Raw genomic sequence first — 137389 nt, 5'->3', positions numbered from 1 at the left:
AACCATGATTAATGCAAGCTGTGTTTGGAAAAATGCTCTCATCACCAAATTTTTACCCTCAAGCCCTGCAGCTTCAGAAACTGGTTAGCAAGTGAAAATATAACAAGCAAAAAATGCTGAAATGCTGGAGGCAAAGCAGGTGATGTGCAGGGGCTTTATATTCTCTGGAGCTGAGGGGGAATAGATAAACTTGCCAAAAAATACAGGGTTTAGCAAGCAACCCAAATTCACCAACTTCAAAATGAATTCAGTTAATAGTTTTGGCCTCATTTCATTGGAATGACCCTTCATTCCAGTAATCAGCGTAGGGTTTTTTTCCTTTTTGAGAAGCAATGTTTCTGCCAACCCAAATGATTTTTTTGCCAAACCAAATAAAGCCATTGAACCCACTGCTGTTATCCTGAGTATTAGGGAGGGCTAAAATCCAGATCTAATCTCTAATATTGCCTAGGACCAAAAATCCAGACTGTGGCAGGTGTAGGTTTGAATCCAAAGGATGTCAGCCGGGTCTGCCACTAACACACTCAACAGAACGGTGCTAATTCACTGCAGATGATAATCTGGTCCATGCCTGATTTTAACATGTAGTGTAGATGTAGCGTGTGTGCACAATCCACAGCCCTTCTCAATCCTCTCTTGCTTCATACCAATGCAGAAGCCATGGTTCAAATTACTTCTTTAAATTCAGGGGAAGAGAAAAGCCTCTTTCCAACTCCACTAATGTCTCTTGAAAAAGCATCTAATTCCTGTGAACTGAGACATGAGAATAGTTGGTTTTGGTTGGAAATGATGTTTTATCCTTCCTAAAGTTGTAGCAAGAGCAGACTTCTGTGGGGGGGGGCAAGTCATCAGCAGCACCAGCTTCCAAGAAAAATGGAATATCTTCCTTAAACATTTCTGTTCCGCCAAATACTTCAGTTTTGGGGTTTATCTCCTGCTTTAATTTTTCTAATTTTATCAAATAAGCCCCTGTGACCAGCAGAAGTCCACACTTTACTAAAACCAAATGTATTCGTAGGAAGTGCATTTTGGCTGCCACCTTCAAAGGAGTCTGATTAAATTAAAAGCACCAAAGTGCGTCTGCAGTCTCCAAGAAGATCCTTTGAAAGATTCAGCCTTCATTTTTGTAGCAGTGGGTGCCTGTCACCGAAACCAGGACACCAGATCAAAGCTTTAATTTTTCTCCTCTTCCCTCCAAAACTGTATTTACCTTATTTTTCAGCCTCCTGCTAACCTCAGCACATATGTAGGTTATGGAGTTGCTTTGCCAGAGCAGGGCAGCAGCAAATTTAATTAACACCCCTTAGATGTTGTCTCCTAGTGCCAGTCTGGAAGTGAGCTGACAAACCAAACAAGGGTGGAAAGCTGCATGGAGATCAGAATCTGGACTTTAGCTCTTCTTTAAATAATAAAAGATTTCCACAAAACTGCAGATCATATCAGCAGGTGTTTCAGGCAGAGAGCAGAGGGTTGCCAGCTCCCTGTGCCATCCCAGGTAAGAGAGGCATCTTTTCTCTCCTCTGACATTGCAGAGTTGGAGAGGGGGACACAGTCTCGGGCTGGGGTAGGTGTAGCCTCACTGTAGGTCATGGTTTGTTAGCACCTGTTGCAGGAAGGACAAAATCCATGGATATCTGTGCTGCTTCTGCAAGCAAAAATGGAGTGCAAGAGAGAAGCTTGCTCGACCCAGCACTAGGTTTTGCCTTGATCCTCCAGGAGAAGATGAGGACTTCCCACCAGGACATGGAGGGAAATCTTTCCCAGTGCCTTGGTGCAAAAATTCATTTTCATGTCCTACGTCTTAACACGGCTCAACCTACTCCTGTGTCTGACCACTCTCGCCCCCTGTGATACTGCTGAGATCCACGCGGTGGGCTCTGATCAGCACCTATGGACTTTGTGCATGGAGCCTTTGGCATGCCACTAAAATCACAGGCATCTGGATGACACCAGCAAAGCACAGAAAGTAATTTGAGCCCAACATAACCACGAGCAGAGACATCCGAATCTCTGACACTCTCTGGGGACATCTGGTCCATGTCATACATGTCGGCCTCTGCAAGATGCACCAGCTGACTGAGGCGCAGCTGGTCCTAGACCAGGTCACGGAAATACTTCTTATGTTGGGATTATTTCTCCCATTCTGAGCCAGAATGAAAAAAATATCTAAAATTTAAAAATAAACAAGAAAAAAAGTTGCCTTAAAAATATATGAGCCCACTGAAGTATTTTATGTTAAGTTTGTTTTTTCCTCTTTTTTCAGTCAAAATTAACTGAAATTTCAAAAATGATAGTAAGCTTACACATAAAGCCAAAATTGGTTTGAAAATGCAAAAAGCAAGAATTTAGATTCCTAACATAAAAGTTTCGTAATGAATTACTTGTCAAATCTGACTTTTACCTGAGATTTGTTCTAATGCCTCTGGGCTTTGGGGCTTTTTTTTTTTTTTGGGGGGGGGGGGGGGAAGGAAAGGAAAGGGAGAAACTCCCCAACCAATTCAAGCCTGTGTGCATAGTGGGAAAACCAAAAGGAGTGATATTGTGTCATTCCTCCTTGAACTTTAAACACCTGAAAACTTTTTGAGGTAAGAAGAAGTCAGGCAAATCTTCCCTGGTTTGCGATGGAGAAGGTGAGCTCTGTTTGTTTCCTTTCTGAGGCCGTCGGCCTGAGCTACTTAAGAAATTCAAATTATTAATGGAGTTTCAGAAACAAAATAGAACAACATTTCCCTCCCCTTGTTGTCCAGGCAGAGATCTGATCCACTCTAGCAAACACTGAGGTTGGATATCATGCAGTTTCTTTCATCACATGCCTGGAGTGTAACCCATATTGATTATCCTAGCCCATCAGATAGAAGAGCTACTATGGAAAAAAAACCTCCCATCTTCTCTGGATGCTGGGGCATAACAGCACTGGTACAGTTTCAGCCACGGGAGATAAATGTAAAAAGGAGAAGCAACATTTTGTACTTCATAATGCAGACTATCATCAAGCTGATTTTTTTTTTTTTTCTGTGTGAAAGGAATGTTCCCCAAATAAATGCATAGCATGGCATCAAGGCTGCGAAAGGACATATCTGTTCCTTAAAAAAATAGTGGTGGAGAGACTGGAAAAAAATCTCCTTAATTCCTATTTTGAAACAGGTTGTGTATCTGGAGATTTCCTCTGCTGCTCTTTTCCCCTTCCTATGGCTTTGCTTGCATTCCCTTTCCATGGTGAACCACCTATCCCTCAAAACCCTTCTTACACAATTTTTGAACATTTTAGCTACAGACCTTGCAGGATCAGGGCCCATGAGAAAACTAGTCAAAATATTCAGAGTAAGAGTTTGCAGCAAAATTTCTTCTGCTGTGCAGGAGGAGTCTCATAGGTGTTAATAAAATTAAAGATTTTTTAAACTGCACAGAAGAAATTCCAAATCCTTACTACCAGTGACAAAAGGTCCACTAATGGACTGGTAATGGAGGCAGAAAATGAACCGCTTTTCTTTCATTTTCTTTTTTTTTTTGGCAAACTGAAGTATCCATGATATTGAACATGGTAATGAGCAGAGGGACAAGTTTTTCCTGTATTTCCCCAACCAAAAATCAAGGTTTGCTTTGTAGGAAGTATGAACCCAGCTCCCAAGCATCAAAATAACCACACACATACAGCTCCTCCCACCTCCCATTTCTAACTTAGGTATTTCATAACGTGAAAAATTTTAACCAGGTCTCAGTTTCTGTTGCCACAGCAGCCAGCCAAAGAGAGATGCTCGTTTTGTTGAAGAAACACCAAAGTGCATGGACACAAAGGAGGGAAGTGGAGCTATTTCTGTTCCTGTGTGCAACGTGTGATACTTCCATTTACACAACAATTTTTAGCAACATCAGGACGCTTCTTAACAGTTAATATGTAAAGGACTTAACAAACCTCTGTAGAAAAGGAAATGTAAATTCAAAACTGCCATATTTTATTAGTTTAATTACAGTAGCTCTGAAACATAACCCAATTAAGCTTAAAACAAGTAATTTACAGAACTTTCCTGCTGTTTTTAACAAGCTGTGTTGATTTTTCTATTCCTCCCTCCGTGTACCCCTTGCTGATTTTTTATGATCTGTTCTAGAGCAACACAATACATCTCTTGTTTTTCCTGTCCAGAGCAAAGACCTATTTCTCTAAGTGATTCTGATCCCAACTCAGATCAATAGCAGAGGGATAGGAAAAGGTTGGTGCAATAAACAACAACAAAACATTTCTGGCAAAGCAAGATCAAAAAAAAAAAAAAAAAAAAAGTCCCACGCTGATAAGTGTGCATACGAATTTCCCACCGTATCACAAAATGGCCTGGTAATGATTGACTTCCTATATTTTCCACAGACTTTGCAGACTCGTTGTTTTGTTCCCTGCTGTATAATTAGAGCCATTCATGTTTGTTCCCTGATTTCTCCAGCTGCTTGGGGAAGAGATGTAAAAGCTGAGAAGCCGATGTCACTACTTCTGTAAACGGTGCAGTTCTTATAGGACACCACTCCCATTAATCCCAACGCTGAGCATGGCCTCAGGACCTGCTACAAAGTTCAGGATATGCCCCAGATCATGCAGTTTTACTGTTTACAAAGAAACCCACAGGGACTCATAAAGTAAGACCTAGACACTGTTCTGAACTGCTGTGGGGGCCAAAGCGGAGTAAGTGCACCCATCAGTGGAGCAATGACAGATTTACATTGTCATAACTAAGAACAAAATTTGGCCCCAAAATTTGTTTATAAAGAATATAAGATTGTCGTGTCTTAAGTTAAATATTGCATCTGGGCTTCTACAAATGGCCAAAACCTTTTCTAATGCTCTAGCTATTGAGCAGTGCCATTTCATGCTGGAGAAGTTTAGATGTGTCTGTGCGATTGAAAATAACTTTTTGGTTTATTTTCTCATGCCAGGATGCAATCAGTTTTTTTTCCAGCTGCTGACCCAAGGCATACAGTTAGCTCCAAAGTGTAACCGTGTTTGTGTGTCAAACCTATCTTGCAAAGGAACAAAGGCTTTTAAAGGAAAACAAAAAGGAAATCAAAGTAATATACTGTACAGATTGCTGTAAAATTGAGCTGTAGTGTAAGAAGTTGTGCTTTAGAATTCACTATTGATGAACTCAAATGTGTATCATATTTATTTATTCTGGTAGGTAAAAGAAGAAAAAAAAGAGTTTATATTCATTTCCAAAAAGCTGCAGCATGACGCTATGTACCAATTGTGCCAGTCCTGCTTTCTGTAAAATTATTGCCTGTTTTCATACTCCACTAATAAAAAAGAAAAAAAAAAAAGCAAGGAAAGCTTATTTGACGAGTCCTTCAATAGCAACAACTTGCGCTAGTCAGCAGGGACATAACTGCAAGCAGAGGGAACTGGTTTGCTCCTGAGTCATGTCACAGGCAGGCTGCGAGGCATTTTCTAGTGCAGACAAGCTCAGAAATGGAGTTTGGGGCAGCTAACAGCGCCCGGACCTGGGTCAGCACCCCCAGTTGGCCCCGCAGCACCTCCACATCCCTGGGCCGGTCCTGCGCTGAGCACCCTTGCTGCAGAGCCCTGATGGCTGGGACCCCCCCCCCCCCCCCCCCCCAGAGAGCCGTCTTCATGGGCGCAAAGTAATCAGCTTCTTGCTGTCGGGGTCACTGCTGCCAGCTGGGGTGGTGGTGGGTAGAACATCCTTTTGGCTGCGAGACACTGAAGAGGTGGTAGGAGACTGACGTGGTTTCACGTACAGAGCCAGTGGCACTTAAAGCAGAGGGAAAACCACTTTTCCTTGGGCGGCACCTTCTGGGCGAGGAAAGGGGCTCTGGCCTGTTGTCATCTTCCAGCACGAGCCAGGAGACAAATTCATGCCTGATGGGACAGCAACAGGATGACCAGACAGCTTGTCTTTACAGGCAGCAGTGCAGGATAAATTTACCATTCTCAAACATTTCATGGGCTTTCCTGCAATTTGGGGGATGTTTCTATTCTTTGGTGGAAGACCTGTCCCTTTTTCCAGCTCAAGGTTGGCCAGGGTGGGCTGTGCTCAGAAAGACGGCAGAGGAGCTTTTACAAAGCTCTTTCTTCCACTGCGCTGCCCTCTCAGGGTTAGTTTGAACATCACCTAGATGATGAAACAAAAGATAGGCAAGGCTTTGTGAGTGTTGTCAAGGGCTTTTGCATCTTGACTATGGGCATAATCTGATGCCCGATGAAGCTGACGAAAAAACTTTTTTTCCGAAATTATTGAGATTTTCCTGAACTAATCTAATAATGAAGCTCTTGAAAAAAAAAATCAAATTTTTCAGTTTCAGAATCTGCCCCCCCCCCCAAACTTTCCCATTATGACTTTCTGGTTTCTTTTTCCAGCTGTAGAAATATCACGGGAGAAAAAAAGTAATTGAAACATCGGGAAAGAAAAGCAAGTGCATTTGTAATAATGATTTATATCTTTTATGGCATCCTCATCAATAAACCACAAAGAATTTTATAGAGGAGTGCCATTTACCCTCATTTTACAGTTTGAGAATCTGACACATGGAGGAAGAAAAGTGACTTTCTCTTAAATCAGGCAAAGAGCCAGAAACAGTGGGAATCTAGGCAGGGGTTGGGTACAACCCTGCACAGAATATTTTTAGTCCTAATTTTTTTGACCCAGTTCCATCAATGCCTTCTAGGACCATTTGATCACATGCACCCAAAATTTCAGTCACCCACAATTGTCAGATTGTGACTATGGCTGTTTGCTTCCATAATCATGGGATGGACCATGGAAGGTCTTGTTAGCCACTAGATTTCCTTCCTCACTGCATTTACAGGTTTCCTTTGAATACTAAAAATCTTGTGGGTAAAGAAAGCCCATGACCCTCTGGGCCACCGAATAGCTCGCTCCCTACAGCCATCCCACCAGGCTGAAGCACCGATGCCTGTGGGACACAGCCGCAGCCCCAGCACAATGTTGGGGGAGCTGGAAACAAGCATCAGGACAGTGGGCCAAGGTCCATCTGTGTGCAGAAATTCCCACAGGGCTCCAATGGTGGTGGGAGCAGATCTGCTTAGAGCTGGAGGTGGGATCTCCAGGGAGGACAGGCTCCACGCTCACCAATGTGGCCTGCAGAGACAGGACACATTTCACTGCACAAACCATGCTCACCACTGGAACGTGCTCTGGAGCCAGCGTCTCTTCCATGATTAGGCCACGACTTTCAGAGAAATGGTCAATTCCTTCCTCTCAAATGGATGAGTTATGACCAAGTCCTGTCCTGCAGTTATGTGAAATTAAGAGTAAGACCTGATCTTACCTACCACCCAATTCAATGAGGTAAAATCAGCCACCCACTAAAACTGGAATCCAAACTTCCAGAAAGTTAAAGGTGATGATTTGGCCATAAAAGTCATGGCCTAAAGTTATCTGGAGGTTTGTTCCAGAAAAATACAATGTCAGAGGAAAAATAAGATTTGAAAGAGCTCCAGAGCTTAGTATTAACTGCACATGTGACATTTTGATCCATTTCCATAAAGCATAACATAATATTTGCTAAAGGAGGAGGAGGAGGAAGAGGAAAAAAAAGACCACAGTTAATATTCTTCTTTGGATCCCCCATTTGCTGATTACTCTGCAAGCTGTGTAATTGGGTGTCTCTGGCAATATGATGAAATGTGCCACAAACATCAAAAAAGGTGCTGTATTAAATCTGCTTTTCATAATCTCTTCTCATTTCCCAGACTTGAGACACTTTATTCAATTCTTCCTGACTAAGTTGATATGTAAAGCCATATAAACATATCAATGCAAATAAATATGTATATATTTTTCAAATGCTCATCAAAATGCACTCACTACAAAGATTTGCATCAAGGGTCTCTCACATTGTTGTTACCCAAAGTAACTCATTTTTTTAACATTCCATTATTTTTAAGAATAGTTTAAGGAGCTACAGGCTACTTTTTTGTATCTCATTAACAGCTCCACCTCTATCTATCATGTTTCAGCCTTATCTTACCTGATTAGAAAATCATTTCCCTATTTGCATGAAGGGCAAAAATCTATGCAAAGTCACCATAATGTTATTCAGTCCTAGGAAAAGCAGCAAAGATCCTATTAACACACTGGGGCTGTCTCTGTTCTCAGGAGCTGCAAGTCCAGAAGGGACCAGACTGGTTTTTTATTTTAACCTGCCGCAAGACACACATCAGAAAAACCTACCCTGCCTTTGACATAGTAAATAAAAAATGCCCAAGTGACTTAAATACCTGCAACTTTTGTCCATATATCACTTAAGGCCTTTGCATACCTTTTACCCAACGTCTTCAGGGTTTGTTGCCCGTTCTTTGGTGACAGTGGCTTTTTGTTCAGACATGGGAAATTGCTCAGTTCTGCTCCTCCGGACGCTCCCACTGACCGGTGTGGCCAGACCCTCACCCTGGCAAGCGCGTCTCTGCCAGGCGGACTCAGCCTCTGAGCTTTCCAGCTGCAGATGATCCTTGCCTGTTGCAGCTAACAGAGGGAAATGCTTTCATTCCTGTACTGGCAGGATAGTGTCGAAGCGAAGGGTGGCAGGACTACATCTGACCTACACTGGATTTATCAGATTAGACCCAGAGCCTGGAAGGTGTTTAGCTGTCTGACTTCTGCAGAAAGCAATGGAAGTTAGTCAGTAGAACAGTTCTCACTAAGTCCTGATTCACCAAAGCCTGGACCAGGAGGTTCAGCCAGAACCTGCGATTAGTCCCGGTCTCATGTAACCGATTTTGCAGGGGTGGGAGCAGGGTGTCTGCACCGTGCACTTGCAGCCTGAATACTGCTTTCCCTTCACAAGCCCCGTGTTACCTCCCAGCAAGAGCTGGGCATCGCTGGGACACGCAGAGTCTGTTCCTCGACTTTGCTTTTCCTGGAAGCAGCCAGACTGGGGTCACGCTTGCAGACGTTCGAGTCCCTCTGCTCTTCAGCAGCACTGATTTTGCAGGGTTTCACACATCTTCCTGACAAACCCTGAGCAGCGAAGGCAGGGGCCTAAAGCAAAGTCAATTCACTAGCAGACTGAGACAGAAAACATATCCAGTCCACCAGCAAGGCACAGATTTCCTTCAGTTTGAATTTCTTTCAAACCCATTCTCTCTGCATTAGTAAAGCAAAAATATGGCAGGGTTGGATTGCACTGTATCCACAAGAAAACACATGGGAGAGCTGATAAACAGGGGTGCTACGTTATTTCAATAAACACAGCTAAAGGCCCAATAAAAGATGACGCTACTTGGATTTTTCATCTCCTAGGAGATTGAACTTCCTCCTTACAGTTTTCATAGGAATCATAATAGAAAAACAAATCACAGAATGACTGCATATGACAGAGAAAACTGAGCAGGTTTATAAAAGTCAGGATACAACAGTATAAACTGATATGAAGTACCCCGCATTGGTGGCACCGCCCACGCAGCAGTGTTTTCCGCTCCATCCCATGATGCAGGTTCACCCACAGCATGCGAAGTCCTAAAAACCTGAGGTTGTTCTTTGTCCACTGAGAAGAACCAAGGCAATGAGTGAGCAAGCCCAAGGTCACCCCATGCCTCAGTGGCAGATGCAAGAGGGACAAAACCTGGTCTCCCTCCAGCTATTTTTCTAGCCCAAGAACAGGGGTTATCAGATGAAGCCAACAGGCATCATCTTCAAAACCACCTGAAAAAGATCCCTTTTCACAAGATGCATCATTAACCTGGGAACTCCTTTTTGCAGGATGTCAGGAGGCCAAAAGTCTACATTATATTGGACAACTACATGGGAAAGGGAGCTGTATGGAGCTAGTCTATAAAAAAAAAGTGCTACCTCCAGCTCAGGGAGCCCTGCAAATTACCAGAGGCTAGGGAGAATATTTTGGGGAGGCTGCATGTGGTCATCCCACACTTGGCTTGGCTCTGCAGCATCGAGCAACAGACCAGGCACAAAACCAGCCCTCAGCAGAGCTGGTTCCCATTATCCTGCTCTGTATGGAAGTTTAATTCCCTCTGCAGTTCCACTCTGCCTTCTTCTAGCCTTGTCCAGGAAACAGGAGGACATCTGGGGCTGAAGTGCCACTCTCCATTACAACCTCCAAGGGCTTTTGCATGGCAGAATTAAGAGCAGCCCTGTCCTTCCGGAGCAGTTTGCACAATGCTACACCTCAGATGACACAAACAGAAAAAAACAAAACAAAAACAAAAACAGAGAATAACAGGTCTGAAACTAGACAGTGAAAGAGGTGGGGGCCCCTGGGGTTATTCCACCATCAGTAAGTCCTGATGAAATACCTGCTCTTCCCAGACTGACTTTGGAGCTATCATTTTTGCACAGCAAACATTACTTCATGCCATCCCTTACCCCAATGACAGCTGCAAGCACAATTTGATTGCAAGTGCAATATTTATGCTAATTTCCCCATTATTTCCTTCTTATGAAGTCAATTAAAAGGCCACAAGGGCCACAAGGTCTGTGCGAGCTGAGCAAAGTAGTCCATCTCAGCAGTTTGCAGCCCGTGGCCTGGGCGGCCGTCAGGAGCAGGAGACCATTTCTCCAGGGAATCCCTGAAGAGGAGCAGCGAAAAACTAAGTGGTTCTGAAGCCAGCTTAAAATCTCCTTGAGGGTGTCTCTACAGCTGCCCTGGGAAATGAGTGGAAAAAATAAAACCCGCTGTGTTACCCTGTAAAAATCATTGCTGACAGATTTTCTCATGTACGGAGTTGTTCTATAGTTAAAAAATGAACTTTCCTATAATGAGATAAATGTCTCGTGATTGGTGGAGATGGCTCAGTTCCCTTCAGCTTGTGGTTGTTCAAGGTGAAAAATCTATCCAAGAGTTCTGTTTCAGCTTCAGTTTTGCTTTGTGCCACCAAAAAAAAAAAAAATCATCTGACACCTTCCATAGTTCAGGCTTCTCCCTTCCTCAAATAAAACCAGGAACCTTTAACCATCTAGTGAAAATTTCTGGTGCTTGCCCTGTGGAGACCACCAAGGACGAAACTCTTCCCCCAAGAGAGATTATCTGCTGCAGACAGACCTGCGTGTGGAATATTTATTGCAGTGTCAAGAGAAGCATTACAGCTTCCTAAATATCAGCCCTACTCCACCCCGGCCCTCTCCCCCCAGCTAAGCCATCTAACATGTTTGCCTAACCTCTCCGTAACAGGCACCTTAAAGAAAAAAAAAGCCTTCTGATCCACTCTGAAACATGAGATATCTCTGAACCCTCAATAACATCTTAATTTCCTCTCCCTGCTCTCCGTGCTGGAGACGATTACTCAGGCAGGAATGTTTCTGAAGTAAGACAAAAAAAAATTACATTAGTGGGGAACAATGGAGGGGAGACCTGATGGAGCAGAAGAAGTGAATTAGTTTTGCCTTCGGAGACACCCACAGAGAAGAGAAAGGTGCCTGAGCTGCTCCAAAGTAATTCTTCTTTCCACAGAGCTCCTCTAACTGGCTTAACACAAAGAGAGACAAGAGATGAGCTTTTGATTTCAGCCACATTTCCCCAATTTTGTTTGCTTGCCTTGCTTCCACCTGCATTTCTAGGTCCCTCCACCTCCCAGGGCATTTGCATTTTCGACTCCCAGCACAGGGCCGTGTTACCTTGGAGGTATGGGTTATTTGCTAAAGCAGAGACAGGAATGTGTCACATCTCCACAAGTTCTCAGCGCACAGGACCTGGCGGGGGGGGGCTTCACTTCTGGTCATGTTCCTGCAGCTTTCAGCGAGGACTGGGGAGCAGAGGGGGGAAATGCACCAATCTAGATAAAGCTGTTGCATTTTCAGAATTGAAATTTAAGGACAAACTGACCTGAGCTGATTGCAGAGATGACTTCAGGTCCATAACCTTTTCACCACAGGTTTGCACGTGCTGATGGCAACTAAAATTCATCAGGTGCTCTGAGACACCCCCAGCTCTGTTGCTGCCTCTTGAAAATGGCTAAACATGAGTTTTGAGCAGCTCCCGGTCCTGCTACTTGTCAAGCCCATGACTGAGACAGCTCCAGCGTTGCTCTGAGAAAGATGCAGCCTTCAAAACTCGCCAGCCCTGGGTGCACATGTGGGGGACAGAGGGTCCACGAGGGCCGAGCACTTCCCGCTCGCCACCTTTCCTTGCACAGATTCACGCTGCCACGTTGCATGGTCAGACTCAAATATCCTCCTCTGGTCTCTCCCCCGTCACCGGCGTTGCCCCAGGTTGCTCCGGGACCCCTCTCCATGGGCAGCGAGGACACTTCCCACGCACCTCTCCGGGGACCCAAGCCCGAGGGGAGGGGAGGCCGCAGCGAGCGGCTCCAGTCCCAGCGTTCCCCGCTCTCCCTACACATCCCAGTGGCAGGCAGGAACACCGCAGCCCTCTCGCTGCGGGTCAAGGCTTTTCCCGCGTCCACGCAGTGCACAGGGAATGGGAAAGCAGGCCTGAGACAAGATTTTTGCATGGGGAACAGAGAAGGGCTGAAATCCCAAATATCTAGAGTTTTATCAAAATACTTTTTTAGGCCTGAACAGATTATCAAGAGTTCACACACACACCCTCAAAATTTTAGTTCATATTTAGTTGAAAATCCCAAACATTTCATTTTGGCATTAAGCAGAACCCTGCCAGTGGACCAAATTTGTTTTTTCATTTTCCAGCAATATCTGAACAACTTACTTCACTCCTGCCAAAAAGATAACCCCTGGTTCACTTGACTTTACTTAAAAAAAAATGTTTAAGTTTGCCCCTTAAAGTGCTTTGCTGAATCAGGACATCTGCTCAGCAGCTCCACTTGGCATTTAAAACCCTGCTTTTTGGCACGTCTCAAGGGGGACCAGGGGCTCCTATCTGGTGAACTTTCAGACTGTCAGGCTGAACAAAAGCGAGCGCGGCTTTCTTTTCTTAAGGATGAAGTGGAACACACACCAGCCAGGATGTCTTGCACATTGAAAAATTCCTGTGCTGTCACGCTTAACTAATAAATCGTCGAGCTATGTAAACAGGGCCAGGGATGCTATTTATTTATTTATTTATTTAAAAGGAAAAGAGACTTGTCCGCAGGTTTCTTGCCAAACGTGTGTCAAGCAGTGGGGGAAGAAAAATCAACAACAAAGGAGTTTAAAGACAAAATATTAAGAACCCCAAATTGGGTGAAAATTGCTTTCTGACAGATATCACCTATTGCAAATGAGACAGAAATACAAGTAATCTTGTAAAATGAAAGCCAAGGACAGACTTGTACCTGCCTTAGATGAATAAGTATCCCATTATCTTGAAGAATGAGGGCCTCGGGCTGTGATTATGCCACTATTGTATTCTAAACAGCATGGTTTGTCAAATGGAATAAATCCCAGCAAAATCAAATAAAAAAGGGATCCAATTTGAAGCCCAGCAGACAATTTATTATTTTGTTTAATGTCGCCTCTCGATGTAACTGATTATTGGGCAAATAGCGCCATGTTTAAGCATGTGTTTAGAGGCGCCTGTCCCACTCGCCGGCTCCCAGCTGTCACCCTGAGCTGCTCACGGCTGCAGGAGCCACCACCATGCTCAGTGGCCTTGGCTGGGTGGAAAGCCATGGTTACAGATGGACTCACATGGAAAGAAAGCCGATATTTGGGTCTCTTTCTGCTTGGATGAGTCTTGAGATGACTAAGTATTTGGTATAACAAAAAGCATTTCGCAGCATGTTGGCAGTACCAAACCAGCCAGGGGCTAATGACAGAGAATTTCTTTGTTAATTTATGAGGTAGAAGCAAATTTCTCAGCACTCTGATTCTATTTTATGGATTTGGGGTGATGGCCCATTTCCCAATGATTCTTGAAAAGGTTTCTCCCTTTTCAAAGTTACCATCCCTTGTTTTATGATGTCTGAATCTTGGTTAAGAAAAGAAAGGAGAAGAAAAGGGCCAAATGTATAGTATTCATGTAGCTCCTTACCTGCTTGAGTCGCAGAGTGAGACTGTACATGAAGCTGCACAAGGTGGATGTGTTGCTGGGACACTGGAATTTTGAGTACTAAGGAGCCAAATCTATTCCTGCTTTGGATTCAGCTGGTTTCCAGAAGCAGTGTTGCTCTCCTGGAAAAATCCCTTGGAGGGCTGCCCACAACATCTCCCAGCTACATTTGGCAGCCGGTGTTCAGGAAAAGGTGGCACGACCACATCCAAATGCAAAACAAAGGGAAGGAGCAGACTCGCTCTCAGGAAACTGGGTTCAGCCCCCGACTCCGATCCAGACCTTGTCCCTGACCCTGGGCACGTCCGTGGGGAGCACTTTGCTGGGAAGGAGCGTTAACGTGGTTCCTGTACCCTGGCTCACCTGGACAGTGTTATCATTACGTGGCTTTGGAGGTGCTCTGAGTTCCCCAGCTGTGAGTAGTCTTATAACACCCCCTTTAACTGCATAATCTATTCATCATGTTTTCCTTTGTATAAACCCTTGAGTCACATAAAATCCCTGCCCCAGGGAGGGGCAGGAAGCAGGAAGGACTATGCAGGTGATACAAGGGGATGTTAACCCCAGAGCATCTTTTCCCCGAATAGTCATTGTACCAGCAGTCCCCCAGTTTGCTTCCTCCCCTGCCTCTGCCTCCCCCATAGTCTCCCCTTCTGCTCCAATAACCCCATCTCCTTGGGTTCCTCTTGATTTTTTATATTCCAGTACCTTAAATGCCTGAGGATTATCGGAAGTGGTTGTAAGTGTGAAAATTCAGCCATTTGTCAGCTCCTTGGGGCAGGAACTCTTACAACTCGCAAATGGATTGTGCTCACACACCAGGGCTGATCTTAGCGGGGAGCGACGTGACAAAGTCTAGGAGTAATAGCAAAGAATGATGGATTTAAAGACTCAAAATAAAAGCGGACACATTTTATTTAGACAAAGCTCTGATTGAAATCAATAAGAACTATGGAATGTAGCCTCCTAGTTCGACTTGAAAGCATTATTTGTTAAGGACTATGAAAAACAGAAGAATTTTGAAAAACTAATTTATTTTGCATCATTTTGTGCTGGCTGTTTAACTTCCCTGAAACTCATCATTTTGGATATGGTAACATCATTCATTCCCTGTTTCTTTAAGTTTCACAATATTGTCAACCATGAGCATCAAGAAAGTTACTCTCCAATCCCTAAAATAATTAATGAAATTTTGTTCAGGGACTCTTTGCCTTTAGTATTCAGCTGTCAAATCTCTGTAAGCTACAAGGGAGAAACTCGCTTAAAAGCCGAGATGCTCTCATTTTCACAGGACTTGTGTTTTAACCCATTTTGTTTTCATCCGTACTCCCCAAATATTGCAAACTCTGGAAAAACAGTTGCTCTTGCTGGATTTCTGATGCTTCTGCTGAACACTTTTTAGTCAACAGGTCTCTTGACCAAGTTTTCCTGACATTTTAAAATAGGCAAGCATTGCAGAAAGATGCAATACCCTGTCAGACCAACAAGAATAGCTACATGTAGTCATCATCCATAAAGCTAATTTGTTCCTTTTCCCAGCTATTTTGATCAGTCCAGTAATGATATTACCTGCAAAATATCCTTTTCCAACACAAACCAGAAATGACAGCAAGATTTCTATTTGCTTTGAGCAGAACAAGTCAAAAATATTCCACACCCTCCTAATCTATATACATTAGTCAAACGATACCCATAAATGAATATGGTTATTTTATCAGAATCACTTCTTCTCTAGAAGGTTTCTGCTGAAACATCTTTCTTCCAGTCTCTGAAAGCTCTTTGAATGTGCGCTGGTCAGTTGTTCATATGGTTACATGTTACCGAGAACCAACCATGGACCCATCTGTTGCCTTAGATGGTTGGGAAACAGTGACTGTGACAAAGTCTTTGTTGTTACGAGGCCCTAAACTGTAACAAGCATATGAAAAACTTACAGGTGGAAACATCAAAAATCTGTATGTCCTTAGCTTTCTGAAACGAGTACATGAATATTTCCCAGGGGAATTTAATCCCATTTGAGTCTATAGCTCAGGCAGTCTCAGTGTGCTTTGTATTTCTGTTATATGAAAGTGGTTTCAAAAATCACCAAAATTTCTTCTCTTTCAGAAATATTTTCCCCTCTGTTGGTTTCAAAATACATTTTTTTTCTTATTTCCAAAGTTTTCTACTTTTCTTGAACTTCTATTTTCTAAAATCTGGAACATTAAGAAACAGCCCCCAAATATTTCCAAATAAATCCCACCAGGATGCCAATCCTACCTAAAAGAAAAGAGGAAAAAAAACCCCCTAAAAACTAAAATGCCCAGTGAAAGACATGAAATTGCATGCAAAAAAAAAAAAAACAAAAAACATGAAGCTGAGCTCAGGACTTTCAAAAGGGAATATTCTCCCACTAATATAGAGGTTTGCACCTTAAAATCCTCAAGCCACTTCAACATTAACTATCATGGCCTTTTCTTTTTCCAAGCAGCCAGGCTGCCTGCCCACAACATTGAACAACCAACAATCCCCTGGTCCCCTCTCCCAGCTTCTGCACCGTGGGGCGAAGTTTCCAAGAGCCCATCTCCCCATTCAGGGTGATGATTATGCTTTCACCATTACGCTGAAAGCCTTATGCGAAGGGGAGGGAAAGAGGGGAAAAGAATCCAAAGGAATTCTGGCACCCCGGCCCGATAAGAAACTTTAGCCCTATTCAGTGGCTGACAACCGCTTGTAGAATATGATCTTAATCCTGTTTCTAACATTCTTTCGCCGTTCGGCCTCCCTATTCCAGGCTGTATTCTTCTAACTGTCGCTTTAGCAAATCCCCCAAATAGAATTACTGGGGGAGATAAACATCAAAGGGAATTCAAGAAATCTACAGTAGGTTCACACAGTAGGGGAAAGAGGGGCAGGTGGGGGCCCGTGGAAAGGGCCGTCTCTCCCCTTGCCTTGAGTCCCTTTCTGATTGCATTCCTAAGGACCGGCTTGCTATCTCTCTGCAGAGCGGCCCCACAAACCTGCTCAGCAGCGTGCTATTTTTAGTATTCATTTTTATTCTGCTTGAGGCCCTTTTCCCTCAGGAGGAAGAGATCCTCATGGTGCAAAGCGTTGTACATAGTTACCGTGTGTAAAAACAACTCTTTCCTCAGAGAGGTGCATCATCTACATGCAGAAGATGGAGGTGGGAGAAGGAGAAGGAGAAAACATGTTCCCGGTACGAAGCAAAAATCAGGAAAGGACTTGCCCAGCAGCCCACAAGAGGTCTGTGGTAGAACTGAAATGAGTGAACGTAATTTGGGATCTCTCAGTAATTCCCCATAGAAGCAGGAACCTTCAACACGGAGACACACAAAGTCTCGTTGTCTGCCCTGAAGAACTCCCCAACATGGCTTAACACCTCCTAAGTGGAAGGAGCCCCTATCTGAGCCTGTAAGAAGCATTCATATTTGTCACACAGTTCCCTCAGCCATAAGCTTCCTCTGCTCTATAATTACAGCAATGACAGCACTGTGTGCTACCCCTCCTGGGCCAAGGAAATGGTGGGACTCTGAAGACAAAGCAAATCTTTCCAACCTGCCTCACTTCAGTCTTCTAGAAACAAGGGACCTCCTTTCTGCTCACTGTATAGCTGATGATGAGGGATGGACTCCTACAGAACAGCAATCAGCCCAACCTCAGATGCTGTATGGCATGGCCAAGGTGCAGTATGGACCAGAAGTCATCCAAAGGCCCCTTCCAACCCAAGTTATTGATCTAAATACTGTGCTTCAAAAGGAACTGCCTTACCAACAAGGCACAGGCAGTTTGGGTCATCAGAGAGAGTACAGATAATTCAGAGAGATTAACCCCAGCACCACAAGAGCATCCCCTTATTAACTCTCCAAGGATCACTCTCTTTCACTCTGGGTCCAATGCACAGCATCATTCACCCTAGCTCCATCAGCCCGTTCTTCCCAGCCCTTTTTATCAGCTGCAGCCTACAGTTGCTTGAGGGAGGGTACAGAGATGATGGAGCCAAATCTTTCCTGTACAAGCAGATGGTGTGACAATGGACAAATGCCGTGACTTGCAGCTTGGGAAATTCAGACTGAACATTAGGAAAAATTTCCCTACGGTGAGAGCGGTGCAGCCCTGGGACAGGACACCAGAGAGCACCTTCCTTGGAGGATTTCAAGACTTGGCAAGACACAGCCATGGCCAGCCTCATCTGGCATTGGTGACAGCCCCGACCCAGGCAGCAGGTGGGGCTGGAGAGCCCAGAGATGCCCCCGCACCACCCCAGGATGCTCCTCAGTTACTCACACACCAACTGTCCGACAGGCAGTTTTATTCTGAAAAAAAATGTTGCAAGAAGAGTGCTGTGAGACTCTGTGTGGCAGCTTCTAGGAGATAAAAATCTGATCATACCTAAAAGAATACAGAGACCTAAAAACAGAGCTTCCACCACCCACACTAAAGGATTAACTTTCAGTTAAGAAACATGGGGAGACTTCAATCCTCATCAAGTAAAAGATACTTCTCTTACTGTTGTCGTCACTGCTAACCCACTACATGTGGTCTGGAGAAAAGGCTTCACATTGTTGATTATGTTTTTCCTGTTTGTCAAAGGGGGCTGAAAGTCATTCTACATTCATTGATAGTCTAGATTCACATCTCACCAGATTTACCTCAGAACTCGAGTCAACCTGGATTGCAATTTATTATTACCCATTATCAATGTATGAGTCATGGTAAAATCTTTCCAGCTCCTCTCTCTTGCAATTAAGTGTCAAAACTTGTTTTAGTCAATGAAGCAACCCTCTAAATATAGCACACAGATGAAGAGGGCCACCTTATACCAATTATTTTGCTTCCTTTTGGCACATTTTGTGGTTTTGGCATCTCACCTCTCCAGAGAAAGCTGCGTGGAGACATTCCACATTTTCAGCACATTTCTCAGAGGAAAAAAATAATCACAAAGAGGTGTACCATTTTTCAGTCTATGACTGTTGTGACAGATTTTCAACATAACTGCTTGATTTAAACTGCATGAAGCCCATGAGGTACTTTTTCAACCTCGGACATCCCTGATAGCACCTACAGGACATGGGAATGCATCTTCTTGCTCTACTCATCTCTAGTTAGATCTGAGGTGGAAAAGCATGTCTAGTTTTCAGCAACACTTCAAGAAAGAAGTGTATTGGCTGGAGAAAAGTCCACAAAAAGTCCACAGAAAAATAATGAGAATGACTGGAAGGCAGCAGAAAGAAAGACTGAGAACATTGATGTTGTGTAACCTGGAGAGAGAAGGGCAAGAGCGCTAGAACAGGTTATTTGGGAAAGAATTGTCCTCTCCTCCTCTGAAGCTCCACAAGAGGAAAGTGAACACACATACAGTAAGAACAACTATAAGATAATTGTTCATGCTTCAGGATGCCTTCCAGCAGCTCAGTGACTCTGTTCAGAGATACAAGGTCAGGATGAGGATGGGATCACTGAACGAGAACAAGCTTTGTATTTTCTTCTTGAAAATGTAGAGTGCTTAGTGGACACCGAATATCCATTGGGCATTTGGACTCAACCAGAGAATCCCAGTTATAGGTGACTTGCCCAAGGTCACCTAGGAAACCTGTGGCAGAGCAGGAATTAAATTCAGGCTTGAAGTCCCAAGCTAAGAACTTTATTCTTTAAATTTTGCTGGTCAGAGTATATTTGGGTTTTTATGAACATGCTTTTGCCCTGTGAGAAGTTCTCAGATCTCATATCTCTTTAGGACACTCTCTCTTCCACTATGTCATTCGATATGTTGGGAATAGCTATTTACTTCTCACACTTTGTGTGACCTGTCTAGCTGTTGCTAGACTGGTTCCCAAACCTCTTTTCCAGCTTCATAATCTAGTCTGTCACCCCTGCAAATCACAAGCCAAAGAACTTGAATGAATTAATTCCTTCTTGAAATAGGGAATCCATTCTCCAGTCTAAAGACTGCCAACAAGGACGCACCCCCTACCTCACCTTCAGCAAATTGTTACTGTGGTTAATTACCCTCACAGTCCATGTTAATCTCACTATGAGATCCTGTCTCATCCTATGGCTCATACCTCCTTCTCGGGTTGCTTGAAATTTCACCCCTGATTGCTGATGGCATCCATAGTCCCTCTGGTTATGAAAAGCTCAGCCAGATCAGTTGCAAAGGGAGGCTTAAGTGTTTCCAAGACCATAATGAAAATTCCTTTCTGTAGAAACTGTGACCCAGACATGAAACCCAACCCTCAGTGGTAGACTCCTAATTTCATAGGAGACAAAAGCTAAGAGCACTAAAAAAATTTGTCACTTGTTTGGAGAATGGGGCTTTATCATTCAGGTGTGGAGAGCTCTATCACCCTCCACCCATCGCTTTATTTAGGGCTGAGTTTTTGCTGTTGTTCCTGGGATTTCTTTTAATTCAACAAAACGTGTTCAGGAACACTTTGTCTCTGCCTTGCCAGGACAATGGGACAACCAAAAAGTGAGGCAGTTTTCAGGATCCTAGAGCCCCTTCTTATTTTATCCTGAAAGTGTTTATCTGGCCTTGAGGGCTAGTTTGGTGAAAATCTAGACGATTTAATGGTTCGCTTGGGACAGTAGTGCGCTTGTTTCAAGGATGAGGTCACGGGAATCTTTCAGACCATAAGTCTTCTAGGCGAAAGTCCACCCCACACAGCTGTCCCTGAAGGCTCACCCCAGCTGTGACCAGCGATAACTGAGCCCTGCTGTGCTCATCCTGGCAGCATTCATCTGAGGCTACACTGTTGTTTTCCAGAGATGTTCCTCATTAAGCAACACAGCTAGAGACTTCAAAAATGGGGTGGTGACCACACATCACCTTCCGAGATGGTGCCTCTACAGAGAGAACACAACTTTGGGCAACATGTCCTATCCACGGAGATGGAGTATTCAGCCACCTCAACCATTAACTCCATTTGTCTTCTACCAGACGGCAGCTGCATTCACTGGAGACTGCTCTGTATGTCCAAGGAGCATCTCCATGCCTGACTTAGTGTTGAGACGCATGAGCTGTGCCCCGTGTTGCCTAGCACCAAGAACACCTATCACACAGAAAAGAATAAAGATGTCAGGGTGTAATAGGTTATTGGATTTCTTCCACAGCAGTGTTACCCCTGCTTCACATTAGTAGAAAAATACTCCCACAATGCCTGAGCCTAAGGAAAAAGAAAACAGCTCCTAGAAATCCTCCATGAACTCTAATATCTCATCCCCACAGGTCACCAAGAGCTTAAGAGAGATCAGGGAAAACCAGGGCAGGAACGTGGTGGTATGTTCCCAGCACAGCCTTCCACCTTCAGGCTATTGCATGCACAGTGAGAGAGACAATGCCACAGCTTTGTGTTGAAGTGCCTCAGTGTACTTTTTTTCCATGAATTTGCCTAATCGCCTGTTATATCCTTTCTGAAGGGGGGCAAATATGACTGTGTCAGTATTCAAAATGGTGCATAAATGGGTTTCAAAGCTTGGGTGTCCACTGGGTCCGATGCAAGAGATGATTTTGTATTGCCAGGCTCAGGACCGAACCTGCAGGTTCATGCTCAGCCCATGCAGACCCTGGCTAGACCATGTCCATGTCTGGATGAGTCCCAGGATCACACTGTATTGCCTCTCTCCTTTCCCCAGATCCTTGGTTTCCAGATGGTCTAACAGGTCAATCCAGACATTCGGAGGAGCAGGATTTGTGTGCTGCAAAGCACCCACATGCCATGCCTGGGAAGCTCTCAGCGTTTCTCCATACCAGCCCATTGCAAAATCAGCTTCTGGAAGGACTCCGCTTCTCATTTCTCACTCTTGTGCCTGTCCGTGCTTCCCCAGTTAACCCTGCCAAATTTTAGTCACTTCTTAAAACAGTTCCAATTAAATGGCTTTTCAGTTAGTTTGATCAGAAGTGCTTTTTGCTAGAAGTGCGGCACACCTGTGAAATCAGGCATTTCCTGCAGGACAGCTACTGCCTGAAAAAAGTTCGGATTTTCTCTTGGAAAATGCTCAGCTCAAAAACAGAACTATTTGACCTTGCAGCCAACATTTTCCTTTATAATTTCTTCCAGAATTTGAAGTGGATTCTTCCCTCCTCCCCCCACCCCCAAATTTTTTCTCATCAAAATATTTCATGGATAAAAAACAAACCAAAAGCATTCTCCACTGGCTCGGAGTTCAAACAGGCAAGATTTTCACACAGCACAGACCTGAGCCTTGGAATTGCTCTGGCTTCTTGGCAAAGTCCGTTCAGTAAAGTAGCTCAGAGTACCCAGATTTGTCCAAGGCATGCCTCCCACCAATTTAACACTGGGGAAGATAATCCAGTTTTAAAATGAGAAAAAAATGTCAAATATAGATTTACTGGGGCTTTCCTTTCCAGTAAATATTTATTTTTTTTCATTAGCAGCAACTATCCCACAATCAGCCTCTTGACTACCAAGTCATAATTTTACATGTATCATGTTTTCCCTCTGTTCTATACAGATCAGTCCAGAGGATCGCTGCAATTTATTTGACCAACAATGGCGTGGCCCCTGTTTGTTCGCTGGACCAGATTGCTGCGAGATAGGAGAGCTGGGCTGCATGCCTCCCTGCTCCTAATGCTGAGAGATTAGATAGGGAAGGCAGATAGCCTGGCTAAGGAAGCAAGCAAACGAGCAACCCTAAATACCTTCCTAGGCTCGGTGACCATAAGTCCTTGGTGGTGACTGGTCCTTGTGGGATAATGCCAGGAATAGGCATATTAAACACATGAATGTCAAGTTCTAATTCATCTCTTTAATGTTGTACAGTAGGAGGACTGTACCCCCCTGCTGCAGTGTAATTTCACGCTGAGGAGTCTGATGGGGCTTCCTGCAGACTGATCCTTTATGGATCAGAAAACTCACTTTCTCTTTGTGTTAGAGGGTCCAGAGATTATCTTATTAACCATTTCCATGCCAGCACAGATTAAACACCAGAAGAGACTCTGCCTCTTCTGAGGACTCCTCTGTAGTGCTTCTTTTCCTTCCCACAGGCTCACATTGCAGAAGTGGAGAACATTAAAAACCCAACCCTCTACCAGAGGGTATCGTATTTATGTGAGCAGATAGTTTATTTTGTGTTTTCTTGGCTCAGGTGCAACACCAGCCTTGTTTGAACCCAAAATCAGTTTAAGCAGCTTAGTGCATCCACGATAGGCCTCCTGTTTTTCAGCTTCTTCTTCTCCCCTCTCCTGTCCTCGAAAGACACAGTGTTTAAAACTCCTTCAGCATTGATGTCCTTTGGGTACCACCTGCCCCAGAGCTGCTAGCTTAGACTGCAGGAGGTACAGGTTCCCCTCAACCAGCACTACACTACTTGGCAGTCGTATTAAACCAGCTCCAAAATCTGATGTATTGGATCTCAAAACATAGGATAGGCTCCCAAACATGGTCTGGATGAGGTCATGATTATCACCTGTGGCCCAGGAATTGGACAAAGCCAGCTGGAGGGGTCTGAGATGTCCTCACCCCTAGCTGAAGGCAGCGTGTGCTAATAGTCGCAGCGACCTGCGGATCCACCTCAGGCATCATGCACTGGCCTAGCCCAGCGGCAGGAAAGGCTGGTTCCCTCCCACCATCACAGCTGGGCAGACAGTCCCACCCACACAGTAACATCACAAACATCTTCTGAGCCCATGAGGGCTCATTAGGGCTGTCCTGCGGCTTCCCTTGCATTGTGTCCATCTACTCTGTGTTTGCACAGCACCAACCTCTGTGGGACCCCAACTCAGCCAGTCCTTAGGCAATTCGTAGTATCTTTAAGTGACCTGACTGAGAGCTCAGCTGAGACCTTGCTGTGGGGACAGCAAGACACAGCAGCGATCAGTCTCTGCTTCCTCCAAAAGTAGAACACCACATGGATCAGGAACAGGCTGCAGGAGAGAGGACAGAGACTCAGGCAGGTTCTCCGAGACTCCTCAGGATGGAGGATTTTCCAGCCTGGGGAGACAAAAGCCTCCTGCTTTCACCACTGGACCACACCGCCTCCCCAAATGATGCCAGAGGGCCACCCTGTAGCCACAGCCCAGCGTGTAACAGGAGATGATAGTTTATAATCTCATTTTCTGGGCTGGCTGCCCTTCTGGTGCCTCCCATGCTCCACGCAAATCATCTGGAGTCTTATGTCTTTGCCTGACAGGGCCATTCTCTCCAAGTTTAAAGTGCAAATTACTTTTGGGAGGCTTGTTTGCTTCTAACAGGTTTCTGGTTGTGCAGGGAGTTTATCAGTGAAGATGTTTTCCCAGGATGGACCCATCAACAGACGTGCAATTCAGTCTTGTTTGGACACAGCACTGCAGCCGGGGTCAGACTCTGTTACACACCACTAAAGGGGCATCTGGGATTCCTCCAGGTTCCGGGGTTAGTCGGGCTGAACTCAAGAGATCATTGTTTGTCAAATATAAAAATTTATTAGAGATAAGCGGTTCTACACATATAACAGACAACACTGGACTACACTAAACAACTAACACTAAACAATCTACAAACTACAAGTATAACGAAGCTAAAGTACATTAAAGCTAGAAAATACAGCAGGACTAAAGAAAGAATATGTATATATCAGAGCTCTATGGTCAAATCATGGGTATGGCGACTGCTTCCAACCTTTCCCTGTGTTTATGGGCCACCCCTCCAGTATAGTTTTGCCCAGATTGTTCTCACCACACTCGAGCTGCGCCAGGATGATTCATGTTCTCCCTGGCAGTTGACACCAGGGGTATCCCCTCTGATGGGTGGGTTGTCAGGTCCACAGGCCAGCTGACGGTGGGTCTGAGTCTGCACCCAGAGGTACGTGGCTTACTTTCTTTTATCTTTCCTTTGTTCCTGGGCTCAGCTCATTATCCGATCAAATAATGCCAGATCACAGTTACACAGCAGTTGGATGAGCTCAGTCGGTAACAGTGCGCATGTCAACAGATAACCCTGGTGTGGTTCTTATCAGTCTGAGCTGCCTTCCGCAGTTTGACTCCTGTAGAGTTTTGACTCTTGTATGGGTTTGACTTTTGTACAGATTAACTCCTGTACAGGTTTGACTCTTGTACAGAGTGACTCTTGTACAGGCTTCCCGACAGGTCATCTAGTGGAAAAACTCCACAGTGCCTGGATGCTTACAGTGTGAGTCTGTGGTGTCACAAAATCTCCATCAGGTCACTTCCCCTTTGCTGACTTAGTTTGTTCAGCAACCATGGGGCTGTTGGAGGATCTGCCACCAGGCTACAGCAACCCCACAGTGTGGTGACTGTGGCCATGGTACACTTGGGGTTAGTTAACTCTTGCAGAACACCCCAGAGCAAACCCCTCTTCTATGGGCTGCACCATCCTGAGTCCCACGCTTGCCTGTGCTGTGCATAACAAACTCTTGCTCACATGCAACCACATGTAATTTCTGCAGGTTGGGAGCAGCTCCAGCATGCCCTGATCACCTCTTTGAGTTGCCTGTTTATGCACCTCCCCATCCATCAGCATAGTTTCCTGAATCAGGGTCATCTCATCCCGTTCTCAGTTCACCTGGTGCACCAAAACACAAGCACTTCGATACAGCCTTTAGTAATTTCAGTTATTTTAGTTTAGGATATTGTTCACACCTGCTCATGTGTCAAGCTACAGAACCCAGTGGCAAATGTCATCACCACAAACAGCCTTTTTGCAGCTAATGAAAAACAGCCTGTCTTTTATCTGCAGAAAATAGCATCACCTGTGTCTTATCATGGCCAATTAGTTAATGGCTCTCCAAGCAATAAATAGTCCTTCCACACCTACAGGGTTGTGTAAATCTCTTTCCAACTGTTCTTCTGTTGGATTAAGATGTGTTGCTGACTGTTCCCTCTTGCAAAGCAGAACTGTTGAATGAGGGCTGTAGCTGTCCTGTCCCTCAAATCAGGGGAGCCAAAGGCCCCTTGCCTTGCTGGGGCAGAGGCTGGCATGAGCCATCTTCCCCAGGGCACTTTGCTCTTTGGCCTCACTAGGCAGGTCACACGTTCCAGGGAAGTATGTGGGACAAGAGGACCCTGCCTGTATGAGAACAGTCCTGTAGTTTTGCTTTCTCCCAGCGCTTTTCACGCCACCAGCTTTCCACAGAAAGACATTCCCAGGCTCCACAGCCAGCTGTGTTTCACACAAGGAAAAAAGTTATTAAAGCCTTGAGGACGCAGCAGCATCTCGGTAAGACGATCTGCCCTGTGCAGGAGACCAGGCAGTTGCCAAGCATCTCTGCTGAGAAACAGTGAAGCACAAAAAATGCCGACCCCTCAAATTTCTAAGCACCGGGTCCCCCCTCATGTCCATACTGGATTGCAGAAGAGGGAAAGCCACCAGCTCCCATTCTCATAACAGCCTCCCGGGAAAGGGACCGTTTTGGGAGGAAGCGCCCCGAGGGGAGCCGAGGGCAGGAGCAGGGTGCTCTGCGCCTGCAGCAGGGCTGCAGCCACCTCTCCCTCTGCCGGCTGGAGGGTCCGTGCCATGGAGGCATGCTCGGAAAAAACAGACCTGTCGGAGGGAAACTGCTTCAGCAGGGGCTGATAAGAACTTGAACATCATTAATAAGGGTGAATGGATTTTCTTTTCTAATTGAGGGATAATAGTTGTTCTGATAACAATGTTATCGACATTCATATTTTATGTTTCAGTAAAGAAAGAAAGAAACATCTCTGTTCTTCTCTGGCTTTACTTTAAGGTACAGCAATATAGAAAATGGACAGTGGCTGGAAGCCTCGTTTCAAATTCTGTGAGAGGGACTGAACTTTTTTTTTTTTTTTTACAAATCAACCTACTTAAGAAACCCCCTGGGGAAAATGTGCAACTTGCACCCTTTATTTTTGCATTTACAGTTTGACCACTCTCTCCTCTGCCCCCATGAGCTGGAGCAGGTTTGGCCGACGATGGGGGCTTTGACGTTCTCTTTCCAGCCAAGCCTATCTCGGTGGTGGGAGAAGGCTTTGGAAGCTGTGCAGGGTCCAGAAATCCTGCTGGAGAAAAACCACAGCTCGCGACCAAGCGGCACGGTTGCCAGCCGCAGAAGCGGAGCTGAAGCAGAGGCCGCTGCAGGTTAAGGGCGAAGCCAGTCAGGAGGCAGCTCTCCGGAGGATGCACGAGTGACCGATGCGTCCGCAGAGCCGCTCGCCTGCTGCCGGGCTGGACCCAGAGCCACCGGGCCGCCCGTCCCCGCTGTCGCCTCCCTCCCCAGCAGCGTGGAGCTGCAGGTCCCCGGGCGGCCGCTGCGCACCCAGCAGCGGGCAGAGTTAAGGGGAGGGTGGCAAAGGCAGAGCCCAGGGAGTGTGGAGACTGGTGGCCTCCTTCACCCTGAAACGGGGGAGATTTTCAGCGTGAATAAATGCAAAGCCCCCTATTCTGCCTGGTGCAGCGGGTTTCCCGGAGCGGCACCTGAACGAAGGACCCTCTCCAATCCGCCAGCTGTCAGACCCCAGAGCAGCGGGGAGGACTGTTTGTTTAGACCTATGTGGGTTAGGCAGCTCGGACTTTATTCTTGCACTTTGATAGGTTCCTAAATGAAAATCCAATAATATTTTAAGTAGAACGAGTTCCCATGAAAGTCATTTCTAAATCGCCCGGCTCATCCTACCTGTCGGCTGGATTCTCCATCCCCACTGGCCTAAGCCAGGCGTAACGGCGCTGCTCCCAGGAACGTTACTCCAGGAGCAGAGTCCAGCCCTGCCGGAGAGAGTGCCCGCTCCTGCCTGCCTTTAATGAACATGTAAACAGACGGGAGGCTTCTGAGCAGAGCAACCCTTCAGTCAGGAAGTTCTCCAAAGCAGCTCGGGAGAAATAATACTTTATTCCTGGTGGTGCAAATAACTGATAGGGACTGGCTAAAAAGGGTTCATGCAAATACTCCCGAATTAAGCTCCGTCTGAAGTTAGAAAGGAAAGATGATAAACACACCCGGCTTTAAAACTGCAAAATATGCTTTGCAGGCATGAAACCGGAGGAGTAACAAAACTATCTGACATCATATTAAACAGCAAAGCATTTCTTATTCTCAGGGCTGCAGTTACCTAAAACCAGAGTCCCATTAAAGAGCCCTAACTATTATTTACATTTCTAAATCTTAAAACCATTAACAAAAGCCACTTAATTCAATTACTTTCCCTGGGCGCCAATGTTATTACATTATTGTCGTGAAGCCGAGTTTGGCTCTGGGTTTCTCTTTTTTTTTTTTAATTCATTCGTCTTTTCTCCGCACCGAGTGCCTCCCCCCCACCTCCCTGTCTTCCTCTCCCCCGATGTCATTGTGTAGAACTAATGGGGTAAACTGAAATGGTATCTGTCCTCATTGACAGGTTTATGAGAATTTAATAAAGCGTGGCGCGGATAAAATGAGATATTACAAGGCCACACAAAGCTGATTGACTTCTCCACGTCAGCATTTTTATTTGGTTATTTATTTATTTCTTTTCAACGCAGGGGTGATCTCACCAGTTCTTCAGCATTGCCGGCCCGGGAGAGATGCAAGTGGGGGGAAGGCGCAGGAGGCAGCAGGGACCGATTGATTGCTTGGCTGGTTTGTTTTAAAGAAGGACCTCGATGCTTTGCGGGTTTCCGGAGGCACCAGGAGGATGAAATGGCAGGAGTCTGGTGAGGGCGCCTCTGTGGCCGCCTCTGCACGCTCAGACCCCTCGGACCTCCTCGGGGCCCAGGGCGAGCTCTCTCCAAGCCATCGGGGTGACACGGGGTGATGCTAAAATGCTCCCCCTCGGTCCGCTCGGTAGACCCTCCCCGGACACAGGCGCAGGCAGGCTTATGTCAGTCAATGCAGAGCGGCTGATCAAAATCTGCAGTAGGACCCAGAGGGTCCCCAAGAAGGAAGGTCCTGCTCCTGCCACCAGGAAGATCCTGCAACCGGCTCCTGGCCAGGCGCACGCCTGCTCCTGGCCTCAGTTTCTCCCTCTGTCCAACGTCTCTCCTGCTCTTTTAAATGTTAATTGGAGTTTGACAGATCAAACCTTCCCTCTGGGAGCACCGGGAATGTCAGGGTGTACATTTAAGTGTGTATGCTCCCATCCCATGGCAAACAGGGACAGCTGCCTGGCCTGGAAATCGGGCTTGCGCAGTGGCTGGCTGGCTGTCTCCCTCTCCTGGCCTGTTCAGAAAGTGAGGCTCAGAGAAAACAAGAATTTGGTCCGGGTATGCGCTTTTCCAGGCAAGGAAAACTTGTACTGGTGGCCAAGGAGATCTGGGTTCAGCCCAGACACACTGCGAGACACAAACGGGCTCGGGACCCCACTTAAATCTTGACCCCAAACTGTGGGAGAATGCTTCTTTGTGGCAAGACTGTCGGGATTAAACCTGGCTCCTGTTAGACTCGAAAGTTGGCCTGTGGTGGCTTGAAACTCAAATAATTTCTACCATTCCCCCCACTTCTGCAATCTGCAATCAGAGAGAGTGGCAGAGATGCCCTTGCTGTTCAAAAGCACAGGCAGCTTCGCGCGGTGCCAAGCGTGAGCTGTCAGAGAGCGCCGGCAGCCGGCGGGTTCGAGGCACAATCCTGGGCACCGGCACAAATCCTGGCAGCAGCAGGGCCATGGGCCTCTCTGAGCACCGGTGGTTTCCAGGATCAAACCCTCTCAAGACATCCTCCTTAGCAAAAGCAGGCAAGCCGGGTTGGACCAACAGCAAATCTCCCATCATTTTTTAAGAGGACTTAAAATCACCTGAAATAAAAGTGCTGCTCCCTACAAATGCTCAAGCTGTCCCATCACCCAAAGAGCCAGAAAAGAGGCTGCTGCTTCCTTTAGTGCTCATTGCAAGCCAAGCACATAGTGCAGGCTTTTAGGGTGCAAAAGCCTCCAGAGCACCAGATTTATGCCAGGCCAGCAGCTCAATCCTGCTCTCTGGTGGCTCACACCCGAAAGGCCATATCGCATCCAGCAGTCTTCCCTTCTCTGAGCAGTGTGAGGAACACCGAGCCTGGCCCAGCATTCACACAGGGGTTGGAAAGGGTCTGTGCCCCCCCCTTTTGCTTTTCCACTCCACAAAGGGGTGCAACCGACTCCCACTCCTTTAAAATCCCCTCCAAACCTGTGCAGAGGCCTGCTCCCCCTTTTCGGTTTGCGCTGCAGGAAGCACCCTGCTGCCCTACACACTTAACTCGCACCCCCTGCACCAGCCTTTCCTGGGCTGCCCCAGGCTGCAAACATGCCCCTCACCGTGTCTCCTTGCTGAAGGGCCACGGGGCGCGGAGCAAACCAGGGAGCATTTCTTCCCAATTTCTGCCCAGCTGTGACGTACGCGCGCTGCCAGCCCCACCAACACGGCAATACAGGGGCTCACTCAAAGCACAGGGCATATGCAGACATCCTCGGGGGACACCACGTCTGCCGTTCCCACCACCACCACCAGCCTCCCAGGACCAGGCCACCACTGCTTGTGACCCCAGTAATGGTTTTAATCGATTCAACAGACCCTGAGGCAGCATCCTATAAAGACTGGGCTCACATCATGCAATGCTCAGGAGCATTTCAACCTCTTCTCCATGCTGGCTTCACTCCAAAAAGTTTTAAACCCAGAGATGACATCCTATTCTCTCCTCTGAAATGCACCAGTAAAGAAAAAGACATGGCCAAACTTGTCCCCCTTCTCCAGCTTTGCTGTTCTGGCTCTGCTCCCCCTCCCTGAGCACCAGAGTTGCTCAGGATGTAAATGTATGTAAATCTTTGGCAGTATCCACAATAGCCCCGTATCTCCTGCTCTCTTTCTCTCTCCAAGCAGCTGGAGTAATTACAGTGTAGCAGTGCCAACATGAGGCATTTCTGCTGATGAATGCACTCAATCTAAGCACAGTTTTATGTATCATTAATTCCCGTAGCATTCAAAAAAATAACTTTTTTGATGGCAGATAATACTGTAATCACTCACAATTGCCAATACAATTATCTTCATTCAGCTGTGTAAAACAACTACAGGAGTAATTTTAGCCACTTAAATTTTCTTTCTCACTCTTTTCTTTTCTTATTTTTTAATGTTCACATGAAATGCAAAGCGGCTTGGACTCAGGTTGCTGTGACATAGTCACTACTAGAAAGGAGTCCTCACTCCCCCACCTGTACAGAGAGGAGGAGGTTTTCAGAGCCAGCCCCCTGCCCCCCGTGTTTGCAAGTTGAAGTATTTGCTTAAGGTGCTTTAAGCAGTTTTAGCGATCTCCAAAAGGGTCCCAGCATCCTGGACACCTCACTGCTAATCACTTTCCTGACTTCCCATCAACACTTTCCTGACTTCCCATCAAGCCACCACACAATAGCTGCTCCATGTTACATATGGAGCAGCCAGCTAAGGGTAAAAAACACTTATAAAATCCCATGCCCCCAAAACCTCTTCTAGCCAGCAAGCCCCATAATTTAATAGGCCAAATGAGGTGGAATGTCTCCTCTCAAAGATATTTTGAGAGGTCTGAGTGTTGCTAAAGGACCCCTGGCACTTTTCACAGGCACAGGAACTGAGCAGTGACAAGGAGGGTCAGCAGAGCTGCTGGTTTGTACTCCAAGTTTTATTTCCATAGAGGGGGAAGTGGAGATTTGCATATCACAGAGCAGTGAGCTTAACCTGGGTGATCAGTTGGCTTTGGTCCTCGCTTGACATGTCACCTTCAGCTGCTTGTGTTTGCACATCAGGCTCTGGCACATGGGGCTGTGGGTCCCTCTCTTCATCCCTCTGGGGTGCCTGTGCTTGCACATCAAGCCCTGGCTCACCAGGCTGTGGGTCCCTCTCTTCATCCCTCTGGGGTGCCTGGGCTTGAACATCAAGCCCTGGCTCACCAGGCTGTGGGTCCCTCTCTTCATCCCTCTGGGGTGCCTGTGCTTGCACATCAAGCTCTGGCTCACCAGGCTGTGGGTCCCTCTCTTCATCCCTCTGGGGTGCCTGTGCTTGCACATCAAGCCCTGGCTCACCAGGCTGTGGGTCCCTCTCTTCATCCCTCTGGGGTGCCTGTGCTTGCACATCAAGCCCTGGCTCACAAGGCTGTGGGTCCCTCTCTTCATCCCTCTGGGGTGCCTGGGCTTGAACATCAAGCTCTGGCTCACCAGGCTGTGGATCCCTCTCTTCATCCCTTTGGGGTGCCTGGGCTTGAACATCAGGTTCTGGCTCACCAGGCTGCAGGTCCCTTTTCATGTGAGGTGGGCGAATCAGGATTGGCCCTTCAGTCTCCTCATCTGACCGGGACACCAGTGTTGCAACATCAGGTTGGGATGACAACATTTGCACATCACTCTGCATGTCTGGTTGGAGAGCAGCTGTTTGCATGTCATCTCACAGGTCCTCTGCGATGGTGATTTGCAAGGCCGTTCTTTGCAATGTTGGACCCTCCTCTGCCTTGCTGGTCATGCTGGACACATCTGGCAATGTGCTACTTGACTTTTGGGATTGCTGAGCCACAGAGGCTGCTCCTGGTGGGGTCTGATTTAGTCCATGTCTCTGGGCTGCATTAGCCCCAGATGCATCGGTTGTCCATTTCTTCTCACAGGTCAGTCTTTCAACCTCTTTCATGAACCGAAGGCACAACTCCTCCTGCCATGGTAAAGCCACACACTGGACGGCCACAGGCAGCCCCACGGCTCCTTCCACAGCCTAAAACAGATGAAGAGCAGAGAAGCATGATGGGATGCTCAAAGGCTGAAGATCAAATACAGTTCCAAGTTCCGGTGGAAGGAAGGTCTCCAGGACCTTAATGAAAATACCACAGAACAGGAGCCACACACAGGAGCACTGTCCTGGCCCACGGTCCCCAGGGAAAGAGAAAGTCAGGGACACCTCTTCTAGAAGGCAGTAGAAGTGGCTTCTTCTCTGGCAGCCAATCCGGACCCCAAGTGGTCCCACATCTAGCAAGCTATAGTGTCACCAGCAGCAAACACTTGCCAGGAGATACTGGTAAAGGCTCTGGCTGAAAGTGTTTGGACCATGCCACCAAACCAGCTCGAAGGGATCAGGCTATAACATGTCAAAGACAGACTAGCCAAGTTTTTAGCGCTAACACCTCAGCAAAGGAAGGCAAGTAGAAGAGCAGAGACCCCATATACTTAAATGGTGCCAGGTTTGGGGCTGCATGACAGCAGCCGAGGTTGTCACAAAGCCTGCGTGACCCCACAGTCCAGTGTGGGATTACCGTGATCTGAAAAAACGAGCTCTGGAGCAACGAGATTGCCCTGGGCTACCCAAGTCCTGAAAAGGACCTGTCTTTCTCACCTTCCTCAGCTTCTTGTCCCAGGGCTCATCCAAGTACCCGCTGTAAAGCTGCAGCTGTTCTTCATCTGCCTCTGTGACCAAGGCGACAGACACGACTCCCGCAGGGAAGTTGAGGATGTTGTACAACATGGTGGAGGACAGAGAGTCTGGAGAAGATGGGGGGAAGGAGTGGGAGATCCTGGGGGCACATGTAAGGCCTGTGATATGCCAAAAACACTCTGAGGTGGACTCACATCCTGCTGCTTCAAACGCAAGTGCCCAAACCATGCAAGCAGAAGCAAAACATCCTAGAGCCAGGAGCAGTTCCTGACGGGGGGCTTGCGCTGGGCAGTATTAACCATAGGCAGGAGAGGGCAGCTGAACCAGCTAATTTATCATTTCAATCCCCCACCTTGAAACCTTCCCAGCAGCTGATATATTTTTGGTGTTCAGGATCTTTAGGCTGTGCCCACCCCAGCTTTCACTTTGCCTTAATGTCACCCCTTGAGATGTCCTCTAACCCTACAGGCAGGATGAGAGGGGAGGGCTTGAGGTACATGGAAACAAAGCTAGGACTTCCACAAGGATTTTCATGGATTTCTCTGCCTCCAAAAGGGTTTGGTGGACTTCCAGTGGAGCCTGTCCATACGTCACCTCCTCTTTGAGGCTTACCAAGGTTTGTCTCCAAGTAGCCCAAGGTGAAGGCCGGCCCCAGCACTGGACACAGTATAACGTCCAGGTCAAGGTTCTTCCATCGGGTGATGAATTCCCAGCGATAAACCTGGCCAGAGAGAGTCAAGAGGTTGTTATGGATTCCAGGATGCACCAGCCTCCTTCTCTCTCGGGAGCTCGTGGTACTTTCCCAGCTCCATAGGTGATGAGAGGGGTGCAGAGAAGTGCAGACCAGCCCCACCACAGCACCCAGTCCAGGGAGGACTCAGGAGCCTGTCCCCTGTCTATACAATCCTATGGCTTTCTGCAACACGTTAGCAATCAGTATGGACATTTCTTTAATGCCTGGGTTGACCTCAGTCGAGTGTTCTTGAGTCAAATTCACTTTCACCTCAGCAGGAACTAGAAAAAAGATATTGCCTATACCAGTGATTTTTCATGCTCGGCCCCTGTATGTTGCGCCCATTTGTAACCTGTTACTTACAGCTGCCTGGGAGCAATACTAGAGATGCACAGGCCAGGGGTAGTGACTGAAGCCTTAGGGTGTTTGGTTTCAGCAAACAGGTGAACAGCATGAGTAGACTGCAAGGACCAGGAAAAAGGGACATGCTAGGGGCCAGTCACCAATAATTCCCACTTCTCTGAAAGTGTTTTGCTGTTTCCCACTGAGAACAAAATCTTTGATGTTGACAAAGACACACACTACATTGCAAAGCTGGCTCCTGGGAAATCTTTTTTCCCACGGCTGTAACAGCAAAACTGTCCCCTATGGAGCAGCAAAATTCAATTTTGCATTTTTTGCAAGAAGCATGAAGCCATCTGGGATTCAGAGCAGACTGTTTCCTGCATGGATGGAGACCTTACAGAAATCAGGGACCAGGATTTTATCTGTGGATGTCACACAGCAGCCTGAGGACCCATGTCAAACAGCCATCACACCAGTGGCAAGACAGCCTCGCTCAGGAGCAGGGATGGTATTCATCACGTTCACAGAGTCCCATTACCATCATGGCAGCATGGAGGTCTGCGAGTTCCTTCGATGACCTGCAACGAGCCGAACACAAAACTGTGTTGGTCACTGAGCGGGCACGCAGCCGGGCAGGGGCCAATATGCACCATGCCTCCCTGGGGAAAGAGGCAGAGTGTGTGCGATGCAGTAATGCCACTAGCCCCACACACGAGCAGGTACCCTGAGAAATGTTGCAGCAAAGCTCTCCTTAACCTGATCCTCACACTGCGGAACAGGCCCAGCTGAAAACTCATTGCTACACATTTATTGTGGCTCTGTAGCCACATAGTGATTACAAGAACAATTTCTGGGGCTGTTTTTCCTGCCAGCAGGGAAAAGAAACCCCAATCTTATGACTGCTCTTATGTCAGTGCCACCAAACAGCTCATGGTTAAGCAGGGGAGGCAGTTAAACCGGGAAGAAACTAATTGTCTGTCCCCACTCAGGGATGGGTCAAGGGTGGATGTGCTGCTATCACACAAGATTGTCCTTTTTTCTTTCTCTCCTTCCCACCACCCATGACCATGAAAGAAGATCTTATATTATGCAGCTACCAAACAAAGATAGGAAATTTTAGGTCCATAAGATCTAGCCCCCAGGTTCACTCTACATGGCCTCTGGTAACATCATTTTTTGCATATGTGTGTCCACATATTGCTGATTAAGTTGATAGGTATTTTTTTGGCCAGGGCTGAGAAGGGCTTTCCACTCCCACTGTGACAAAACTGGCTATGGACCGACACGCTCTGTGCCCTTGGCAGTTCTGATCTCCATTATCTCTTCTGCAATAAGCAGGGAGGGAAAGGTGCTTCCTTCTCCCTTGCCCCAGACATGAATAAAGAACAGAGGCAATGCTGGTGGGAAGAGCTGGCCCATCACAGCCAAAACGCTGCTTGTCATTGATTAAATGGAGACTGCAAAAATACATGAGAAGGCAGGAAAAATCAGCTTGCAGATTTGCAAGTTGATCAAGCAAAGTTGACTGAGGCTAGTGAGAGGCATAAAAAGGGTGCTACAAGGGTGTTGTTCTCAGTGCTATGAGTGCTAATACCTGCCCCAAGGACCTTAATTATTAACCCTTAAACATCCACAAGGATCTCACTCCCATTGACTGAAATGAAGAGCAGGCAGCCAGAGAGCTTGGTAAATCTAGGTGGCAATTTTCTCTGACCAAGATGAGCTGTGAAGCCATCAGGCCACCCTTGTTCTCTGAGGGGGCTTTTTATCAGCAGCAATAACAAGCATCTTCCTTGCTTTTGAGGTCTCCTCACCCAGAATCTGACTCACCTGTTTGGAGGCGATGCACTGGACCACTAACTCCCCAGTAACTGTGGAAGAGAAAGAAACACATTTTTAAATACAAACGACAGCAGTATCTGGGACTCATGGACAGAGGGTGAGACAGAGATTGAAAGCCTGCCCCAGGGGAAGTTGCCCAAGGTTTGTGATCAGGAAGAAAGTCTTGTGGGCAGGGCTGCAACTAGGAGCCCTAGTTGCTGCAGGTCCCTCAGACACTGGCAACACCCACAGTTGCTCCTGTTCTCCCTTCTCTGGCCACTGGGTTGCTTTGTGGCTTGCCTCCTAAAGGTTGTAAAGTTTCTCTGTGGATGACAAGACATGTGGGTTGGACATTTGGTGGCCCCTTCCAGACTAAATGTCAGCTTTTGTGGGTTGGTTGAGCCAGGTGATTTCTCCCAGCCCTTTGCCTGGCTTTGGAGGGCAAGGCTAGACGACATACATCCCATCTGCAGCTCTTGAGACCAAGCTCCTTCAGGGCATCTCTTCCTGAAGTGGGAAGAGCATGCTGAGCACATCATCCTCACCCTGCAAGGGGCTGGCTGGGAATTCAGTTGTGCTAGCCTGCAAATGTCAGTCAGAAAACACAGACTTTCGACAGGGCAGGCAGGGCAGACCCCAGCACCTACCTGAGCCTGTCACTCGTGGGCTTGAGCCCACACAGCCCACAGAAGCTGGACAGCAGGCGGATGCTGCCACCAATGTCCAACCCAATGCCCAGGATGGAGCCTCCTCCTGCGAACAGAGCTCCCTCCCCTCCAGAGCAGCCTCCAGGGCTCTTCTTGTGGTTGAGAGGGTTCAGTGTCTGGCCATAAATGGCATTACTGCAGTCATAGCTGGGAGAGATCGAAAGGGACAAGTCAGTCACCGGGAACCTGCTCATCATCCCTGCTCTGGAGGATGGGGGAGCACTCACTCAGTGGGTAAATTCAATTGGGTGAGAACAACTTGGGTAACTCAGAAGTGGACAACATGGACTACTTGGCCAATACAAGCCTGCTGCTGACGAGTCTTGGTCCCTCTTCCAACAGCAGTGCAAGCACAGGGGAAAACAAAACCCATGAGGGACCACAGAGCTCATGAGTGGAGAACAGAGGGAAGGAGGAGGCTGGGCCTTGCTACTGTCCTCAGCTCAGCTGCATCCATATGATGGAGCATTGGTGGCTGCAGGGTGGCCAAGCAGAAGTGTAAGGGGCAGAAATGGATGCACCTTGAACCACGGTTATGCCAATAGGTAGGCCCTGAGGTGGCTTCAAATTCAAGGAAGGGGACAGAGTCTAAGTTGCCTGGTCTGTGAAACCTTGTAGAGAAATTAGTGCTCAGTGTATTGCAGAGCAGCTACTGAATTGCACTCTTCCCTGTTGCCCCTCTCCAGCTTCCTGAAGCAAAGGTCTCAGCGGTGTCTCAGGGAGTCAGGGGGCATTTTCTACCGCCCCCCCAAGACCATGTCCCAGGGCAAGTTCCACAGGGCTAAGCCTGGGACAAGACATGGCCACCATTACTGAAGTAGGTCCCGCCAATTACTTGATCACGCATTGTGCCGTGTTGGTTTTCACGAAGGGGATGGCTCCTTGGCTCCTCAGCACTCTCACCAGCACGCTCTCCTCTTGCTCTAGGAGGCTAAGTTTCGGTCCCGAACCACAGATGCAGCCATAGCCCTTGAACCCAGAGGGCAGACACAGAACTCGTTAGAGATAAGAAGTGGGGATACGGCACCGCTGCTAATAAGCAAGCTTGCAGGCCCAACTTGAGTGTTGGGCCCATGGAGACATGGAAACCATGTCTCCAGCCTGAAGCTGTTCCCAAAAAAGAGTCTGACACTCCAGGGAAGTTTTAGGACCAACATGTAGCTGCAGTCAGATGCAAATAGGCCTTTTTTCCCTTATTCCCAACCTCAGGCTCAAGTGACTCTAAACACTATGACACTCTTCCCTATCCCACACTTCAGTCCTCTCTCCTTTCCCCATTGGGCATTTCCCCTTGTGGAGGTCTGACTTCAGGTCCCTTTTCCCCTCACCCAGAGCAGGCTTTGCCCATTCCTCACACCTCCAACTCTCCTCATGGCTCTGAGCCCTTCACCTTTCTGCTCCTACCCAGTCCTATCGGAAGATGCTTGACACCAGGTTTTGGGGTGGGACCATTTGGAGGAAGCGGGTTTGAAAGGCAGTTGCCATGGAGTCCAGCGAAAGACATGATTAGTGGAGATAGGCACCATGGTGAGGTAGCCACTGAAATCAGTGCAAATGGCATCAATACAGGGAGCAAAATTTGCCTCCTGAAGAGGTAACCAGGGTTGGGAACTGAGGGATCAGTGCTGTGGTTCAGTGCCTTGCCTACAGCTGGAGCTGGAGGGAATTGCCTTAGGGAGGCAGCAGTTTAGGGTTTATGGCATCTATTTCTAACCAGCAGGATGCAGTGGTGAGTAGACACAGGAAAAAGCCCATTATAAATCAGTCTTCTCAATGACATGGCATGTGCACATCTGCCAACCTGACTGCTCACCAGCTCTTAGCTCCACACACTGAGCTTCCCAAATAAGGGGACAAGGGGAAACACCTTGCAAGCCACATGATCCTTAATGCTGATGGGAACACCGTAGAGCAACCCTTTCTTCTGGTTTCTCATTTCCTGGATGTGATGCAGGCAGCTAGGAATAAATGCTGTCACACAGTTCACCTCCTGGTTGACTTCTAAGGCCTTAGCACGGAAGCACAGAACAGAAGAGAAAGGCCAATCACCTCTCTATTCCATGCAGCTCGCTGTCCTGAGCTTATTCTTTAAAGTTATGCATTAGCAAGAAGAGAAAACCCACCACTACCTTCTGGGAGATTCTCTGCTGTTTCCTATTTGATCTAAAAAGTGCTCCATCCCAGGGTTTCCCTTTGAAGGTCCCTTTGAAGGATCTTCAGGAGCTGAGCACTTCATCTGATGGACTGTATCTGGCCCATGAGCCCTTAGCTGACAACCTTCCTAATTGATATCTGAGGTTCATTCAGCCTTGGAAGAAAGCAGGGTTTTTTCTCACGAAAGAGATTTTAAACACATCACTATCTATCTTGAGCATGGTACTTGTGATGGTTAATGCACCTGTGGGGACCTGGACTGGATGTCCTTCTTAGCCCTTTGCAGTCTGGTGCTCCTGCCACAGTGGAAGGTGTGCAAGGTGCTCTGCAGGCACACAGTAAGGCAGGATCTGTCCCTGTACCAGAGCACCAGTCCTCTGCACAGGCAGAACAAGAGAACCAGGGCCATTTCTGCTGGACAGGTGACAAAGAAAAACTCAGGGAGATGGACTTCTTTGTTCTACGGTCAGAAAAGACTGGGGATTTATCTGCTGCCTGTCCTGCCTAGCAGGGCTGGTCCCTCACCTTCTCTATGTAGGAGTAGAGGATGGTCTCCGGAGACAGGGAACCTTCCCTCAGTTTCTCCACCAGCTCCGTGAGCGGCAGTGACAGGATGTGGCTAGTCTGGACATCCGGGTTCTGCAAAGGTGTCAGGAACAATTTAACTTCACCCAAATGAACTCCTGTTTATAACAAACCCCAAAAGGAAAACAGGTTCATATCGGGAGTCAGCCCTATTAAAGGCTAGGCTGCTGATAAACCAGCTGTGCTAGGCACTGCCAGCATGTGGCAATGCCAGCAGTGTTTGGAAAATCATAGTGATTGAAGTTTGAGCTGTGAGTGAAGTGAAAGAGCCTGCATGGAAGCAGGAATGATTTGCAACTAATTTAGGACCTGATCCTGCCAGCATTAGGCTGAGTGATCCCTTCCCTCCAGCATGCATGGAGTTAGCGAGCTCTGGACCCCCATCTGCTCCCCGGTGTGCGAGAAGCAGGTGCCCTGATGAGGAGCATGAGATACAGGCTGAGCAAAGAAGCTTGCACAAGTCTAGGTCCTCTTCCAGACCAGTTCCCCTCAGCTCTGCTGGTGGAGAATATACGTGAGCGCTCCCTAATCTGCTTCAGAGCAGTGTCCACCAAGCTGGCAAAAACTGCCTGTTCAACCTGTTTATGGTAACTCAGATACTCCAGCTTGAAGCAGATTAGGGAGCAACCAGCCATACCTCTGACTGAGCTCTGGAGGCACAGCGAGGAGGACTAGCATCTTTTGCAGTCAATGGTGACTACAAAGTGAACAGATGTCCACACCCTCATTTGAAACATGCCATTTTCTTGCAGGGACAAAAGGAATCAAATGTGACATTACCTCTTTCTTGAACTGCTGGACAGCCTTCTCCATCTGCTCCAGGGCCTCTGCATGGTGCTTAGCTCGGACAAACTTCCTCTTCATCAGCTTTCTCACGGCCCAGGCGAGAGCCTTGAGGGCTGCGGTGGAGCTGCACACCAGGATGGGGATGGAGCAGGGGTTATCCCTAAACGCCGAGAGGAGCTGCTTCACCTTCTCACAGATCATGGTGGCAAAGCCTTCTCAGGAGTCAGCAACGTACACGGAGAGAAGAAACGAAGGAAAAGAGGCCGCTAGCTGCTGTCAGTGAAGCTTGGACCTGCTTCCCAGTAACAGCAGGCTGGACAACCCCTGGGGAGCGAGGCCGGACCCACTTCACATCTCTGAAGGGCGGCCCGGGCGCTTTCTCCTGGCTGGGGCGTGGGGCTCGGCTCCACGGCACATCGGTGCCCCCAGACCTCACGCCAGCCCCCGCTGCGTCCCCCCGCCGGAGCGCGTCGCGGCCGTCCCCCGGCACGGGGCCACGGGCCAGCGGCACCACCGGTGCCCAACCGCCCGCTTCCAACCGCCGCCTGGAACCCCGGAGCAGAGCCGGCCGGTGCCGCCACGGCGCTCGGGGCTCCCCGCGCTCCCGCGAGGGTCCGGGGCTTGCCACCATCCCGCACGGCACATCCCCTCCGCCGCGTTTATCCCCCCCATACGCTCGCTCGGGAGAGGGGAGAAGGTGGGTCTTGCGCAGCGGTGCCTGGGGGGACCTGCGCGCCGGGCTCGAAGCTCCTGTTTTATTTGCTTCCTTCCGACAAGCTGAAAAGCTGGAAATCTTTCCCGCGTGAGAGGTTTTAAGCTGGGCTGACGGCGGGGAGAGGGTACAGGAGTAATTTTCATGGGACTGCAGTGCCCGTGGAAGCTCGCGCTGCCGTCTAACCCTCCAAACCCCACAGCCAAACAGAGTGGGGGAAAAAGGGGGAAAAGAAAAACAAAAAAACAAACAGTGGCTGGGAAATAAAAGCTGTTGCTGCACATTACCTCTTGATCCAAATTAACAGGGAGATGCTTGTGCTCAAAGACAGAGCAAGAAGCTGCGAGCCATGAGTTCAGAGAAGGCTCTTCACCCAAACAGCGCACGCCTGGGTGAAGAAGGCCTCTCACATCGTGGGCTTCAGCCTTTCCACGTCGAATATTCGCATGGCTTCAACGCCCTCTGGCACGGAGAGTCCCAGGACACTGCGCACATGCAGCGTGGCGTTTCCCTCCCTCTCGGCCAGGGTCTCTTGCCAGTCGCTGGGGTGCTGCCAGGGGAGTCCTGATGGCCTGAGGGCTGAAGCAAAGCCAGTGGCCTGACAGTAACGCCAGGAAAATCAGGTCTGGGGGATGTCACCCTCCATCGCATTTTCTAGCTCAGCACCACATCTGCCAGGGATGGCTTAGGCACAGCCGATCCTGCTGGGAGGCAGGAGGACAAAGAAAACATCCCAAATCCTTCCCACCAGTTTTTCCATGATCCTATAGAGAGCATCTAAACAGGACAGCTTGAAATATTCAGGCATGAACTTTTGCAAGCAGTGGGGGGTTTTTTTAGGACAGACCCATGGAGAAAGAAATCATTGTGGCGTTTCTCTCCAAACTGCAAGCCCAGGCAAGCACTTCCCTGGGGGAGCAGGGACGCCAGCTTTCCAGTCTGGACGCTGAGGTTTTTAGCAAAGCGCAGGCGCTCACCCACGCTTTGCCTCACCCATGCTTTGCCTGTGATGTGAACACTGCACTGAATTAAGGCCAAGGGCATTAATTGTTTTTTTCTCCCCCACAGCTGCCTGGGTTCGGGAAACACACAGGAGCCAGATATTTTCAGGAACCTTCTCTGCTCTTTTGATATGGCCAAGGCCATTCCCGGAGAGCACTGGCTGCAGAATTGCAGGGAGGGGCATAGACAGACACACACACTCCCGAGATCAAAGTCTCATTTAGGAAACTGCAATATTAACCCCATCAGAACGGGACCACCCAGCAGCATAGAAGCAGGGGTGGGTTTTTGTACAGGAGCCTCCCAGCTCTGAAACCATCTCCTCTCGGCGTGTGCTGGCACTGGCTGTGCCTGCGAAGCTGCAAACCAGCTAACTCGCTTCGCAGCAAGTCCAGCCCTTTCCTGCGTGCAGATCCCTCCCAGGTTTTGCCTGCCTCTTCCCCCGCTCCCCATCTGCCAGCGGGTGGCCTTGGACCAGGCAGGGAGAGTCCCCGGTGGGTGCGGAGGTGCTGCGGGAGGAGAGGGGACACCCTGCTCGCGATCGCGGTCACGGTCCCCACCATGCGGGTGTCTCTGCCCTTCCTGCCCACCCTGCTCTGCTGCTCGGCTGCCAGCCTCCTGCTGCTGCTGCGATGGCGACGGCGAAAGGGGCTCTGGAGGAAGGTGAAGGAGGCTCGGCAGAGGCACGATCGGGGCTTGGCACAGATGGAGAAGGCTGCGCTGGGCTTTCGGAAGCAGGTGGGTGCAATAATCTTCATGGGGGGAGGCTGTAGAGGGGCAAACACCTCCGCCCATCCTGCATAAGCTCATCACCCAGCCCAAAGCGGTCCTTTTCCCATGAGCGTGCAGGGGGTGGTGGGTGTGGAGCCCCTCTTGCAGGCAGCGGGTTTGTGGCTTTGCGATGGGCAACTGCTGGGCAGGTGGGAGGCCGGGCTGTTTTCACGCAGCTTGCAGTGGTGTCGGAGGCTTGCCTGGGAATGAAACTGGGTCCTGGCTTATTTTTAAGGCCTTGCCTCCTAATCAGGGGGAGTTTCCTCCTAAAACCTGTGTGTCCCTGCACCCCCTAGAAATGCAGGCACCCCCTTGCGTGGAAACTCCCCTGGGGAGTGCGACGGAGAAGGGGAGGAAAAGCTTTATGGGGTTGCACAGGGCTGTCCGAGCAGAGGAGGGCGATGGGCAGCAGAGCAGGTGTCAGCAAAAAGTAACTCAGAGCAAGAGGAGAAAAACTCCTGCCTCTCATTTGAAAGCGCTGTTAGTGCTCCCTGGCCTCTTCCACCTCAGTAAAATGCTCGTCCTGGCTAATAAAGAGGCTGTAGGAAGAGGCGGGAGGGAATATATTGCAGGCGGAGGCCAAAGTGCAGCTGCACCACCTGGGGACTGTGCCTGCAGGGCAGGGGTGATGGCGCGGAGGCAGGGAGCTGCTCGTGTCCAGCTGAGTTGTCCTCAAATCCAGCTTGTGTGTGCTGCTTCTCTCGGGCAGGCTGCGGTCCCGTCAAACTGCCCACCCGACAGTATGAGCAAACTCGCTCGGGCTCGGAGCCCAGCTTGGGGAATGAGGCTTGCTGCTTTCTCAAAATATTTAGAAGACAGCAGGAAAATTTCTGCTGGCTCAAAAATGACCCCTGTGCTCCGAGCCGAGGCTCTCCCTAGGCCACCGTGGTGACGCAAGGAGAAGTGCTGGCGCCAGGGCCAATTTCATTCCTGGCTGGAGCAGCATCTGCAAACACAGGGCCAGTACACACTGCCATTCAGCAGGGAAAACTGTGCTGAGCAGAGCCCCCAGGCTCAGCTGTGGCCTGTCTGAACAAGGTTTTGTGAAGATTTTCTCCTGAACAGCAGGTGCAGGGTAAGAGCAGTCTGGCTGGGCGCACACAAACTTTGGATTTGTACTAACTCTGCGGGTTTTCTCCCATACTCACCAGGAGCAGGGCTGCAGTCTTGAGGCAGGCATTGGATTAGGATCATTTGGCCCCTGAATGGCAGATATTTCTAGGATGAGCACGAAGGGGAGAGGCAGAGCCCTTGGCCCATCAGCCGAAGGAGGGGAGGGTCATTCCGTGTCCAATCTTTCCTGTAGCATCCCTCTGTGGACACGGTCTCCATCCTCTCTCTGCCCTTGCCGGAGCTCTCCAGGAAACTCCGCGATGGCTCTCTCCCTCCGGAGCAGGTCTTCTACGCCTACGTGGGCAAGGTGAGGAGCGCGGGTGGCATCTCGCCGGAGCTGGCACCAGCTCTGCTGGGAGAAACCCAGCGGGAGGGCATTGCCTGTTTCGGACGCTGCTGAGCTGCCACCGCCTGCCGGGTAGCACTGGCTCCTTCGGCATGTTTCTGCGAGCTAAGGAGATCTGGGTGTCTGGCTGCTACAGCTCTGGTCTTGGCTTGGAGAAAAGGGGGGCAGCAAGCACAGCATCTGGGAAGCCCATACGTATTTGGGGGCATGTATAAGCTACACCTTACAAGCTATACTTACTAAGTTGCTGGGTGCTGGTATGTGTCCCCTCCCCTCCATGTCTAAGTGGGCCGGAAAACCTCAAAGACTCAGTGTTTGGTTTCATTCTCTAATTTTGCCAGAATGCCCCGATCCCCCCTGGATTTACACTTTGGGTGTTATTACTTTATGCAACAGCAGAAGCACAATCAGGGGAACAGCTTTTGCATTCTGCCAGGCTGAGTGCCAGCTGGGACACATCCATTTGTACCAGCCAACGCTATAGTCTCCCTGCATCCAAAAAGCATTTTGGAGTTTGGCATGAAAACATCTTGTAAAGAGGTGCAAAGGGCTGCCCTGATATAAAACTGCCCAAATGGGGAGGTGGGCAAAGGGGAAGAGGCAGATGCCCTTTTCAAAACAGCGTTGTGCAATGGTGCGGGCTGCGTCTCACCCGTGGACTTTGCTGGTTTCCCCCAGGCCCTCCAAGTCACCAGAGAGACCAACTGCATCACGGACTACCTGCAGGAAAGCGAGACCCAGCTCCAGCAAGCAGCACGGCCCAGGCAGCTGGGTTTGCTCTACGGGGTGCCCATCAGCATCAAGGACTCCATCAACTGCCAGGTACCACCAGCGTTGCGTGTCCCGAAGTCCCCACGATTTCAGGTTTGGCGGCGGGGGGAGGTTTGACCTCCGTGTCTGGCTGCACCGCAGCACTTGCTCTAGCGGACGTGGGGTGCCACTGCCCTGCCAGGTGATGGGATTTGCTGCCCATCTCCCACACGAGCGAACGGAGAAGGCTGATCAGATTTATTACAAATGCACTATGTGCGTGTGCCGGATGGGGGCATCCTCACCACTAGTTCATGCTCATGAACCACTAGTTGCAGGTCAATGCCCTGATTTATTTAGGTGTTTCCTCTGCTCCAGAATATCCCGTCAGTCCATGGCAGGGTGTTGTAGGGCAGGTCCCATCTGTGGCTCAGCCAGTAGCGCGGTTCCTGAGCACCGTCCTTCCCACGACAGCTGTGCCGGGGCCCTGTGACCTCTTTCCCGTAGCAGAGAAAGGGGAGGAAACAGGAGGTCAGCAGGGGAGTGAGGAAAAGCCACTTCAAAAGCAGCTTTCCGGCACTCACCATCTCCCCTGGGGACCTCAGTCTGTCTGTCATCCTTGTGACATCCCTACACAAACTAGGGGGACCGGTACTGGAGGTGCATGCACATACCTCTATAAATAGCACAATGTATTATGTAAGCAGGCACTTTGGGGTGCTTAAAAGGTCTTCTGCATTTACATAAAAACCACGCCGCTGAGGAACACTGCAAACCTCCGTGTGGAAACCTCTTTGTCCTCCGTTCCCAGGGCTACGACTCCACGATAGGGTTTGTAAGTAACATCAATAACCCTGCGGCAGAGGACAGCGTGCTGGTGCAGGTGCTGAAGAGGCAGGGGGCAGTTCCTTTCGTGAAAACCAACGTCCCTCAGTCCCTCGTCAGGTAGGTGGAGAGCCGCCTGCCCTCCGCTCCCTTCCCTCGCGGTAGTGGGATTCCTCACTCCCTGATCTCACAGGAGGGTTTCTATTAATTATAGGCTAATTCGCATTTCCCCCTTCTTTTTAAATCATGACACCTATTCCCCTTCCTTAGTCTCTCTAAGTTTTAAAGCTACTCAGAATGAAAATTAATTCTAATTCCAAATGAAATAAAGAAACAAAAGAGGAGAAGAAGAGAAATCTGCCCTTTCTTCCTGTGCTGGGTGTTTTTAAACTACTTTTTATCTAACTAAACCCTCAGAGGCAAATGCCCATTCGTGGAGGGGGAAACTAGTTAGCTACTTAAGTTAACGACCTTAAATCATCGTGCCGACCAAAGCTCCTGACGTGGCTGGCAAGACCACTCTCAGTGTCATTGGTATGGATGAGGTCAGGTGTGCTTTCCTGGACAGCTGCCCCGCTAGCATCCATGTGTCCCGCCAAGTGAACTGGCAAAGTTCCTCCAGTGTTGCTCAGCCCCTGAGAACTGCCTTCCTTAGTTTTGTGGCAATGATTGGCCGTGCTTTCAAAAAAAAAAAAAAAAAAAGCCACACAAAGGGCCTGCCCCGGGATTATCAGATTTTACGCTGGTTCCTGGGGGAACCCGTGTTCAAGTATCACTGCAGATTGCATTCAGCCTGTTCCCAAGCAGGGGCTCCTGCTCTGCCATCCCTCCCACCGCAGGAGGGCCTGGACCTGCAGTGGACAGGCTGCTTCAGATGGCCAGTGGCCCTCAGGACTGCCTGAACAGGGAGTCTTCCCAAGAGGTTTGATGCATTTGTGCTGCCAGAGGGTCTGTCGTCTTGGTCTGGGGATGACTTGGCACTAAAATTAGTTGGCAATGAATTCAAGTTCTTGGACCACCGTGAAAATGCTGGTCTTCTCAGGGGTTTTGGGAAGCTCTCTAGGCCCACGGGATGTCAATGTAACAATTGGTGAACTGCCTATTATAGAAGCTTTTAAGGCCAGCCTGTGGCCTGGGTCTCCCATGCGACCTTCCACATCAACAGGTATCTACACTTCTCTCATCTGCTCGCTCTCTCTCTCCCCAGCTATGACTGTGAGAACTTAATCTTCGGCCAGACATTCAATCCTCTGCTCTACACCAGAACCCCCGGAGGCTCCTCCGGTGGAGAAGGGGCACTCATAGCAGCAGGTGGGTCCATTCTGGGCTTCGGGACAGACCTTGGAGGGAGTCTGCGTTTGCCTGCTGCCTTCTGTGGGATCTGTGCACTCAAACCCACTGGGAACAGACTCAGGTACTGCGAGTAATGCAGCTGCTCAGGTGAGACCCACCCCGCCACCCCACTGACTGCTGTGCCAGGATGCTCCTGCCTCCCTCAGCAAAGGGAACCAGGCAGGGCTCATTTCTCCCCCCTGCCCAGACATTTCCTGAGGCCTGTACGGAGGGAAGCACCATTCCAAAACAGGAACGTTCCCCCAGAACAGAGATGGGGAGGCTTTCCTGTCCCTGTCTTAAGGGGGGTCATTCTTGACTGACAGGGCATAAATCATTCCAGCCTACACTGGGTCCCTCTCTCCTTGCCTTCCTCTTGGCCCTTCCTTGGCTGACCTCTGCATTTGCTTAGGAAGGGCAGTGCTTTCACTAGCACTTGCACTTTCCCTTCTCTGAAAGCTGTTCATCCGCTGTATGTTGTGTGTCTTTACTTCACAGCAAGAAAGGAGTCATTTCTGGTATCCTTGGGCAGAAGTCAGGTAGGAACTGATGGTTGTCTTCCAGGGAGGGGAGTGGGGCAGGCATGGGAAGGACCTTCAGCTGGCTATGGGGGACCTTCTCCAACACATTCAGAGAGGGAAGGTTCCCTTCCAGGGACTCTTTCCAAAAGTCAGCCTCATGTGGCATCACGCAGCTGACTCAAGGCAGCCAAGTCGGGCATGGGAGCCTTCGCTGAGAGACTCGCTGCACCTTGGATGTCAATAGGGACAGTTGTACAGCACCTGAGACATGCCCTAGGAACAGGCAGGGTGTTGCACTATAGCTGCACTTGGCTGAACTGTATAGATGTGGCCAGAAGGCCCAAATGCCCTGGTTTTCCTGGAGCGTGCATGGCTCTAGCTTGGGCTGCAGGCCAGCTGGAGGACCCTTTTTCTTCTGAGCTTGTCCAGTCAGAAACTAGAAGTCTCTGGGCAAGATGTCTGGATACATATCAATGGATAACAACTCTGGGCCCATAGCTATCACAGTGAGTGGGAGTAGAGTTTTGGCAAGCTCCTGTGCCCCCGGGTCAGGATGTGGCGCACTTTGAGCAGGGCAGGCTGCATCCTGCCTCCCACTGCTTCAGCAAGCCATAGGCCTGTTGGTGGGAAGAGCTGGGTGTGCGTCCCCAGCCCAGTTCTCAAAGAGGAACTGTTGCCAATGCTAGATTGGGTCAAAATGATACCCAGGGGCCCTGCTTTTGGAGGACATCCTCTGTGCAAGCTGTGCAGCCCCTCAGTGACCCCCTACCCACCAACTATGAATGCTCTTTCCCGGTCTCCTCCAGTGGTTGCGGCGGTGGGGCCGATGGCAAAAGACGTGGAGAGCCTGGCACTGAGTATGCGGGCGCTGCTGTGTGAGGACATGTTCAGCCTGGACAGCACCGTGCCCCCCCTTCCCTTCAAGGAAGAGGTAAAGGACTCCAGACAGGGAAGATGAGCTCGGAGAAGAGCTGCCTTTGCTTAGTCTCAAAATGCCAGTGGCTCACAGGAGCCATCCGGGACCTGTTCCAGCCTGTCGCATGCTGCGGGTGGGCACGCGGGTGAGAAACTTACTGCTTTGCAGTCTTGCTCTGAGGCATGGGTGTACTGCCTGCTCCTGACATCACCAGTGCCCTTCCAGCTGCAGCGCTCTCTTGTTCCACAGGTGTATTCTAGCACGCAGCCGCTCCGCATAGGCTACTATGAGACCGATTTCTTCACCATGCCAAGCCCTGCCATGAGACGTGCCGTTCGGGAGACAAAGCAGCTTTTGGAGGATGCTGGTCACACGGTAGGACGTTACATTAACCCCTTGCGCAAAGATCAGGAGTGAAGTGGAGTGTGCAGATTCGTGCCCTCTGTCACCCGCTGAAGGGTTTTAGAAGGGCTTTTGCGCCTTGGGGCCTCTTTGGGCATCACGCAGCCAAGACCATCTCTTATCTTTTGAATCATCAATTATTGCTCAAAGGGAAAGCTGCATTTTTAGTGGGAGGGATGGTTAGGATGGGGGGACCTGGTGGCCTCAGACACCAGAGGCTATCCTGGGGGCTCATGTCAAGAAATTCTCAGCGCTAGCCGAAAGGAGCCCAGCTCGGGGCACTGCGAGGCCCGATCACTTCTCCCACCCAGTCGTTGTGTCTGTAGCACTGACTCATCTTCTGTTGTCCTTTCAGCTGGTGCCCTTCAAACTTGATAACATCAACTACTTCATTTTTAACTTATGCGTCAGAGGACTGTTTGCAGATGGGGGCACCTCATTTTTCAGGAAATTGTAAGTATAGCCTGGAACAGCTCAGAGTGCTCAGTGCCTTACTATGAAAATCCTCCCTTGGGGGGGGCGGGTCTGGGTTTCTCAGACAAATAATGAATTAGATTTAGGTCTAGTCTGGTGTTGGTTGGGTGACAAGGGGAAATAGGTCTGCTCTTTATCTGGGTGCTGGATCTGGAAGAGGTAGAGCTGGGTTTGGTTCCTGACTTTGCTGCAGATGTCCTGTGTGAGTTGTTTAACCTTGCTGCGCCTCAGTTTCCCCACTTCAGGGTGTCTGAAGCCAGTGTCCAGATATGGGAAGCAGATCCGCTAGAAGTACATAGTGGCTGATACCCATTGAGATTTATGGGGCAGCTTACAGACAAGCATTTCAGCTGAACCTTGGGGCTCTTTGGGAGTGTTACCAGCATGTGACAGATCAAAGAGAGTCAGATGCTGATATCCTATAAATGCCCAAACACCATGGGAATCGGAAACCCAGAGGGATGGAGAAGACTTCTTTCTTTCACTTAAATACATTGTTCAGGGGGGTTGACCACACAAAAGCTGATCTACTGTAATTGCTTCCTAATGCTGCTCAGCTAAACACCCTTTTCCCTTTCAGCGAGGGGGAGCTGGACAAAAGCAGCGCGGGGCTGCTCTTACGGTTGTCGAAAATACCAGACTGGCTAAAAACTCTCCTGTCCTGGATTACCAAACCCTTTGTAAGATCCATTTCTTCCTAGCATAGATGAAGTCAAGCAATAGGTGGTGAATAACTTGTTTCCCATTGGAATGAGGCTTTACCATGGTGAAGGCTCCAGGCTTTGCTTCCTGGCTGTGTTTAGACACATCTCCTCCAAACTGGAGTGATGCCATTTCTGTCCCCCCATACCCATTTTGGGGAAAATCCACAAGTCCTGCCTGAGCACTGAGTCAACAGCTTGTATTTGTGCTAGAGCTGTCTAGGAGGACAAGGCTGTAATTAATGTAAATTCTTTTCTTTATGACTTTCTCCTTCTCAGATGCCCCGATTGTCAAGTGTCGTAAGAAGCATGAGAGCAAAGTGAGTAAATCTGAGCCTAAGCCAATGTGTAAAGATTTGGGTTTCTCTTCTGGATTTAAAAACTAGACACCAGTGTTTTCTACATTAGGGATACTGCGCAATCATGTGCATCTGAGAAAATATAAGGCAATGATGGGAGCAAACTGAGAGCACTTTATGCCAATGGCATAACTCTTCAGGGTTTGACAAACTGTTCTAATACTGAGGACGGTAATGAGGACAGGGGCTCACAGCCTCTTCCTTATGAATTAAATGAAACTTGCAGGCATGAAATATGCTGTTAGCTTCAGCCCTGGTTGATGCATACATCACGCTATGAAGTAGGGGCCGTGTAAGACAGAACAAAAGGCAAATGCACAGAAATAGAGGCTTGCTCTCACCTGCTGTGATGCCAGTGCTGAGCTGCCAGTGGCAAGAAAGCACTCGATTTCCATAGCTGAGAAGGTGTATTTTGTGCTGTGCCTCCAAGACTGTCCCCGCATCAGAGGATTAGTCTGTCTCATCCAGGACTGGCCTTTTAGAAGAAGAGCCTTGCAAGGAGGTGCTTGTTCCCCTGAAGGCACTTGCATTTCTTGGACACAGAGCACTTGGCAGAAGATGCTCTGGCAGTTCAGTGGGAGGGCTGAAAGGGACTGCGGCCAGCTGATAAATAGGATATAAAGACTGAGGTGCTTTTCTTCCTTTCCAGCACAGTGGAAGACCTCTGGAGTCTTCACTATGAGATTGAGGTAAATTATCACCATTTGGGGTGTTGGATGTTTCTTTCGTTCTTTGTCTCTTTGGGAAGAGGTGGATTTGGTGGCCACCAAGATTAGGAGGCTATCAAGTCACCATCAGCCTGAGACTCTACATGGTTTTAGGGTTAAACATGCCAGTCTAGTAGATCTTCATTCACTTATTTGCCCCTTAAGTATAATAAAATCAGCATCTGCATCTTGCAAGCTGATGATATTTTGGTAGGGACAACTAGAGATCTCAGAGCAGAGCAGGTCCCAGTGCACCAGACACTGCACAAATGTGTGGTAAGAGCTGCTGCTTCTCTCCAATACCACACAGTCTAAAGAGACCAGATGAGCAGTGAGAGGAGGGACTGGTTTGCCTAAAGTCACCCAGCAGATTAGTGGCAGAGAGGAGAACAGAGCTGGAGTCTCCCCAGGCCCATCTCTATGGATCACACTTGCTCCTGTAAGGCTATGACTTCTGCCCTGTAAAAATTGGTGTGCAGCTTTCAAAAGCAAAGAAGTCTCATGAGCTTCTTCCCCGCCCTGGCTGGTCCCATGAATCCTATGTGGGCTCAGCTCTGTTGCTTTGCTCCAGGGAGATGGCAGGACCTGAGCTCCCTGCCTTCTAACAGGAAAAACAGCAAGTTAAAAAGATGGTTTGCGGGTCTACCTGCTTAAAGGTAGACATAAAACCAGTTTTTTCCAAGTGGAATCACACAGAAATGGCTTCATTTTCACTAGGGAGGAACATATGTCATTCCTGAACTGATCTCGCTTGGATTTGCAAGGTCTCAGCACACTTAAAAATTAGGGCCACACTTAAAAAACACATTCCTTCTCTTGAATTAGTGCTTAATTTTGATCTCTTTGCCCCTCCAGTTTTAGCAGCAGTGTGGGTGCTTTGGTTGCAGGGAGGGCTGCCGGCCAAGCAGCAAAATGTTGCTGGATTTTTATCAGGCTCAGGTCTGATGTAGCTTGCCTGGAACTGGTGGCTGCTCCTTGGGAAGGGCCAGAAGCCAGGCTGGGAGCCCAAGGAGAGCTTTCAGCTGACAGCCGGGTGGCAGCATCTCTGCCCCACCGACCAGCAGTGCTTTTGCTCCTCAGGAGTCTTGCCACAAATTTATCGCCCAGTGGAAAAAGCTGAATCTGGACGTCATGCTTTGTCCCATGCTGGGCCCTGCTCTTCCTGTTGGCTACCCTGGGAAGCTTTCAGGTAGGACTGCCTGTGGATGCAGGAGTAGTCAGCCTTAATCCCTTAGCTCCACTGTCCCCCTCCTGCGGCACTTGCACCAGTCTGAGTGGAAAATATTGCCCTTCACCCCTAGCTTCTCCAAGGCATCACTTCAGCTCTTGGGGCTGCTGAAGGTCCAGCCTCTTGGATGAGCCCCACAAAAACCACCCTGATGCATGAGGGAGCCAAGGGGCAAGATTTGCTTCCCGCAGCCCCTGACTTTTCAACGCAAATGACCTGTTAACTAGAAGTGGCTTTGGGCATTTGCCATAATTCACGTGCCGCAGTAGCCTTCGCACGCAGAGGGCTTTTCGCTATGATACACCGGTGCTGCGAGCTCACCCCCCTCTCCCGCAGTGGCAGTCAGTTACACCATCCTGTATAACTGCTTGGACTTCCCCGCCGGAGTGGTCCCTGTTACTACTGTGACCACCAAGGATGAGGAGGAGCTGAAGGGCTACAAAGGGCACTTCCAGGACTGGTGGGACCGGATCCTGGCGAAGGTGAGTACTGCCAGGTCCCGAGGGACGCGGGCATCCCTGGCCCATCCCGCGGACGTACTCCCTGCCCTCACCCGCTCTGTTTCTGCAACAGGGCTTTCGCGGCAGCGTGGGGCTGCCCGTGGCCGTCCAGTGCGTGGCGTTGCCGTGGCAGGAGGAGCTGTGCCTCCGGCTCATGCGGGAAGTGGAGAAGCTCACCCGGGAGAAAAACAGACTCCTCTGAGGCCCGCGATCTCGCTGAGAGCGGCGTCCAAGTGGTGCCTACCAGTGCTAACGGCAGCACAAGCCGTCGTTTCACTTAACTAACTCACAGGACTTTCCCACCCATGAGGCTGCACTGATGATAGCTGTGATGGTTGCTCACTTTGGGGCACAAGGGGAAACTGAGGCTTGCTCCACTTGGGTGGAGTTTTCGCAATAATTGTCCTAATACAATTTTTTTCATTAATGAAAAGAGTCTGTTATTTCAGGGAGGGAGGTGTGTTCGTGTTTTGGGTGGGGAATTAAGTGATTCTCTCAACATGCTCCAGGGAAGTGCAAGAACATGATCTTATAAATGGGGAAACTGAGGCACAGGTGCCGGTTTTGTCCAGGCTGCCTAGTTGTTCAGACTCCTGTTCACAGTGCCATAGGAAAAGAGCTGCTCCCTGAGCACTCCACTCTGCAGAAGCTGCTCCATGGGGAAGAAATTCAGTATTTTCCCCTGCTACAGATCAGCAATCGGAGACCAAAACTGCAGCCTCTGGTAAGCAGGGGGGAGCTGGGCAGCTTCCCACGGCGCAGAGCTGCTGGCACCCGCCTGCCAGCTGGGCGGACGCGCAGGAGCTCGCAGGGGAAATGCCCAGAGTGGTTATTAGCTCCTGCATCTGAACAAACACCTCTTCTTGTTTTCCCCGCAGCGGAGGTACAAACTGCTTCAGCCCGCTGCATTGCACGTGTAAGCGGTGTGCCAGTGTCGGGCATCCAGCGGGACGCTCGGCCCTGCGTGCTCCCTCCTCCGTTTGGTGGAGGGAGCCAGGCCAGGTTTTCCAGCTGGGTTCTCCAGCCTCTGGCAGGAGCTGACCCCGGGGCTGGCAGCACAGGGTTGGCGCTGCTCTGGCTTTCCCAGGGTGTCAGGGAAAGGCACTGATCCCGGCTCTGGCCGCAGAGCAGAGCGGGGATATCTCACTTGAGCGTTCAAGGCAAACGGCCAGCCAGCACCCAGCAGGGCCTGTGGCCGGATGAATGTTTCTTCCCCTTCAGATCTCAAAAGTTTTTCCCAAAGTAGCGGTGTCACAGACAGATTATAACAGACCTCCAGCAGAAAACTTTTTGTTTGTTTATTTACTGTCGTTGAACCCAATTCATGCAAAAGTATGGGGTCTTTTCAAGGGTTGGCCAGAGGAGTTTATCCTACCCTGATTCTTTATCAGCAGGCATTAATAAAGGAGACAGAAAAGGATCTCCAGGCAGCCCAGGACTGAACACTATGTAAAGACAAACTTCCAAAGAGTTGTCCTTTGACAGAGAGGTCTTTCCCCCAGTACAATTGCAGGGCATCACTGCCTACCCAAAAATTGCTAGAGGGGGTTGTACCCTTTCTCTGTTTGCGTTTTAAAGTTAAAGCATGTAGGAGATTGTCCCAGGACAGGCAGCGCCATACGCTGTCCTGAGCTGGTGGGACACTGGCCCAAGCAACACATTCTTGAGCAGCCAAGCGCTGCGTTGCCCTGCTGGTTTAACCAGTCTCTGCTTCGCATGGAGGTGGCAGGGTGCAAGAGTCCAAGTGATGGAGATGGCCTGTGGATCTAAGCCAGGAAATGCTCTGTTTGGGGACCTCAGGCGAAGGCCTCCAACAAGCCACAACAGCTGCCAAGGAGCAACGCACCAGAAAGGGCGAAGGCTGCCATGCAGCTGCTGGGACATCAGGCGGCAAAAATGGGCCCCAGTTCAGCATGACCGGAGAGAGGTTAGTGCATATGGTGGCACCAAAGCTGAAGGCCATCCTGGGGCAATTTAGGATCATCTACACCAGGGCCACCGGCTCTCAGCCCCCCCACAGCCAGCGGGGAGAGGTAGGGACACCCATGTTGAGATGTTTGGCTGTTTTCTCTTTCCATCCTAACCAAATGGGGAGGATCCTCCTCACCTTTCCTAGTTGGCAATGAATTTCTCTGCCAGGTCTTGCTTCTTCCCTGAGCTCCCTCTCTGCTGGCACAGGAATAAGGACATGTCCATAACAGGTAAGGTAACATGATAGCAGCAGGAGCACTGGCTTTCAACTCCCAAACAAGACATGTCCTTCAGAGAGCAATGATTACCCTGGTCAATGTCTGCTTACAAGCTCTGCTACTCCTCTTCCAGGAGCAGAGCCAGTATCTGCTGACAGATCTGCATCATTGCAGGTGTACAAGGTATCTGGGCCATTCATTGCATCTGGGCAGTGAGCTTCCAGAGACATCCCCCACTCCTTCCCATGGCTTTACAGATCCTCAAAGTTTGAGAGAAGCTTGATCTTCAGCCCATCCTTTCTGTGCTGAGTTGTGTACTCCTCTGGGGCAGTCCCATGATGGGGGAAACACCATGGCAAGAGTCAGCTTCTGCAGTTGGCAAGGCGGTCGGGTCCAGCTCCTTTGTCTTTTGCTGGTTGGAAGAGGGCTTGGAAACTGGAGAGCAGATAGGATCCATCAGAGGGATTTCCCAAGGCCGTTCATCACCTGATCTGGGTCACCAAGAAGGCATTTCAAAAAGGGGCTTGGCATGAAAATGACACAGCAGTCATAGTCCTTGAAGGTGTCTTCAGATGGCTCCTTCCAGGCCTTTCCAGAGTCAGCATGTCCTGCTTGCTCCCAAACCCTGCTCCATGCTTTTTGTTCTCCTGGCTCCTGAGTTTCCTCCTCTTAGATGGTGCAATTTCATTCCCTATACTTGCCCCCCACCCCCCCGGGGCAAACAGAGCTATGTCATCTCCAGGCTGAGGGCTGCACATGCCGTTGTCAGGGAGAGAGAGAGAGATGACAGCTGAGCACCTCTAGTTAATGGTCTTAGCTGCTAATTAATTATTGCTAGAGATGTGGGTGGGGTGGGAACAGCCCAGAGCTGGGTTTTGCAGCCATCCAGCTCTGTTAATCAGCTCTGTCCCCTCTGTGTAGCCAGGTGAGGTAGCAGTCAGTAGCTTGGGGAGACCCAGCCTTGGGCACACCCCCTCCAAACCTGGTGTGATCTGAGCACACTGCTTGCAGCCCAGCCTGCAACGCTCCTCGGGCAGGCAGACCCTTTCAAAGTCCATGGTCTAAAAAGTCCATTCCTGGACTTTGTTAACGCAACTCTGCTTCAGAGTTGATCTTGCACAGGAGAGAACTGAATAGTCCGTGCATTCACCATCTCTCTAAGGAGAAGGTAGGAGCACCAGGTATCTGTAGCTGGACCAGAACGGGAAGGACTGGGAGAGAAATCATGACCCAAGAGCGACTGTGGCAGGACCTAGATCCTTTGTGGACAGATCCTCGCACCCTCTCGGCCCTGCTCTGTGGTTCAGCTGCAGCCATTATATTGCTGAAATGGCTGGGCCAAAGGCAGATCCAGCAGAAGATGGAAGAGGCAAGGAGGATGCGTGATCTAGCCCTGGAGCGAATGGAGAAGGCAGTTTGCAGGTTTAAAAAAGAGGTAATTTGGGCAAAAGTGTTGGGAGGAAGGAATTGTATTTTGGGTACCCCAACGAAGGCAGAAGTCCTGATCAGTCACCCTTTGAATGGTGGTTAGGGGGACAGTGGGGACATGTGACGTGCATGTGCCTTGGGTCAGCACCACTCTTTTTGAGGGTCACTACTCTCCTTTGTCAGAAGCCCTGGAAAGGCAGCGTAAAGGAGGTATTGCTTAATACAGACCTGTTGTGGGAGTTCTGAGGATGACCAGAGTTCGGGATTCCCTGAATTGGGCCACCAACCCCAGAAAGTATTCCCAGACCTCCCTGCACCCTTGCATCTTCATCTTTCCCTACTGCCAACATTTTCTGTTCCCGTCCCCTCACCTCTGCCCCTCTGTAGGGAGCTGTCTGTCCCCTCTTCCTCAGAGTGCAGGGGGGGCTTTACATCCATCCAACGTCTGCACATCAGTGACCAAAAGCTGTTTCGTCCTGCCCACCCCCAGGTAAAGAATCGCCTGTTTTTTAGGAGGTTGTGTCCTTGGATTCAGGACTTGTCTTAAACTCAAAATAAGCACTTGTTGCTGTTCTTTTTTTTTTTTTTTTGGGGGGGGGGGGGGATAGGGGGTGTTGTAAACAGCCCAGACATTTTTTTCTCCCAAGTTAATGATAAATTTTGAAAACCTTCAGCTGGTTCAACTATCTTTCAACACATTGTCTATTAATTACAAGGGGCCAAAGGCCTGCAAGAAAGTAAACACAAACGGGCCACTCAAACCTCTTAGACATTCATGCAGCTCTCCAGTCAAGAGGTGTTTTTCTGCCTATTTTGGTTCTGTTTTAGCAACCAAGACTCTGCAATTCCCTGTCAGCAAATTCCCTGCTCCAGCACACTGCTCTGTGGCAGGTCTGCATTTCTATAGTCAACATCCCTTAAAATGTTGCATTCAAGCTCATCACTGGGTAGATGTTAGAACTGATCAAAAAACAAGAAAGTGGTTTCATGGGAGATTTTGAAGCTGTTTCCTTTTGCAATATCAAAGTGGAATAATTTCCTAATGAATTTTGTTGGTGTGTTCTGTATATGGTAATTTTCTGCCTGAAATTGTTATGTCATGTTTGTTCTTGGGATCATTTTTAATACCTTGAAAAAAATAGTGTTTCAGTGATGGAAAAATAACTCTATTATAATTCTCTGACATTCTTCAATATTCTTCAACGATGCTGCTAAAGAGAAGTACGAATAAACCACCCTGTGATGTGAATGAATACACCTCAATGGTATTTAGGTGAGCCAGACTCTTCCCTGATGAAAACTGTCACTGTCTCCCCTGTGTATCCAATTTTCTACCCTTTGCAGAACCCAGGTGCCCAGACTGCACACATCCTCTCACTGCCGATGGTGGAGCTGGTGGAGAAGCTGAAGGAGGGGTCCCTGTCCCCAGAGAGTGTCCTCTACTCCTACATGGGCAAAGTGAGCGATACCTCCAGCGTATCTGGATGCTGCAGGGCTCTTCTGCACAAGCAGTGTGAGGGCGGGCTTCCAAACTGAAAAAAAGAGACAGTTTGCTGGTAGAACTAACAACACTGGGGATCACAATTTGTCAATACCTTAATAGCTGAAGGGTAGTTTACGGGCAAATCAATCAGACAGAGATCCAGGGCAGAAAATTATCCCAGCAGGTAACAGCTGAAGTCTATAGACAAAGTCTGAGTAGTGAATGCTGGAGGTTTGAGGAGACAGAATTTTCAGCTTGAAATCTCCATTGAAATGCTGTTGCCTTCCCTCCATCCACCTGTCTCACTGCTCTTCACCCTGTGTCTCTGGAGAGGCTTTGGAGGTGACCCAGGAAGTGAACTGTGTGATAGATTTCCTTCATGGCTGTGAGGATCAGCTCCAGAAACTGAAGAAGCAGAAGGAGAAGGGGCTACTCTATGGCATTCCCATCAGCATCAAGGACCACATTAACTGCAAGGTACATCCTTGATTCCCCTGCCCCTTCTCTGTCCTTGGCCTGGGGCTGGGAACAGACCAGGACATCCAATCCTCTCCACCCCTTACAAGGGTCCCAAAGGGATCTGGGCTTGTTCCTTTTCACCCCATTGGGACTGGCCAAGAGTTTCCTCAGACAAGGATGTTCTGGACCAAGTATCTGTGGGCTCAGCAAATTCACCTTTCTTCTGAAGAAAATTTTGTCTTGGGAAATGTCTAACTTGCTCTGATCTGGTTTCCCCAGCGGTTCTGTTGGGTTCTGTTCTGGTCATTAGAAAAGTTGGGTGGCAGCTTTGTCACAGGAGGCGTCAGGGCTTATGTGTCTTATTGCCATGGCTCCAAACAGCACCTTCCCTGGTGCCTGAAGAGCTTTGTTTCCGATCCCCAAGGGCCACGTCTCTTCTGGCGGGATGGTGAAGTTTCTGGGCCAAGTGAAGGAAGAAGACAGTGTGATCGTCCAGGTTCTAAAGAGCCAGGGGGCAATCCCCTTTGTGAAAACCAACATCCCGCAGACAATGATAAAGTAATTGCTTGTTCCCCTTCATGAAAATGCTATGCCATGTGACTCCTGTGATCTGAGAGAGTGGACCTACATGCACGAACTCCCACCCTTGTCCAAACAAATCATGCACATTAAGTTAATTTCTTTCTCATTTCAGCTTGAGTCTTTTCTCGTTGTCTTTTCTACAGAATGCTAGAGACAAGAAATTATTTCTCCTGTATCTGATGCCCCTTTCTTCCTAAATCTAGCTGTCCCAACAAATCTATTTCATACTGATCCTACCCTCCAGGATTAATTCCACACTCATCCCTGCGTGAACGCTCAGTGCCCTGTATTTACAGTTTGCAGAGACAGAAATACTTCACTCATCTGTTGATCTTCCTCTCCCCAGCTATGACTGCAGCAACCTCATCTTCGGCCAGACACTGAACCCTCTCAACCACAAGAAGAGCCCCGGAGGCTCTTCTGGAGGGGAGGGAGCTCTGATCGCAGGGGGAGGCTCCATCCTGGGAATTGGCTCAGATGTAGCTGGGAGCATCCGCCTACCATCCAGCTTCTGTGGTTTGTGTGGACTCAAACCCACAGCCGACAGGATCAGGTACATCCTGTCATCTGTCTGCTCCTTCACCCACTGTGGAGGCTGCAAAATGTCCCCCACAGTTCATCAAACTATAGAACAGATATCCATGGTTTCATCTGGGATTATGTTACTACCCTAGCCTGCCTGCTTCCTTGTCATATCTAGGGCTTAGGACTCTATTAACGACCCATGACTACCTCTAACTGCTAAGACAGCAAAGAGTTATTCAGTCCATAATAGCCCTGACCATGAAGCTGAAAGCAACTACTATAGGGTCATCTCCTCCTCAGATGGTTCCCGGCCCTTGCTTTGCTTGTAGGAGTTCTCTGTTTATCAAGGCTGATTTATTCCAGGATGAGGAATTACACCCACCAAGGAAAGGAGATGATAAAATCTTTCTCCAGCTCCTAGCAGCTTTCAATCCATGAAAGTCTTTCTAGCCTAAAAAGTGTCAATTCGGTGCAGGATGTTTCATTCTCCTAGATGTTGCCCAGGGGCAAATGGAAGGTCTGCAACCCAGCATGGCAACTTGCTGTACAACAAGAGCTGCTACTAATATACTTCTCCCATTTTGTTCCTAGCAAGCTGGGTGTGGTTTCTCCTATTATAGGAATGAAATCAGGTAAGTCCAGATGATATATTACTACTGTCAGACCTTCACTTCTTACATCTCCTTCCACTGCTGAGATGCCAGCAAAAGTACTGTTCAATTATGTGTCTCATGACCAGTTTAAGACAGAGATGGTCTAATAGACCGGATTCTGCCTTGTGGTATTACCTCTTCGCACCATTTATTCTGTTCTTGACTGTGGTAGATATTAATTGAATTAGAACAGAATTGAAACAAAATCCCTTTAAGCAATGCAATGAGTAGTAATGAGAAATGTGAGGTACGTGCCCAAAGGCCTGGGCTATTTCACTGAAGAATCTTCAGGAGACTCCTGGATTTAGCTGCTGCCAGGTGATATTGCTGTTGGCAGGTGGGCTACAGTCCTTGCTCCTCTTGAGCCAGTCTCTGCTTGAGTTGTGCCAGCAAAAGCCTAGCCCAGGTCAGCCTCAGGAGGTGGTACCCTGCCTCTGCTCTGTTATGTGGGTCTGGAGCAAATAGACCAATTCTCTGTGTCTCCTTGTTCACTTCCCTCACAAACATTACACCATCCCCTGTTCCTAGCTTGATTGAAACTCTGCTCTGCTGGGTCCCCCCTAGGGGCCCATCTGCCTGCAGTGATGGGATCTCTGTGCTTGCAGTGACCGGGATGCTGGGGCCAATGGCGAGGGACGTGGAAAGCCTGGCCCTGTGCATGAAGGCGCTGCTCTGCAAAGAGATGTTCCGGCTGGACCCCACTGTGCCCCCCATCCCCTTCAACGAGGAAGTAAGGCTGGCTCAGAGGTGATCCCATGCCTCCATTTCCCCATCAACAAAGTGGGATCTTAGGAGACTCCCATCTAGTTTCATGTCTCAAGATAGTGAAGGACTCAGAGAAGCAAACTTCCTTCTGAACAGAGGGCCTCCTGCATAAGCAACTGCAAAAAGCAGTCTCATAGCAGGGTTGGCAGGTCCCTGTCAACTTGCCCTGATGAGACCTTCCAGATACTGACCCCTTACCTTCCCTTTCTAGGCAACGCTCAAAACAAGCTTGTTGGCTCCATCCTGGCCCAATCCCTAAAGGAGCTGATTTCTCCTGAGCAGAGAAGCTCACTGCTCACATTTTTAATGAGAGCTTGGTTTAACAGTCACTGACCTAAGAAAGTGCTGGCCTTTGCCATTAGCTCTCTGCTACTGTCGTCTGACTGCTGATTTTTGTCTCAGGTCCTAAGACTCTGATCTTCCAGTTGTCCCCGATACTCAGACAATACAGACCAGTTGCTTACAACTACAGAAATAGGCCCCTGAACTCTCTCCACAGCCAGGCATACCGTCTACACAGATGCTATCACACCCACCATCTCAAAGTTGGCACACATTCACATGGCAAGAAGTAGTGTCAGAAAAAACATATCAAGGACCACTGCTGCTGCTTTCCACAGCCCTATTGCACCTGTTTTTCCTCCTACCGAGAGTTCTCAGTTGCTGCCTCCCTGAGCCCTGAGAATGGTCCTATGTGGTACATCTCATGCATCCAAGTGACAGCTCCTCTCCTCACAGGTTTACTCCAGTTCAAAGCCACTTCGGATTGGGTATTACGAAGGAGATGGCTACTTCCAGCCCTCACCCAGCATGAGACGGGCCGTCCAACAGACCAGAAAGCTCCTACAGGAGGCAGGACACACAGTGAGTTTTCTATCCTCTTTCTCCCTATGAAGTTTGGACAAGTCACTTCCCATATCCACTTCTGCTGCCTGTAAAACAAGGACCAGCCTTCCTTTACCCATCTGCTGTGAGGATCACACAAGGGAAGGCAAATGCAATAGTCTTTGTTCCCAAACCGAAGCAATGCCTGTGTTCCTAGTCTAGCAAACAGGAGAGTGACCTTCAGATATCTCCAAGTCACCCCTTTTCTAAAGCCCATTGTGGGACATTGTTTTTTCCTGTGATGTCTGGTGTCCCCATAAATATCAAATTCTCAGCAGTTTCTGTGATCCCTCAGCCCCTGAACCCAGTTTACACTTTTTTTGGTGGGCAAGTGGGAAGGGGATTGGAGCAGTTGACCCCCCAAGGGTCCCTTCTAACCTAACTTACTCTGTAATTCCATTGAAGGCAATTTCTATATGGGGACTGTTCCAGTGATAGGTATTAATCAAAAATACTGGGTGTTTTGAGGTCTCTCAAGATCCTTCTCTAAGAAGCGGAGACAGATCACTCACAAGTATGTGTTAACGCCTTGGGGCATGGGGAAGGGCCATGGGCAGATGTTGCCTAATCAGGCCCCTTTGAAAATGAGGTTTTGCAGGGCAGCACAATTCCTGCTGTGAGACACCCCGCCTCTGTCCTGCTGTGTGATCCTACATACCAGAAGCACCTGGTCAGTGTCCACAGTCAGGGCAGCTGGCTAATCTGGCATGTTGCTCAATAAATGTGTGAGCTCCATGGGAATTTGAGGCAGAAGACAATTGTGTGAGCTGACTAGAGGAGTCTTATCGCATCCCTTAAGCTTGAGAAGGTGTTTAATGAGCCCCCAGCAGTGGTAGGTTGCAACCTCCTGTGTAGGGGTGGAGAACGGCTGGCCCCACTCTACAGCTGCCCTACTGCAGGTAGAGGGGCCTGAACTTCTCATCATTTCCCACTCACCTCACTAGTGAGACAGCGAGATTTACAGAAGAGTCTACAAATCATTCGTCTTTCTTGTCTCTTGAATGTGGATGGTTTTCCTGCAGCTTGTTCCTTTTGCACCGCCCAAGATTGACTACGTGGTAGATGAGCTGTTCACTAGAGGTCTTTTCTCAGATGGCACTGCTCACCTGGTGGATTGCATGTGAGTAAATCCCATTTGCTTTGAGCGTGGGCCCTGGGACTTGGCACCATATGGCCAGGGGACTGTATGCATCCAGAATGTTTTTATTCCAATGGATGCATACTGAAGAATGGGCAGCAGAGGAGCAATTTCTGGAAGGATGAATTTAGTATCGACAGCAATTAGTTCACAAGACTAGTTCACACACACAGATAAGAAACCGTGGGGTGATAAGATACTGTGTGTAAGCAGTGCTGTGGCAACTGATTTTATACGCATGGTTAGTCCATAGCACATGGGAGACATCGTGCATTATTTTAACCTCCTCTGGCGGCTAAGCAAATGTTCAAGCTAGCTTACATTTACCATGGGCTAAGGACCTACACACAAAGAGCTACTGCAGACTGGCTGATTTCCAATAGCCTGGTCTATACCCAGAGAGTTACCTCTGAAGCACTGCAACTCCACTGTCTATAAGAGCTTGAGAAACATTCTGAAAGCCACGTAGAAGGACCGGCCCTAGCAGTCCTGTACCTCTCCCTTCATGGTTGCTAGTGGATGCAGAGTTAATCAGTCTGTTTCATTTCTGGGATATGTACCATGGGCTGACCTTAACCCATCTGCATTTCAGTGACTTTGCAACATCCAAGCATTGCAAATGAGCCCCCAAGCTACAAACTGGGAGGATGTTAATGTCCGGGGGAAAGTAGCACATCTGTCCAGGTGTTGTATGTGGGGGGTAAAGGGTGAAAGGACCATTTGGAGAATGTCCTCCTGGCTCATTTTCTGGAAGCTGCTTGGGGGCCTAACCTGAACCAAGCTCTGGGCTTGACTCGAATGGAAAGGCCTGTTCTGGGATAGAGCTTTTAATCAAGTCAAGTACCATCCCCTCAAGTGTCCCCTTGGCCTTCACCAGCTGCAGCAACCCTCCTGATCACAGATGTTGAAGGAAGTTGCGAAATGACGTGGTTCTTGAGCTCTTTTAAGTGATTGCAGCAGAACTTCAAGGTGAAACATGTCCAAGGTTGTCCATGTTACTCTGTGTATGGGCCCACCTCTGCAAAGCACTTCAGAGCCTTTACAGTGCTGATGATACAGGAGTTGAAGTATTCATTTCTTTATAGCTTTTACAGTGAGCAATTCTGCCTGAGCATCTAAACTCCATGTGAGGATTTCTTATTCAGTGCTTTAGACTGAAGCAGGCAGACTTTGTCTTCTAGCAACTTCACCCTAAGGCAAACTGCTTCAGAAGCAGCACTGCTATTATAGTAGGTTTAAAACAGATGGACTTGTCCTGACTTCCCCTTCACTCTATCATCTTCCAGCAAAGGAGATATCGTGGATCCCAACCTGAAATCCCAGTTCAATACTTACAGGCTTCCTGTTCTGGTGAAAAGGATCTTGGCTATCATCTTGAAACCCATAGTAAGTGTGTGGACACCTCGCTGCATCATAGTAAATCTGCAAGATGGGAGATTTTTCACAAGCAGGGAAGAAACCTGCTTTACTCTGAGAGTGTTTTGCTGCTTTATGTTAAGTGCCCAACAGGATTCAAAGTGAAATACAGATGTCCCTAAACCCAGGCTTAACTCATTGAGTGGCTTGACAGCCTTTTGTGGGAGTTTTGTATGGGGTGGCTAAACTATGATCCACTTTAATGAACTTTAATGAAACCATACAGCTCATCCAGCTCATCCAGCAAGGGGCTCCACAGAGAAAGGAGATCACTAACAAGGATCTAAAGAGCATCCCCACATCCGGGAGATGCTCCCCAGAGCTAACAGCATGGTCTAGAGCCTTCTTTGCATGGGTGGTTGTGATAATATGTGTAAATCAATGTCAGAATGAAACCACTGTGTTGGAAACCATACCTATCGTTCAAAGCCACTCCCACTAGGGCAAGAAGCATGCCCACACTGCAGTCCTTATTGTAGCCCACTATTTCAGCTGCACTGTTATTGACTAATCCCAAGTTTTTCTCTTCCCTCTGAAAGTATCCACGAATCGCTCGGGATCTCAATGCCCTCTGTGGAGTGGGGTAAGTAGCACTGAAGTAGCCCTAGAGAAGGGGGATGTACGTGGATATGCCCACACAGGTTCTTGCAGGTAGATGTCAGCCCACTGTGCAAAGCCCAGTCACGGGGCTGTGCAGTACGGGCTGAGCTTGCATGAAGATGTGCTGTCTCAACACCACCTGGGCTCTGCGTGGTGTTATCCAAGGTTATGTAGCTGGGGATTATTTTAAGAGCTCAGGGATCCTTATCACAACAGGGCTAGGATGTCTCCACGGAGCTCAGCACAAACTGAAATAGGCTACTGTCCCTGGGACCACGTAGATTCTGGTACCCTGTGCAGCATGTGCCATGTTAATGCAGACATCTCTGCATGCCTGCCTGTGCAGTGCCTGTCACAAGCATTGGAAAAATCACCCTTGTGAGAGAAATAGAGACCAATAAAACCAGGAGAGAGCAAATTTAGAAGACTTTGCCATGATTTTTGTCTACATGTAAGAGCAAACGGAAACATCATGGTATGTCTTTAGAGAAAGCTCTTTTGATGTACCTGTAGGCACATGTGAACAGTGTGGTCATCCGTGTGATCACCTGTGTGATACTATAGCTTGTTCCCCAGAAGATTCATGAGCTTTCCAGAATAATGAGCCGTATACACATTTTAGTGATAGTTCCCTGTTGCCAAAGTCCCAATGCTGATTAATTCTATCACCTTTTCAGGTCTGCCAAAAACCTCTGGAATCAGCATGGGGCAGTGGCGGTAATGTGATTTTTTTTTTTTTCTTTTCCCTTACTAATTGTAGTGAGAGATTCCTCAAGTCTTACATTGAATTTCTGAACAGTTGCTTTCTGCTTTTTGTTGAATTTGGTATTGGAAATGGATCCTGTGGAAATAAAACAGCTGGGCTTTTCTTTGGGAGTCACACTTTGCAAAAAGTGATAAGACCTCAAGGCAATAGATGCTTGTGTGGAGGTCTCTATTGACTGGAGGATGGGGAAGAGAGATTATCCTTTGTCCTGCATTTTTTATGCAGAAATAGCATAAGAAAAGCCACTAAAGATGTGGCTTTTTTTTTTTTTAATTCCATCTCTTGGAGTAAATCCTTCACTTCAGGCATTAGGTGCTATTGTCACTTGCTAAGATCATGCCTGAACTATCAAGCAGAGACCCTAGGAGTCAAAAATTGTGGCCATGAACTCCTTGGTTTAGGTGGATTTTGTATGAATTCATTTGGGATGAGGAACATAGGAGAGGAAGCATTGGCCTGGGCAACTGAGTCCAGTGCTGTTCACAAACTGATCAGGTTCCTCTTTAAAACTAGTTGAGTTGTCTGTTTGCATTTGTTTTTACTAGCCAGCTCCTTTCCTCCCTGTTCTGGTGGTTAGAAACCTCCTTATTTCTGGTGCTGTTTATTCACTTCCATTTTATCCTCATTTTATTCTTGTCCTTGAGCCTAAATAGCTCTTCTCCTCTCTGATATTTTCCACTGTCTTCCTCATCCTTAATCTATTTATAGACAGCAATTGTATTCCCTTTCACCTGGTATTTTGCAAGGCTAAAGCTGCTGAGCTGTTTTAGTGTCCTCCCACAAGGCAGGATCTGTGTCCCCTGGAACACCTTCGTAACCCTTCCTGAGGATGAACATGCCCCTCTGGCTACACCATGCAACCCCCGTCAGTGTCAGTCACTCAGTGGAAGTGTACGCTCATTTGCAGCAGGTCCAACATGCTGTAGGGCAGGGAAAAAGCTCATAAGCCAGCCTAGTCACTGGACTGATGGGAGTGTTTGGAATGAAAAGGTCTTGGGGTTTCTTTTAGGTGAAAATGGATTTTTTTTCTCCCTCCGAAACCCTCAGAAATGCTTGCCTCAGAGATATTTTGGAGTTATTTTTCTTTATTCACATTTTTTATCTACTGCAAGCAAGAGCTGATCCCAGATTTTTGGCTGGCTACTTGATTTTTCCATCAGAAAAATTAAGATTAGCTGCATTGATTGTGTTTCCTGGAAACATAATCTCTCTTGTTGAGCTTTCAGCAAGGAGGATCTCAAACTGAGGATGAAATCTGGTGTCAGACAGAATACCCTACTGGTTAGGCCTTTCATGGGAGATGTGGAAGACTCTTACATAAAACATGGGGTAAGAGACAGTTGCATAGAGCCCAGGTTAGAACATGGGACAAATGTGTTCTATAACAAGCGTAGGCTACAGAGTTGGCCACACTCTGGTCCACTGATATTTATTTACTAAGACAAAATGGAACAGCTCTTAAAGGATGGATTCGTTTATTGCTTGATGTTCACGAAGATGTGGAAGACCAGAGTGCAAATCTAGATCTCTCTTGGATCTACAGTGCAAGCTTGTGCCTTCTAGCTCATGGGGGGAAGACTTCAGCACTTAACTAACTGTCACTTGTGGCTTCTTTTTCTTAACTGTATCCTGTTGCAGAGTGAAAGGTTTTTTTGATAAGATTTAGAATTCATGTTTTCTAGATCTCCCTACCAAAAAAAAAAATTTTTTTCTGAGGAAATGTACTGTTTAGTCATCTGAAAATGGTCCTTTGAAAGACTGTAGATCTTCATTCAACCAATTCAAGCACAAAACTAAGCATAAAAGAAGATTGGTTTAATGCTTAAGAGAATCAACCCTGAAATGCCCATCTAGCATCACTGTCTAGGTCTAGACAGGACATAATATTCTTCCAGGAAACATAAGGGTGGAGGAACAAAATCCATTGGCTCTTTGAAAACACAACTCAGATTTGATCTGATTTTTCAGTTGCATCCAAGAGTTCTTTTTCCTCCTTTTTTCTATCCGGTAGGTATTGATCCACCACTGCTGTCCAACAGACACTGTTTGTCATCTCCTCTGTCTTCCCCTGCAGGTTTACTGCACAGAATTCATTGCTAAATGGAGGAAGCTAGGGCTGGACGTGATTCTTTGTCCTGCGCTGGGTCCAGCCTTTAACCACGGCTACGCTGGGAAGCTATTTGGTAATCTCTAGTTAGATGTCTCTGGATGCACACATGTGGTATTTGTGGGCAGAGCTGGAGCAAGATATTTTGGTCTCTTGGACTTCCCCTGAAAAATGTGCAGAGCCTGGCCTTTCCTCTGGGTGGAGAAAACAAAGGAGAGGTCTCCTCTGGGTGGGTCTTCTCATGCCCCTGCTTCACCTGAGCTGCAAGTGTTTGGGTTATTGTGGAGTAGCAATTAGTGGCATATCTGTTCCGGTCATTACTGTGTGACCTTCCCCTGGATTGTCCATCCTGCTCCCAGGAGCTACTTCTGTATCAGAGGGGTGGCAGACCTTAGCACAAGGGCCGGGCTCTTCTGAACACTGCCTTCTCACATTTCCCAGGACATAGGCAACAGAGCCTTTCTGCTATTTGCAGTGACTTGCAGAGAAGCAATTCAATACCTTCTAGCAAAGTCTGAATTCTTCATCTCTCTAGCAACAGCCCTTTCAGATCCAAAGTCCTCAGGATGGTGTTACTGAGCTGGAATATAATTGGGTTATCTTGAAAACATAGCCAGGATTTTCCCTGGGGCATGGGAAACATGGAGTCAGGCTCTGTCTGAACTAGATCAAGGATTTCTATCTCTCCCAGAGCAGATCTAACCTCCACCTCACTGAAAACAAAAGGCATGGGGTTCTCTCTGGTTTCAGCAGATGTGCGGCCCTGAAACTTTCCTACTAGAAGTCCCACTAAAACTAGTGTTTTTTTCATGGTTTCCTCAGCTTCAGCACCTCAAGTCCACAATTCCTCCAGCCCAAATTGTCATCTGAAAATCACTGCTGGCCCAGCACACTAAACCATGCCATGTTGTATGCTCTGTGTGATCTTTTCCAGCTGCTACCTCCTATACCAATTTATACAACGTCTTAAACTTCCCTGCTGGGGTGGTGCCAGTCAGCACGGTCACGAGAGCCGATGAAGAGGAACTGAAGCATTACAGAGGACACTACGGGGACCCTTGGGATAAGAGGCTGAAAGAGGTCAGTAGGGAAAAAGTTTAAGTCATAGCAGAAGGCTCTGAATGGCATTTGGCACCACTGGCACATTGTTCCAAAGGTCTCTCTCCATCTCCTGATGAGAGGAGTTTCTTTAACAGTGAAGTTGCATACACTGTGTTAGTACCGTGACTGTGGTGCAGCTAGGCTGGTTTACAACAACTAGAAGTCTGTCCTCTCGTACGTCTTCCTTGGTGTCTCTTCTGTTTAATGTCAGGAGACTGCATTCCCTCGTGTGGCTCCCCAGGTGCTCTCACTCACACCACACTGACTTTTTTGTCACTGCTGCAGGCTGTGGAAGGAGCTGTGGGGCTGCCTGTGGCTGTCCAGTGCGTGGCTTTGCCATGGCAGGAGGAGCTGTGCCTTCGGTTCATGAAGGAGGTGGAGACACTCACCCATGGCATGAGGAGAAATGTGTGATTTCTTGGGGTCTGCCTTCACCATGAAGTTGGTTTTTCATTCCCTGTCCATCACTCCAGCCTCTGTCTACCTGATGCACAAAGCAAGCTATAGGCTGTAGGTAATGATCTGCAGACTCTGAATCACTGTTTTCCTAAACTGGCAATAAATGCTGTTTTAAAACAGTCAGCAAAATCTCATGTCGGTTCAAAAAGTGCTTGTTTGTTAGAGTTAAATATGAGTCAAAGGTTACTATCAAAAGTAATGAGAGTTAATGTTGGACCGAAGGAGTCCAATAACGATACTGAAATGGTGTAAGATCTGTTGCGTGATACGAGGTCAAAGAGCCATTTATCCCAATATTTTGCCACAAGTGGACAGTAGCAAATATTTGTGGAAGAGTATTAACCAGTAAGTATAGAATTCCCTTTCTGCCTGTGCCATTAGCTGGTTAAGAGACTTTTTGGCTAAGAGTTGAAGTCAACCTATCATGTTTAATAGCCTCCAAGAAAACTCTCCTTCATGAACTTCCTGGGTCCCTTCCTGAACTAATTTATTCTCTTAGACTCCATAACATCCTGTGGCAGTGGGCTCCACAGTTTAATCAGGCAGTGAGTAGGGGAAGAAAAACTTCACGTGTGCTGTGAGAAATGGTATCTAGTCCTTCTTCATTCACTTCTGTTCCTCATGGTTTCTTCCAGCTGAGCAATGAGAGCAGAAGGGATTTTTTTTTGTTGTTTTTTTTAATTGCTGGTGGACACTTGAGGGAAACTTGATTTTAAGCAATACTGTGGCTACTTTTGGACTGTTTGCGCTGTCTGGTGCTTCCAGTCTCACTGTGACAACCTTGTGCTTTCTGGACCTGTCCCTTCCTCTTGAGGTAGAGGGAGAGGCTGGAAGGGAATGTGGTGGTGATAGAGGTGGATGAAATGCTTTGATTACGTAAGTGTGCCTTGAAACAAAGCATCAATGTTAGCAACGATCTGGGCCTTCTCCAAGACCTGCATGCCTCTCCAGCCATATTGGCCAGAATAGAGACAATATTTCCCCAATAGGAAGAGAGAGGCACAGGGCTAAGGAGCAATGCCACTCTAGTTACTTATCTAACATCTGCCCTAAAGCCCCCCTAGGACTGCCTAGCGATGCCACACGCTGGCACTTTGCAGTCAGGTCTGGACGTGGCATGTTGGCAGTCCTCATCCTGGTCTTCCTTCTGCGCTGGATTCACATATGCCAATCCTGGCTCCTGAGCCTGACTCATGATCCTCTGTTTTGCACAGAGCAGAGCAAGGAGCCACAGCACAGCCCTGCTCATCAGTGTCACCCATACCAGACATCAGTGGCAATGGGTCAGTGATGCAGTAAAAAATGTGTAAATATATCTAGAGGCTGTGTGATGGGGCTGTATCAACTTTGTCTCCTTTAAGCTAATGCAGGTGGGGACAGCTCTGAATTAGGAAGATTTTCAAAGGCAAGATGCCCTTGGAGAGTCAGTATCTAAGATGTTCTCAGGTCTGGCATCACGATGGTGTCAAGTCCTGGGATCAAGGTGATTTTTTTTTTTTCTGGTCCAAGCTTGAGTGCCTAACACAGCTGCAATGAAAATGCATGTTCCTGAAACTCCAGTTAAGTCCAAAGAAGGTGCTTAGGAATAAATGAGGTGCAAACTGGTGGTACTACCTGTGTCCCACATGAGTATGGTCACCACTCCCACTTGGGGATCTTGGACCTGAATCAAAGCCAGATGAGAAAAACTTTGGAAAGAAAGGTACACTTGGTCTTGTTTATCTTCAGTGCAACCTGGAGGAATGAACTGTGAGTCAGAAAGGCTTGACTCCTCTGCTATGGACTTGAGGTGTCATTTGAGACATCCTTTTGCTTCCCTGCCTCAGTTTCCCCATGTACAAAAATAAATGGGGAAAGCAACATGCTCAACCATGTTACATGAAGGTTGTGAGCATGGGTTAGTTCATGTCAAAGTGTTTTGGGCATGGCAAGGCATTACAGATATGCGACATTTTATAGGTTTGCTGTGGTCTTTGCACTTTCCAGGTCAGTGAAGAACCTGTGGACGCAGAACATTGTGCTGGAGGTAATTTTACTTCCCTGATAGAAATGGTGGGGGGTTGTGCCTGGGAGGGGGTTGATGTTTAACTATGCCTTTGCTTACACAGTCGTTTCTGGACTGAGACAGAAGCCATCAAAGAAGTAAGAGACATTTTTCTTGGCAAGTTGGGCAGTGTTAGAAAGATCTGGAGGGGAAAAAAAAAAATCTATATTTTCCCATATCCTTCTAAACTCACATTGTACAGAAAGTTAATGATCCATTGGCTCACTTGACACCCAGGTAAGCCTTTCCCACCATACAGGACTGAGCTGTGTCACCAGAGTGATGGAAGCTGATGAAGAGCTGAAACATTACACAGGGCACTACAGGAACCCTTGGGCTAAGCAGCTGAAACAGGTCAGCTGGAAGCAAGAAAGGCCATTTTGCATGGGGGGCAGAAGTAGGCCCAGGAAATTTCTTTGCCCAAGTCTTGTGCATTTCTGGGGCCTCCGAGTGATGCAGAGTTGGGATTGGAGGTGCACGGGGACTGGCCCCTGTATCTAGCATTTGCCCTGAGACAGTCCAGGGTCTGTCTTAGCTAAAACTCTCATTGCAGCTGTGCTTTTGGGAACAGCTGAAAGTTGTGTGGGCCACCATGGTGTTGTGGGGTGAGGGAGTGAAAAGGCTTCCTACAGCGGATGCCCGGATCTGGAACATCCCTGATGCTGGACCCGCTTTGCCTCAGTGCTGAAGCATTTCTTGTGAACTGGATTCCTGGGATCAGGGATATGATAAACTCAGAGTTGGCTTCCCAAATCCATGAGGACAGTGGTCTCTTTCTCAGAAGACACCTTTTTTTCCCAAACACCTCTTCTTCCCCTTAGCCTAGCTGTGAGTCCACACAAAGTCCTCCACCGGGACATCAGCTCGTCCGCCTCTATGTAGCTGTTCCCATCCAAGGGAAGGACTCTTTAACTTCCTGGGGTCCCTGTGCAAGGTGAAGTGCCTCAGCAGCCCAAAGGTCTACTCAGAGGGTGTAAAAAGGTATTTGTGTTCCCTCAGGGAGGATTCAACCCTCATTCCCTTCCAGACATTTCCCATTGCCTGTGTCCCTGTTGCAGGCTGTGGAAGGAGCTGTGAGGCTGCCTGTGGCCATGTAGTGCATGGCTTTGCCATGGCAGGAGAAGCTGTGCCTCCAGTTCATGAAGGAGGCAGAGCTGCTCACCTATCAATAAGAAAAGGGACTCCCTCAACAAGGTTTGGCCACCTGGAAATGCTGCTGTGCCTGCTGATAAAACCTCCCTTTGAAATGCCAAGTCTGTTCAGACACAGCTGGCTCTGTCTCCATTAAACATTTACCAAGTGTCTAAAGGGCAGGATCAGAGCACAGGATCTAGTGTGCAAGTGGATGTGGGAAGCCAATGCCCGATTGCCTCCCAGGAAGGGGTAAATAACTCCCTCATCTGCTCAGTCTGTTGCAGGGGTTACATCACCATTACACCCAGACACCCAGAGCCCACCTCTGGCTCAGAAAGCCCTTGCACAGATCCCTGGAGGCTGGGAGAGGATTCGAGTGTCATTTCATGCCAACTCTGTTCATATGCACCTTCCCAAGGCATCTGCTGCAGCTGGTACCATGGGGCAGGAGCTGGAGCTAGATGGGCTGCTGCTCTGTCCTCAGGTGACTAGTCTTGTAAAACCAACAGTGGTTTAGCTGAGGATGCATCCTCTGAGACGAGGACGCCACTGAAAGGGAACACAGTAAGAGGTCAGCTTAACTAGGTAATTGCTGTCATCTTCAGACTGTTTCTTAGAGGATGCCAAAGTCAGTTTTGTCCAGAGTCCCTCATGAATCTCACTAGTTAAAAACAAAGAGAACATTCACTACTCTCACCAATTTTAAGGGGAAACAACAATGAACTTGTCTTGTCTAACAGTTTAGAATGGACCTGACAACGGATGAAAAAGCAAGCATTAAAGGACTCTCTAGCCTTGATGAGGGAAGGCTCTTTATCTTTCTTTCTATATCCGGTTCCAAACTCTGTTGGACTGGGATCAGGTTCTGGGATTCTGTCATGACTCTTCTGAGCAGATGGTCATGAACTCTGGGTGAGAACTCTCTCTCCAAGACAGGTAGAGAGGATCACAGATAGACCATGGCCTTTGGCTTGAGGCTGATGTCAGCTAGGTTGTTGCAAGAAGTGTTTGCTTCTTGCTGGAAGGACATCAGCCAACAGACTTCTCTATTTCTACTGGGAATGGTTTGCTTCTGGGCTGCAACCCTGTGGGGTTTTCCACTCCTAAAGTGGTATCAGCACACTCTGTAACGGGGTGCACCCAGCCTCTCCCCATGGTGCATGCAGACATTGTGGCAGTGCTGAGCTGTATCTCTCAGGCGGGCTGAAATGGGAGCAGCACAGGCTAAGGAGCTTGGGCGCTGACGGGCACCCAACACGTATGGGTCCTCTTAGCATACCATCACCCTCACTGTGCATGGAAATCTTGTGATATCAAGTTGGATTTTCCCCATTTCCCATTGTCCTTTTAGGTTGCCCAGGAAACAGGAGAGAAGCTATTTCCTTGCTTCTTCTCTTCAGCTATCCCACAGCCATTCCCTCCCAGAGGTGATCTTACCACGGTCCAGAAAGCCAGTATGAGCCTGACACGCCCCAGAGCTTCACTGGCCGTGCAAATTTCACCTTCTCCACTTCCCAGTCAATCATTCTCCCCTGCACGCCTCACTGAAGGCAGCTCTGCAGGGATTGGCATTGGACTTTCAAACCATTTTCTGAGCTGAGATAGTGGTGGTGGGAAGAGGGACAGTTTCAGGGAGGCAGTTAAGCTGTCCTGCCCCTGCCTTGCTTTTCTTTCTCGCTCCATCCCCAGAGACCAGAGAGCTGCATTACGATGCAGCAACAGCTCAGACAGCTCCTGCCAGATGGGGAGGTGAGTCCTTCTGCTGCCCTTGCCCTGCTCTGTGGCTCAGCTGCAGCCATGGCATTCTGGAAATGGCTGGGCAAACGGCAGATTCAGGAGAAAATGGAAGAGGCTCGGAGGACCCGGGATCAGGGTGTGAAAAAAATGGAAAAGGCTGTTCAGCAGTTCAGAGAACAGGTAATGTGCCTCTAGGGGGGGGGTCTGAGTCACACCGGGGTGGTCTGCTGATGTTGTTCTCCATCTCCTCCTTCTAGTTCACCCTTCTATAGCTTTTATAACAAGGAGCCCAGAGGAGATGTGCCAGCAGCCTTCAACAAGAGGAAAGGCTGCGTTGGGAGGAAGGGAGATCACTGCTTTCCTCAAGCTGAATGAGATGCAGTGGGAGTCTGTAGCCAGGGAGATGTGAATTACGCACTGGGAAGAGGTTTTGGATAACACAGGTGATGAAGCACTGGACCTTCATTGATCCAAATTCAAGTTCTTGAGGGACCTGGAAATGTCTCTTGCCTCTATGGGTACAAGAAAGAAATTAATTTATTTTCCTAACTCTGAGTTTATTCATCTGTCCATATCCTTCCCCTATATCTTTGGCTCTAAAACCTGGCTTCTTGATGGCTCTTAGAGAGTCTTCAAAAAAGCTTTCACCAGGGATCCTAGCCAGGGAGGCCTCCCAGCCCAGCAGGCTGCCCAGAAGATGCTTGGCCTGACTTAACACTAACGAAGCACAGGCATTTGGTGCCCTCTGGGAGCAACCAGGACGCAGCAGGGGTGAATAAGGCAGGCACCCAACCAGCACGGATGCGGTCACAAATTCCTACTGTGACACTGATTGTTAACCCCCTTTCCTCCCTGCTCCGTTCTCTTCTGAGTATGTCCTGGTTAAACCATCACGTTTACACAGGTAACATACCTGCACATAAAGCATACCAGCTAAGACCCTTAGAAATTTTTTCTTTTGAATATAGTATGAAACCTTAAAAAGAGTTGGTGGCACTGAGATCTGACAGGCTTATTCATCTGAGTAGTCCTTATCTACCTGTGAGCCCCTACTGGCTTCTTTGTAGTTTGCCAGACCTGGATTATTAGATGTTTAGGCCAGACTGGGCTGACTCCAGGGCTGATAGCACAGTGCCTGTACCCACACTGAGGGATGAAGGGCCAACCCGAGACTTGTGTGCAAGGAATTCATTACCAGCTCATTAGCGCTGGTGTCTGCACAGCTGAGATTACCTTTCAGTTGTGGGTAAGTGCCACAGTGCATGGAGGAAGGCTCAGAAGTGACACATTGCCTTGTCCCTTGCTGCAGTGGATGTGTGAAGTTCTTCTATGCCTTCAGAGACAGCTGGGCTGCTGTGATTTACAGCATGTTCATGCTATCCACAAGGCCTGCAGATCAGCTCAAACTCAGGCTGAAACAGTCAGAGTCTGCCTTTCCAGAAAGCTCAGTTGATAACGTTGACAAAACTTAAGGGACTTACCCTCTCTGAGCCAAGGCACAGGCCCCTGCCTCAGGTACCTGGAGATGCTGTCCTGGCATGCCCTTCTTCCCTTTGCAGATCTCGCATGCCCAGACTGCTGCCATCCTGTCCCTGCCCCTGGTGGAGCTTGCCGGGAGACTGCGGGAAGGGTCTCTGTCTCCTGAGACAGTCCTCTACACCTATGTAGAGAAGGTGAGAACCCATACAGAGCATGAAGGGCAAATCACTTACATTCCCCACACCATGGTGTGGGGGCTGGTGGTTGAGGAGACTTGCTGGAGCTGTTGATTATGACAAGTCTTTAATACAGCAGATATCAGAAAAAAGATATGAAAGGGAAGGGATCTCTCTGTCTCCTCGGTCAGACCCCTCACTGGACAGTCTTTTTAAAGGGTTTGAGCTGGGATGCTCTAGGGAGGGCTTATCTTCCATCCCGAGTCATTAGTCCTTGCTTTACGGATCCAGGTAGCTACCAAATGCATCTAAGTAATTACATTGTTCTTAACTAACACATATTTCTCAATGTGTCCCGGCAAAGGCCCTGGAAGTGACCCAGCAGACAAACTGCTTGCGACATTTTATCCCAGAGTGTGAGGAGCAACTCCAGGAAATACAACGGCGAAAGGAGAAAGGGCTGCTCTATGGCATTCCCATCAGCATCAAGGATCACATTGGCCACAAGGTGCTTTCCCTTTGTGCCCATGAAGCATCCCACTGAGAGTTAGGCTCAAATTTAGATGGGCTATGAGGTAAGGGGGACACAAGAGGATGGGAAAGGGGCCTAATCCTCCCCTCCTGTTTACACCACAGGAAACCCTGCTGGTCTGAAGCTGTGGCCCCACATCTCCTTGCAGTTGCAGCCCTAGCAGTTCAAGAGCTGCTCCTCCATGGAGATGAGCATTGCCACCGCATCAGCAGTGCTGCTCTTCTGAATGCTTTCACTTTGAACAGAAAAAATCAGCAAAGCCAGAGCAGTTTAAAGAGCAGATCTTTGCTAACCCTGCTCATGCTGGCAGAAGCAGGCTAGGGAGCCATCACATGAGCAGTTCGGCTGCCAGAAGAGGATGTGCGTCCAAAGCCTCAATGCAAGAATTCCTGAGCAGGGGAACCCAACTGCATCAGCAAGTCTGTCCCAGAGCCTCCATCAGCCAAAACCAAGGGGTGAATAGTTATACACCAGACCACTGAGCCCCTTAGCCATAAACCTGTGTTCAGAACAGATGCACTAGTGACCCTGTCACAGGGACAAGCCCTGATGAGGACTGGCCTTGAAGACCACAGACTCCTGAGCTGAATTTGTTGGGCTGTCTGCTCCATGTTGAGTTACCAACACAGCTAAGAGTGCTCAAGCCCAAAAGTAAGCCCCAGACACCAAGAATAACTGAGAAGGGAGTACACTGTTTGCCTGGTTTTATACTGCCTCCCTGAACTTCCACTACTGGCTACCTCTGGAGAGCAGGATACTGGGTTTGATCTTGAGATAGTGGGTAAAGGAAGAGCACCTGTGGAGTTGCATCTGGGATGGGGGAGAGAAATAGCATGAAAAGGAGCAAGGACAGCTTTAGGAGAAGCCTTAACCCTGCAAGTGCTTGGCAGCCCTTTGCTGCTACGGGCATCACTGGGACGAGGAGTCCTTGGCCCTTTGTGCAAGGGCACACACAGTAGGGAGCAGACTAGTACCCCAAACATGGACACCAGCTCTTCCTTCCCAAACTGCAGGCTGAAACTGCAGAGGAACTTCACTGACCCTCTCCACTGTCATTTCTCCTCTTTGCAGGGACATCTGTCGACCTGTGGGCTTGTGCAGTTCTTGAACACCCCGGTGCAAGAGGACAGCGTCCTAGTCAAGGTTTTGAAGAGACAGGGGGCCATCCCATTTGCACTTACCAACGTGTCGCAATCCCTCTTCAGGTAGTACATCATTAGAAATGTCTCCTCTGGCTGTACACCTGAAGCTAAAACCCAGCCCAAGGGTCAGGGGACAGGCTCCCTGTGTGTTTCTTGAGATGTTTCCTGGCCAATTTCCCCCTCCAATCAGCTGCCAACAATCCCAGTTCAGCTGAAAATAGCTTTTATATAAGATTTAGGGGAAAAGACACACAATGAAAGAAATCAAGTGCACTCATGTATGTGAGGGAGAACTGGGGTATGCATTTTCTTCACCACAACCCACAGTAGACAGCTTGAATACAGCTCTGGGACTCAGAGACCCCAGTTTGATTCCCTGCCCACACACAGTGATCTGTGACCTCAGCCTGTGCCTCAGTTCCCAACTCTTTCTGATGGGAACAAGTCATGTCCCAAAGGGATTACAAGGTGACAGGGGTTGGCTGTGCCACACAGGCTCACAGTAAGGAACAGTCAGCGAAGTCAAGGCATTAGGCTGTTCCTGACAGTCTGCTTGCTGCTTTTCTTCTCCCCAGCTACGACTGCAGTAATGCCATCTTTGGCCAGACACTGAACCCTTTCAACCACAAGAAGAGCCCCGGAGGCTCCTCCGGTGGGGAGGGAGCTCTGATTGCAGGGGGAGGCTCCATCCTGGGCATTGGGTCGGACATTGGTGGCAGCATCCGCCTGCCGTCCAGCTTCTGCGGGCTGTGTGGGCTCAAGCCCACGAGCGAGAGGCTCAGGTAGGTGCTGGGGTTTGCCCTTCCTGCTCTGCAAGGAGCCTGCAAACCCATGTTGCTCCTTACTGAGGTACACACAGCCCCTCTGAGCTCACATGTACCTTGTCCTACATGCACTGCAATCAAGGACAATCTGGGGCTGGTTCAGCAAACTGATGGATCAGCAAACAGCTGCCTGGTCACACAGAACCGCATTTCCCTGGTGAGGGAATGGAAATTCAGACTGAAGACCCCACTGTCCATTCAGACCTCCTGGCAATATCTGTTATTGAAATGACAGTATACATTTTTTTTGCCCCCTCCCAGCTTGTCTGGAGCAAGTGGCCCAATCGATGGGATTCTGTCGGGTATGTGAATTTAGAATTGTTTTTCTCTATATGCTGCGAAGAACAGGAAGGGTGGAAGGAGGGAGAGGTCAGGTTTGCTTGTGTCTGGACACTTCATAGCACAGCATGAGGCTTTGGCCTGGGTTCAGTATACCCAGTTGTAGACTGTCACAGCTCCTTAGGGACACCTTAGTGAAGTCATGTCATCTCTAAGGCCTACTGTAGAAGCAGAAAGGTTGTATTCCCTGTCTCTACTTTGTCTGTTTAACCCATCTGTCTTCAATTCAAGGATCAGCTCTTTATGTGTCTGTCCACATAAAGCAGAGGATGACAACATCCTATTTTGGTGGGGATGTTTAGACCCTCCTTAAGTACAACTGAAGGATTGATGCCTCTTACAGCATTTGCTTTTGCAGAGGCAGTCCAGATGAATGGGCTGGCAAAGAGGCAAACAGTGGTCTCCCTGCAGCTACCTTGAGCTTACCTTTCCCCACAGCACAGACATCCTGAGCAAAATCTAAAGCAAAGACCTGAGGAAGGTCTGAGATAGCCAAGACCTGTCAGAAGGTTCTCTGGAACATCCCACCTCATTGCCTGACTGTCCCTTGCAGTCAGCTAGGCCACACAGAGGAGGAGACCAGTGTTTGGTACACCTGCTTGCTTAAAGTGGACGTTTGTTCTCCTCCCCCTCCAGTTCCCTGTGCGCTGGGGCCGATGGCAAGGGACGTGGACAGCCTGGCCCTGTGCATGAAAGCATTGCTGTGCGAGGAGATGTTCCAGCTCGACCCCACCGTGCCTCCCATCCCCTTCAACGAGGAGGTGAGTCATTAGTGAAAGAGCCCTGGTCCTCTTGAGGGTGCTTTCACGTCAAAACATAAAAAGGTTACTGTTTATTTCGTGTTCTTCAGGGGCGATTCACGAGAAGTCCGAGGTGGAATTTGCCACTGTGGAGTTACAAAGACAGTAACACCAGGGCATGGGACAGATGAAGGGAGGGAGGGTCCAGTATCCAGCCAGCTCTGAACATCCCACAGGACACCAAGGAAAAAGTACCTGCTCAGCATACATACATTTTAAGGGCCCACGAATCCTTACAGTATAGGTTTCCAACAACGTTGTTAATTTTCCTTGAAGGCACAAGTCATAATTGTTAGAAAAAGAATGGCTAGCAAAAAAAGTATTCTTTCTGCCTCTCAGTTGGCATATGGATTATTGGACTGAGATACCCCAGCAAAGGGTGGGGAAGGAAGAGAACATCAGGAGCAAAAAATGGAGATTTTTAAGGGAAGATGGGACAGGCTGGGTAACTCCTGCAGCAAATCTTCTCCTGACCGAAGACGCTTCCTCTCCCTCTGTGCAGATGAACTTCAGGAGGTTTTCCTAGCCCCTTCCTTTGTAGCAATGGCTGAACCAGCTGGTCTTGAGTGGCTGTGCTTTATCTGAAGGGAGGGATGAAGAAGAGACTGGAGACAAAGGGGGGCACTGGACATTTGGAAAGGGTAACTCGTGGAAACCATAAGCAGCAGCTCTCTAATACCTAGACCTTTTATCCCCTTCTGCAGTGGGCTTCAGGATGTGGGCAGGCCTAGTCACAGTAAAGTTGGAAGTCTTTAACTAGTGGCTCCTTTCCTTTAGGTGTATTCAAGCTCTGCTCCCCTCCGGATTGGGTACTACGACACGGATGGCTACTTCCCACTCCCTCCTTGCATGAGACGGGCAGTGCATGAAACCAGGGATGCTCTGCGGGCAGCCGGGCATGAGGTGAGTGTGACCTCACCAAATTCTTCTCCCCAAGGTGCCTCAATCTTTGCCTCTCTTTGTTGCAATCACTCTTCAGAGAGTAGATATAACCCCCAAACCCATCTGACAATGGACTAGCCAAGGATAACAGCGTGGGAAAAATAATCGAAGGTAACAGAGATTCTGGTGAAAGTTACTACATCCATATGCACAATGCAGTCACACACTGTAGGCCAGCACATCGCCTATCAGGTTGTTATAGCAGTGCCCTCTCATGGGGAAAGAGCACAGGTGACTAGTAAATCCATCTCTGTCTCCTTGCAGACCAGACAGAAAGCTCTGTAAACATGCTGCGTCTTGTCCCTGCAAGGCTGGCCTGGCCTTTTCTAGATCTGTCCTTCCCCACTAGGGCTTCGGGAGCCATCGTTCCCCTTTCTCCTCAATGTCCAGGGAGCCCTCTCCTGGACCACAGAGGGAAAAGGGCCATTGGCAGGGGTTGGAAAACACCTTCCCCTCGGTCTAGACCTACCTGTAACAAATGTGTTAATGTTACCTGATCTTTATAGCAAGGTGAGTCTGTGTTTGAGCAGGTGTTGAGTCTGCTGGGACATGCTGGAAACTGGTGCAGTTTCTGGCTCAGTGATCGCCTAGAATAGGATGAGGAAATGGCTCTGGAAAGATCTCAGAGCTGGGCTGAGCAGCCCTCAGGGAAGAATAATCACACATGGGAAAGGGATGAACTGGGGCTCTCCACAGGTGTGTGGAGCCCTGGGAGGCTGCTGTTCTGCATTTGAAGTATTTCCACAGTCAGGCACTGGAAACTATTCACATCCCCAAGCTGCCACATAATCTTGTACTTTGATGCAGTTGGTGCCATTTGCTCCACCTCGGATCCACTATGTCATGACCGAACTGTTTTTGAAGACATTTTTTGCTGATGGAGGCCGTGCTTTCTTGGATCTGTTGTAAGTAGGAATCCTCTGGCAGGAGTGCCGTAAAACACTTTCATCCCTGCACCCATGAGCACCATGCATGGGTAAAACTAGCTCATCTCTCCTACCCCAAACAGGAGATACTCAGATTTCTGAGATAAGGCAAATGGCTTCTCTGCCATGATCCCCTCCTCCTCTTGTTTCTCAGCGCAGGAAATATTGTAGATTCAGGCTTGAAACCACAGGTGAATTGCTACAAGATCCCAACACTGTGGAAGAAGCTGTTGGCTCTGATTCTTAAACCTCTGGTGAGTCCCTAGCCTCAGGCTCAAGGCAAAGTGGTGTCAGGAAAGCCCTGTGATGCTTGAAAGGGTGGTGGTACTGGGAGATGCCTTTAAATGGAAACCCTGGGATTTCAGACCAAGGCAAACGCTACCACTTGGGAAGGTCTTTTCTGGCATCTTGCTAGGATTTATATAGTGCAAAAGGAAATGAGAAAAGGACCAGCCAAGAGTTGTAAAAGAATAATGCAGAGTCCACAGCAAGCAGTTCTTCAACACTGGAGCTAGTGATGCCCAGTTTCCTACTGATTCATGCAACTGGGAAACACTGCAGCAGGCAGACTGGAGTTTGAAGCGCTATGCCTGTGTTTGAGGCCTCCCAAAGAGCTTGTTTTCATGGGAATTCCTCATGGTTAATAAGGGTTGATGCTCACTGTAACCCCTTCACCAGGTGAGCATCCTTTTGTAGGGTTTCTCTCCTCCATCCTGTTTTCTCTTTCTGTCCAATTGGGTTGTTATCAACTAACAGGATCAAAAAGGTAGCAGTGAATGTGAGACAACCAGTGTTTGCAGAAGTCTTGTTTCTGTGGGATAACACAGTAAAAGATGTTTTATTTACCAAAAATAATAAAAGGTGACTTGTTTCATGTCAGTGCTTTCTTCTGTGAGAAGCAAATATTGGGCTGAAAGAAACAAATCAAGAATCAACAACAAAGTCGGAAATGAACTAAAATGAGAGCTATGAGGAACATTTTCAAGCAATTTAATTCACTGTCAGAGCAGCATCCCCAGGGAGAGAGATGGGCTGCGACTGGAGGTCTCCCAAGATGACACAAGTTGCTGCGCCCCACATCCCAACCCTAACAGGACCCTCTTGCCTTTTCAGTTTCCCCGCCTGGCTGACTATCTGAGTGCCTTGTGTGGAATGAGGTAAGACAGCACCTTCCTCAGCTGCCTGCTGGGAAATGGGGTGTCTGTGGAAATGAACTGTACTTTCTGCAACGGGTGCCCATAGTGGGGTGAGGGACACCAGGTTCAAGACACACTCTGACCCACTCTCTGGAGGGGCTGTCCCTCTGTCCTGGACTACACTTTAGCCTTTAGGAATACATCTCCCCACACCCCTAGCATAATAACGCCTTCCCACAGGTCTTCAAACATGCTCTAGGTTGCTGCAAGGTGAGAAGCAAAAGACTAAGTCCTGCATCTCCCAGGGCCAGGATGCAAAGTCAAAGGCTTAACATTACAGCCAGGGAACTCAGGAAGCATTCCCTCTGGTAGAGGTTCCCCAGGAGATGCTGGGGTATCCCAGGAACCAGATGCACACCTGTCAGCAATGGCTTAGACCCACCAGGCCTGCCTTGGGTGGGGGAATGGAAAACAGCCTCTGATGGTTTCTGTCAGCGCCATTTCTGGTGATTCTCCACATCAGATTGCAGTCCCCCAGGGCCTGAGACAAGTTATGAAACACTTAAGAAATTCACTTTCAAAGCTAAAGCAAAGTTTTATGTAACGAAGGATTAAATGACATACCCATCACATCCCATTTTCATTATTCTCTACAAAGAGGAACTAGCAATAAAGATACTGATAAAGAATCCAGATACCCTCCAACACAAATGAGTTTTCCCTCCAGCTCTCTCAAAGGCTGCAGCCTTTTTGTTTCTTCAAGATGCCAAAGATTTATCTATGTTTTACAACTACCTCAGGTAGTCTGATACAAGCCCATCCCTCCTGTAGCAAATCTGGGATCCATAAAGGATTAAGGGACTTAGATAAGGTTATACAGTAAGCTTGCAGCAGAGCTGAGTACTAAACCCAGCCTCACAAGAGAAACCTTCTTTCTACCTCTCCCAGACATTTGCCCAAATCCCAAAAGAAACTTTAGAGAAATTGGGAGAGATGTACTGTTTTGAATAATTGCTAAAATCACTGAGGCGTATCAACTTGGAGGATAATTTAAGCAGTCTTCCCTTCCTCTTAAGGCTTAAAAATGTTACTGTGGTTTCCATTTGCAGGTCAGTGAACAAGATGTGGAAGCATCAGCATCAAATAATGGTATGTTTTGAGGACTTTTCTCTCTGGCATCATGCTATGAGTTGAGGCTTAACAGCAAGTACCAGATTGGGGGTCATTATTTAAGAAAGGGGTTGTGCAGTGGAGTGCTGAGGAGGAGAGATGGAGGGAAAGGCACAAACAAGAGACAAGCCTGGGCTACCTGGGCTTTGGGGTCAACCCAGGATGGCTTTTATGGTTTGCCCAGTGCTCATGCCCAAATGCCCATGCTCAGTGGTCCCAGTGCAGCTGATGCCTGCTAAAGAGGGGTCTTACCAATTTCTGACTCATGAGCCATTCAGTCATGGTTTGTCCATGTGTGGCAGGGAAAGGCATTCGCACACAGGCTTTTAGTGCAGGTCCTGCTTTGGAGAAAAAAGCAATAAGAGACCGCAAGAGCTGGGGCCATAGAGGCTCTGTACATAGCCTTTAGGGCTGGGACATTCGCTGACCCCCACCTTCCCTGGTAGTGTTGTGATCCCGGAAAAGTTTCTCCATCATGCAGACAAATGCTGTAACCAGCTGCTTTGCCCTGCCTTTTTCCCTCATGCACTGATCTGCCTGCTGCTGCCTCCCCCAGCCACGTGAGAGCCTGGTGCACAGCCCAAAGAAGCTGAGATGCTCCAGGTGTTGACATGCCCTCTATATCATCTCTGCTCTCCTCCCCAAGGCGTACCGTACAGAGTTCATCAACAAGTGGAGGGAACTCAGGCTGCACGTCATGCTTTGCCCTGTCCTGGGTCCGGCTTTCACTACGGGGTACCCTGGGAAACTCCTAAGTAAGTGAATCTGGGAGGGAAAAGACCACTGTGGTTGTGACTGGACAGAAACATCCAACTGTGGGGGCTGCTGGGGAACTTTGCTGCCTATCTAAGCATTTTATGGGCGTTACTGGCAAACAGAGATAGACACGCAGATGAAGTGATTTGGTGAGAGTTGTTTCGTGCAGTGGGACTTGGACTCACATAAAACCAGCCCTCTGCAGTATCTCCCCCAGAAGCGGCTAGTTTTCAGGGGGCTTAAGGAACATGCTTGAAGTTTGAAAGAACATAGATGGCTGTGGCTACCTGCAGTCTGTCTTTTGCTTCTCTCAGCTGCCATCTCCTCCACGATGTTGTACAATGTCTTGAACTTCCCTGCTGGCGTTGTACCAGTCAGCACAGTGACAGAAGCTGATGAAGAAGAGCTGAAGCTTTACCAAGGATACTGTGACGACCCCTGGGACAGGACACTGAAGCAGGTCTGTTACACGAAAAGGGAAGGAGCAGAGGCCGTTCAGGGTGTTCAGAGTAATAGTCTCGCTGAAATCAGGGGTTCCTAAATGGCTCCATCAATACAGGCACAGTGAGAAGGAAAAAAAAAAAAAGTCACCTCTACTTTATATATGCCTCACAAATCCCTTTTCTCCCAAGCCCCAAAGGTCACAAGTCAGTAAACATCAGAGAGGGACTGGGGGAGCACCTAAGGCCTGGATTATAGTCTGCAACCAGGAAGAAGCCATGGAGCAAAGCTTCCTTGAGTAGGTCCTTCCTATAGCCACAGCCTGCAGCACTGCACTGGAATTTTCTCCTGCTCCATGATCTGTTCTGCCAGGCCCAGGCTATCAGCAGAGCATGGATCAGGCACAAAGATGCTAAAGGAAAAGGGATCTCGTAGTAAGACAGCTGCAAGCAGAGCTGACTGGGGAGGGCTGACCTCACACATGCTGCCTGAGACTTGGCAGCCATTTCCATCATGAGAACAGCAAGAGCCTTCTCTCTGTCCCAGCACGCTTTAGAGAGGAAGCCTGCCCCTGCTTGAACAACAGGGCTCAGCCTCTAACCTCCCTGCTCTCGAGGATGAGCCCTTGGGTCAGAAGGGACTAGCCATGTAGCTCAGCCAAGCTTCCAAAAGATCTTGGAGGTCTGAGCTTCTGTGGGTAACACCTCACTGCTTGTGTCCTCACTGCAGGCCGTGGAAGGAGCTGTGGGACTGCCCGTGGCCGTGCAGTGCGTGGCTTTGCCATGGCAGGAGGAGCTGTGCCTCCGGTTCATGAAGGAGGTGGAGACGCTTAGCCGTGAGAAGACAGCAATATAGCCTCTCCAGTCCGGCATCTGCAGGGCCAGAGACAGCCAAGACACAGATAAGAGAGTGCTCTGTGATTTCTCCTCACTTCTGATCTGAAATGCATAAATTACAGCAAGGAGGGAAGGAGAAAGGAACAACTATTGACTCTCCCCCTCCTTGCCAATAAGCATACAGCCTGGAAGGGACACAGTGGGTTTCTAGTTAGCCATTAAAAGGATTGTAAGTTTGTCTAATTTCCTCCTGGAATCTCAGTGGCTGAGACAGAGACTAAGCAAGTGTCAAAATAATATCTCCAGAACATCATCATGCAAACTCTTCACGCCACCAAACCCTTCTGCCAAAAAGGGCCCCTGCCTTGGCTGCATTGCCTTCTTCCTTTGAAGAAAAATTCACACAATGTCTAAGGGCTCCAGACTGACATTGCAGCTTCACAAATCATTCTATAATCACATCCTGCTGCTCATTCTCATTTCTCCCCTCCTCTGCACCAGCAAACTGATCTGGCTGAAAACAACCAGTTCCTTCTACTGCATTAATGATTATGCAGTGTTCCCTGACCCAGTACACTGTGCAGCCAGACTGATGCTCATGTTGGCCCAAGATGCAATGCAGAGGGCAACACTGGCTTATGTTGGGTTCACATGGTCGTAAATTATGAATTGCCAGCTTCCTAGAAGGATGGACATGGATGGGGGTTTCACCCTCATTTTCATCCATGTAGTGTCTTGCAGAAGCATGGCAATGCTGAGAGAGGAAAGGATCCTTAAAGCTCAGTAGTATTTTCTTGCTGGCACACTGAAGTAACTTCATACAGATGTGACTGTGGGCTATTCTAACAGCATTGCAGGGGACAGTGTATTTGCACGAATACAGCCATGTCTGCCCAACCATATTTTGTTCACAAAAAATAAAAATGTAGATATTAAGCAAATCTTATCATAAGCGCCAGTAATCTATCATTTACTACTCACTGATGGGTTCGATTACAATACTGTGAGTACTGTGAGTGAACAGGTACTGCTTACTCAAAGTCATAGGAACACCTTCCCACTGCACATGAAATAGCATCTAGTGTGTTTGGGCCTGCTCACACCTTCTCCCTCAATCAAAGCTATCCTGTCTATGAGAGACGGCAATAATCACTTGCCTTTCCACAGCACTGCGCTCTTTCCACCAGCACATCTCAAGCATCACAAGGATATTTCCACCTCCACAGCAGCAGCTTCCTTAAGAACCTCTTCTTCAATAACCTCAGGCTGCTCTTTCTAAAATCGCGAAGAAGTGAGATAAGCAGAGAGAGCTGCAACTCAACTTTGCAGATAGTGAGATATGGACCAGAAAATCTGGGATCCCCAGATGGTGTTTATGAACCAGCTCATTCAGGATCAAAACAGACAGCAGGGAGAGAGCAACATCCGCACAGGGCGATTGAGCCCATTCTGAGACAGACAGGATGGATTGCTCTCCCTGGTAGGACCTCTCTCGCTTTCCAAGATTAAACACCTCGGCCTTAAACAAATAAAAGAGTAGGAGACTCCATGGCAGGTCTTTCTCATTTATTCTCAAAATCTGCATTAAAGAGCAGAATTCCTTTGGGACATTTTAAAAAGAAAAATAAATACAAAACAGCTTTGCTTTCCCTGGAAACGTGGGGTATTTCATTATAGCCAGCAGTGGGGAAGCAAGATCAGTTCCATTCAAAATGGCCCAGGGAGGTATGGTGTGGAAACTGGACCTGCCACAGAGCCAAGAGGTCTGTCATTCCCTCTACACTCGACGTAATTTGCAGAAATACATAGGTCCAAAGTTGGCTGTAAGGTGAGGAAGAACAAGCTCCCCCAGCCTGCAGTCTGAGGAGAAAGAAAATGTATCCTGGAAGAGTGTCCGGAAGTGGCTCAAGTCCTCGACATGGGTACTAATGTTAAATTCGGTTTCTGCAATTTCTATCGCTCTCTCAATCACATATTCATTCTGCAGCTGAGAGAGGGAGCATGTAGAATACACGACTTCTCCTCCTGGCTTGGTAGCAAGGATTCCAGCCCTATGGGCAAAATGAACAAACATACCATCACAAGAAAAGGACTGTAGTGGGACACCAGCATTTCTACCCTCCGAAATTAGGAAGCAAGCACTTAATTCCTAAGAGACGGAGAGAGACAAGCCTCCTTGATCTCTGCAGGCTCAGCAGCCTCACAGTGTTAGCGCAATTTCAAGACTGTTTTAGACCACAGCAGCACGCGTGAGACAAATGCTTAGACTGATAAAACATTAAAAATGGGAGAGCCACTACTGCAGAGCAGTTGAAAGAAATAATCTTACACTCACCTCCAAGTGAGTGAGAGAAGAGTAAACACAGGGCAAGAGGCTCTTGTAGTTAAAGCACTGTGATGGGATTCTCTAAGCTCGGCTTCGTTATTGCCACATTTCACAGTCAGCTAATATAGCCTCCCTAGTGAAATGGGGGTAATGAAATTCCCACATGCCCGGTGTTGCTGAGGGAAGATGTGGACAGCTCAGGAACCCTCCACGGCTGACTGCCAGAACCTGGGAGATCATCATAAGAAAGGACATTGCTATGTCCATTCTCTTTCTTAAACTCTCCTTATTACCTCCTTGTGGTTACTGCTGGAGATAGGAAGGACGTTTGGTTTGACCAAGCATGCTTTTACCTTCTTCTATTCCTTGTGGTTTGGTATGTTCAACTACTGCAGTTCCAAAAACTGCATGTATTTTCCACATTTGCCAATAGGAGCCTGAGCTCCCGTACAGGCACATGCAATGGGAGAAGGGGTTTCAGTGCTGGGCACTCAGAGAGCTGCTATCATAAACACACAAACGGCAACATAGCATAGCTTCAAGCTCACTCACATCAGCAGCTGCAATTGCAGCATTGGCAGCATCTGACGCTCCTTGGATCTCCTTCTGCTGAAGATGTTGTTGTCCTCCTCCATGACAGAGTGCCTGTCAGTCGTGCAGGGTACATCCACAAGGACCTGCAGCAGCAGAGATCCTGCATCGATTCTGTGCTCAGTTCAAGCTCAGAGAATCTTCTATCACAACCTTCTCTTTAGGCAGCTCCTCCACCCTTGCCACACACAGAAGCTAGATTAATGCAGCTCTTTGTACCTTGCCTAGCTCATCATATTGCCAGAGTGCAGGTATATACCTATGCTGAATTGTTATTTGTTTGACTGCTTCTGAGTCTCCAGGGTGAACAAATAGACACAAAAGTGCTGAAAAAATTCACATTCTCGCACATATCCTCATTTGAAGTTTCCACTCAGTGCATCTTGTTGATACTTGCTACCATGGCAGAGAGTGACCCATATGGATGCAGCTATGCACTGCCAAAGCTTAACCACCTCCTGGAGCAACAAAACCACCTCCCACAAGCAAAACAAACTGCTGAAGTGCAAGCACAGCTGGACACCAACGCACCCCTGACAGAGAGGCAGGAATCTGGGGCCAAGATGTGGTTGAGAAGACAGACGTAACTATCTAAGCCTCAGATTTAACCCCTTACAGGTTATAAATTAGGAAGGGTTCTTTTAAGGGCTGTTATACAAGTAGATACAGGTACAGCTTAGGATGTCCCTACTTCAGATCCTGCAGGAAGTAGGCGAGTATAGCTAGAAGAAACACTATATATGGCTAAGCCTTACCTCTTTCTCTACATGTCAGACTATGGAGAACTGGGCCTACCCAGTTACACTGTTAGATAAGCTACTGTCTTCCTCTGAAACAGGAGGAAACTGAACTCGATGGGCTTATCTTCATGTTTTTGGTCACCTACCTTATGGAAAGTTCCACCTTCCAGTTCCCCCCAGTTCCTTCCATCCCATGAAGTGACACACACAGTTTCCCTGATTTGCTTGGGAACATAGCTATTGAGAATCTGGTGCAGCCTCTTCGTGCGAGAAACAGTGACATCATTGGCTGCCAGATGCCCTGAAGTAAGAGAGACAAAATGGCACATTGAGAAATTCACTCTAAAAATACTAAATCTGACTCCTACCTCTTATAACCACAAAAGATTAATGGCCAGATGGGCATTTCCTGGGGGACCAACATACACTGCAGACCAGAGGCTGCCGAACTTCAGTAGGTGCAGTGAACACTGCAAGTACAAAAGCTACATCAAAGCTATACATTGTCTTTCTCCCAAAGACAACAGAAAAAAAAGCTTCCTGCAAAAGGCAAAAGCTTTTGTCTCTGTCTACATCTCAGCACTGAGGCAACAGGAGCTCCCAGCTCTATGTGAAAGAGAAAAAAAAAAAAAGAAAAAAAAGATGCCTTTCCTCCCACCCCTGTTTCTGGACAGGTGCTGAGCCAGGAACTGCATCATCACGGATGAAACACACCACATTTGGAAAGATCCACACTGAAATAACTCCCAGAGAATCATTCCTTATTGCCCTCAGTGTAGCTCTCATCTTAATCCTTGGATAGGAGGAGTTACCACAGCAAACTCTCTCATCCCAGTTTTGCACAGCAGTACCAGGTTGATGGGTGGGGAATAATCCCTTTACCTACCACAAAACCCCGTCTGCAGGATAGCCAGAGTCTTGCCACCTGGAGCTGCACAGAGGTCAAGGACAAAGTCATCAGGTTGAACGTTAAGTGCCAAAACAGGCAAAAGAGATGCTGCATCCATGAGATAATAGTTGAGGATCCCCAGAGTGTCCGGCCTGGTTTGCGCAAAACAACAACAACCGTGTGAGGAAAAAAAGCAAGTGAAAGTTAAGATGGGTACATACAAAAGAAGCTGATGTTAACACACACTCAAACCCTGAGACCAGCAATAATAACGTATGGCTTCCACTACTAATGTTCAATGAAACATTAGAAAAATCTGGCTGGATATAGTATAGCACTTCTCATAACCAAGTAATAATGTCTTTTAAAAACACAATTTTAACTCTTTAGCTAATTCAAGCATAAATGTGCCAGTATGACATGTATTTAATACTGGGGTGAAGAAAACAGGATAACAACCCTTCCTCTCCCCAAGGCTTTTGTTTTGCTGAAGTCTTACAACACTGGGATGAGAACAGTAAGTTTTGTTTCTATTCCCAGAATTCCTGCCATTTCTGTCATGAAACTGCTACAAAACAGGCTCTTCTAAGAAACCCAGACTTGTAAGGTGAGCGTCCCTTTTCAAGGCGAAATTTATAAAAGGGCACTGTAAATGTTTGTGTGCAGCACAAGACCCCCCAACTCTCCAGTCAGTGTGGCCACCTTACCGTGCAGGACGAAAGCGAGTGACATCTCCTCTGGGGAACGTGTAACACTTGATATTGGAGGTGATGGGGGCAGAAAGCGGTGGCGGTGTCTCTGCCCGTTTCACAGCCTGGCATTCACTGGGCGCTTCCCGGGACGCACTTTCCTCCCTCTCTGCTTGTTCCGCAACCGAATCCTGCTGCAAACCTTGTGCCTTTTGGGAGGCTTCAGAAACAAAATCCACAGCGTTTAGCAGCTCCAGCTCTTGGGTGACACGGTCAACATCAGCGAAGTTGTTGACAAGGGCGCCGTATTTCTGCTCAGACAGAAGGCTGACCCGGATTGAAGGCCAGGTGTCCTTGAACTGCAAGCTGTAGTTCATGTCGAAGTTCTGCAGAGCCAGTCTGGTGGACGGGATGCGGGGGGCTGTGGCAGCCTTAAGAGAAAAAGAAAAGACGACATGAGGGATATCACGACAAAATTGCTCGATACCCCGGTGCTCCCCGGCCTCCACGTTTTTCAGGGAGACTCAAACCCTTGGCGCCGTGCTGCCGCAGGTCCCTGCGGCCTTCGCAGCCCTTTCGCCGCGGGAGCAGCACCGCGGGAGCGGCGTCGCAACGGAGCAACGGGGCGAGGGCGCCGGGGGCTCAGCGGCCGAGCCGGGGCTGGGGCTGAGCTCGGGGGGCGGCAGGGGCCGGAGGATGGGAAATGGCAGGCGTCCCTCCACCCCCAGGGTCCCCGCCCGGCGCGAAATGGCGACCCCGTCGCGAGGACCCCTCCATCACCCCCCCTCCCCAGGGTCCCCGCCCGGCGCGAAATGGCGGCCCCGCCGCGAGGACGCCCCCCTCGCCCCCCACCCCGGGGTCACGGCCCGGCGTGAAATGGCGGCCCCGCCGCGAGGACGCCCCCCTCGCCCCCCACCCCGGGGTCACGGCCCGGCGTGAAATGGCGGCCCCGCCGCGAGGGCCCGGCCCAGCCCCGCTCACCCATTTCTCCTTGTAGCGGTAGCGGCGCGGCGCCGAGCCCAGCACCAGCGCCGCCGCCGGGCCCCGCCGCAGCAGCGCCGCCGCCCGCCCGCCGCCGCCGAGCGCCGCCATGGCCCCGCGGCCCGCGCCGCCCCCGGGGCGGGGAGCGCGGAGCGAGGCGGGGAGCGCGGAGCGGGGCGGCGCCCGGCCGCGACGCGGCGGCCCCCGGCGGCGGCAGCTGGGAGCGGGCGGCAGCGCCGGCGCGGCAGCCCCTGTTACACCGACTGTAGCTGCTTCCCCCTCCCCAGCCTTCTTCCAAAACCCCTGAGCCACAGGGGAAGGAAAAAAAGAAGGAAAAAAAAGCTAACGTTACACTTGCTCCTAGCTTGTTACACTCATCCGAAGAAAGCTCCGTTTCAATCCCTTAGGGATTAAATTAGGAATCCATTAGCAAAAGGATTATGGACTACTACATTGATAAAACATCTACCAAGTTTTAAAAAGTGTTATTTTACTTTGATGATTTAAAAAACAGCTGAGAAAGTATTGGCTGCCCTGGGAAACGTCCCCATTCTTCCGGTGCTGAACAACCTCTTACTCCAAATCAAGGCAGGAGTCGCGTGTGAGCTCGCCCCCACGCAGCAGTAGTCCCCAGTCATCAGACAGGGTGGATGGTAAGGGGGGGGGGATGACTCCAACCTCGCACCCCAGGAGGGCCTCATCGCTCCCCAGGGGCGCTCAGAGCCGCAAGGACAGCTCGCAGCCCAGGCTCTAGCACCGCTGTGACCACTTGCGCTCGAGAGCGGGTGGGAACCAGCTAGGCACGTCTGTCTGCAGCCACCTGGTTGCTTTTGTGCAAGCCTGCGCCAGAGAAGAGGCTGTTTAAAAAGAGAAGTCTTCAACCAGTGCAAAGACAATTTTTCCCAGTTGTTCAACTACACCATAGAAGTCACACTTCTCCTAAAAAAAGGGCCACTCCACATCTTCTGGTAGGCAGCAGGTGTTTCTGGAAGTTTAATTCAGTCACAACTTACTTATTATGAACAATATCCATCTTGTAGGGCTTTCTGGTGCTAACAGAAAAACTCTTACCTTTAGGATTGCATTCCAGCCACTGCTCATAATGGCTGTACAAAAAGGATGTTCACAAAAGTGAAGAAAAGCCTCTCCCATCCACTCCCACAGATGACCCAACCCACACTGATTTCATCTTAACCTGGCATTGGTGCAAGTCAGAACCACAAGGATTAAGAAATAAAAGCAAGATATTTCCACAGGAACTTTTAATGTTTAATATGGAAAATTACAGAACATTAACATGGATTTTGCGTAGCTGCACATCTTCCATGAAAACAGGCACAGTGACTTGCTGACACTCAGTCACTGCCAAGCTGCCAGAAAGCTGTTTTGTTTATATTTCACATTCACAATAAATGGGCAGCAAACAGTACTGTGAATCCAAGAAGAACCTCCATGGATTTTCTGTTGGATCGTGGAAGCAGATGGACAATTACTCCAGTGTTCACTTCAGTTTATCAAAGAGTTTGTGAGCAACCTAAAAAAAAACAAAAAAACAAAACAAAAAAAACAAAGCACTTACTAACTGTTAAGTTCTCTCGGTTCAAAAGATCTGGAAACCTGCACGCTTTTTCACCCATCACTTGGTTTTCTACACCACTAATGTGCATGGCCCTACACCTCTCTGCTCTTCTCAATGTTTTACAAGTATCAGAAAATCATTTAAAAAAAAATAAGCTGAGATTTCTTACAAAGCATCACTTCAGACAAAAATGGTTAACTCTGAGTGGGTAATGCAAACATAGTAAAGTGTTATTTGTATGGCACAAAAACGTGATCTATTTGTACTGTTGTTTAAAGCCTACAGAATTTCAGATGGAATTGTAACAAGTAGGAAACAGTTACCATGAAATCACAGTTCTTCAGAGCTCCTTTTGACTGTGACTTAACCGAGTCTCACCCTCAAATTGTTTTCACTCTCAGGAATATGGTTAAACACTTTTCTGCTCACAGTTTCAGCAGGGATGTTACACCCACCCATGCTGCACTTACACAGTGGTCCCTAGCATGCAGGAAGTCAAAAAGCTCCTCTGTACATTGCTCTTCTGTTTGGGACCTCGAGGAAACCCGTGCATCACACAACTCCAGACGTTCCCGCGCCTTCACACATTTCTCAGTCTGCTCACAGTGCTCCCTAATTGTGGTTAAAGGATCCTGCAGACACAGAACTGCGATAAGAACAGAGAGACCCTGCAACGCAGCTATTTTCTCCCCACAGAATTGTTTTTTTCCATTTATGGCCTGATGGGAGCTATACACCCATACCAGACCCCAGATTCAAACTACTTCCATCCTAAACTTTGCATCACCAGCATAAACCAGCAAACAGCAGCCCAAACCCACATAAGCGTGCTCGAGTGCCGAAATCCACAGTGCATCTCCTTGGCGCAACAAGCCGCCATACAGCCTACAGAGCAGAGCGGCCCGTGCCCAGGCCATGCGTGCAGCAGGTGCAGGGAGTCGCACCCGAATGAGGGTGCGGGAAGGACCCAGCTACGCCGCCCCCGCCCCTCCCGGTCCACGCCGCCGATCAGGCCCCGGGCCCCCGCCGGGCCCCACTCCCCGCAGCGCTGCCGCCTCCAGCGTCTTACCACCAGCTCCTCTTCCTCCTCCTCCTCCTGGGGATAAACCAGAGCACAGCCGTTACCGACTCGCATGGCCTCACCCCCCGCCCCGCACACCCATTCCCGCCCGCCCCGGAGCGCCTCGGCTCAGCGCGGCCCCGCCGACAAACCCCCTCCCCCCGAGCCTCGCGACCGGGCTACGGCGCCCGGCGGCGGCCACAACGCATCGCCCGTACGCGGCTACGGGGCTCGGCAAGGGTCAGTGCACGCGGGATGAGCACCTGCAGGCTGAACGGGGGCCGGCAAGGGTCACACCGAAACCGACGTTCTATCCCCACAGAGCGGCTGCAATACGGCAACCGGCAGGGCTCAATCCGCGCTACCACGAAGATGGACCGGGGATGCACCCGCCCCACTCCGCGCTACCCGCTCTACAGCCCCGTCGCCCCGGGGGGAGCGGGAGGTAGGGGAGAATACTGGTCCCGGCACCGCTCACCTCGGGCTCTCCAGCGTGAACGACGTTATCGCGCAGCCCCATCTCCCCGCGCCTCCGCTGCAGTCAGGCAGAAGGACTCACCAGGGTCACCCGCCGGAAACGCCGCTTCCCACCCCGGAAACGGAAACGCTTTCCGCGCCGCAGCGACGTGCCGGGTGACCTTCCCAAGAGAGCCGCGCTTTAGGTCGAGTGCTTCCCTTCCCAATATGGCACCCCAATATGGCTGCGCGTGTGACCTCCTCAAGATACCTGCCGCAGGACGCTGTGTCTTGTTTTTGTTCTCCTTTCTGTGAAAGCAACACTGGGTCCCGGTCGCCGTGACCTCCCTGGCCAGGCTGCCTCTGTTCCTAGCCCATCCTGCAGACTGCGAGACAGAGAGGCCGCTCACGGTGACCTCCCCAACATGGCCGACGGCGCCATCCGTCCCTCCCCCTCGCCAAGATGGCGCGCGTGGCTGCGCGCTCTCCGCCCTGCCCAAGATGGCGGCAGTGGCGGCGGAACGGCGGCGCTGAGGGGGGCTCGCTGCGGCCATGGAGGGCGGCGGCGGCAGCGCGGCGGGGCCGCCCAGCCTCTTCGCGCTCAGCGGCGCGGCGGTGAGCTGCAGCATGCGGGCGCTGGAGAGGGACGTCTGGGGTAAGGCGCGGGGCCGGGGGGCGCGGGGCGCGGGAGCCTGCCCGCACGCTGCCGCCCTCTCCTTCTCCCGCAGCGCTGCCTGGACACGTCCTGCGCGGCCTCCTGCCGCTCCTCAACGTCTTCTACCTGGAGCGGGCCGAGGGCGCTGCGCGCCGCGCAGGTGGGCCGCGGCTGGCGGGGGGCCTGGGGCGGGACCGGAGAGGGGGAGCGAGCCCCCAAAGTGGAGACACGGACCCCAAAGTGGAGGGGCACCCTCCAAAGTGGAGACACGGACCCCGAAGTGGAGACATGAGCCCCAAATTGAAGGGACAGCCCCCAAAACTGGAGAGATGAACCCCAACCCGCAGGGACACTTCCCCCAGACTGGAGAGGTGAACCTGTAATTGGAGAACCAACTGCCCCCCAAGCTGTGGAGGGCTTTCCCCCCCCCCCCCCAGCTGGAGGAACAACACCCTCCAAACTGGAAAAATCAGCTCAGAACTAGAGGGACAAAAGCACTCCCCTCCCCAGCCAAATGGGAGGGACACCCCACACCCTTACTCCCTCAATTTGGAGGGACAAAGTCTTGCAAACTGAAAAAATAAACCCTAAACTGGGGAGATGAACCCCTCTGAATGGCGAGATGAACCCAAAGAGCATAATTATATCCCTTGCCTGGGACGCTGGTTACTTGACTTTGCCACCTTACCACAAACACATGGAAATCCAGCAGGAAAGGCAGCTACTCTGGCCCAGAATCCCAAGTCATGGACGCAGGCGGGGTTTTCTGGTAATGTAGGGTATGTTGTAACTCCCTTGGCTCACCAATTTGCTTCTTCTGAAGACCAACAAAAACAGCCATTTTCTAAGTCCTATCTCTTAAAAGACAATGTTTTTTACCTTGTTACATCCTTCATAACAAATGTAAAACATCTTCCTTCTGCTTTAAGGGTCTGAATTTGCTTCCCCCTAGAAAGCTGTTCCCTCATCTGTCCAAACACACATATGAACCCCAAGGAGGGAAACTCTGCAGGAGGACTTTAGGCTGGGAAGAAGGGGTAAAGGTGCCTAGTTTCTTTTTTTCAGGCCTCTCAACACAGCCAATTTGGCGCAAGCTCTGGGATGATGTGATGAAAACCAGGCCACCCAACTCAGAGGTGAGGAAAAGCTGCTTATGGGGAGCGGAGAAAGAGCACAAAGCAAATGCCCTGAGTTTGGAAGAATTTTCTTTACACAGAAGAACTGAAGAAGCTCCATTGATTTGGCATAACAAAAGAATGGTTAGGAGACAAGTTAACCATAGCCTATAAATAGACACCCAGGAAGAAAATTTCTGATAGTGTGTTCTTTAATAATTTAGCTTCACTTTCAAACCGCTGAATATATTAAATTAAGCTAGAAGGGGAATGAAGAGATAGCAGCAAGAGTAACTCAGCTTTTGAACAAACACACTTAGGAAGCATGTTGTGGACTGGTAAAGTAGTTTCAGTTGTGCTAGTAGTTTTGTTTGAGGCAATATTTACTATAAGCTTAGCAGATAGCAATAATTTGATTTAGAATGAGAAAGATCTTAGCTGACTTTTTCTTAACATGGCTCTGTTGAATGGGTTTTGTCCTGGTTGACCCTAAGGTGATGTAATTGCAGAATATAACCTGTTGGAGGAAGAAGTTCCTTGAAACATTCTTCTCAAACATTCTTCATGGTGTCTTGGATGTTTCTTCTGACTGGCGTCTCAACGACCATCATTTTTCACCGTTGCTCCACAGCTCACGGCACGTTACCCAGCTCACTCTCTGCAACGTGCTGCAGGGGGTGATGGAGCTCACTGCTGAACACAACCAAAGGGTGCTTGAAAACCTGGCTGGCTCCCTGCGGATACTGAAGTTTCGGCACCTGCTCTCCTCTGACCAGTCTATCAGACGTTCTCTGGTTTTACTTCTTCACCGGCTGATTCACCATGGCTCTGTCAGCCAAGTGTCCATGTATTCCTGGCCTATTCCTGACACAGTTCTTCTCATTCTCATTTTGAGCATGAGTGCTGGATATTGGTGCTCAGGAAAGGTGCTTACGTATCACAGCAGCCCTTGTGGCTTTTGCAGAGAGGGCAATGCCCAAAGCCAGGAGTCAACACAAGAGGGATCAGAGATGGACCGTTGCAATGAGAAGGAGTGGAGTGACGGCAAGAACCAGCAGGCTTCCCTCAGCGCACTTGAGGAGGCTGACGCTCAAGTGGAGGCGAACAGACGTGGGGCTGACACTCCCCAGAGCTCAGCCCTTTCTGGACTGAGAAGTCATCCTTCCCAAAACCTAGTACGTGAGGAGGGAAGCAGCGAGGCGTCCTGTGACCCCACCAGTGTTAAAGACCCCCCCAGAGGGTGGTCTTCTCATCGCCTCTCAGAAAGGCTGTCCTGTCGCCCCATTCTTCGAAAGCCACGTAGACGTCTGAAATCTGCAGTAGGGAGGAGACGCCGCTGCCCCAGACGAAGCAGGGGGACTTATGATGACCCGGAAGACCTTTATGATTTTGTTTTTGCTGTTGCTAGAGAGAATGCTTCAGAATTACTCTTTGACAACAGTGTCGCAGAAGGAGAAAATGCCAGTAACTGTGCTAGTTCCTCCACAGGATCTCCATGCTCTGGCAGTGCTGGTTGTAAGAAAAGAGGAGGATCTGCTGGGAACTTTTCTCTGAAAACTGCTCACCGCTTCCGAAGCGTGTCCACACTGGAATTGTTCTCCATTCCTTTGACTGGGGATGCGTGTCGGACTCTGAGTAACCTGCTGAGCTCCTGGGTGTCATTAGAAAACCTGGTTCTGTCTTACAACGGTTAGTGGTATGAACAGGGTACTTCCGGCCTTGTTTTAATAGTATGACTTACTGCTCAGGTTTACCCTCCTTTTATTTATTTATTTTTACTGGAATGAGCATTTTAAGAGTAACTGGTCCTGAAAATGGCATTGGCAGAGACACATAAAGAGTGCGAGGAGTCGTTTGAGGGGAGAAGGAAGCCAGCAATGACAGAGAAGGGTCATTATGTGTTGGAGGAAATGGTGCTGAGATGAAAATATGGAATTGCACAGCCCCGCAGGGATGAGGAGAAGGAGGGAACGGGATGTAAACCCAGTAGGATCTCAAGGGCATGCGATGTGGCTAGGAGACAAAACAGAATGCAGGGCAAACTCCATTCACATATTGAGCCCACCTTCCTTGTGGGGAAGTGTGACAGGCCCACCCTAAGCCTGCCGGTTTTTCCAGGCAAGTGGATTCTCATGTGCTGCGTTTTCATGTGGGAGCAGAACCCTTGCACTGTGGGGTAGGTAACGGGATGGGAGACTGATAATAAACTAATGTGAATGAAGTGTAGCAAGTTCTGTGGGTATTGAACTGGGAAGAACAGAGTTGTGATGATTTTGTATGTCCACTGGTCAGGACAGGAATCTGTGACTTACTGGTTTTGCATCTGCAAGTGTTGATCTGTATGAAAGATCAGAGCCAAACACTAACTGCATAAATTCTATTCCTTAGAAAACAGTTTGGTCCTTTCATTCTTGTGATACGGATTTTCCCCTTTATGATCTAGTGAAAGGCTACTGGATTAGTTTTTACCAACAGGAGGTAAATGTTCAGTTTCGACCTTGAATCCAGTCCTCCTACCTGCCCATGAGAGACAGTACAGCAAGAAATATGGGAGGTATGCAAAGTGAGGAAGTCCAGGCAAAACGCACTCATGGTCTTTACCCTGACCATAGCCTGAGATCTGAATATCCCTGGGTTAGTGCACTGGACAGTTGCAAATGATTTTGATGGTGGCCCTCCTACTTCTTCCCAGGAGAATCAGAAGTCTGCCTGCTGGTCTCTCTTCTAGCAAGTGTTTGTACTAAGAGGGGAAGTGCCAGCAGAGAATGGGGCCCTTCTGCCCCAGAACAGCCCATGGCCTTGTGCTCAAATGCCTTCTTGAGAAGGGGAAGAACCAAACCTCTATCTCTCTCTCTCTCTCTTAAGCTCTAGCTTAAGAACTTGTGGATAAAGCATGTGTAGCAGAAACCTTCTTCTCCTCTGGCACTTTGTGGATTTAGCCCTTGACTTGCTAGTTGCTAGTTGCTTGGCTGGGCACTGAACTGAAAGCTCCACTGGTGGTGTAACTCCAGCCATGTGTTTCAGCTTTGGGTCTCTACGTGTGTGACACCAGTTTTGCTTTCTGTAAAAATGTTGGTTCCAGGCCTGGGAGATAACATCTTCTGCATCCTGTCTGGGCTCCGGGCCCTCTCCCGCCACTCGGACTGCTGCCTCCACGTGGTGCGTGTGAGCGACGTGTTCTCCCACATGCCTTGCATGGACCTTGTTCGCTGCATCCTGAGTGCCTTTCCCCGGCTCCATACACTCTCAGTCAGCTTTGATCTCAAAAACCAGCTGGAGGGGAACAGGCCAGAAGGGAATCCAAGCTGCAGTGAGGCAGAAATCTCAGGTAGGAACAGATTTTGAGCGATGAGCAGGATGTGGCTGTTAGAGCTGGAAAAGCTTGGCACAAAAGATTTGAATTCCATAGTGTCCCAAGTGGCATTTAATTAAGTGATTACAACCTCACCTTCCTGGTTTACATAGTGTTGTAGTTGGTCATTTCCAGTCTTTCACATGGACTTTGGAGCCCAAGTCTTGGACAAAGTCTTTTTGCTTTATACAAGGCTAGTCAGAACCTGCTAGCAATGCCTGTCCATGCAGCCTGTAGGGAGCATATCTCACCAGACCTTTAAATTGTTCAGGAGCTTCTGCTCTGTCTATCCTATTGTTTGTGAGGCTCTAAGCCTTAGACAGCTTTGGCCTACCTTTGGGTGGAAGGAAAGTATTTTTTGATCGTCACAATACCAGAGGTGATGGCAAAACATTTTTCAGGCCTCTGGGTTACAGTCTGGGAACTGTAGCAGGGTGTTTTCAGCTCAGAGGTGTCTCATCACTCTTGTTAGCCCCTGTCACGGATGAGTGATGCACTTCACTCATAAGAGAGAAGCAGCAATATGTTTTATTGAGATAAGAGTGATTTAACAAGGTTCAATGGCAAGGTACACTGTTGTTTACTGCATTGAGAGTAAAACAATAACTACATATAAGGTTCAAACAAAATTGTCAGGGAGACCTTCCCGTTGAGTCACAAGATTCAGAGTGGACCCCCTTGCTTTCCAAACTCCTTCTCAGAGGAGTCTAGGTGCGGCTGGATCCAATCGTAGTCCCAGACTTGGTCAATGGTTTATGTCTAAAGGATTATGTGCAGAATCAATCAAAGAAGCAACTTAGCAAAGTTTCAGCATGCTATTAGTCACTTACTGAGGATCTGTCGCGGGTAAAGAATCTCTCGACCTTGAGGAGTAACCTTGAGAGGCATCCTTACTCAAGAGGAGATTCTGCTGTGCAGCCCGCTGCCGTGCAGGAGAGCTCAACAAGCTCTGGGCTGCTTCCTGTTTATGGGGTAAGATGATTGACTCGTAGTCATATTTGCATACCAATCATATTTGGGTTGGCGCATGCTCAATTAGCCCTTGACTATGTGCTGTTACCTGTGTTCCCAAATTCTGATTTGAACTGGGAGCAGCCATCATGACTGCTACTGATGGTTATCACCTGAGTGGGATTATGGAGAGGTCAGGTTGGGGGGAGGGGAGGGAGCACACCATCACAGCCCCTGAACAGAACAGAAAAGCAGAAACCAAAGCCTGAGTGAGTATCGAGTGGGGTCAGTGAAGACTCTGCTCTTGGGGAACACTGACTGGTTTGTGGATAGATGGTGAACTTTTCTAAAGTGGTGTTTTGCTGCTAGAACATGGTAGAAATTGGTGGCCCCGTGGTCTTTCATGACTCCTGAAATGGGCCTTCACTGATTTAAGTTATCCTAAGTCTGCATTGCCATACAGCTCTGTGGGGCAGCAGGCTCGGTACAGGCACTTTCTACCAGTTTAAATGACAGCCATGTCAGCTGGGCTTCTTCCTTGCTCCAGCAAGCTTTACTGAGGACAGGTACTCAGACTGAGCTCTTTCACTGTTTGTTTTTCTTCCCTTAGAGAGCTGCCTAGAGCAGCTGGAAATCCGATTCCCCAGGGAACCTCTGCACACTGCGTTCCTGCGGCCAGTGCTGAAGGCATCAAGGTCTCTCCAGCAGCTGTCCCTTGACAGTGCTGCACTGCCCTGTCCTCAGGAGCTTGAGCACCTTTTGCAGGCACTCAAAGGTACTGTGCTAAAGCATATGTAGCGTCGCTGGAACAGAGGGAGTAGCCCCCTTGCTGTGATAGCCCATCCTTGGGGCCTCATTGCTTGCTTCTTAGTTGGCTTGGGCTCTGCTACAGCCTGATGCAGACACCCCCAGTTGCTGCTTGCTGTTAAGCCGGCCAGGCTCAGCTTGACTCTGGGAGCAATTCCACTGCATTCATAAGGCTTTGCACCCAAGCTGCTAGGGCACACCTGCTGGGAGTACTTGGATGCTCAGGCACCTGAACCTCCTGGATGTAAGCTCTGGGTTCTTGCCATGTCCCTCAGCCTTTTCAGCATGGAGCCAGCTCGGGTGGGTCCCTTTCTTCCATGTGGACATCCTCGAAGTCACTTAAGGAAATGGGTATCAGCCATCCCATTTTGTGCTGAGCATGTGAATGATCCTGCACAGCAGGTTGGTCCCTCTTTATTTATTCACAGTCCAATCAATTTCTGGGTGTTAACTGGCAATTGTGTCAGGTTCTTTTTAGCCCAAGGCCATGCAGTGCTTTACCCAGGAATTTGTCTTGCTTTTAGAGTGCAATCCAAACTTGAAGAAACTGAGCTTTCATGATGTGAACCTGGCTGACCACCAGAAAGAAGTTCTGCTTTTGCTTCAGGACCCCATCCTGCAAGGTACGGCAAATTCCTAGGCACTGATGCCTGAAAAGGTTCTCTGGGCTGCCCTGCAGGTGGCTGCTTTTGGTTGGCTGATGTTTTAAGAGGTGATCTTAGGATGCACAAGGTTTAGCCAAATGCCATTTCCCCATGGGCAGATCTGTAGCTGTTGGCAGAGAGGAACTATGTCTGTTTCTCTGAGCCAGCAGGGCAGAGAGAGGAGCAGATGCAAAGTTGGCTGTGCTGCAGAGAGGAGTCCATAGTCTTGGCTATAAAACAAAAGGCTTCTAACCTGCAGAGCGTGTCTGCTTTTAACTAGGTCAGCTGGCTAAACCACCTTCCTGGGTGTGATCACTGCTGTCTTCAGGTAACAAAACAGAGGCTCTGTTCTGTGCTACCCACTGTGAGCATGTTGTAACCTGGTCCCCGCTCCTGAGGAAGCTTTGTTTTTGCATATGTATTAGGGGCTGGAGCCATCTGCAGGATGTAATTATGGAATAATGAAGTGTGCAGGGAGTACTAAAATGCACTGTCAATCCATTTCTTCTGTAGAAATCACATTCTCCTTTTGCCGGCTGTTTGAAAGTTGCACTACTGAGTTTTTGTCGGAAATAATCAATACAGTGAAGAGAAACTCATCACTGAAGAGCCTCAAACTGCCTGGGAACCGTCTTGGTGCGTACTGTGAATTTAAATATTTAGGATAGTTTGCAGCTTGTATCTAACACCTGCATTTCCCCCACCTAGGAAATCACAGGCTGGTTGCCCTTGCGGACATTTTCTCTGAAGATTCTTCTTCTTCTCTTTGCCAGCTGGATGTCAGGTATTCTGCCCTAAACACCCTGAATTTCATGTTTCAGGAGGCCAGAGCTGAAGTGGGCTCAGACAGCCTGAGCACAATTCTGTTCCTTCCCAAAGGGAATATGTGCCTAAGAAAAGTTTAGGGAACACTGTAATAGGCACATAAAACCTAGGGGACCTCCAAGAGTCACCGAGGGCAGGCCTTGCCCTCTGAGGCATCACACCGTCTCCTTCATAAATGAATCAAGCTCCATCTTAAAAGCAGCTTTGTTTTTCTGCTCTCTTGGGAGGCTGCTGCAGACCCTCCATGCTCTGAGGGTTAGAACTAATGTCCTTACATACATTTATTCTTAGGCATCAGCTTAATAGCTCTGTTCCCACTGTCCCAGTCTGTTGAGAGTGCTCTCATTGCCCTGTAAGATGCTAAGAACTCTTCTGTATTCTTTTCATCATCTTTGGTCCTTAACCTAAACTGCTCCTTACTTGAATGCAAATGGCCATGAACACAGACAACAATCTCTATGAAGTGCATGGGACCTGGTATTTCTGTAATACTAGTGACTGAGTTTTGCTTAATTCCCCCCCCCTCCTTAAAGACCCATTTTGTTACATCCTTATGGCTTGGCTTGGTGACATAGATAGCCTTGACACTTAATTTGACTACAGCCACCTCTTTAGCAGCCTTGAATCATGAAGCTTTCTCTCCAACTGGCTGCTTTTGTGCTTCTCATAAAATTAACTCCAGCACTCAACTTCATATTTATTTACACATTGTGCAGGGGAAATGATCTTTTAATCTGCTGGAATACTGGGACCTGACACCTGTTCTCCAGATGCTCCCACAAGGAGGAGATAAATGATCTCTTACCACTGAGGTTTGCACTGGGACCCGTGGGCTGGGCTAGGCCTTTTGGTCCAGGCACCTGCCAGCTGCTGTGAGACTGGAGAGCACAGCTTAGCTAATAGTCTGGGTCTAAGATTTTAAGGCCCTCAACTAGGTCTACTCAAGTCACTGGTAATAAAACCAGGTGACTGAGTTTAACTTGTCAGTGGTTCCCAGCATAGTTAAACACTTTTAATAACTTCCAGCCCTTACTATAACTGTGCTTGTTTTGTTTTACATCAAAATTAATGCATCATCCTCACTCTGTATTGCTGAAGGAAGCTTAAACCTCCTACTGTACTTTGCACTGAAACATTCCAGAGTACCTGCACGGGCATTTACTGGAGGGAGCAGGCATTGAAACTGATCAAATTATACCCTACAATCTTACTGACTTTTTTTCCCCCCCCTGTCATCCTTTCCCTGGAAAGCTCAAATTGCATCAAACCTGATGGGCTCCTGGAGTTCACAAAGAAGCTGGAAGGCCACATCCAGCAGAGAGGGGGACACATTAAATTCACCCACCTCCGACTCTTTCAAAATTGGCTGGACCAGGATGTCGAAACAGCTCAAGAAGCACTTCGGCGTCTCAAAGCTGTGTGCAGTGTTGTCAATGACACATGGGACTCCTCCCAGGCCTTTGCTGACTACATCAGTGTCATGTGATGGATACAGGAACAAGAGAAAACTGATCAGCTTGTACTAAAACCATTCAGTCCATGGCCTATTTCATAGTGCTGGTGGGATTTTTTTCCCCTGGTCCAAGCGGGGTGTGCAGTGTTTCTTGTCACTTCTCTGTTGATTTGAAGAAGAGGTGCTGCAGTGAAATGATATACAAGATCTGGTGGATCAACAGCTGTAGTTCAGGGTTGTCTAACTCCACCCTCTTCCCAAATGGGCTACTCAAACTAGGACACACGCTTCAGATAAAGTTCTGTGACATCCTGCAGGTCTCTGAACAAGCAGTTAATTTCACTGCGTGTAGTTAAGAATTTATTGTCGTTTCAGCCAATTTCTCATAAATAAGAACTCCTCCCTCCACATAAAGAAGAAACAAACAAGCTAAATGAAGACCCCAGCCTGGACCTCTTTTACTTTGTTAAAAAAAAAAAAAATTTACATTGCAAGTAGCCTGCTGTTTGTTTGCAATCATTAATCAATGTCTGGGGCAAGAAGAATTCTTGCCCCTATTCACTATCTGCACTCATTTTACAGAAGTTTTGAATAGTTTGTTCTTTTGTAACATTTTTATAATAAATGTAGAATTAAGACCCATAATGTAGCAAAGTGTGAATTTTATTACTGCAGTAATAAAATTAATTAAAATACTGCTAGATCGGGGATCCTGCCCATAATAAAGCAAGTGGTTTTGGAAATGGCATGATCTTAGTAGGGCCTGATTTCCTACTGCGTGAATGTTCTTTCAGACCAGATGTTCAAAGTACAAGTTGAAATGATTTTTTTGCATGAATCCTCTTGTTCCTGAGCAATTAACAATGCTCGCATTTCACAACAGAAATGGATCCTGCCAGTTTCTGCTCAGCAGCTGTAAGCCATAGCTGTCAGGGAAAAAAATGCAACTATACACATCAGCTGCTCTAAAGCTGCAGGCTTAGCTTAAACTTGAAGGCGAAACTTGGCTGAGTAGAAGGCACAGACATCAACAGCAGGAGAACCAGTGCTGATCAAGCACTGGACACAAAGTCCAGTTATTCCCAGTTCCTAAAGGGCTGTTTTCCAGGCACACAGTACAGTAGCAGAGGAAAAGCCATGGGACTCCTTGCTGTTGCAAGCAGACCCTGCCCAAGCCCAGGGGCCTTCCCACTTCTCAGAAGCCACACGGTTCTGCTCTTCCAGAGTCACGCAACAATCCAGCATGTATCACTGTTCACTGTCCCTTTTCTTGAAAGGGATTAAAGCAGGGTAGACTGCCACAGGAGCCTGCCCTTGTCCCCACAGCAGACAGTGACCTGTTAGGGAATCCCTCGCTGCTCCTCATGGGAGTGATGATGGAAGGTGAAGGTGATGGCAGCATCCCAAGCAGCCTTTAGCACAGAGTCCTGCAGTCCCCGCTTATCAGCACAGTGGTTCCACTGGGAGAGGTCAGAGGTGCAGTCAGACCCTTCAGGAGGGGGCCGTACCTGGTGGCCGTTCACACAGCGACGACACTTGATCCTGGAACAGAGAGAACCGGTCAAGAAATGGTGCAAGGTCCTTCCTACACTACTTTGCTGCATTTTTAAACAATCCATAAGCCAAAGTAACATCTGGCTTCGCTCCCCTTCATCTGCAATAGTGGCAACTGGATTTTCAGGCAGGCTGAATCACTACCACAGATGTCATTTAAACTCACAAACACCCTCTGGTATGCGTGACAGATGTGTAAAGAATCATAGATGTTTTGGAAACCCTGGGGTTTTGTTTCTAATGGTGCTCCCCCTCCCTGTTCAGCTATGTAGGAATGGGCTGCTGGAAGTCAACTCAAATCCAAAAGGAGAAGGGAGGAGCCGGCAGGGCCCAGAGGCAGTTTGGGATAAGTTTCTCTTGAAAAGTGAGGGGTGTTGCTCAGAGCAGAGCCCAAGACTGAACACCCTCACCACTAATGCATTCTCAGCACTGCCTCAGGCTTCCTGAGCTCAAGGGAGCACACAGTGCTCTGACCTGCTCTGTCCTGGCTCCCACAACCACCAAGTTGTGCTCAGATCATCTTGGAGGTGCACAGCCAAGCTGCTGCATAAGGATACAAGCAGCAGCAGCCCTGCCAGCCGGGCTTGTTGCCATGCAGACAAAACACCTACACAGAGCTAAGCTTCAAGTAAGCTTAAAACTAATCCTCTCCATTTCTTGCCTGCACTAAGAGTCTTATTAACTTTCTCAGTGAAGCACTTTCCTGCATTCCCTGTCCTCTTTCCAGTGGCTACAATTCCACAGGTCTTGAAAAAAGGGCAATGCAAGATTTTTAGTCCCCATAGCAGCACTCAGGTTGGCTTCATGAATTCTTAAGAGCTGGCAGAATAGCCCTGGCTGTAGAAGCAGCTCAGCATTCTGGCACTTGGGGAAAAGGCAAACCAGCCAAAGGACAGTGGCAAGGAAGTCCAGGTTGGTGGAGTCCAACTTGGTCCAGCTCTGGCAAATGCCTCTTTCTCATTAGCTGCAGTATTGCACAACCTCCAGACACAGTGAGCCAGGAAGATAGTTTACTCATTTGTCCAGCTATCAAAGCTTTTCTAAGACAACAAAAAAGGAGGCCAGCAAGGAGGTGCTAATCTCCAGATGGTTAAGAGTTTCAGAAGCAAAGACAATCAAGGCCCTCCCCTGTTGAGCTTCCTCCTGTTGCTTGAGGAACCTCTGAATCAGCAGACCAAACTGCAGAGGTTTTTTGCTGACCCCATCCATCATTATTCAATATACTTACTTATCATGGGTATCACTCGTGGTGGCCTCATTCAGTGTGAACAGCTCCTTGAGCTCCCCAAGTGAGAAGTGCCTCTCTACATCCTGCTCCTCATCCACCACGCAGCTGCTGAGCGCTTTCTTGTGGGTCTGACGTTGGAAGATCTTCTCCTCTATGGTCCCCGTCTACAAGAGATGGTCAGAGATGAAGCATGGTTGGGATACTAGTATTAAACCACCACTACATTGGGAAAATGTCACAGATCAAATGGCAGTAAGCTGTCAGGACATCTAGTGCCTTGCTGGGCCAATACAGAATGACAGGCCAGTGTCAGTAACTGCATTCCGAGCATGTCCCATTTGGGCACTGATTCAACCCAACTCTGCTTCTTTCACCACATCCACAGGAGTGGAGCCAGCTGAGATCTGGATAGGGAAGAGCTGTCACTTGTGGCTGGGGCACGCACACTGCACCAGGTTGTGATGATAGAAGGGAAAGGAGCCAAACAGCTACAGTCTTCTCAACCCTTCCTAATAGATCTGCCAAGGTGCAGAACTTGCACAGCACAAGCTCTTAAAAGGCATGAAACAACCATCCCGGTGGTAGCCAAGAGGAGGCCCCTGAACTCACAGCAAAAATCTGCTCTCCAATTCCTGCCAAAACCAGAATTCCCACAAGCAAGAACTCTCCTTTCCATCACTTGTTAAAGTTTCATCAACATCCCTGTCAGGGCGGGGCTCAGTAGTTTGGGAGCTAGCAGCAGCACTGTTTGCTAGAATCAATTGGTAAAGGACAAGAAAGGCTATAAAATCATCATTGTTGCTTGGCATTGCCGTGCTTCACTGGAGCAGTATCTTCTCCTGCAACAGACACTCCTCAGAAAAAAGCAACAGCAAGGGCTAGCCGCGGGTGACATGAGCATCAGCAGTATTTTCTGGTACACCCACACACTGATCAATCATACCCTCTGACTAGAGGGAGATGACTACTCCTAGAACAGATGTGCTTAAAGGCCAGTATGCTACATTTTTAAGGCAAAAATCTAGGAGAAAATCCATGGCTGTTTTGCAAACAAATGTAATACAACAGAGGAGGGTGATTAGTCAGATTTGCAGACTGGCTTGTTAGTTCTAAAAGCAAACAGTGCTCTGCTTCCAGATGTAACCAGGTCAGAGAAAAAGTGGAACACCGTAAGGAACAGCTGGGCAAAGAACACATGTACATATGTACAAATGCACAGAAGACAGAAAACAAAGATTATCTGTTTTGTCTAAGTAAAATAACAAATGATCAAGGAACACGAGCTTACAAAAAAAGTCGGCCTGATTTAAGTGGAAGGTGAAGTTAACAATGGGCAAACAGGTGACATTTGTGTATCATAACACTTTGTCAGGGAGTACTAGCTGCAAAAAGCTAGTCTCTCCTGATTTATAGAGCAGCTACCCCATCTAGTGACTGGTAGCCCCATTCCAAAAGCTACTGTAATTCTGGGAACATAGTTGCTGTTTAATAAGTACATGTACATGCAACCACAATAGACTGCAGCCAAACTGATAAACAGAGACTTCAGCATCAGACACGCTGTGAAATCAAAGAAGTCAGATGCCTAAATGACTTCAAAAAAAAAAAATCTTAATATCTTATTTGGAAAGTTTCAGTTGTTTCTATTTTCCCAGAAGTCAGTTACTATTAGAAACCAAGGCCTGCAGTAATGACCCTCCAGCTTGAACATTCATTGTTTTCCATGGTAATATGTCTTAAGCTTGGAAGCAATCAAGTTCCAATCAATTCTGATCACTGACACAGAAGCCTTCTCCCCCTTCTGGTCCCAGTCATTTTGTCTGCAGTCTGGGACGGCATGGAGAACCCTGTGTTAAGGGGGCAAGAGGAATCAGACTCACTGAAAGCAGTCGATAGATGTAGCATGTCTTTTTCTGGCCATCCCTCCACACGCGAGCCATGGCCTGCTCATCATTAGCTGGATTCCAGTCTGGGTCAAACATAACCAGTCTATTAGCCCCAATCAAATTCAAACCACAGCCACCTGCTTTGCTGCTCAACATGAAGATAAACTCAGGGCTCTGCAGAGAAAGACACGCATGGATTAAACAGAGGCAGCCCCACGTTTACTCACAGCTCCCTGAAAGGGGAGGACAGCTGGGAGCAACCAGCAGATTCTACATACCGAGGGGCTGTTAAATCGCTCCACAATCTTTGCTCTCTTTTTAATGGACATGGTGCCATCCAGCCGGACATATAAATACCTGGAATACATAACACTTACTACAGCATGAGTGTTGTAAGAGAAAAATCTTTCACAGCCTTGTAACAAGGGGCTGGCCTTTGGGAGCTTTGCAGAGGGCCAGAGCTTTTCTGCCCAGTGACCCCCAACAGCCAGAGCACAAGTCACATTAGTTCCAATTCAGGATTCTCTCTCTAAGGTACAAGACAGGTCACAAGCTCCTGCTGATAGAAACCTTAAAAATAGCCAGTTTCTTTTACAATGCATGCTGAAAGTAGAGTTCTGGGGGATTAGACAAATGAAGCCCAAAGACAAACCTTCTGTTCCTGCAGAGCTTTTCAAATAGATCCAGTGTCTGGGTGTAGTTAGAGACTAGAACTACTTTGTCATTACTGGTACTTTTTGTAACAGCAAGGATGTAGTCCAAAACCAGCATCTTTCCTGGAGAAAAAAAAAAAAAAAAAGGAAGAAACCTAGAGAAGTTCCAAATTCCTGACCTTGGAGGGGTACTTGCTGGGGCGCTAAATACAGTCTTATAGGTTGCCTGTGTTAGGTAACACATTCATACTGTAAAGCTCCAGATTACCTGAAAGCTGAGGCTCCACAGCTTTGGTGCTGTAGCCAGCAGGGAACAAATCCAGGGCTCCAGTAAAACCTTCCTCCTCTTCCACACACTTGTCATAGATCAGGGCAGGGTCTGGAGAACAAACAGAGCTCAGTAACCATGGAGTGTGTACCAACAATGTAAAAACCAAACCCATTCACCCCCAGTGAGACGACTCACGATTACAGAGCTTCTTTAAGGAAGTGATGGAAGAGAGGGATGACACACTGATCTTGCCCTCCTTCAGCTCCTCCACTGGCTTGGCTTGCTTCAGGAAGTTCTTATACAGTTCAGCCTGCAGAGGCGTCAGTCTGAAACAGAGCAAGAGCTCTGCAGTCCCAGTCCTCCCCCAAACCAAACTCCCTCTTCCTCCGCCATCTACACAGTAGGTTCCTTTTGGTTCCATTCCCCAAATTTTTTGCTAAAGCACAGACAGTCTAGAACTGCCTCCAAGGCTGAAGATGGAGTGTTTATATCTCAGCCCAGAGCTAGAAGAAATGCTTGCAGACACTCTGCGTAGCCCACACCTACGCTATACACAGCTGCCCAGAGCATGCCAGCTGGCTGGCAGATGCCCATAGCTGTGGGTTGACCATTCCTGCTTCAGGAGGAAAAGCAACATACTGCTAATGGCTATAATTTTATTCCTGGTGGGGAACAGTCATAACAACCATCCAATGCAGGACTTTTTGCAATTGTTCAGTCCTTCCTGTTGCAGTTTCCTTTGCCCAGGGAGAACACATGCTTTCTGATACCTGCAGCAGACCACCTGCTCAATCTTCACAGGCAGATATTTGGACAGGATGTCCGAAGTTCTTCGGATTAAACACCTGCACGGAGGGAAAAGAAAGTCAGATGCCTGGATGACATCAAAAGCTTGTTTTGTCAGTATTATTCCTCAGAAGTTTGACGCAGTCCCTGTGATATCTAGTCATCAAGGGTCTGTCTGTGACAGTCCAACACATGGCAAAGCCCTGGCATCAACCATCCACACCAAACCCATGCTACATCATACATGCTACATCAGCCCATACTACAGAGCCTAGGATAACTCAGTATCTTTGTGAGGCTCCCAGTTCTTGTTCATGAGATTTGGAGGGATGAGGCACAATCAAGCCTAACAGAGCCCAGTCCCTTAGCAGAGAAACTCAACTCTTTCTCAGTCTACCAAGGACATTCAACTTGAGCTACAGCAGACCAGTCATGTGGACTGAGAAGAGGGCAAAGGATTTAACCACTGCACACTACAGATATAACCCAAGATATGAGCAGTCAGTTGCCCGCATAACTCAATAGTCCTCCTCAACCAAGATGAGTTCATTCTTTGGCCCAAAATTTGGAAAAAGGGCAGATCCTCCGGGGCTGTAGAAATGTCCCACAGAGCTGTTCTACCACACTTCACAAAAAAATGGAATGGACTACAGAAAGCGCTGAGAAGAGTGACCAGAATAAAAAAAAAAAAAAAAAAGGTGCAGAAACCCAGTTCTGCCAGGAAAGATCGAAAAGTTGAGGTTACAAAATCTACAGAAGAGAAGACAGCAGGGATATATGACAGCCCCAAGATCTGTCAAAGGCTGCTGCAAAGAAAGAAATAATCTGTTCTCCAAACTCATAAACAGCAGGATGAAAAATCACAGGCTTAAACTGCAGAAAGGAAGATTTAGGTTACACATTAAGAGCATTTTCTAACTGCAAAGACAGTGATGGCCTGGAAGTGATGCCCTGGGGAATCTGTGAGGTCTTCATTGCTGGGTAGGGGTTGAGTAAGGAATGGCTTAGATCTAACTCTTTCTGCCTTAGGACAGCAGATGCCTTCTCCAGAGTCCTTTCAGCCCTACCCCTAAGATTCCACATGTCTTGATCACTCTCATTTATAATTCCTACCAATTTTGACTGATTCATCTGTTACTGTCTACATGCATCCTCTTCCCCACTTGTATATCATGACTGTTCCACAATAAAGAAAAGGACCTCACAACACAGCCAGGCACAAACATTCTTGAACACACTTTTACACTCTTCTCCATTAACTGAAAAAGAACCACATCCACTTCAGGAAGGAATAAGCTCTTCTCCTTCTAACCTTTCCTTTTGCTCAGGCTTCTGCAAGCTGGCCTGAGTCAAGGTCACAGCTGTTTCTATAGACAGGATATACATAGTGTGAAATTCAATCTGCCATAACTTTGAATTGCTGGGGTGTATTTGTGATGAATACAAAAGCTCAGATTAAAAAGGAAAGAAAAAGAAATGAGGGCACTAGCAATGCTGTGAATCAAAAGAGACTCTAGTAAGAGTTCTTAGAGAGAAGAGATTGCCAGCAGATTTGGATACCATGGTTTTATTCTTGAACAGAATGAAACAACGCTTAAAAAAACCAACAAAAATTAACCAAAGAGAAATAAGATGGCATTTTACATGACAGAGGTGCTTCTTCAGGATCAAAAGCCACATTTCTGACACTACTAGTCTAATCCCATTAGCCCTACGAACCAACACAGCTATGGAAGAGCAAGCTGGACCCTTTTCTGACTTGGGCATCATCAGTAAAACTGAACATCCCTTGTACTCCTTCTGTCTGCTACTTGCCACTGGGCTTGATGGATTTTCAGTCTTACCCAGCCTATGCTGTTCTTATATTAATGTAAATAAAAGGATACTACCTGACTGTTTCTGTTTTCTCCTAGGATCTGAACAGAAGAGTCAAATCATGATTTAGAACCCAAGTACACATGCTTGGGGGTTACTGAAGTTAAATCCACCATTTCAACATGCTATTTGTCAAACTAAAACTATATGCTATGTTGATTTTTTAGGGCATAAGTACTTGTACAATCACTTACTGAACATGCGTAACTCACAAGAGAATCTGTTACAGCTAGGACTGTAATTTGGAAAGATACCCATGTGCACCAAGGGTTTATGCAAAAGTTCTGTAAAGAGAAGGGGGCTGAAGTTCACCTGTTCACAATGCTGATCAGCTCTTTAAGCCTCTCTTCTCCTTTGTGTCGCTCAGCTTCACTCGCATCCGCATCTCTGCCTTTCAAGATGGGAATTTCAAAATGTCTTTTAAACTCCTGTGCTGTTCCTGTATGAAACACAACAGAAAAGGTAACATCTACTACCAAATAGACTTTGATCAGCACTCCCACTGCCCCAGCTATCATACCACAAGCATGGGGCCCTTGCCCCTTCAGTATGATTTGTTTTTCTCTCTAGCCCAGAAAGATTCAAACAAGGCAGGCAAACATGTACAACAGGAAAATATTTTGTACTCCAACAACACAGCACTGCCAAAGATCATATGATTTTTAATTAAACCTAAGTTCCATCAGGCATGTTTTGGTTTTGCTCACATATCAGCTACACTTTCAGTCCCAGAGTTTGTCTCTGCAAACAGCAGCACAGACATTATGTCTGTCTGTTCCAAAATTACTTGTAATCAGCTGCTTATTACTGGTCACAGGCTGAAGGAAGGAAAAGTGACTACTATATGCATGCAGCCTTGATGGCAGCATTTATGGTATTAACCTCATCTCAGAAAGAACTGGAAGTACAGGGAGACTAGTCTTGCCCAAATACAGGTCAAGAAAAAATCATATCAGCTCCCTGCAATAACTCCCCAGAATTGAAGCACATGGAAGAAGCAGGTATAGAACATCTGCTCCCAAGATTTCTCAAGAAGAGGATAGGATGGGGTGGGAGAACAGCTGAACAGAAAAACATGCAGCCCAAACACTGCTTTCAAGACTCAGAATCTGATGACTGGCATTTAGGTAAGGAGTGGTGCATGCACTGGATTTAACAGCAAGCCTTTTGGACTGGATTCCCAGCAACCTGACACAAACATGAGTGATAAGTTACAGCAACAAAAAAATTATTTCCAGACTGGTTTACTTTCACTCCTTGACAGAAAAATGACCTTTCTTGACAAAGATGAGCTGCTTCACACTGGAAAGCTGTGGAGCCGCTCCTAACCCAGGATGCAGGCAGGAGAGCATGTAAAGTCTACTTTGCTTTTAAAACGAAAACGAGCTTACAAACACAGGCAGAGCACAGGAGCCAGAGCGTTTTTTAATCTGTTAAATTAATTAAATTTTAATCTGCCAAATCTACCATTTTAATCTACTACCAGCAGTCGTAGAAGGTGTTTGAATCTGAAAACTCAAACTAGTCAGCATCTCTCCTCCAGAGTCTTTTTTTCTATCTCAGATAAGGTTTACCCCAGATTCTCAGGCCTTCCTTACCTTAAAAGAAAGCAGTCTCAACTCCAAGAGCTAGACATCACTACTCTAAGCCTTCTCTCAGAAATATCAGAAAGCGGGATGGTGGACTGTCAGAGATCTGGGCTTTGTCACCTGCTCTGCCACAAGGTACTCCATTCCACCTTGCACCAGTCCCTTCAACTTCTTGTGTCAGATGGGTACAATTAAGATAGCAAGGTGAAGCTGGTCTCCCAGACTTCCTCCACACTCAATATAGACAGCAAGTCATATCAAGCCCTCCCCTACAAAGAGCCTCCCCTACAAAGACAATCCCGGTTCAGGAGGTCTCTGAATTTGCTGTAGCCTGCTAGTTTTGTGGGAAGAACCATTATGAGCTCGCCTTTCTTGCTCAGCTCTTCCTGCAGTATCTTCAGCCTATCATCAGAGAAACCCCTAGCCTATGCAGGCTCTTTGGATGACCAGTATAGCCACACAAGGAGACCAGCCATCTAGTACTTGTGATAAGATATTTTACTCTAAAAATTAATTCCCCTTCCAAAACACCTCTATTAGACCCATCCACTTTAAATAACGAAATCCTTACATACAGAATCTAGAACATGGGACCCTGATCTAGACTTTCCAGACACAAGTCAAAGGAGAATTAAGTCTCCAAACTGTACATGATCTTTCCTTTTACTAATGTCTTGGTTTCTGCTTTTGCTGGCAGTCATGGCTGAAGGAGGCCTTGTCAGCCACTCCCCCCTTTTCATGTCTCACTCACATTCGTATTTCTTACCTAGGATGCCTGAATTGACAAAGTGCACCAGGCTGAAATATTCAAGGAGGTCATTCTGAATGGGGGTGCCGGAGATAAGGACTCGTCGGGGTGTATTTAAGCTGTTGAGAGCCTGATATGTTTGGTTTTCAGAGTTCTTCAGTCTGTGGCCCTTTGAAAAAGAAAAAAGGAATGCAGCCGATCATAAATCCAACGGCTCTGATGGAAAGCAGCTTGGAGTCCCCACCAACATGCTGTATTTGCCACAGGGCACCTCACTGCTTTTGCCCTTCCCAATCATGTTATTGGTAACAGAGTTTTATGGTAGGTGCATTCTACTGCTGTGCCACAGAATTCTTTTAAAGACAAGAACCTAGGAAAAAACCCAAAGCTATTACATGAAGAAACATGACACTCTCCTTACAAGCTCCCCAGAGAGGGGACATCCGAGTCACACCCAGGCAAGAGGGCCTGACATGAAAATAATGACAACTACAAGGTCTAACTACAAGAACTGTTTCCCATTCAAAGACAGGGACATGTCAGCTACCAGAGCTAGGCACCAAACTCTGGATCAGTGCTCCTGCAGCATCCAAGGTCAAGACCACAAGCCATTCAAGACCACCTATATCCAGGACTGCCAGGCCATTGCACACTAATAAGAAAAAGGTTCTGCACCTACAGAGAGTGGTCTGAATATGGTCCCCATTTCCTGACCACAGAGATAAGGTTGAAGTGGATAACACATTGCTCTATATCAGTGTTTTGCAGCTCATGTTCCCTGGCCACTCATGGCTTGGAAGAACTGGGAGGTGAGATGAAAAATGACTCTCAGGAAAAAAAAAAAAGTTTAAGAAATAAAACACACCCAGATTCTCAAGTGCATGAGCAAGTTAAAGAAACAACCCCGCAAACAAGAACGGAGCAAATCAAAGTAAGAGATGAACGTTTAAAGCCTGCCTATGTTTTATTTTGCCACAGACAGAAACTGTTAAGTTAACACCGCATATAAACACGATTGGGACCGCTGAGGGCTCTTTGATTAGAGAACTCTGTCATCCTTTGGTAAAGTGCTCCAGGACACTACCATATGCCTGGGCAAATCAGCTTTATTAGTATCTGGATGCTATGCTGCAAGACAAAGCTTAATCAGGGAGACACTTTTTGAAAGTGTCAGACCACTGCAGAGCTGAGTATTTATCAGGAACATGGGGAAGACACAAGGCCAAGGACCTGCACCACCAGCTGCTGGCCACAGCAGTCGTGCTTGGCATCTCCTTCCCCTCTGCCCAGTCCCAGGGGTACTTGGAGTGGGGGCAGTCAGGGCCGCAGTGTGTAAAAGTTGGATGGGAGTTTTCCTACTGAAGGAGGTTGTTGGCTTTTTAAGCTCCTCTCAGCAATGTTCTAGCAGATACACAACCAAACCACCGGGTGGCATCAACATTTAACAAATCCTCTCTAAGAGGTAGCATAGGACACCCCAACAGTGGCCAAGGCACCCCAGTTTGATCATTTCAGGGAGGCAGAAGGGATTTGTTTAATTCTCTCCTTCAGGGAATCTCTGACTCTCGCTACCTACAAGCACAAACAGGGAAGAATAAAGGAAAGATCAAATCCACTTCAGCCATGGGAAGGCAGAGCTTGAAAAGCCAGACTTGGCAAAAACAGATCAAACGCTCAGCAAGCAGGGAGTGAAGCCAGGTTTGTCTGTTCTTGAACAAGCAGCACGTGTGGCAATGCCTCACCTAGCTCTCCTACTTCCTGCCCAAGTGTACCCATGGCGGGAGGGAGGGGAAGGGGGTCCTGCCATGGGAGACCCCTTCAGCAATCCCACCACCACAACTCCCAGCACAAAAAGAAGTCTTCTGAGCTTGCAGCTTCAGAGAGCAGGCCACTCCTACTCATCCCATGCCAGGGGAGCAGACATATTCTGGGACACAAGCCTGCAGGATACCTGGCTATTTTGAGGTCTGGGTCCCACTTCCATGGGATGTCTGTTATCTCCAGCAGAAGCATGATGGCACCTAACTTATTCTGTCCTCAGGAGGGCTGAGGCTTGGACAGGAGACAGGGAAATATTCAGGATGTTACAGCTGGAGGGGGGAATGTAACCTAGCAGTCTAGGAGGGCTAGGGGAAAGCGTGAATCAGGAGACTTAGGCACAGCAACTAACTTGATGCACTTCCCTCAGCAAGTCCTTAACAGTCTGAGCAAAAAGGGACCTCCTTCATACCACAAGACTGCCAGATAAAGTGGCTGAGAGCAGCCAAAACTACACACAACACCATGCTGAATCACAGGATTGTTTACTTTGAGAGACCTCTGGAGACCTCTCTTGATCAAAGCAGAACCACTTTCAAAGTTACTGGGTAGAACATGAGGCTGGACAAAACAAGGCACTTCTCACTTGAGCAAAGACAGAAGCAAATAAATAAAAATAAGAGCAGTGAGCCAGGGCACTGTCATGGCAACAGAGCAAGACAAGACACTGGACCATCTTTCTGCTACATACTTACACTGGTCCCTCACACTGAAAAGGCCCCATTAGGTGCAGACCGCTGTCAGGGACCCAGGAAGTGTTACCTTCTGGTAATTACCTGGATTTTTTTCATCTCTCAGTTTCTGAGAATACCTTCTCTCATTCAGGCCCACTTAGTATGGATGAGCTGGTTACCCAGAGCCTTTGAAACATAAGGATGCGTGCCTTCCACAGCTAATCACCCCCCTTCCCTTTAAGAAAGCAGTCAGTTTTACCTAGATCTCAAGAAAACATGAGGAACAAGTTTTCATTGAAGATTCCCCCATACCTCATCACATATGACCAGCCCAACGCTGCCCTTCTGTAGTGCCTCAGCATGAAGGCGGAAAGTCTCATAGGAGATGATCAGGATGGGTGAAGGCACTCTCAGTCCACGCTGGTTCATAAAGCTGACTGTGGATGGAAATGGGGAAAAGGAAAAAAGAGGGATGAGGAAAACAGTAAGAGAATCAGGTTCAAACTTTGCAGTTGAGACTGATCCTTTTGCCTTAAAAATTAAGAGAACCTTTCCATCTATATCAATGCCTTCAGACGCTGCAGAAGAGCTGCTTCCTCCATAGCACCTCTTCTGCCTGCATATACCCATGCTACTTTCTCTGCAACTGTCCCCATTTCCATCCATCTCCCACCTCTGCCAGTCATCATCAACCACTTCAACTGCTCGCCTCCTCACTAGCCCACTTCTCCTGGCTAGAGAAAGGAGGTGGCACTGGAACCGTCCTAAATTAAGCACACAGCTGGACTTGGATTATTCCTAAAGGTCAACTGTTACTAAACATGCAAAGACCTGATTTAGACATGAAGTTAGAAGAGAGACTTTCTTCAGCTTCCAGGGCTCTTATGACAGCTCACAGATCTTCACATCAGCTGCAACTGGGCTTTTTCTAATTTAAGATTTTGACCGAAAGCGCGCTATTTGCAAACATTTCTGTACCTAGCTTACGGTCAATCTCTTCTTTGGAGCCTCCATCAATGGCCAGCGGCTGGATCCTTCCCCCCAGCCATTTCTCTACTTCGTTGTACCAGTTTCTCACCAGACTGGAGGGAGACACCACCATGGCTTTCTCGATTTCAGGCTTGCAGTCCGGACTTTGACGAAGAAGTGTCCACATGAGAGTGATGCACTGTAGGGTTTTGCCCAGTCCCATCTCATCTGCCATGATACAGCCATGACTCCCAGGGATCCGCCTGCTTGTCACACAGTCCCACAGGAATTTCACTCCCTGCCAAGAAATTGTTCTCTCAGAGCAGGATGGGGACACAGACAGAATGACAGCTTCATTACTGCACAGGACTGATATTACAACAAACAGCAAAACTGCGTAGCACATCCCTGAGGGCCTGAAGCGTTCTAATGAGACAGAGGGAAATCACTAGAGATGCAGCTAAAATGCAGCCACATCTAGGTTGGCATAACATTACTGGTGCTGACACATACCTCATAACATGTACAAAATCTTGGTACGTTTTAATTGTACAATTACAACTAGTTTCCTGACTCAACTTCCCAGAAATTCCTATCCTTTGCTACATTAGTTAGGCCCAGACCAGCAGCAACCAGCTACTCCCAAACACATTAAAACTACCTAATTGTGTGTTGTTCAGATGCTTGAGCAAAAAGAATCATAAAGTGCCCAGACGTGTTTCTATTCCCCAATTAACTCCCAGAACACCCTCAGCAGCCCTCATCTTTTCTGCCTAGAGACACAGAACCACTAGGACATACCCGGGGACACATAATCCAAAGCAGATTTAGCTTCAGAGAAGACACAGGGCTGAGCCTACAGCTCATGTCACATGCTGGGAGGAGAGCACAACTGTGTCCTGTGTGAGGCTACAACACATGACTCAGGCAGATTCAGGGAAGAAAAGACACAGACTCTGAAAAATGTTCCTCTAGCATGTGATGATAGGGAGTCAGAGAAAACCTGTGACATTGTCCTGGGAACACATGAACAACCTGAACTGTGTCAACAGAGCAGGAACTGGGGACAGGACCTGAAAACACCTGGATGGATTCACCCCACTATGGTCTGTTGTATTGGACTGGAAGATGAAACAGTCACTTTTACTTGCACTTCAAGTCCTCTTCTTTTTTTTTAGGCCCTTAATATCAGGTTAGTGAAGTTTATTTGAACCAGATGAATAATACATTGCTGACTAAAAGAGTGAATTTGGCTGGAGATTCAGTAAGGTAACCTCCCCAGGGACCGGGCAAAAGACATGACAAAAACTGAGCAAAGCTGTAAAACAGTCTGGAAGCATCAGTGGAAAAAACTAGCGCAGGAATCTTAGCTGGCAAAGACTGATTACTGTGACTAGAGCTGAGACTGCTATATGAAAGATACCTAGCTGTCAAAAAATAGACAAAATGCTCAGGACACCAACACAACTGTCATTACTTGAGAAAAGTGCCAGCAGGCAGCATCTTATCCAAAACAGAGTGCCTCCAGCTATGTAGCCAGAGACCAGCATTACACTGGGTCGCAGGTTCAGCACCAACTCTGAGATAAAAGTACAAGCTAGAAGCAGCCTACAGCGCTCTCAGAGCCATCTAAAGATCTCTTGTGCAGGGACACATCCAGCTTGACCTGCTTAGCCTGCAAGATCAGCAATCACAGCTTCCATCCATGCTGCCTCTAGGCTTAAATGATAATATATTCCATCTGTGATAAATCTCAAACTCTCTAGATACCTAAGGCAGATATTTGGGGATTAGTACCCACAGTTCCAGGGTTGTGATGCTGCATATATTTAAGATAGAAAATGTTTTTCAGCACTCTCCACTGGCTAATTCCAAATCTACAGAGTTCACTGACAGCTTACATTTACAAAGAATAGCCTGTCAATAACACACAGTGAAGTGGGACACTGCCCCACACTGTGTTGGGAACCATCATACCAGAAACAAGAGTTTCTGTATTTACTGGCTCAGAAACTGCAGATCCAGTTGGTTCTGCTGATCAGTAAAACACAGCATTTTGAACAGTCTACCCTGCACATGTCAAGATTGTGCTGCTAAGACAATTTATTGCAATAATATCCCATCACATTCCAAACTGAGTTCCTTTATGAGCCATTCAGGAGAGCCACATCTCCAAATTTCAAGATAAGTAAAGGCTAGACTTTCAGCTCTAACTCTGCAAGATCTCATTCTCCATGCAGAAGCCAGTCTTTTCCTAAGGTTTCAAAGGTGACACAACAGCAAGACAATGTGCTTTCCTAGACCTACGAAACCAGTGCACAGCAGTCTCAGAAAGTCCCCAGTTCCCAACAGAAGCACATCTGACCTATATACCCACAGAGAACAAATCTGCACATAAGCCAACGTCATTTTTATACTGGGAGTACACTGACCCTGCTAGATCAGAGGCAAGAGAAGAGAAAGTTCCTACTCACCAGAGAGCAATAAATTCCCACATTTTTAAGGCCAAACAGGACTGCTACAATAGTCGCAGCATGTCCTCTTGCTTAACCCAGGACAAAGAATATCTGCAGTATTCAGGCCTCTAAGATGGCGGTTAAAACAAACTCGTTTGATTTTGCATTTGCAACAAACTAGAAGAGTCTTATGTAACACAGTTCTCACAGCTGGTGGGTAATAATTCCAGCAGAGGAAATGTAGCTTTTTGAAATGCATCAAGACCTCCAGGCATACCTCCGGTCCCAATACAAAACTTACTTCTCTCTGATGGGGCCGTAAAACTCGGCTGAGGACAGGATCCACCACAACATGGACAGGTGCTTTGTCCCTGTAGGAGGCAGTCGAGAAAGATGAATATATGATTAATACACTCAGCACAGCATATGTTTGTTTCTCTTAATCTCACTGCTATTCTAAGCACTCCTCAGTGGCTTGAGGGAAGCAATTGCCAATGAGAAAAAGAAAAATGGATGAATTTAATTTTGAGAGAAGAGTCACAGGGGCCTGATCTACCATCTGCAATGTCAGCGAAGCTGGGTGTGTATTCAGGCCATGGTTAAAACAAGGCCAGAACATGGTTCAGAGGCACAGTTGAAAGTTATTACTATTTTCCTTGTCCGAATAACAAAACTAACTGCATTACTTGAGAGACCAAAGCAGGAACCTCTTCCTCTGTCCATGAAGATCCAGCTGATAGTCTTAGCCCTTTTATGTTACAACAGTACTGAAGGAACTACTTAAGAATAAAAACCACCAGACAACTTAACATTTGAGTGTCAGTCATCTCCCTTTGCTTGTCCCTAGATACTGACGTTTCCTGACTAATCACTGAGCCATAAAATTTTCTTAATGGCTTCTCCATGTACGAGTCCTTAGTCCCTCCAACAGGCCGAAATACACCTGAGCAATTCAGAGGCAAAATACCTGGACCAAAACTTCCCTTGATACTCAGACCCCAGTCCAGACACCTCTGGGAGGAAAGTAAGCAAACCTTCATGCACAAGGAGGTCAGAACAGAAGCATTTGTGCCAGGTGATGACTCACTTGTCTATTTTCAGCTGGTCATGGGCACTCAGTGGTGGGGGCTCATACAGAACCAGAGCTCCTTCCTCAAAAGGGTCGTGGAGAGGGCTCCTCAGCCCTATCCGTTTGATACCCAGTGCCCGCAAGCCCAGTGGCCCTGAAAGCAAACAAAGGCACAGCTCAAAGTACTGCTTTGTCCCAGAAGAAAACAGCGAAGGAGCGGAGGCAAAGATGAACCTATGACCCTGCCAGCCACATTGAGTGCACCAAAATGGGCATGGCTGGGTGCAGCAGATGCCGTATATGTTGGCACACAACAGTACAAGCTGTTTTTGAAGGTGACTGATGGCTTCATCCCAAACCTGCGCCACAGGAATTCAATCATTAGCAGGCACAATGTCTCCCTCAACTACCTTTGAGTACACCTTTTGGGCCATTCCTAGATCTCAAAGGCTGTTGTTTTGCTTTCTTGACAGACAAGCAGGATTCAAGGATGTACACTTTACCCTACATTCCTAGGTGCATAATATGTACTGGGCCAAATCCTCTTTTTGGAACACCTGAGTCAGGCCTGGCAGGACTTGTATCTTTTATGCAGGGTCAGGAAGAGATCTTTAACAGCAATGAAGTTTTATAGTATCACAGTTAGCACATACTGCCATTATCTAGTCTAGGGTATTATTTTCTCTCTGCTGATAAATAGCAGATGCCTGGCCTCAGAGGCAACTTCTGTGAAAAGCAGAGACTAAGGATGAATCCCTTTTCCTGATATTCTGATGTCACAGTTCTAGAATGGAGGTGAACATAAAAAGAACATGAATACAAACCACTTCTTCCATCAAACCTCAGCTCAGAAAGACACATCTGAGTCCTGGGAGGCAACTCTGCTCCCCAGGATTGATTTTGCTTTGGAAAAATTAAAACAGGGTCAATTCCCCCGCTGCTTGCTAAAGTTCCTTGCAAAATGAAAGTGTATCATAAGCTGAGACAACAATGCCTGCACATCAAGAAAAGAGAACATGAAACAGCCTCACCTCCCAATTAAGAGAGGAAGGTAACAGTCACAGAAAGCAGCTTCCACAGTTACAACTGAATTTCAGCATCCTGACAAATTTGCTTTTCCACCAGTCAAGAACTTTGTCAAACAAAACTCTTCTTAGGTTAGTCATTTCATACTCAGTGTTTGTCTATAGACATATTTTTAAACTAATGTTTGAGCGAAACTGGCTGACCTGTCTTTGAATTTTTAGCTGGAGAGTGAAGGGGAAGAGAATGGCCCCATTTGTTTCTGAGATTTTGTGCTCCAGTGATTCAAAACCAGCTGAGGCTTTGAACTTCAAAACAACCTTTGTTTTGAAGTTCACCTTGAGACTTAACACACCACGTCAAGTAGAAAGAAAACTGGCACATATTATCTTTCTCACCCACAACCTTCCATCTTTTAGCACCATTAGGGTATTATTTAGATGATAAACTTTCAGGGCTTGGAATCCATCTCGCTTTTGTGTTTGCAATATGGGACACGATGTTTTGGCACTACATAAAATACATAGCAGTAACTATAAAAAAATCCAATTCTGAAATGTAGGATTATCCAAACTAAACACTAGTAAGAAATAAGAAAACTTTGCTAATGTGCCAGTATTTTTCTTTCAGAATTAAGTCAGGATTTCTGGAACATATGCATCAGTGCAAAAAATAATAATAATAATCCCACAGATGTATTTGACAGGCCAAAGCATCATCTGCTCTGCTAGAGTCAGACAATACAGACAGCTCTTAAACCTCCTCATCTTACCTTTATAATTTGGAATGGGAACTTTGAAGGGTTTGGACAAAATGCTGCGGATAAAAGCCTCCTAAGAATGCAGAAAGAAAACACATGTTTAAAAAGTTTGACATCAAAGACTGCCAGGAAAGGAAAACCCAGGACATTTCTTGAGAACTCAGTTTTGCCAAGGGCTGAGAGCCTCTCTGTTCTCACTGAAGCTTCAATCCCAACTGTTTTCAAGGACATCCAAAAGCAAGAAAGTGAAACACCACAATTCCCTCCATTAACCCTGCTGTCTAAAATTGTTTTCTTCTGTGTTTTCCAAGGCATGAAATTGATTTTTATAACTCCATCTTCTTAAAACCACTGGCATTATTTACTTCTCTAAATGCTATTGCTTCCCCACCTGCTCCAATGATGCAGTCAGTCAACTCATTTCCTGTAAAGAAGTTGGGTTAACACTGTAAGAACAGTCATGCTGGATCAGCCCAGCGTCCAGCCAGCCCAGCACCTGGTCTCCAAAGGTGGAAGCCCAGAGAAAACAGGGCAAGCAGACAGAACTTGAGTGACTTGTGTGGAAAGCTACCCACATCCCTTAGCACGATCCTTCACACAGGCACCATAACACTCCTTTATTCAGATTTTCCATTACAGAAAGTCCCCCCACCACACTTCCTTCAACATAACAAAGTTGGACAAAAGCTCTATCCTAAAAACCTCGGATGAAGTTTGGATTCCCTTGATGAATGAGTTCCATATGCAACCTCCCCACCTCCTGTGCTAGCAAAAATACCCACTTACATGTTGACTGCTATCCAGGCAATAAGGCCTATTGGTCAGCTGAGCCAAGGGTTTCCGGAAAGGTGACCTGTAACATTCCCCACTCTCCGTCTCACTGCCAGGCTTCTGTCTCTTCTGGGTCTAAAAAACAGAATCAAGACAGAAGTCATGGGTATTTGGTGAGACCAGAAGAAGACAGATGAATCGCTGTCACACTCAGTAAGCACCTAACCACACAGGCAAGCCACCCCACCAGCTGAGCATCTCTGAATAGACCCAATCATTATTCACCACCACTGTCAAAGGACAGAGCCAGTAATACCTCCAAGGTCAACGTGCCCTAAAGTTTAACCTACATGAAGGTTCAAACACTCTCTTAATTATAAAAATAGCTAACAGTTTCCAGTTTGTAAAAGGGCAGGCTTGTCTGTACTAAGATCTGCTTCCCTAGCAGGCAGGTGGTTCAGAAAGAAAACAGGAAAAAGAGAAAGAAAAAAAAAAGAGGGAAAAAGAAAACAAGATTCATTTTCAGTGGGCAAAACTTCTTCACCAAAAAAAAGCAGAAGGAAAAAGGAGGGGGTCAGTAGCAGGGAAAACACTATCTGAAAGTCCCCAGAAGCTCCTGTGGAGAGTTTTTATTTTATTTATTTTTTTTATTATTAAGCAGGTGAAAGGCCTCCCACTGAAACCTGAGTTTCAGACACTTAGCAAGGCATCAAGACAAATAAGTCACTGGTGTGTTTTTAATGCAATCCTGTTCAGGTTGTTTCCCTTGAGACAAGGTTTTAACTATCTGCTGGCACAGAAGAAGAGATCTGATACTGAAAACACTGAGTGAAGCTCTTTGATCTGTAAGACACAGAGCCTATCATCACAATACTTTCTTCTGATTTAAATATCTACATGTCCCTAGTTATCGGCCTTCTCGCAAAGCCCTTGGAAGCTCTGCCAGGGGAAAGTTTCCTCCGTAACCAGGGAAGAAGCAACATCTCTGTACAACAGTTTTTTCTGCCAAATACACGCCCGCACACAAATTCTCCCCAAACTGACGAAAACTGCATAAACTTCCAGCCTGATCCTAGACCCACAGAAAACTAATACGATTTAAAAAACCCAGCAACCTCTAAGGAGACACCAGGAGCGGCACTACCAAAGCGGGGGGGGAACGCCAGCCCAGCGCTCCGCACGCCAGGCCGAGGCCGCGCTGCCCGGCCCCGGCGCTGCCCGCGGGCGGGCGGGCCGCGGCGCCGCCGCCGCCGGGGTGCTCACCGTCGGGGGGTGCCAGTCCTCCTCCTCCTCGTCCCCCGCCTTCCTCTTGGCCAGCTGGCTGGGGGCCAGGCTCCTCCTCTGCAAGGGGGGCACAGCGCAGGGCTGAGGGGCGCGGCGCCGGCCGAGGGCAGGGCAGGGCAGCGCAGGGCTGTGCCCGGCCCCGGGCCCCGCGCCCCGAGCCCCGCGCCCCGCGCCCGCTCCGCACTCACCATCGCCTCACGGGGCCGCGCCGGGGGAAGGGAGGGGGCGCGCGGCGCGGCGGTTGGGGGTAACGTCCCGCGCGCGAGCCGGGCGCGGCGGGTGGGCCGCCGGCGGCAGCCGGTTCGCGCCCGCCGTCCCGGAGGCGGGAAAGGCGCGGGGCGGGCTTTGCCCCGCCCCTCCTCTAGAGCACCAGGGATGGCCAAGCGAGCGCAGAACCGGCTGTGCCGCATCGACCCGCTCTGGGCTCTGTTGGGGGAGAGGCACAGGCAGACAGGAGGGGGGAGAGGGATGAGGGACGGACGGATTGACGGACGGACTGACAGAATGGCTGACTCATGGGTGGACTGACAGACAGACTGACTGATGGATGGACAGACTGAGAGATGGACTGACTGGCAGACTGACTGACTGACGGACTGATGGACGGACTGACTGACAGCCCGCCGGGCAGCCTGACGCGGCAGCAGGGCAGCGGGCTCTCTGCCGCTGGGCCTGGGGGACAGAGACGCCCGAGGTGGTGCTCGGCGCTGCAAGCCTGGGCTCTGCGTGACAGCAGCTTCAGCGCTTCGGCCCGGAGGCAGCGGGAAGCAGCCTGGGCCTGTGCGCTGCTGCTCAGCCTTCCTGCGCTCGTGCAGGGCCCAGCCTGAGCCGGAGGGGGCTGTCGCAGGTGCCTCTGCACGCCCAGCATGGATGCGCCACTCACAGGGAGCTGGCGGTTGTTCCCTGACTCTTCCCCGCCGTCAGCGGTCCTGTCTTTTCCTGAGTTTCTAGGCAGATTTCCTGCACGCAGCAATGCAAATAAGACCCTCCCACAGAGGACAGCAGCTGTGGATCCTCATCAGTCTGAACAGGAGCCCTAATGCGCTGTGTCATGTGTAATTACGTGCAGCTAATGAAGCCCTGCTAATGCTCTGTCAATATCAAGGATCAGGTGCTGGCAGGAAAATACATCTGACATCTTCAGTACGACACGCTTGAAAGCAAACTCCCCCAAACCCCCGCCTGCCCAAATCGGGGGACGAGTGAGGTGGTTTGGCGGAGATGCTGCCCCCCTACTTGTGCTGTAGCTCCATCTTCTGCGCAGGGTGGTGTGCCTGCCAGAGGTCTCAACCCGTGTGACTTCTCTTAAACCCCAGAGCCTTCCTACATCGTAGGTGGAGAGAGGTGCAGAGTGTTGCCAGGGCTTTTGAGGGTCTCTGAGAACAATACTACAATGGTGTTAGGGCGAGGGCTTGAACTTTAAAGTGAAGTAAGTTGGATATTGCCTCCGAACCCAGATGCTCATAGCTGCAGTGACTCCTGCTAGCAGGAAGGAAATTGTGGGTGTCGTCACAAGCTGGTGACCCTTTGTGCCGAGGGACGAGCTCGGTGGAGTAGGAGGCACCCTCCCTGTAGACTCACTTTTCAACACCTAACCACAAAATAATAATTCTACACTCTTTTTTTACATACTTACCTGTTTAGGGTGCAGCTGACCCAAAAATCATGATTTTAGACCAGCATCCATTTGTGCACACACAGACCACAAAAAAAACCAATGCCTTTGGTACATTCTCAAGGGCATTTCTGGCATTTAGGGTGAAAAGCAAACCCACAGCAGCAGTAATTTCGGAGTAGATTTGTTTTCCTTGGAAGCGAAGGGCTGGTTAGTCCTCAGGAAAAAATGAGGCTGTTCTTCTTGTTCCGTGGATCACAGCTGACAGATGATAAATTATGACTGATGCTCACTACGCAGTTATAGGACAAGCTTCTTACAAATTGCAAAACCACAGAATTTTGGAGACACCCAGCTAAATTCTCCTTTTGGCTACCCAGGGGAAACCCCAAATAACTACATGAAATTATCCAAGTCCTTCTTATTGTTATGTAAGAACAGTGGAAAGCAAAATTCGCTCTGTAATGCAGTTTCTCAGGTCCCAGTCAGCAGTGGATGGGGCCATTGCATCTCTGTGCAGGAGAGTAATACAGTCCATAATACAAGATATGCCCTTTAGTAGGAGTCAGAGCATGTCCTCAAGAGCCTGTGGGTTCCCAGAGGCCTCGGTCGCTGAGAGCGTTAATACATCTCAGGAAACACCAGTTCTCCAGATGCTGGCCACGAAGCAGCCATGCCAACCAGAGGCAGGCAGGAGTGGAGCCTGACCTTCAGTGCAGTCAAGACACAGCAAGCAGTTCACCATACAGTGCTTCATCAGTGTAGTTCTTAAAAGGGCTTCATTATGCACCTTTAAAATATAAACCATAAAATAAGAGTGGGTATAAGACAAAGCCAAATTCTTGCAGCTCCAGGACATTTGAGGTGTAAGTGAGCATAGATTCCTCACAGTCATTTACACCAGCTGAAGATCTAGCACCTTAACTTTTTTTTTCCCTGGCTTTTTCTTTTAAGACCAAATGCATTTGTCAGTATTTTATTTCTGAAGTGCTTTCAGAGCTCAGTGACTAATGTTAGATGTTGCAATTACTGGCTCACTGGGCAGAGAGTGGTTCTATAGGAAGGTAATTGGCTATTTTTCCTGGCATGAATAATATTCACATTAATAGCCTCCCTCACCACAGCTTAGAGAGCAATTCTGCTTTGTGCTTTCTGCTTGTTAGGGGAACAGGCACATTTTCTGGCCTAGGCAGGCTGGATCAATAATAAGAGGAAGGGGAGGCAAGATGTGTTTTCCTGCTTTGTGTAGACATTAATGCTACAGCAACAGGAAAGATCTTAAGTCGTCTTATACCCAACACAGAACTGCTGACAACTTATTCCTATTACGGCTTTTCTGTTCTAACAATTCACGAAAAGGCCCCAGAGGAAAATTTGGGGTGATGCCAACACCTAGGATGGCCAGCCCACTGCTAAGCAAACAACGCCGCAAGGCTGCAAGCCTGTAGCAAGGTGGGTAGGTGCATGAGAGATCCAATTATGTTTGGTACAAATACATACTGTGAGATATTCCCAGCTCCAAACAATGCTGGATAAGAGATGCATCAGAAAGGAATATTCCTTTCTTTCTCCAGACAGAAAGTCTGAAGGACTTGCCCAAGTGACAAGCAGTCAGCAACAAGGTCAGCAGCACACTGAGCTGTTCCAGCTCTGTGGATCCCATCCTAGGATCCACTCAGCACTCACATTTCCACTCTTTTCTCCAAACCAGCACCTTCAGTTAGAGGTAACTTCCATCTTTCTAATTACACAATTTACTCCTTTTCTGGCTGTAATCAGCTCCCATTTATACAGCCCTGAGAGACCACAGGATAATAAACACCATGGGGAATAATCCTGTGATTTCCCTTGCCATCTCTGCAGGATGCTGAGTCCCTCCAGTATGAGCAAGAAGAGAGGAAGCTGAGCATCTTTCTCAATGACTCTATAAGATTAGGCAAGAAGCAGCCCCAAAATCATCAAACTGAGCCTTACTTCCAGTCACCACCATGGCATTAACTCATGACACTTGCTCAGTGTCAACCAACAGCACACTGCAGTGACCAGACCCCGCACAAGGCTATTCGGTGCCGGGGCCAGATATCTGTTCACCCTCCCCATCCCGCTCCTGTACATGCGTGAGGCTGAGGAAGGCCAGGGATTGCTCTCACTTGTGTGAGGCAGCAACGAAACCCAGGGTCCTATGGAGAGCAACCATGTAGTGACAGACAGCCTGGTGCAGGCTGCCCTGGCCCACGGCAGAGGCGATTTCCCCAGCACCTTGAGCCCAGCATCCCTCTCCTCCCTCCCTGGTTCCTATTCCACCCAGTTCCTGGCTGATGCAGTGGCTCTCCAGCAACTTCTCTGACTTGGGGGATCTTCCTTCTTTAATCAACCTTTTTTTTTTTTCTCAGAGAGGTCCCCCCCTCTTGCTCCAGACTGTAGGCTCCCCCCAGTTTCCCATAGCACCTTTTAGGAAACACGCTGCAGGAATCGGGGCCTCATATGCAGCACTTCGCAGGCAGGTAGTAAGGACAGGCCCTGCCTGAGAGAGTTCACAGCCTCCTGTCCCCTCAAGAGAGCTTGCGATCTTAGTGGCAGACAGAAAACAGCATGAGAGAAAGATAATGTGAGAAAATGTCTCCTGGTGGAGGCAAACCTCAGACCTTGCCTAACAGCTTCAGCCATTCTGCAACAAAAAGTGGAGGCAAAACCTATAATCAGGATAATAAGAGCAGAGCTACAGCTTTAACAAAATTCAGTGGTGCCATCTGGATCTTCTCAGGTGAAGGTCTGAATGGGCTGGGATTGCAAGATCAAGACCCCAGCACGCCAGTATAGCTTGGACATATTCAGTTGCAAAGATAATTACTTAAATATACTTTCCAGTTAATTCCTTTGCAAACCACGAGAGGGAAACTGAGTACGATTCTACCAAGTTGCTGTCAGCTGGAGTTGTAATCCCATTTCATCACTGTCAGAGACAGCTCAAATGCCCTTCCACCAAAGCCACTTACTGAGAGAGATGAAACATTAAGTGCTTTAAAAAAATTAACTTCAGGGAGAAAAATCTTTTCGCCCTCCTGAGGTCAGGTGCCATTCAACACGCAGCCAGGCTGCACACTGCATGCTGGATGGAGGCAGAGGTTTACAGAGAGGATCCTAGCATTGCAGGTGCTTTCAGCATGTTTTCACAGATGTCGCAGAAAAGAAAACTGAGTCATGAGCCCAGACTGATTCAAGTCGGGCGGCTGACAGAGTTCCCACCCCTGGCCGTCTGGTAACTGAGCCGTACATGAAGGTGCTCTGGATCCGTCACAGCAACTGAGCACTGAGCTGAGGTTGCTTCCTCTGCCAGGCAGTGAGGTGCTGTGGCTAAGGGCGACCCACATCACCCAGCCGTCCCTGCTGTAACCTCCATCGGAGGGGTAGCTCATGCGGATGGGGACAGCGACCACTTCAGCCTTCCTGCTTCAACCCCACGGCGCTCATGAGCGCACCCGAAGATGCAGTCCTCGTGTCGCAGAGTAGGCTAGTACAGCTGTGCTGCTGCTACCGGCCTCTGCCTCGGGGCTCTTTGCCATCAGGCGTTATGCATTAGATTTCACGGTTTCTTTTGATTTATTTATGACTGCTGTCCCTTTGGCCCAAATGGTACCTAATCCTTTTTAGTGTCAGAAGAGAAAAAAGAAATCATTGCTAATCTTATTTATTAACAAAAAGAGACCCACAAAATCCTATTTCCTTAAAGCAGCAAAGCCAAAAGGAGCAGGGAGATCTGGGGCTGAGAAATCTCCATGGCTGCTACTCCAGTGAGCTTTGAACCCCAGAACAGTCATGTTCCTGGTTTCTTTCTCATGAGTTTGACCATTCCCTTTCCAGACCTCTCCTTGGCCCTGTGTTTGAAGTCAGGAAGACCTCCCCTCCCAAGGGCAGAGACTTCTGCACCACGCTGAGCCACACAGCACTGGCATGAGAGCCATGAAGGAGAGGAAGGAACAGAGTGACACGGAGACAGGAGAAGGATATGGGCCAAGCCAGGAAGACGAGCTGGGAACTGGGCTGGCCTCCAGATAAAAGAACAAGCTCCCTCAGGTAAAAAGGCCTGTTGCAAAGTGTGGGACCTTCTCCTTCCACATTGCTGCTGCATCCAGCCTTAATCACAGTCTCTGTGTCACTAACTTGACATTAATAAGCAGCTGATTCCTATTCAGGCTTGTGGCATTGGCTGGAGGAGTGTCTGGAAGAGGAGGCGCTGCTTTCAGGCATCCACTCTTCCTTTAAGAAGACCCTCACCGCAAAGTACTTTCCCCACCCCACCCTCGCTTCTAAATTATTACTGTTTTGCCAGAGTGTTTTTAAAAGTGCATCAGTCTGACTCAGGTTTTGAATCAACCCAAAACATTCAATTGATGCACAGCAAAATGTTCCGTTTTGTTTATAAGCTAATTAGCTTTTCTTATCTCCCTCATCTTTTTAAACACCGACAAGCCAACAACCCAACCTGCAAATATCAAAAAGCCTGGTTTTTGAAAATGTCCTACTCAGTCTCTGTTGGCACTTCCAAAAACACATCCCTTATCTCTTAAGGGGGAGGAGAGGAGGCTGAAATGGCTTCCCAAATTTGGCTTGATTTTGCAAATTGTTTTAGCCCTTCTGAAGCTCAATTTTTGCAAGAAATTTACAATCAGTTGCAATTTTCCTTGCCAAGCTCAGCCATTTACAGAGCACTCAGGGATCCGCAGAACAAATCCAAGGGCAGGACCCAGCCTCACAGAAGGGAGACAGACAGCAATCGTGCTGGGTCCTCACCAGCCCCCCCAGCACAGCCACCACAATTCTTTGAAGCTGTGTTCATGGGTGCCACCCACAGATACAAATATGTCTCTATGCAAGTCCAGCTGCAGGACCAGGACTGAAACAAAGAGGACTGCAACCATCTTCCCAGGAGAGGTACATCCATCACATCACTTTTATGATCTCCAGAGAGACACTATAGTCAGTCTGGGTGTGAAAGTTGAAAGAGAACGTATACACACACACACACACACACACACACACACACACGGACTCACTTTCTAAGCAGTTAAGCTGCCAAGCATCCTCAACCACATTTAAAATATGCGCTTATCCGCTTGCATGACCAAGAAAGACTTTGTTGCAAATAGGTTTTTCTCCAAGGCAGGTGAAACTGCTTCCCTCCCTGCTGCCTGAGCCCCATAGAGAACCAGCGCTGGTTTCCTTAGGAGAGTGGTTTGGCCCCTGCATGTGATTCCTGCTGATTTACACAACCCCTGAGGGCCGGGAGCGAGGCTGGCCGGCAGAAGCTATGCCCAGACCCAGGTTTGTTACAAAGTGGGTGGTGGAGGTGCATGTCTTGAGCTCCTCTCTTCAAAGAGGGGCTGGCAGGGGTTGAGAATAACACAGAGGCAACTGGGTTTCCACAGGCCTTTCGCCGCGGCAGGGGGTCCTGCCCAGAGCTGCCCCCCACGGTGCTCGGCTGCCCCAGGCCCTCTGTGCCTCCCGCGAGCTCTGGGGCTTGGGGGCCCATTTGGGAGTTCACAGAAAGGATGGTGCAAGCTCAAATACACCTGGTTTTACCTGTGGACAGACCATCATATTGCTCAGCCACATCATCCTGAGCTCGTATGTCACCCCTAACTGCACGTGACTGCTCTCTCCAGCCCTAAACTGCTTTGCTTTTGCTTAAAAAAGCTCTTCCTCTGGCAGCAGGCAAAATTTTATTTTCTTTGAACCTGATTAAATCTTCAATAGTAATATAAATTCTGGCTCCTATAAGTAATGGCATAGGACATAGGAAACATCATTTCATTGGGGCAATTAGTGCAGTCTAATTAAACCTTAGTCTTCTGATCAGGCTCTACTGATTAAGTGGGTTGCAGACACTCTGGATTATATTAACAAAATGAATCAGTTAATTACATGACAATCAATAAGAACTAAAAAGTAGGACAAGCAATTTGCCTTTAAATGACCATCTAAATTCATCAACATGATACACATTTGTAAGTGTTAAAGGAAGGGGCAGACTTGACAGATCTCTTAGGCACAAAGATAATCATTTCTGATGGTTACAATCTTGAAGAGCAGAGAACGTACAGCATCTCCCTGAAAAAAGAAAAAATTATTATTTTTTATAATAGTTTACAAAACAAGCAGAGTATCAGCTAATGAAATTATGGGGGCGGGGGGTCAGAAATTTAGCTCTTTGATAAACTGAAAATCTTAGTTTGGAGTTGTGACCTAAAATGATCAGCACTGCTTTGAGCCAGAGACATTGTGGTCTTGAATGATTATTTGACTTAGAGCTCCCATCCAAATTGAAAACCTTGGTGAAGTGGGAGCTGGAAAATGACATTGTTAAAGAGGCAATTTTTGCCTTGAAAAGCTTAGAGTCTGAATGGAAGGACTTAAAAAATAACGGGGGGAAACTATTTTGTGAAAAATACAGAAATGCCTGTGTCGTTCTCATTTTGCAGGGCTCAAAACAGACAGACTATGAGGGTTTTTCAGCATTTGTAATGAGTGCTTTTAATCTTTTTTAAAAAAAAACAGAAAGTGTTATCAAGATGGCTATTGAGAATTTCTCCTCTCTGAAAGTAGGCTTTTCAGTCAAGCTAAAAAGCAATAACATCTTCAAAAAAATTTTCAGTGAAAATGTCATAAAAAATGAAATATCTGACAAGCACAACAATTTTCCCATCCTTGAAAAAAAGAGATTGGGGGTTTTATTTTTGACTTTTTGCTTTAGGATTTTGGTTGGATGGATAAAGCAGAATTAGAAAGGTAACTTCTCCCTCTTTTAGAGATGGAGACTGAGGACCAGAAAGATGAAGCGACTCACCCATGCTGGCAATCACAGTCTCATTTAGGTCAGGAAAGATCTCTTGAGGTCTCTGGTCCAAACCCCTGCTCAAAGCAGGGCCAGCTTCCAAGACTAATCAGTTTGCTCTGGGCTTTGTCAGGCTGAGTGTTGAAGATTTCCCAGGATGGGCGCTCCAGCATCACTCAGAGCCCTTGTTCTCAGTCACAGAGAAATCACACCCAGATTTTTTGCCTCCAGGTTCAGCGCTCTGATGAAAAAATATCCTAGTGCCCCTCACAGCCCTGAGATAGTAACAGAAGAAATCCAGCAGGGTCTGTGTATGCGGTGGCATGTAGAGTCGTAGTGTGAAAGAGAGCCTGGGAGAAGAAACGGCAGAGAGCTGAAGCCTTCTGAAGCCTTCAGACTCTGCCCACAGCCTTCAGAAGGGACACGGTAATTGAGCCTGGGTGCTTTTCAAACCAGCCCCATCTAACAAGCCACGCTGTAGACATTCAGTCCCACTGCAAGCCGGTCTCTGAAGAGCTTGCACCCTGCACACACATATGGGACTCGAGCTCAGTGTGCGCTGGGTTTGCCTTAGACCGACAGCACCATAACCCCGGTTCCCTTCCCTAAACACTGTGCAAATGCTGTAAGGTGAAGCTGGACTAACTCCACCAAGCATCACTCTTCACCTCGCAGCATCAACACCGCTTTATCGGCGCTGCAGAACTGCGATACCCCATTTGTTGTCCTTGCTTTCCACCCCTCCACCCCTTCAGTCTGCCAGCAATAGCATTTCTTAGAGCACAGAGGTGATTTATGCGTTGCTCTATGAACAAAAAGCAAAACTGCAATGCCATGGCCTGGCACACCAGGCAAGGAATTTGCTTGCCATTTGTGGGCAATCATTTGCCAAGTGCTGTCTGCCTTGCACATGGAGCAGATCAGGCTTCCAGGGGACCTGGCAGCCTTCAGCACTAAACCCATTAGTGAAAAAAAAACCCTGCAGGAAGCAGACGGGAGCAGATTGCAGTGAAACAGTTCTGCTCGCGCAGTAGGCAGGTTTTAGTGATGCTGAGAGCTCTGGGCTCCTGGAATTGCCTTTCCAAAGTCTCTCCAGCTAGTTGCCGAGGTAGGGCCTGCAGAGAGTTCAGGCAAATACCTTTCATCTTTTTTAAGCCTTGTTTCTGAAGGAAGCAGGATTATGTCACTGTTCTCTCTCTCTCTTCCTAATAACTCTTAAATCCTTTGGTTGTTTGCACCAAATTTTTCAGAAGGGGACCAGTCTCAAAGACAGGCAGTTCTGACTATCTGGAGTAAATCAGCAACCAGGGAGAGGAAAGAGGGACTCTGCTAGTGTAAAGTGCCTCTCATTGACAGTCACACCGTGCATGAAACACATGCACACAGAGCATGAAACATCTCATTTACTGGGCACTATGGAGTCCAAGCAGAGCTCAGCTTCCAGGAACAACTCTGTGGGAAATAGGCTGTGCTGGTTCAGCCCGTCTGTCTCCCAAGCAAGTCATTCTGCTTTATGGCAGGGTTTTGCAGTTTGCCCTGAGCAATGTTAAATATGCTTGTTTCCATGAAAACAGGAATAAAGAGTTGATTTGTAGCATGGAAGGAGGTTGGGCTCAGTGCTTCTTTAGTCCTGAGCTGCTAGAGCCAGCCCATGGGCAGCTGCAGAAAAAGAGCTTGGTTTCATCCTGGGGTGTATAATGAGGCATAACCTGTCGAGGCATCCTTCCTCTCTGTGCAGCTGGAATACTGAACCCAGTTTTGGGTAACCAGTTTCAAAAATATGTGGACCCACTGTCAGGAGGGCAGAAGAGTAACCAGTATTATCAGAGCCCTTGAAAACAGGAGATTTAGAAAGACTGAAAAGGACCGGGATTACTTATCCTCAAAAAGGGAAGTATGAGAGCAGTCTGCAATTTGCAAAAAGTTCTTGCAAAGAAGAGATTTAATTCTTTTCTTTGCTCATAACAGGTAGGAAAGGAAGTAGTAGACTTCAGCTGCAGCCCAAGGAGATGAGTTAAAAATTAAAGAAAACCTTCCTACCAGGAAGAATAATTCAGCCATGGCACGTGCTGTCTGGACAGGTTGATGTTCCATCACTGCAGGTTTTAAGAACAGGCAATGCACCCTTCAGTTAGGGCTACGCTTTGGGGGGGGGGGACCCTTAGACCCCCTTCCTGGCCTATTTTCTACAGTTCTGTAAAGAAGCCACCGTCACTGAGGAGAACATTAGCAGGTTTATGCACTGCCTAAATAGATGGGCAGGATACAAACCTTACAAGAGAGGACGGCAGTTTGTCAGCTTCTGTGGTATGTTTGGTGTGGCACAAAGCCCCCAAACAGTCCCTGCTCCATTGCTTTAGGCAACGAGGATGCTGCAAATTCCAGGTTCTCATTCATGTCTAAGTTTCCTACCTCTATTCAGGAAAACATTGGGGCCTTCCTCCACTCCAAAACTAAGCCACAGTGAATTAATTGTTAAAAGCTTTGCTGA

General features: G+C 48.2%; 8 protein-coding genes and 1 long non-coding RNA gene across 16 annotated transcripts; 4 read left to right on the top strand and 5 right to left on the bottom strand.

Moving 5' to 3' along the window:
• Positions 1–32192: 32192 nt before the first annotated feature.
• Positions 32193–40496, bottom strand: LOC106485218 (vitamin D3 hydroxylase-associated protein-like). Its single transcript, XM_067300777.1, has 10 exons — positions 40290–40496; positions 39450–39563; positions 38638–38778; positions 37606–37739; positions 36711–36917; positions 36057–36113; positions 34781–34820; positions 33777–33885; positions 33126–33271; positions 32193–32510 (listed from the first exon to the last, which is right to left on the bottom strand). Exons 1-10 carry the CDS (start codon positions 40494–40496, stop codon positions 32193–32195), a joined length of 1473 nt encoding a protein of 490 aa, XP_067156878.1.
• Positions 40497–42417: 1921 nt separating this feature from the next.
• FAAH (fatty acid amide hydrolase) lies at positions 42418–53387 on the top strand. Of its 4 annotated transcripts, XM_067301192.1 has the most exons (15): positions 42455–42747; positions 44087–44200; positions 44918–45061; positions 45801–45934; positions 47022–47228; positions 47645–47685; positions 48474–48598; positions 48833–48958; positions 49341–49438; positions 50040–50139; positions 50440–50480; positions 51169–51208; positions 52307–52415; positions 52791–52936; positions 53028–53387. In XM_067301192.1, the coding sequence occupies exons 1-15, from the start codon at positions 42571–42573 to the stop codon at positions 53154–53156; spliced, it is 1731 nt and encodes a 576-aa protein (XP_067157293.1). In that variant the 5' UTR covers positions 42455–42570; the 3' UTR covers positions 53157–53387. The 4 variants fall into 4 exon arrangements, with proteins under 4 accessions (XP_067157294.1, XP_067157297.1, XP_067157296.1 ...); XM_067301193.1 differs by lacking the exons at positions 52307–52415; positions 52791–52936; positions 53028–53387 and adding an exon at positions 52528–52784 and having other exon boundaries at positions 42418–42747; XM_067301196.1 differs by lacking the exons at positions 52307–52415; positions 52791–52936; positions 53028–53387 and adding an exon at positions 52082–52300 and having other exon boundaries at positions 42428–42747.
• A 2817-nt stretch (positions 53388–56204) lies between these two features.
• LOC106485225 (vitamin D3 hydroxylase-associated protein) lies at positions 56205–69644 on the top strand. Of its 2 annotated transcripts, XM_013943543.2 has the most exons (15): positions 56205–56578; positions 57916–58029; positions 58388–58531; positions 58938–59071; positions 59442–59648; positions 60212–60252; positions 60879–61003; positions 61777–61902; positions 62946–63043; positions 64348–64447; positions 65017–65060; positions 65755–65794; positions 67918–68026; positions 68885–69030; positions 69337–69644. In XM_013943543.2, exons 1-15 carry the CDS (start codon positions 56369–56371, stop codon positions 69463–69465), a joined length of 1767 nt encoding a protein of 588 aa, XP_013798997.2. In that variant the 5' UTR covers positions 56205–56368; the 3' UTR covers positions 69466–69644. The 2 variants fall into 2 exon arrangements, with proteins under 2 accessions (XP_013798997.2, XP_067157292.1); XM_067301191.1 differs by lacking the exon at positions 58388–58531 and having other exon boundaries at positions 56208–56578.
• A 4657-nt stretch (positions 69645–74301) lies between these two features.
• Positions 74302–87251, top strand: LOC106485226 (vitamin D3 hydroxylase-associated protein-like). Its single transcript, XM_067301190.1, has 15 exons — positions 74302–74605; positions 75985–76098; positions 76445–76588; positions 77684–77817; positions 78330–78536; positions 78840–78880; positions 79554–79678; positions 80495–80620; positions 81467–81564; positions 81740–81839; positions 82699–82742; positions 83831–83870; positions 84538–84646; positions 84962–85107; positions 85818–87251. The coding sequence occupies exons 1-15, from the start codon at positions 74399–74401 to the stop codon at positions 85941–85943; spliced, it is 1761 nt and encodes a 586-aa protein (XP_067157291.1). The 5' UTR covers positions 74302–74398; the 3' UTR covers positions 85944–87251.
• On the bottom strand, positions 81854–85018 carry LOC136992561 (uncharacterized). 2 transcript variants are annotated; one of them, XR_010884926.1, is made up of 3 exons: positions 84935–85018; positions 84144–84232; positions 81854–82495 (listed from the first exon to the last, which is right to left on the bottom strand). It is a non-coding gene; the product is annotated as an uncharacterized lncRNA (long non-coding RNA). The 2 variants fall into 2 exon arrangements; XR_010884925.1 differs by having other exon boundaries at positions 84144–84229; positions 84935–85014.
• Positions 87252–87475: 224 nt separating the features above from the next.
• On the bottom strand, positions 87476–92251 carry NSUN4 (NOP2/Sun RNA methyltransferase 4). The gene is made up of 6 exons (XM_067301189.1): positions 92141–92251; positions 91178–91590; positions 90468–90622; positions 89728–89882; positions 88803–88927; positions 87476–87975 (listed from the first exon to the last, which is right to left on the bottom strand). Exons 1-6 carry the CDS (start codon positions 92249–92251, stop codon positions 87702–87704), a joined length of 1233 nt encoding a protein of 410 aa, XP_067157290.1. The 3' UTR covers positions 87476–87701.
• A 1134-nt stretch (positions 92252–93385) lies between these two features.
• UQCRH (ubiquinol-cytochrome c reductase hinge protein) lies at positions 93386–95379 on the bottom strand. Its single transcript, XM_067301188.1, has 4 exons — positions 95258–95379; positions 94789–94815; positions 94190–94351; positions 93386–93674 (listed from the first exon to the last, which is right to left on the bottom strand). The coding sequence occupies exons 1-4, from the start codon at positions 95297–95299 to the stop codon at positions 93642–93644; spliced, it is 264 nt and encodes an 87-aa protein (XP_067157289.1). The 5' UTR covers positions 95300–95379; the 3' UTR covers positions 93386–93641.
• Positions 95380–95452: 73 nt separating this feature from the next.
• LRRC41 (leucine rich repeat containing 41) lies at positions 95453–105682 on the top strand. 3 transcript variants are annotated; one of them, XM_067301183.1, is made up of 10 exons: positions 95738–95890; positions 95964–96050; positions 96956–97026; positions 97515–98694; positions 100088–100333; positions 101919–102083; positions 102640–102738; positions 103273–103395; positions 103468–103543; positions 104836–105682. In XM_067301183.1, the coding sequence occupies exons 1-10, from the start codon at positions 95788–95790 to the stop codon at positions 105068–105070; spliced, it is 2385 nt and encodes a 794-aa protein (XP_067157284.1). In that variant the 5' UTR covers positions 95738–95787; the 3' UTR covers positions 105071–105682. The 3 variants fall into 3 exon arrangements, with proteins under 3 accessions (XP_067157285.1, XP_067157284.1, XP_067157286.1); XM_067301185.1 differs by lacking the exon at positions 104836–105682 and adding an exon at positions 104301–104829; XM_067301184.1 differs by lacking the exon at positions 95964–96050 and having other exon boundaries at positions 95453–95850.
• Positions 105472–126753, bottom strand: RAD54L (RAD54 like). Its single transcript, XM_067301186.1, has 18 exons — positions 126640–126753; positions 126431–126508; positions 125183–125302; positions 124409–124469; positions 122632–122767; positions 121846–121915; positions 119098–119386; positions 118432–118556; positions 115646–115796; positions 113603–113729; positions 111400–111474; positions 110825–110955; positions 110627–110737; positions 110358–110481; positions 109984–110062; positions 109700–109879; positions 107820–107983; positions 105472–106579 (listed from the first exon to the last, which is right to left on the bottom strand). Exons 1-18 carry the CDS (start codon positions 126640–126642, stop codon positions 106378–106380), a joined length of 2226 nt encoding a protein of 741 aa, XP_067157287.1. The 5' UTR covers positions 126643–126753; the 3' UTR covers positions 105472–106377.
• Between the last annotated feature and the right edge of the window lie 10636 nt (positions 126754–137389).

The sequence above is a fragment of the Apteryx mantelli genome, chromosome 8, assembly GCF_036417845.1.
Source record: "Apteryx mantelli isolate bAptMan1 chromosome 8, bAptMan1.hap1, whole genome shotgun sequence".
NCBI classification, from domain to species: Eukaryota; Metazoa; Chordata; class Aves; order Apterygiformes; family Apterygidae; genus Apteryx; species Apteryx mantelli.
Note: the sequence above shows the minus strand (reverse complement) of the source record. Positions and strands in the feature narration are given on the sequence as shown.

What these genes read in the sequence shown, in the direction of transcription:
- LOC106485218 (XM_067300777.1), bottom strand. Translation starts at nt 40,496, where the DNA reads ATGATCTGTGAGAAGGTGAAGCAGCTCCTCTCGGCGTTTAGGGATAAC. An exon ending in TCCAGCAGTTCAAGAAAGAG is followed by an intron (nt 39,564 to 40,289) that starts GTAATGTCACAT and finishes ACACCTTTGCAG; the next exon opens with AACCCGGATGTCCAGACTAG. An exon ending in GGGACAAGAAGCTGAGGAAG is followed by an intron (nt 32,511 to 33,125) that starts GTGAGAAAGACA and finishes CATCTGTTTTAG; the next exon opens with GCTGTGGAAGGAGCCGTGGG.
- FAAH (XM_067301192.1), top strand. Translation starts at nt 42,571, where the DNA reads ATGCGGGTGTCTCTGCCCTTCCTGCCCACCCTGCTCTGCTGCTCGGCT. An exon ending in TATCCTTGGGCAGAAGTCAG is followed by an intron (nt 47,686 to 48,473) that starts GTAGGAACTGAT and finishes GGTCTCCTCCAG; the next exon opens with TGGTTGCGGCGGTGGGGCCG. An exon ending in GTCTTCACTATGAGATTGAG is followed by an intron (nt 51,209 to 52,306) that starts GTAAATTATCAC and finishes TTTGCTCCTCAG; the next exon opens with GAGTCTTGCCACAAATTTAT.
- LOC106485225 (XM_013943543.2), top strand. Translation starts at nt 56,369, where the DNA reads ATGACCCAAGAGCGACTGTGGCAGGACCTAGATCCTTTGTGGACAGAT. An exon ending in TCTACTCCTACATGGGCAAA is followed by an intron (nt 58,030 to 58,387) that starts GTGAGCGATACC and finishes GTCTCTGGAGAG; the next exon opens with GCTTTGGAGGTGACCCAGGA. An exon ending in CCATCCCCTTCAACGAGGAA is followed by an intron (nt 61,004 to 61,776) that starts GTAAGGCTGGCT and finishes CTCTCCTCACAG; the next exon opens with GTTTACTCCAGTTCAAAGCC.
- LOC106485226 (XM_067301190.1), top strand. Translation starts at nt 74,399, where the DNA reads ATGCAGCAACAGCTCAGACAGCTCCTGCCAGATGGGGAGGTGAGTCCT. An exon ending in AGGATCACATTGGCCACAAG is followed by an intron (nt 76,589 to 77,683) that starts GTGCTTTCCCTT and finishes TCCTCTTTGCAG; the next exon opens with GGACATCTGTCGACCTGTGG. An exon ending in GGGACAGGACACTGAAGCAG is followed by an intron (nt 85,108 to 85,817) that starts GTCTGTTACACG and finishes TCCTCACTGCAG; the next exon opens with GCCGTGGAAGGAGCTGTGGG.
- NSUN4 (XM_067301189.1), bottom strand. Translation starts at nt 92,251, where the DNA reads ATGGCGGCGCTCGGCGGCGGCGGGCGGGCGGCGGCGCTGCTGCGGCGG. An exon ending in ACTCGCTTTCGTCCTGCACG is followed by an intron (nt 90,623 to 91,177) that starts GTAAGGTGGCCA and finishes TGCGCAAACCAG; the next exon opens with GCCGGACACTCTGGGGATCC. An exon ending in CTGCAATTGCAGCTGCTGAT is followed by an intron (nt 87,976 to 88,802) that starts GTGAGTGAGCTT and finishes TTTTGCCCATAG; the next exon opens with GGCTGGAATCCTTGCTACCA.
- UQCRH (XM_067301188.1), bottom strand. Translation starts at nt 95,299, where the DNA reads ATGGGGCTGCGCGATAACGTCGTTCACGCTGGAGAGCCCGAG. An exon ending in TTCACGCTGGAGAGCCCGAG is followed by an intron (nt 94,816 to 95,257) that starts GTGAGCGGTGCC and finishes GTTTATCCCCAG; the next exon opens with GAGGAGGAGGAGGAAGAGGA. An exon ending in TGCATGCTAGGGACCACTGT is followed by an intron (nt 93,675 to 94,189) that starts GTAAGTGCAGCA and finishes GTTTTTTTTTAG; the next exon opens with GTTGCTCACAAACTCTTTGA.
- LRRC41 (XM_067301184.1), top strand. Translation starts at nt 95,661, where the DNA reads ATGGCCGACGGCGCCATCCGTCCCTCCCCCTCGCCAAGATGGCGCGCG. An exon ending in CCTGGTTCTGTCTTACAACG is followed by an intron (nt 98,695 to 100,087) that starts GTTAGTGGTATG and finishes TGTTGGTTCCAG; the next exon opens with GCCTGGGAGATAACATCTTC. An exon ending in CCTTTTGCAGGCACTCAAAG is followed by an intron (nt 102,084 to 102,639) that starts GTACTGTGCTAA and finishes TCTTGCTTTTAG; the next exon opens with AGTGCAATCCAAACTTGAAG.
- RAD54L (XM_067301186.1), bottom strand. An exon ending in GAGCAGGTGGTCTGCTGCAG is followed by an intron (nt 110,956 to 111,399) that starts GTATCAGAAAGC and finishes GCTCTGTTTCAG; the next exon opens with ACTGACGCCTCTGCAGGCTG. An exon ending in AAGCTCTGCAGGAACAGAAG is followed by an intron (nt 110,063 to 110,357) that starts GTTTGTCTTTGG and finishes TATGTATTCCAG; the next exon opens with GTATTTATATGTCCGGCTGG.